Below are 132,720 nucleotides of genomic sequence, written 5' to 3' on the forward strand. Positions count from 1 at the left end.
TAAGGATCACTGGTTTGTCTGGTGAACCATTTCTGTCCTGATTTAGACATTTGTTTTGGACTGTCAGACTGTTGAACAATGATTTAATTCACAGTGCAGTTTGCCAAAGTTTTATTTAAAATGCCCTGGTATTTAAAATAATTCCTAGAAAAATTTTAATATGGTTCTCAATGCCTTTGTAAGATGAACAGGCCCATAGCATCATAGATCCTCCACCATACTTAGCACAAGGTACTGTTAAGTTTTTTTTTTTTTCTTCTTCTTCTTCAGATATCTATAACTTTACATGGTGTAGTCTCAGTCATTTTTAGAGTAATCTGTGACAGTAGGGCAGGAAATACGTTTTGTCTGGTATGTTTCCAAAATAACAAGATAACATTTACATGTGAAATAATGACTGTAATTGACAGTTGATGACCACAAGACATTTTATGCTAAATTGCTTAAATAGTGAACTCTGGACATTTTTTTTTATTTCCCACCTGGATTATTTCTTTGTGTTGCAATTCTGATCATAGAAATGAGCAAATTTAAGAATGTATTGTAATCATTTTCTAACATATGAACATCGACGCACATCTGCCTTGCTTGGATGGCACATTTTCTTGTCTTTCCCAATTTGAAGAGTAGAAAAGAATAAAAGGCTTTGTGACATTTCTTCCTGGGTACTTTTTATACCCAGGAAGAAAAGTTTCTTCACACTCTGTTCTAAGGAGGGTCACAATAACACATATAAAGAGGCTTCAATTGCCTTTACTTTATAGGAGTTGTGAAGCGTTTTTGATTGGAAGCTAAAGTTTTTTATGTGGAATCTTTCCCTCTTCCTATTAATATTTAGGTTTCTCTACATTGTTTACTGGATGATTATACCACTTCATTAATTTTAAATTTAAATTTAACACTGTATCCAAAATAATTATAAAATAATTTTCTCATAAAACTGCTTTGGAAAGACCAATAAATAGAACATCAACACGTTTTGTAGAAAAAAGGTAAAAGGATCGAAATATACACATGGAGTTTAAAAATGGCTTTGCTTGATTTTTAGCACCATGATAAACTTTATCATGGTGCTTTAACATGTGAAAGATCTACACACCAAAGTTAAGATGCTTTTAGTAATGCTTCACCCTCCTGGCCGTTGAGTGTAATTACATGTATTTAACTTTAAGTCCACTCAGAGTGATGCACAATTATTTTTCAATGTAGTTTTTTATGGCAATTTTAAACAATACTCTCCACGATTGTATAGATACTAAACCTGAATGTAATTTCCATCTATAATTTTCCTAAAATATTGTATTTTTTAAAAATAACACTATAACTCTGTGATTACAATCTGGACTGCACAAACTGCCTCAGCAAGTGCTTGAAGCAAGTGCAGTCCAGATTGTATTCTACTGCATTGTATTCTATTCTAGGTTACCAAAAATATTAGGTCACACATCCACATCACTGAATTCAAGTGTTGCAATGACTTCAATGACCACATGTGTAAAATCCAGCACCTTGGAACAATATGTGACGTATGGGAGGATTTAACACGAGACATATTGCAGGATTTAATATGGGATATATAGGTGGATTTAACAGTGTTTCTATAAAAAAGTAAAGACATTGGGGATTATAGCAACCAAGCCGGCAGGCTCGGCTAGATCACAGAAAGGGGTCACAGGATAATGAGGTGCATGGGGTGCAGAGATAACCGACTTAAATTGCCATAGATTTTCACATTGCGTGTGGCCTTCAGAGTGGTTAAAAATTAATCAAGGGAGCTTAATTGAATGGGTTTACATGTCTACACGAACCCTCACATTGCTGAGTTCAAAGCAATGCGTCAGATACAGTTCTGTAAAGCACTAGCATCCAGGAAAATGAAGACATGTTCATAAGAGGATTGAATCATACCTCTTTGTCTGGCTCTCCATTGAACCAGACTGGGTTTGGCAGTTACCAGGAGAACAGCACTTGCATGACATGGTGTCACGTGTAAACTGTGTGGAAGGGAATTATAATCTGGTGATGTTTTTACAGGAGTTGGGCAGAGCTTCTTAGTTTCCTTTATGAAAGTCTTAATGCTTCTGCAAACAACAAGATTTCAGACAATTTAATTCACCAAATGCGTGAGAATACACTTAGAATTGTTCTTTCCTGTTCCAACATGACTCTTCACCAGGGCAAAATGTAAGGTTCACACAGACGTGGATGGGTGAGTTTGGTATGGAAGAACGTGACTGGCCTGCAAAGAGTTTTGACCTCAACCTGATAGAAGACATTTGAGATGAAGTTAAAGGCTTCTGTGAGCTAGGACATTTAGTCAAACATCAATGCCTGACTCACAGCTGTCATGGAGAAATGTAAAGAAATTCTCATAAAAACACTTTTAAATCTTTTACAGAGCCTTCCTCGTGGAATTGTTGCTTTGGTAGCTACAAAGTGTAGACAAAATGACAATTATTATTCAGTCATAAAACTGGATCGTTAATATGTGTGCAAAGGCAAATCACCCAATGTCTTCGACAACAAGGTGCATGTCTTATTATTTTTGTTGCGCTCGGGTGACCCCTGCTGGCGAGCAACGTAACTCCTTGCCAATTGAGCTTGCCCATGAACTTTTTTCTAAGGTAAATTATTTTGTGCAGCTTTGTGTTTCTGCCATTCTGGCAAAAAAATAAATAAACATAAAAATATTGCACTATTTTAGTTTTGTCTTTGTGGTTTTTGATCGCAAGGTTTTTTGCAAATAAATCATCAGGTACGTCTGAAAAATGAAACACAATTCGAAGATAATGTTTGTTACATAATGCTTCTGGGTGGTGTAACATATTTTATTGTCAAAGGATATCGCATGATTGCAAAAAACAGTAACCGTTGTACAGTCACTTTTAGACATATTATTTGTCATCTCAGACCTTTTAATTGCGCTGCCAAGCAACTCATACAGGTGTGTCAAGGATCCGCCCATACGCGGTGGTATGAGTCAGTTTACTGTGTGTGTATGAGCCAGCACAGGCATGAGCATGTTATTCTATTTGTCTGTTTTTATAGACAGCAAAATCTTAGCCCTTTCACTCCTGCAGTGAGTAATCCACAACTAGAAAACTTCTGAGAAGAAAAGACATGGCTCAGATAAAAGTCTGACTCAGAATCAGCACTTCCCTTAGTGATGAGAAACAGTAGTCTAATCATATGAAGTATTTTTTGAGCAACTATAGAGCAGAATCAAAAGGTGCCTTATCTCTTAAAAACAAGATTATCATGTTACAGACTTGAGTTCAAAGGTCCAGCAGAGAGTGAAATTCATAATTTATTGCTCTGGAGATGGTATCAGTTCAGATAGAAAAACAAATAATCTTCTGGGCGTTGTCTTTGTTCAGAGGTGTAAACACAAAGGGCAAACTCATGAAATATGTAGTAAAGACTTTTCCTATAGATAAGATGCTATTGTACAAATGAGGACATGTTTCCATAATGTTCTTATGGTTTTCTTAAAAGTTAAACAGGCCGTGATCATTTACTCCTGTCAAGGCTGTAAATATGCAAAGGTCAAAATGGTTCTATTTCTCTTAAAAAGTACAAAATAAACAACTTGAAGTCATTTAATACATTGTTTCTTCAAAGTTATGTTTCACTTACTGACATTCCTTTGTTGAAACTCCTTCAGCTTATTTCAGGAGATTTTGGCTTCCACTCAGTACCAAAAAGAGTTCATTAACCCAAAGAGGAATTCACTTCCTGCAGTGACATTTATTTTCTCACTAATAGGGCTTGTTGCACATTTCTCATGGACATTTTTGTAGATAAAAACCACTTCCTAGGGGAGGAAAAGTTGTTTCTGGCGATAATACAATCTCACTGGAAACATTTTCAACATCTCTTCAACTCACGTCACCTTACTGGCATAAAAATAAAGCCTAAAGGAACCTGGCTACAACATTAATAAACAAGATGATGTGATGTGCCTGCAGTGTGTCTACTAAACCAGCTGTCAGTATGTTTGCTCCCAGCTACTCTCATGATATCAGTGCTAGTGTCTGGAAATGATTTCATATGTGTCTGCAGCCATGAGACATGCCGGGATTCAAGAATAATCAGCTTGATAGTAGAGAGTTGTGGAGCCCTTTTTTTAGCTGATTTATTTATTTATTTTCCAAGTAAAGTTATTGGAACCATTTTAATAGCAATGCAGTCTTTGCAACAAAGTTCCTCAGGGAATAAAGCAAGACCGAAACAGTAAGTTAAATATTAACAAACCCAAAGAGACATTAGTCAAAGCTTTTTCTTTTCTTTCAAAACATGCCATGCACATCTGATGATATAATACACATAAACATTGAGAAAACAAAAGCACAGTTTTGTTTCTTTTAGTTTCAATGTAAGAAGACACAAAATTTAAGATTTTTTTTTTTTTTTTTTTTTTGCAGTAAAGGTGGAAAGGCTCATACCTCCACTCCTTATCTGGTTTCAGTTAAATTTCAGGTATTAAGGTTGTTAAGTTGCACAGGTTTCATCTTGCAGCATTTTTGTTGACAGAAAGCATGTTAAACGGCAAACAAAGCAAAACCTACTATGCGGGGTGTGTCTCAGTCTGAGACTGGGACTGCCTTTTCAAGAAACTATTGTTACTGGATTGAATTATGTTCTCAATGAGACAAACAATGATCAGAATAGTTTTTAAAACAAGTTTACATTTATTATGTTAGTATTGGCAAAAAACAACATGTATATGTCCTAAGAGTTTTTAATTTTTGCAGATTTGGGCATTGGTTAGGTTTACAGTTCCAGTGTTTACCCACAATCATTGCTCCTCTCCCCGATTAGTCTTTTCTACTCTGCCCTCACTCTTCCCTGTGATTTTGTGGCACATCTATGAAAACATTCCATTTCCAGTTGTTTATTATTTTCTTTATTTGTTCAACTTTTTTATGTTATAATTACACTACTTTAATTTAGAAGCAGGTGGACTCTCTTTATGAATAAGGTGACTTTTAAAATTGTTTTCGGGGAGATTTATTTGGACATATCTGGAAAATTCAAATTTTGACTTGCAAAACATTTATTTATTTATTTTGAAAATGCATGTTCTTGTCCTTACACTTCAGAATTGTGCATTACTTTGTATCGATGTTTCACTTAGCAGTCAATTAAAACACAAAAGTGTGTTTACCCTGATAAAATAACTTTTCCAAAGCATTTTTTGAAAATAGCCTTAACTCCAGATTTATCCAAACTCCATATATAATTTCATTCTCTATCTGAGATGACCTAATAATATAAAAAAAGATCAAAGATGGTATTATTTTTCTTCTTCTCTTCTTGACACCATAAAAATTTTGTAACTACAGCAGCATAACTAGATATGATCTTGCTTAGAGCAGCAATTAGGAACTATTTTTTTTTAAATATTGTCTCACACTTACTCTATAGGCATGCATGTGTGTATGACCTGCCCTTTGTATGACTTGTATCTCTCACACCCTTTCACTTTTCAGCATGCTTAAATACGCCCACTAGTACTTGTGTGCAGACATCTTGTGACCTCGAGAATGTTGAACTTCGGATGACAGATCTTTGTGGGTTGGGTTGCTCTTGCCTCTCTCTTCATTCTGGTTAAATATTGCCAAAAGTTTCAGCCATTAACTGCTGTTGTGCAGAAATATAAACCTTTAAAAATGTTTATGTGTAAAAGGCCAGGAGGGGGAGTTAAGGCAACAGAGACAGTTGTTTAGAGTCAAAAATTGCATTGTGGATTTGAAGTTAAGCTCTACAATCAATTCATTCTAAAATACAAAAGCTACTTTGAGTTATAAAAGGCATAACAAAGAAAAATTAAAATATCCTTTTTTTCATTTTTCTCACTTTATTGTTGCACTTGTTTCTTTATAATAGTTGCCCAAACCTTATGCAATGTGTCTTTCATTTAATAAAGTCAATTATGCAGTGGGGTAAGAACAAGAAATAGACCATTAACTGGTCAGAAAATAGAATCAGATCATTTTTCCTAGGTAGGTTAATATATGTTCAATTGAAGACATAATTTTTCAAAGGTTATTTTCCTTGAAATCTTTTACTTTTATTCTAATTTTATTTATCATTATTATTTAATTTGCATGCTTGTCTTTCCAATCGCTTTTATTTGTATTTTTAATTTTTCTTATTGCCATCTTCTGCGTAACATCACCAGTCGTTGACGAGCACTGAGAAAGGTAAAGATAAAGATAAGATAAAGGCTTAACTGTGTTCATACTCTGAGTTTATCATATCATTTTAGACTAAAGCTTTCCTTGTGCAAAAATCATTAAAAAATCTCCATGCACACTCAAAGCTCCTGTTGTGAGTTGCTCCATGTAAGAGATGCACCAACTACAGATTCATCTCTTGTTTTCTTTGAACACTTTGCTTTATTGGCCTTTTTTCCCCACAAATTTTTCCACATCCTCTTCCTCATCTATTTAGAATCCTTTTCTATCAGAAAGATGAGCATTAACATCTGCAACTTGATGTTGGAATGACCTCTGACAAAACTCTGCTGCAGCAACACAATTTTGTTACTTCCATGTTACCAAGAAAACATTATAACATTGTGATCTCACACGAAATGTTCCAGCATCCCTTGTTTGTTTATTTATTTATTCATTCATTTATCTTAAAATTATTAAATTTTGCCTCTGGCTTTAGGTTGATTATTGCATAATAGCCTTGTTACTTTATTTTCTGTTTGATTCAAATTAGAACAAAAATCAAAGAACTTTCACCACACCAATGAAATCTGAAATCAAATGAATTAGAGAAAGACTGGAAAGACGTATCAGCTCGGAAAATCCCGATGGGTCAATTTGCACGACTTTCCAATTTTCCCCATGTTGAATGTTAAAACGTCCTTAACGGTGGACGGCAACCAGACCCACACTATTGGTACCCCCAACCTCCAAAAAAAAAAAAAAAAAAAAAAAAAAAAAAAAAAAAAAAACAAAATAAAATAAATAAATAATGCAATTGCAGTTGAGTTTCTTTTTCTCTGTTGCTTTACACAGCGACATAAATTGTAGAAGAAAGGGAACTAAATAATTATATCTATGCAACTGACTTATAGGAGTAAGATGGCATAATCTTGTTTGACTGATTAAAAACAAATTGTGAAACGTCAGATATACAGCTTGTTATTTCCCACGCAGTTTTCATCATTAAAGGACTGCGTTTATTTCCAGACGGGCCAAGGAGGAGTTGCTACATCAAAGAATTTAATTCGTGAATACAACAAACCTTCCCAAACATACCAGAGTCGTTTCGTAAACTCAGCAAGGTGTGGTTTCAGTCCAAAAAGCACTTCGCTTCCGTCTATTCACAGAACACCACTATCTGCGCAACAGGAGACGACGGGGCGGAGAAACGCGCACGGAGTCGTCCGCTCTCCGGACAGCAAGAGCCGAAACAACCCGGGAAATTAACTAAATACACCTTTTTACAACAGAAAAGAAAAGAAAGGGGGAAAAAAAACTCCTAACTATGAGCAACATGAATTTTCGTGGCTCTGACTCTAATCTGGCCGCACATAGGAGTAACTCCCGACAGAACTTATTCTACGGAGGAAACGGCTATCAGGCGGAGTTCCAACAAATGGAGCCTGGATACCAAACCTACACCAGCAGGTCCTCCATGCATGGCGGCGGCCGCAGCATGAAGATCACGGGTACCAAGGGAGGTGGAGTACGTGAGAAGTAAGTGCTCACATGTTGGATGACTCTATGCTAAAAAGGGGGGAGGGGGAGTGAAAAGAATACTTTCTTCACATAATGTTTTAGGGGTGTTAAATATTTTCCGTTCACAGCAGAACAGTTTATTTATTTAAATAAGCCCTAAAGCCAGAACAAGCTCAAGTCTTAATTGTACGGTAACTACAATCATTTTCATTAAAAGGGATTAGTTTCATGTTTCATGTTTGGATTAGTATTGTATTTATAATTATTTCTGTAGCTGATGAGGAAAAAAAAACATACTTCTTTAGAACAAGTCTACTAAATATAAAATTGCATCTTCCAGTGTCGAGATGAATGTACCTTCATCTCGACAGATGAAGGTACGAGTGAATCTTCGTTTTATCATTCTTGATCTGTTGCACAATATGAAAACAAAAGAAAGCACACACTTTCGTCCTTACAGAATGATGTCAGCTTAATTATGACAAACAAAACAAACAAACAAAAGAATGTCCAGAAATTTAAAGTTTATATTTATCTTTTTTGTATAGTTACAGATGGTTATTTGTTTATTATGTCACCTCCGGTGACCTTTGTGTGTGGACTAAAATTGCAAGTCTGTCATAGTACAGTACAGATACCACCCCATTATAAATTTTATTGCTAAGCTTTTTACTTTAAGAATTTTTTACCAAAAGGTTTTGCTTAAAAAAAAATCTTTGTATCTTATTTACTATAATAACTGCATATCTTCTTGATTTCTGTTTTTGTTTTCCATGTAGCTTTTGTTTTCCTTCCTCAACTTTTTGCCTAATGACTGTAATGGATTAAAATCCAAGTTTGTCAAAGCGGAACAGAAACTTTATTATAATTTTGTGGTTATCCTAGTCTACTTTGAAAGCTTTTCACTCAAAACTCTTTGATTCAAGCTTTAAAAATAATGAAATTCAACAACCTGCTAGCTATATTTACAACGTCTGCCTCATAACTGATTTAATAATACTGTTTTAATCATTAGTCCATTTTGTTCTTCCCATGGTCAGTTTACAAAGTATGCAGCAAACAGCTGGTTCCGTGTCAGACCATTGTTTTGAGATGATGGAGAATGTAGAAAGACTCATGAGCATTGTAAGTATATCAATCTCTGAATAACAAAAATATTAAAGCAATCTATTTGTGAAAGTTCATGTTTCAACAAGGTACAAATAGAGGATGTTTATAATAAAGTATTGGTATTAGAAGTAACCAGTATTATAGGAATACGATTTTGCAGCGCAAGAGACTTTCTATGGTTTCCTTTCAGGGATCCTCAACAATTGATGTAGAAATAAGTCTGATGAAGGCTTTAGAAGATATCGAGACGCTGAAGAAGTATGGCCGAGATTTGCAAGAAAGACGTATACCATCTGATATTCCGCAAACGTAAGACCAGGCATGATCTTTGTGTTGTGTGATTGATTTCTGAGATCTTTTTATCTTTATCTGACTATTTCTTTGTGTCTCCACAGTCTTGATTTTTTACAAAAACAGTATGCTGTTGTTGCACAGAAATTTGATGTGTATGCGACTATGAAAAAACAGAAAGTCAGTGTGAGCAGTGTTGGCAGTGCGGGCAGTGATGGCGGGCGATTCTTCAATGACGCCATTGGCTGGATAACACAGCAGAAGGTGAGTTCTGTTATGTGTGAAAATATTACAGTTTAATTTTACACATTTGTTTCTCTTAAGTAATCATGAAAACATTACTCTTTATTGTATTTCTTGGCATTAGACATGCTAAAAATCTTGGAAAATAAGTGTGAGAATTACTAACTTCTATGTCCAGGATATGCAAATGAAAAGCCAGTGAACTAGTCTGCACAGTTTTTTTTTTCTGTGCTGTGGAAGTCAGAAGAGTGGATAAACTTCCCCTAACATTTATCCTACCCTACTGTAACTGAAACCATCTGAACTCAGCAGCAAAACCCGATCCGTGAGTGAAAGAGGCTAAAAGAATTGGTGGAGGATTGAAACAAAGGACTAGCTGGAGAAAAGAAAAGAGAAAGAGAGAGAGTTCGCTTTGCATGAAGCTCAGGGTTTTTTAAAGGTGACACAGCAGTGAAAATAAAGGAGACATTGAAGCAGGACAGAAAGTGGGAGTGAAGAAGTGTGATATGTTGCACTCTCCTCTGAGTTAGTTTGTTAGAAACAGGGCAACCCATTTGACCTGTAGTATGTTCATGGGAAAATGCCTTTCTGTTCATTTACTCGTCAGCACTCCACCTTCTCACAAACACACCCTGTCATTCTGTCACCACTTACAGCCTCACCCTTCTGAATCTTACCACACGCATTCCTGCCATTACCACATGTCTAACGTTTTGTTTTTCCATCCCCCAGTTTGTATTCCTTAAGTTCAGAGCAGATAGATAACTTTTAGTTTGCACTGTTGATTGTCAGTGTTGCTTTTCAAAGGATAATTTTGCTGATATTTCAAAGTGACGTATTACCTTTGTTGCTGCAAGTTTGGTTTGTCCTGTGTAGCACTGGGCAAGTATTCACAAGGGGGAAAAAAGGGAGTGGCGAGCAAACAAAAGCCCTGACAGAGAAGGGTGAAAAAAAAATGCAGAGTGCAGAACTAGGATGGGCTGAGGTTGTGTCCTGGCTGAGCTCCTATCGAAGTTGAGGACTGCAGACAAGGAGGGCATAGCTGGAATAGTTCCCTGCTTAGCAAAAACCTAATGATTATTTGCTGACACCTAGAGGGTAAAAAGGAAAATGACAAAGAAAGCATTTGGGTCCAGGCATTCAATATTACATCGAGCTGATGGGTTTTGTTATAAAGGTATAAGTAGTTAATGTCTTACCTGTAACCGTTCTGATGTTTTTATGCAGCATAAATCAAAATCTAAAACAGGTACAGTCTAAAAAAAACATTATAGTAGTTTAGAATTGTTAACCTTTAAACCATCTTCATATTTCATTGACTGGAGTTTTCAACGGATGCTCGTGAGTAATTGCACCAAAACGGCTGCATTTGAACATTCCAGATGAAAAACAAGCTAAAAAATATTCTTTTAGCTTAAATAAATTGCAGCTTGTTGCTTTTTTTTTTTTTTTCTTTTTTTTTTACAAATCATGCAGTTCTTGTATCTGACTATCTCTCACAGGTTTTGTTCCCAACGAGTGTTTAACACAGAAGATTCTTGGCAGCACACAGCCTCTTATCTCCAATATACTGCGTAAATAATCATAGGATTCTGTTTTGGAAGCCTCAAATGGAAACTTGATGAGTTCCGTTCATAACATGGCATTTGCATTAATGACTTTTCTGAGACGAACTAAACAAATCTGCATTGGTCTCTAGGACCAACTAATCTCAAATTAAACTTACTGAACTGAATAAAATTGCCAGACACAGCAAAATCAAGAATCTACTGAAAATACAATCTAAATGCCTCAATGAAAAATTCACATTTGACGGATTACGACAGTTATATATTAAATGTTTCAAAGGATTTGAACAAACAATAGCTGAATTATCTTTTCAAGAGACTACCTCGAATCTATTGATTATCTAAAATATTCAATTAGTGAATATAATTTGAAAATACCCAGGCACAAATTTTACTCACCTCCAAAATGTTCAAAAATATGAAAAGTGATAGCAAAAGTACTAATGATGGTATTGTCATTTCCAATTTGATAGCGCATGATTGAGACAGCTCCATTCGGAGAAGACTCCAGCACCATAGAAAATCAAATAGTAGCCCAAACCAAAGTCCACAGCGCCATCCAAACAAATCTAGAAGTAAGGCGTGCCCAAGACGAGCTGGTAAGTAATTTTTTTTTTTTTTTATAGAAACTGTTTTCTTTCTCTCTCATAGACATGGGTTGGTACTAGATTTTTACAAGTATGATTACCTTGAGTGAAAATACAATGGAAAATACAATCTATCTATATATATATATATATATATATATATATATATATATATATATATATATATATATATATATATATATATATATATATATTTATTTATATATATATATATATATATATATATATATATATATATATATATATATATATATATATATATATATATCATATATATCATATTCATAAATGCTGTATTAACATCATAGAACATAAAAGAAGTTTTTAATTATTTGGTGCTAGAATATTGTTAATTTTTGCTGTCCAAGTAAATTGAACTGATTGATTGGTGACTCAGCATGTATTGGTAGAGCTTGTTTGTTTGTTACATGTTTAACAAACATCCTGCTTGTAACATGCTAACTACCTATTACCTTAGCAAAGGTAATAGGTAGTGGTTCTTCCATTTCCGCTTAATGGCTTTGATTTTTATCTTATAAGTGAGGCAAAAGAAATGGTATAGGGCCAGCTATATATGAGCTATATAACTGGAGAAAAACTCCTTTATTCCAGCACTATTGTCAACAACTCATTAAAGTGGTTTTTGGTCAACAAAAAGACCTTGAAACCACCACTTTTTAAACCCTCCAAATGTCTAGAATCAAGCCATGCCTGCTTTTTAGTATGTTCCCCTGTTCCGTTTGTGGCTAAAACCTGAGCAAAATTGTGAATTACTTTCCAGATGGCAATGGGAAATAAGTACTACCTCAACATCCTGGAGCAAGAAATGGATAGTCTTCAGGTAAACAAAAACCCTTTAAGCACAAATAGTATTTTGTCAAATGTAGCTTTTTTTTTTCTCTCTTTGTTGCATTTTTAAATTCTATCCATTGTGTTTGTCGTAGAAAATGTCCAACAATCGCCTCACCCAACTCCGTGACCTTCAGAACATCATCGAGGAAGTCTCTCGAGCCATCATGTGGGTTAATGGAAGAGAGGAGGAGGAGCTAATGTTTGACTGGGGAGATAAAAACATCGACCAGTACATACCCAAGAAGCAGGAGAAATACTCTGTGAGAATCTCTGACTTAGTATTTTTTATTGTTATTATTATTGATATCTGTTGTAAATCTATTTGCATTGCTCATTGTGGGACTGTTTTGGACGTTACCTCTCGTTATATAACAGAAACTGATGAGTGACTTGGAGGTGAAGGAGAAGGAGTTAAACAGATTGAAAACTAAATCGGCTGCCCTCTTGAACAGCAACCACCCAGCCAAAGATAAAATTGAGGTAACGGTTGGTGGCATTTGGACTGTATTTTGATCAATTAAAAAATAATAATAATATGTTTGAATGAATGACTTGGCACACTGCAGGCCTATGTGGACACCCTACAGACACAGTGGAGCTGGCTTCTCCAGATCACAAAGTGCATCCAAGTTCATCTTAAGGAAAATGCTGCCTACAGCCAAGTATGACTTTAAAGTTTCTGTGTGTGATGTGGAAATAGTGCCTTGTATGTTTTTATTTAAACAAACCTTTTGTTTTCCTTCAGTTTTTCAAGGAGGCCAATGAAACGAATATAAAGCTTCAGAAGCAACATGAAATCATCAAGAGCAAATTCATATGTGACAAAAAAACCCGTGTGGAGAACCTGATTGAACTCCTGAAAAATCTGGAGGTATCTTTGTTCTCCATTAATTATACTTTCCCTGTGCATTGGACAAAGCAAAAAATGTGCATGCCTCTTGAACTTGTTCGGAAAGCCTTTATCCTTACATCTTTTCAGACTTGATTTAGTATAGTTTTCAGCATAATTTGATTTCACAAAGTTACTGTGAAAAGAGTCTAAACTTCAAATTTTTAATTTTCAATACAGAGAGAGAAAGAGCGGCTAATGGAGAATAGGAGGCAGGTCCAGAGTATGGTCATCAAGTCGCAGTCCATTGTCAGGCTGAAGCCTCGAAATCCCGAAGAGAAAAGCACCACCCCCACCATGGTTCAGGCCTTATGTGACTTTAAGCAAGACCAGGTTGACCATATCAATTCTTCGGCTCTATAATTTGCTTAACCATACACAAAGTGTAACAAAGGCATAGTAAACAAAATAAAACTTATTCTTTTTATTATTTTCAGAAAAGCATATTGAAAGACAACCAGGGCATCCTGAAAGACAACTCTCAGCGCAGTAAGTGGCTTGTAACAGGGCCTGGAGGTCTTGACATGTGGATTCCCTCTGTATGCCTGCTCATCCCTCCTCCAAATCCTCTCAGCATCGGAATTGCTAAAAAGTAAGAAACTGCACACCTATGAGAAAGTACGCAAATCAAATTTGGTGGTTAGGCTTGTTAAAATATGTGCTGTGTTGTACATAACAATGGTCCAAAGTCTATTTTTTTTTCAGAGAGCCTCTCCTCCTTCATTGATTTAAAACTTACAATCTCCTTCCCACATTTGAGGCTACATGCACACTCATACTTGTTCATATGAGCCTGTATGACCACTTTAAAGAAACCTCTCACTTTATTATTTCTACATCAATAAACGAATACAGATATCATCTTCAAAACAGTCACTTTTTTTGAAGGTGACTGTTTCAACAAAACAGTCACCTTGATCTTTTATACTTCTGACCAGGGAACAGAATTAGCTGTGGTTTTCTTCAGTGACAAGGAGCTTAACTCCCTGATTAGCAGAAATTGCTGAATGATAATCTAAAGTGGTCTGTCTGAATTTAATCTAAAACTTTTTTGCTTTATCATCCTCCTGGAAATTCTCTCTCTTCACCAGAAGTCAGATCATTCTCTCAATCTCAATCCACAGTCTGTTGTGAAAGTGCAAGCACCAAAATGCACTCACTGTTTTATCATCCATGACCCCACCACCCCCACTCCTTATGTGACACTTTCAATTCCAGTTCTTAAATTTTGTTCGATCAGCAGCCTCTCAAAATTAAGAAAATCAGGATTGATTGTCACCTGGCCAATTTATCAGTGCAACCTAATTACAATCTAGTTATATGTATTATTTTATATACCTTAATTCAATGTATACATTTCAAATGAGCCAATGATTTGTTTAAAAGCATAATTTGCAGCACTTAGCATTTCATTGTCCTTTCATTATTATTTATTAAATTATTTTATCAGTGTCTGGTATTACAGTGGGCAGAAAATGTGTGGTTCACAGTGTTCATATTACATATCAGGAATGACTGTGTGTCCCTTTACCAGAAATGAGCAGTACTATGAAGCCATCATGGGCGTTTGGAATCAGCTCTTCATCAACATCAAGAGTCTCATTTCCTGGCAGTACTGTATCAGAGATGTCAACTATATCAACTCCCTCACCATCAGCATGGTAAGAAGTTAAGAATGAGATATTTCAAAATGAGTGAACACACATCTGGTGAAACTGAATTTTACACTCCATTTTTTACTTTTGCTTTATCTGAATCACGCTAGGTTCTCACAGTCATCCTAACCTTCCTCTCTCTCTTTTAGCTGTCGAAGATGCGTCCTGACGAATACCGCGAGTTGATCAAAAATATGGATGTCCATTACCAAGAGTTCATGCGTAACAGCCAGGGCTCTGAAATGTTTGGAGAAGATGACAGGAAAACCGTTCAGGGCCACTATAACAAGGCTCAAGAGCACTACGATACTCTGATTGTCCAGCTGCCCAATTACAGTAAGGAGGAATTCTGTTGATTTTGCTTTGAATGCTCAGTTAATTTTCAGGATGTAATTGTCGAATGATTCGGACCATATCATGGAGCACAACATTAGAAAAATTCTTTTGACTGGCTAGCCTGGATTCCCTTGTTTTGCAAATACTAACCTTGATTTACATTTAATTATTTTTTCACAGCTGTGCTTAAAATGATAGGAATAGTGATTTCAGATACATACATATTAATTATTAATTATATTAGTAATCATGGATTATGTGAAACTATGATCTTTTTTATTAAACGGTATAGTTAAAGAAAAATGTATACTTTTCTTTCACATAATTGATATGTCTTCTCTGCTTTTCCAAAATAACAGCTAGGATACAATACAAAACAGTATATTTCTGTTTTGTTGCATTATTACTTTGTTAGAAATTATAAAAATTTTAGTTTTTCCAGTATTTATTAGCATCTGTTTTACTTTGCATTCAAGGGGAAGAAGAGATAAAGAGTGATAAAATCGACGGCCAGCAGCAACAAGTCCCTGTTAAACAGCCGACCAAAACCAACCCTGTCATCAGCCTTTCATTGCTTAGCAATCTGCAAGAAATCCGTCGCAGGCTGGAAATGGCTGAATCTGACCTCACTGACCATCTCCATATTCCACTTGGAGAAAACAGTGTGCATGAGTGCTCGGTGTACATTCAGAAGCTACACGTATGTTGTCCTTTATTTATGTTGCAAATTTCTTGAAAGCAGATGTGCGAAATTGATCAGAAGAAGTTTGATAGCCAGTTTCACGACTAGAACATGTTGTATTTACTAATTTTAAGTAAATGTCACCAAATTCTGATGTCCAGGGCGTGAACCAAGACCTGGATTCAATTTACAATGAGTATCTGCACCTAAGAGAAATGATTACAAAGCAGCTAAATGGGCTCCCTGCAGACTCAGAGCAGGCCAAGTTCCTTCATTCTGAACTGGACATAGTCAACCACAAATTAGGAGAACTGCAACATCTTTACAAAGTCTACCTTGACAGGTGTAGTATTTTTTTGTGGCCTGCTGATCTGATTGGTAGCTAAAGTTAGGTTAAACTTTTAACATGCTTTTTTAAATCTATTTTGTCCACAACAGACTGAATGCACTCAAGGACCTGCTACAAAAATTTAACAAGGCTGAGGATTTTATTAAAGCTCACGAGATCCGCCTGATGGAGAAGGAGACCAGTTCTGATGACCCTCAAGAACTAGAAATCCATTGGAGTGCTCTAAGGGTATGAGGCATCTGTTTTGATATGTAATTTATTTTCTCCTTGGAAGTTTCAAACCTTGATTTTTTCTAAATATATTAGTTATTCAGATGGGTTAGATCTTTTATTCTTAAGCACTCACCACAACAATGACACTGGATTAAAAGTTGTTTGTACTGGACTTTGTTTTACTGTTTGTGTTTCTTAATTATTTACTCTATATATTTCAGATTAATATCTTAAAAAGTATAAAATTTAGCATCTTTGATGCTATTTTTTATGCAAAACATGAGGCTGTAGTATACAATAGTTTAGTATACAATATAAAATAGATAAAAGTCTCAAAATGTTATGTCCTAACCATAAAAATAAATTGTTCTATATTAAGAGCAGTGTAACACTACTATTGTTGGCAGTACTTCTATTGTACTATTGTTAATACTATTATTAACGTAGTAATAGTAGCAGTATTGGAAGGAGTAGTACTCCTAATACTAAGAAGTTATAATTAGTACTTTTTTAAAGTAGCACTAAGTTTAATTTTATTTTCAGACGTTGCTGCATTATCAATTTTAACCTAGAGAAAAAAACTCCTCAAAATCGAGTGCTTTCAATCATAGCAAAAAGGTTTGGATAATTGCCAGGCACTTACCTCAAAAACCTCAAAAACCTCAAAAACACGAACATTTGTACTTTTCTCTTTTAGTTGTAAAACCAAAGGATATGAATAACCTTTTGTGTGAATGTCTATTACAGAACATGAAGAGTGAACTTGATCAAAGGCGGGATCTGCTCACGTCCATGGAGTCTGACCTGGCCAAAGCACACTACAGCAACAACCAAATTTCTGATTCTTTCCACAAATGTGATGTGGATTTGTCCAAGTACTCTGAGCTTATGAACCAGCTGTCCAATCGCTGGCGCCAAATCCAAAAGCAGATCGATATCAGGTACAACAAGGTTGTCTGGTCACAATGATGCATTTGTTATTGCCGGTAACAGGACTGACTAACGCATACTTCCATCTCTTCCTCTTCCTGCCTTAGACTGTCGGACCTGGAAAAACAAAAGCAGCAGTTAACAGAATATCAGCAGGGAAGAAATTTGATGGAGCAGTGGATAGACAATACCAGGAAACGACAGGAGACCCTTAAGACGGCCAACATCACCGACAGGCAGACTCTTACAGACCACATCAACCAACAAAAGGCATGCTTTTCCATGTTTAACAAAACTATCGTAACAAACGTTTCCATTTCAAGCTAAAGTCAATAAGGGTTACTTCAGACTAGCTGTCAATGAAACTAATTATTTTATTTATGCATCATTTCTAGTGTGTGTATTATTTCCTGCTCAATAATGTCAAAAATAACACAAATATAAATATTCAATTCTATGTAAGTATATAAAAGCCAGTGAGACATATAGCTCTGTTAGACTAAGAGCAATGTGTTTGATTCATTGGTACAAGCTCAGGAGAATATCAGAATCGAATATATAATAAAGTTAAATGAGATAAACACAACCTAGAAGAATGGTGAAGTAGAGTGACATAAATGTACTTTTGGGATCGTCTGTGGATGAGAACTTCCAAGCTCAAAATCAAATTGACTCCTAAAATTGATTGTGATCAATTAGAAATGCAAATACCTGTGAGCAGAGGTGTGTTTTATCATGCAGCACACGCAGAACGTGCAGGATAATTATAATTTACGGGAATTTATAATATGTAGTGGGGAGAATTGTTTAAATGCATCATATCATTGCACAAATTTAAATAAAACACCACAAACCAGAAACAAAGTGATCATATGCGACACTTCTGAAATTAAAGGGAACATTTTTCCGTTTTTTGTTGTTTTGAATAGGCTCTTCACAATGAAATTAAAAGCAGGAAGGACAGACTGGATGATGTGCTGAGGAATGCGGACACCTGTGCTACCTCCATCAAGGTAATTGGTTTGCTTCTTGAAATCTGTCTTGATGAACAAAAAAAAAGTGGTATAAATAACACTGATTTTGATATTTTCAGAATTATGAGCTGGAGTTGGCTTCTTACAGCTCAGGACTGGGAACTTTGCTTAATGTCCCAGTGAAGAGAACTTTGCTCCAGTCCCCAGCTTCTTCTGTCAGAAGAGAAGTAAGCAGCAACATTCTTCAAAAATAATCTCGTAACATTGGATTTTTATATTTTTTGAGTGATCAAATTTAAGACATGTATTCAGCTTGTAAAAGCTATATTTAGAAGCACTTGTATATTTTGTAAGTTTAGTGCATTCTAAATAATTTTTAAAAATGAAATTCCACACAAATGAAAATGAAAATGACTGATTAGTTTTTACCACTGGTATTTATTATCTAATCACTGTTCCAAGGCAGGCGAACTTCAGACACATTACATCGAGCTGCTTACCCGCTCCAGCGATTATTACAAGTTCCTGGGTGACTTGGGGAAGAACATAGATGAGCTGAAGGTTGGCATCAAATTTTCTTTGTAAAACAAAGAATATTGCTTTTTTTTCTATATTTGGGATATCTTTGTATCATTTACTTGATCAAATAGGTTTGAAATAAATCTGACTAAGTTTGTCTTGCTTAATCTGTCATCAGCTAAGGAACACCAGGATTGAGTTGCTAGAGGAGCAACTGAAGCGTCTACAAGATGACCTTGAAAATCAAAAACAAAAAAATGGTTCTTTGGAGGGTGCTTTGGCCAACTACAAGATGGAGCTCAGTCAGGCTAAAAATGAACTCATTTCAGTGCAAGAAGTGAAGAGAACCACAGTAATGCAGGTTAACGCTGCTAAAGAGAGCCTTGATAGCACACAAGGCCAGATGCAACTTTTAACCGAAGAACTAAGCCGCATTAAATATCAGCTTGAGGAGGAAAAGAGGAAACGAATGCTTGCAGAAGAGCGCTTCACAACTCACCAACAAGAGTGTGATACATCAACTCGTTCCAGAATGCAGGAACTGGATGCCGTCAACTGGATCAAGATAAACCTAGAGAAGTCGGTGAAGGATAAAGAACATGAAATTGAGAGACTGAGGATGCAACTGGAGGAGGAAGAAAGGCGTCGTCAAAAAGTCGAGTCAGATATATCAAAGGTAAGAACACAGTGCACCCAGGAGATCAGTCAACTCAAACAGACATATGAGACAGAGATCCAAGTCAGCAAGACCACCATTCTGAAAGTGTCCCAGCAGAAAGATGAGGATGCATCGCAGTTAAGGCAGCAAGTTGACCGGCTCACAGATGAGAAGAGAAATCTGGAAGAGGAGCTCAGGAGACAGAGGCAGTCCATTGCTGTCATTGAAATGCATAAAAGCAAGGCAGAGCAGGAAGCCAGCCAGCAGATGGCCTCAGTGAATGAAGCAACAAGTATTCGCACTACTTTGGAGCTGCAGCTGAGAAAGCTCCAGCAGCAGAGAGATGAAGAAAACCTGAAATTACAGGAATCCAACAGAAACAGTCAGGAAAAGTCTAGGCAAATCAGTGAGCTAGAATTTAGCCTGCAAGAAGAGGAGAAAAAGAGGAAAGCTCTGGAACTGGAGTTCAGTCAACTGAAGAAAGCCAAAGCAGAACTGTTGGCAAAGAACAGCACTTACCTTGAGACAATTAACACACTTAAAGGGGCTGAGCAGGAAATCCACATCACCCGAGTGGAGTTGGAAAAGCAGACCAGTGAGAAAACCAAAGCAGAGCAGAGTTCTGCCAGGCTTCAGAGTCGTATCAGGGAACTTCAGTGCTCTCTGGATGGGGTGGAAGCTGAGCTGGACAAGCAAAAGAAGGCGACCCAAGAGGAGTTCACTCGTCGGAAGCGAATGGAGGCGGAGTTAGAGAGGATGACACGTACATGCAAAGAGCACACCACTACAATCAACTCACTGAAATCAGTTCAGATAGAGGTCACAAACACTGGGAGAAAGTATGAGCAAGATATCAAGGCTCTCCAAGAGAAACTGGACAGGAGTTTAAGGGATTGTAAAGTCGCCAAAGAAGAACTGATAACAGTGACAAATGAACTCAAAATAATAAAACAAAAACTCCAGCAAGAGCAGGTGCGAATTCATGAACTCAACCAGCGCAATGAAAGCTTATATAAAACCATAGAAGAGAAGAGCCGCCAGCTCAACGAATACACCACAGAGATTGAAAAGCTGAAGACTCTGACCCAGAACCTTACCAAAGAGAGACTGAGGTTGGAGGAAGAGCTGAGGGCAGTACGACAAGAAAAAGATGAACTGAAGATTAGCAAAAGTGCTATTGATGCAGAAAGTGCCACTCAGATCTCAGCTTTGAATGTCCAGCTTCAAACGAGCTCAAAGAGGACATCCGAGCTCCAGTTTCTCATCAGTGACCTGACCAAGGAGAGAGAAAAGCTTAAAATGGAAATAGAAAAATTCCAAAAGCAGTCTATTGAGGTATTTTCGATAACATTGAAGGATAATATACTCATATCACAAATGTATTATTTCCTTCTTGCATGTTTTGTTCTGTGTACTTTACGACTCATCCTGATTTCAAAGTGCCATTGTAGTATGTCACTATTTTTAGTTACTTTGTTGAGCACAATTTTCTCTTACTCACAAAGTTTTCCTCCTATCTGTGCCTCCAAGTTAGCTTTTCAATAATTTCACAGAATGCTACTCACAGTTACTTTTGCTATTACTACAATCACACTATGAACTACAGTAGCATGTCTGGATATGTGTGCAAGGTTTTCTAACTTATAGATTACACAGAACTGCTCACAATACTCATATGTTGTCTTTTGAACTGCATAAATGGAAGTTAATGACATTATAATGCTCTTTCTGTTATCTTTTCACAGACCTCCAAGTTGGCGCATGACTCCCAAAGCAAATATACTGACCTAGTGCTGGAGAGGGACAGCTTGCTCTCCAAGCTTAAAATGCTGGAGCAGGACAAGAACCGTAATCAGAGATTAGAAGAGGAGCTTGGCCGCATCAAGTTCTCTCTGGAGACCGAGCTTCGCAACAAACAGCATTTGCAAAATGAAAGAGATTCTATCCATAAAGAATTAACCTCTATGAAGACTCAGTTTCAGTCCAGAGAATTCCAGATTAGACAGTGCGAGTCAGACAAGGGCAAGGCTGACCGAGAGAGGCAATCCCTTAACAATGAGATTGAGAGGCTGAGGAGGGAGATTCATACTTTGGAGGAAACATATAAGAGACGTCTCGTGATCTCAGAAAAGGAGGCATCTGATCTGGCTATGAAGAAAGATGCCCTAGAGAGAGAGATTCTTAGACTGAAGAGACCAGCTATGTTTAACATTCAGACCCAGACAGATGAGAAAATCATGACAATTGATCCATCAAAGCTTGTATTTGATGGTGTGCACCGGAAAGTCACAGCCCACCAACTTTGTGACTGTGGTATAATCAGTAAAGCTACCTTGGAAATGCTGTTACAGGGTAAAAAGACCGTGGAGGAAGTAGCTGTGGACATCCAGGTTAGTTTAAAAGGCACTGGCATTATATCTGGAATGAAGACAAGTTCACAGGGAAAAATGCCGTTCACCGAAGCCAAACACAAGAAACTCCTCAGCCCAGAGAGTGCCATCATGCTGTTGGAAGCTCAAGCAGCAACAGGCTACATTGTGGACCCTGCATTTAATGAGAAGATGCCTGTGGATACTGCCTGTTCAAGAGGGATTGTAGACACAGAAGATAGAGATGTTTTACTGAAAGCTGAAGCCGCCAGCACAGGGTTCAAGGATCCATACACCGGCAAGGTGCTGTCTGTGGGACAGGCTTATAAAAAAGGTCATATTGACAAAGAAACTGCCATCCGGTTGCTCCAGGCTCAGGAGTCTGTTGGGGGCATAATAGACCCCGTGCTGAGTGTGTATCTTCCAAAAGATCTAGCCTTGGATCGTAATCTCATAGATGATGATCTTTATAGGGCTTTGAATAAAAAGCCAGCCTCCTACCTGGACCCAGCAACAGAAGAGAAGATCACATATACTGACCTTAGAAGGAAGTGCACATTTGAACCAGTGTCTGGCTTGCTCCTGCTCCAAGGTCCAGAAAAACCCGTGACAGTTAAGGGTATCCGTGGGAATGTCTCTGTCACAGAACTAGTTAAGTCTGAGCTGCTGAATGAAAGTGATGTGCAAAAACTCAACCAGGGTACACTCACTGCAAGAGACATTGAAGACAAGCTAAAGTCATATCTCTATGGCTCCACTTGTATCGCAGGTATCTATGATGAGGTCAATGACAGGATAATGCCTTTCTATCAGGCAATGAAGGAAGGACTGTTAATGAGAGGAACCACCCTAGAGCTTCTTGAAGCACAAGCTGCATCAGGCTTCATTGTTGATCCAGTTAACAATGTCTTCCTGACAGTAGAAGAAGCCACCAAAAGAGGCATAATAGGAAAGGAGTTCAAGTCTAAGCTCATGTCAGCAGAAAGGGCAGTAACTGGATACACAGACCCAACAACAGGCAAGACAATCTCTCTCTTCCAGGCTATTGCAAAAGATATTATTGAGAAAGGTCATGGGATCCGGCTGCTTGAGGCCCAAATTGCCAGTGGTGGAATTATTGACCCAGTTGAGAGCCACCGCATTGAAGTTTCTGTTGCCTATAAAAGAGGATATTTTGATGAGGAGATGAATGAGATCTTAAGCTACGAAGGAGATGACACAAAAGGGTTCTTTGACCCAAATACCAAGGAGAACCTGACATATCTTCAACTGAAGGAGAGATGCATCACAGATACAAAAACAGGGTTAATACTTCTGCCCCTCAAAGACAAGAAAAAGGCTCAACAGTCAAAAGAAAGTCGCACCAATGTGCTCCGTAAAAGGCGTGTTGTAATTGTTGACCCTGACACAGGGCTGGAGATGTCAGTCAGGGAGGCCTATCATAAGGATCTAATTGACTATGAAACGTTCCTGGACTTGTCAGAGCAAGAATGTGAGTGGGAGGAAATCACTATCTCAGGATCAGATGGCTCAGCACGTTTGGTGATCGTGGACAGAAAAACTGGAACTCAGTATGACATTCAAGACTGTATAGATCATTCTATCATTGACCAAAAGACGTTAGATCAGTACCGTGCCGGAACACTAACCTTGACAGAGTTTGCTGACCAAATTACTAGCAAGACCAGCAGTACTGAGATGACTATTGCAGCCAGCAGTGTTGATGACATGGTCACATGCAGCAGCCCCACCCAAGCCACACCATCTTCCCCTACTGTTCGTAAACGCCTGAGCAGCATTTCAATTACAGTCTCTCCCCCAGGAATGTTTGATGACCAAAGTCCTGTAGCAGCCATATTTGACACAGAGACTTTAGAGAAAATAACTGTTACTGAGGGGCTCAAAAGAGGCATCGTTGACACTCTTACAGCACAAAGACTGCTGGAAGCTCAGGCTTGCACTGGTGGGATCATCAACCCTGCAACCGGTGACCGTCTGTCACTTGAAGATGCCCTCCATCAGAGTATCATTGATGACACCATGGTTGCTAAATTAAAAGCTTCTCAGAAAGCCTACATTGGTTTTGAGGATGTGAAAACCAAACGAAAGCTCTCTGCGGCTGAGGCAGTAAAAGAGAACTGGCTGCCCTACGAGGCAGGCCAAAGGTTTTTGGAGTTTCAGTATTTGACAGGGGGTCTAATAGAACCACACACAGGACGTCGTGTCAGCATTGAAGAAGCCATCCGGAAAGGCTGGCTAGATGGTAAAGGGGCACAGAAGTTGCAAGAACCTCGGAACCATCAGAAGAATTTGACTTGTCCAAAGACGAAGCTGAAGATCTCCTACAAAGAAGCCATGGACAGCTGCATGGTGGAAGAAAGCAATGGAATGAAGATGCTGCAGGCTTCCTCTGTGTCCACCAAAGGAATAAGCAGCCCTTACAATGTGTCCAACCCAGGGTCTCGCTCTGGTTCTAGGGCTGGATCTCGCACTGGCTCAAGGAGTGGATCTCGTAGAGGGAGTGTCGATTATTCGTCCAGTTACTCCTACAGTTTCTCCTCCAGCAGTACTGTCTTCAGTTAAAATATTATCTCCTGATGCAAATAAAACAACTGCTTCATAAGGCTCCTGTTTTTATGGTGTTTTTTTAGTTGAATGTAGGTGGGTTTTGTTTAAAAATGTAATCATTTTTTTCGTTTGTATACGATTTAAAAGTTTGTGATTTTTCAATAGTTTTGGTTTTGATTTTAAATGCTGATTACTACTGACATCCTTGTCATGTTAAAAAATTGCCTTAGCTTTGTGGTAAAACAAATTTAATTTCAATTTTTTGTTGATTATTTGGCCGAGGTTCCTATTATCCTCAAGATTGCTTTTTTTGTTGTTGTTTCTTTGGGTTCAGGTTTTATTACAGATTTTTACTTTTATGTAGATTTTTATGTGATTTTATGTAGCGTTATTGATATTTTGTTCAAATTGAAAAACTAACTATGCTAATTAACTATTAACTGTTGCTTTCTAAATAGTTCTAATTTTTTTAAATTACATTCTTACTCCTCTTTTGACACCACAAATGTTTTTTATAAATTATACAACCCCTCTATGTTATTGGTTTATTGCAATATAAAAAAAGTTTCTTTGATTTCATTTTGTTTTTAATACCACAGTTAACACTCATAACTCCTTGTACCTACAATTGATTCTTTTGGAAATTTCTTTAAATCAGAATTTATTGCAACTTCTTTCATGTATTTTATTTTTACTGCATGTTTTGTTGTTACTATGCAGATCTGAAATATTTAGCATAATTTCAAATAAAATTGCCATTAAAAGTTATATTTCTGCTTCTTTTCACACTTCTTACATATATACCCAACATATCCAAACATCAATAGACATACAAAAACATTTGAAGCTTAATCTTCCATCTTTGAAGACTTCTGTTTTAAATTATGTCATAAGCAGAAATACTACCATCAGAAGTATTAAAAAACTACAAATCAACTCACACAGAGTTAACAAAATTAGAACTTTTCCTTGTATTGCTGCAAATCATATTCCCAAATATTCAAAAGCTGGTTCTATTTAGCTTACAAATAAAACTAAATTTTAAGCATTCAGTTTTACATTAGAAATACAGAAGGTAGGGTAAGTGTAGAGGTCAAGAATATTTATGAATATATTTTCATGTTTCAAAGTGTCTTAATAATACAATACAAAAATAAATAAACAAGACTTAAAGACAATTTCAACAATAAGCTGGCATTTGTAAACAGCATTCCATCAGTATAACACACAAGTAAAAAAAGTAGTGCATAAAAACAACATCTGATGCATTTAGTTTTTGTATTAACACAAGCCATAAGTGTCTCACCTTTTTCTGGTTCCACTTTTATTTGTCTCCTTAGAAAAGTTTATTTTTCTTTGCTCAAAAACATGAACAGAAATAAAAAAAACATGGTTATTTTACAGGAAAACAAAAGTTGAATAGCAGGTATAAAACATATTGAATAGATAACATACTATCTTAAAATAGAATGTCATAAATGTTGATAAACAAGTAGTTGTTTTTTTTGTTTGTTTATTAGTTGTTTTTTTTTTTTTTTGTTTTTTTTTTTTTTTTGGGGGGGGGGGGATTAGACGGGGGTTAAACATTCTATGTTAGCTTTTAGGGTCTCCAGTGGTGGGGGATGGCTACTGGGAGAGAAGTGACGGTGAGAACACAAATGAAGGGAGGCCTCAGAGAGGGGAGGTAAAGGGAAAAAGGGGGCGGGAGTTAGAGAAGAGAGTCTTTGCGGCGCAGTGGGAGGAATATCTCCTTGCCAGAACTTGTGGCGGCTTCAGTGGCTACCTGGGCTGGAGGAAGTCATCTAAACAGAATCAACAAGAGGAGCGGAGGTTCGGGAAACAAGGACTTCCATTTTATCACCGAGAAGGGGGAAAAAACAAAAAACAAAAACAAAGCCAAAGAGAGCTCCGGATTCATTTGAGCGAAAGTAAACCCGCCGAAGGGCTTCGGATCACCCCGAGATCACATTCCAGCAGAGGAAGATGAGTCTCTCACCCCGCACTAAGCTTGTCTGACGGACTGGGGGCTCTTTGGACTTCAGTGCACTCATTCTCTGTCAGCAACTTTGACTAAAAGAATCTAAAATCCTGAGAGGGGCGGGGGGAACAACTCTTTTCCTTAAAAGGTAAGTCACATTTTTTTAGGACTCTTTTTCTTGGCATGAAGGGTTTTGAAGTCGCGTGGGTCAGTAATTAAAGTAAAGAGACTTGAGTGATTTATTTGAAACTTTTCCGTGCATCTATCTAGCCTGTTGCTCCGTCACATTGGGTAAACTGGACTATGTTCTCTTCATGCCAGAGCAGAAAGATGGGCAATTTGTTTTTAGCCAAACTTCAGAAATGTGTGTGGGCCAAAAGTGGGTTGTAAAGTCAAATAATGAAGTCATTAAAACTTATCAGAAACTGATGTATGTATGTATGTATGTATGTATGTATATGTATGTATGTATGTATGTATGTATGTATGTTTATATTTGTGTGTGTGTTTTACACACTGTGATAGTGCCAATGAAAGCATTTGAACTGGAGTCTTTTCAGCTTGGCTGGACCTTATGTTTTCAGTCTTATACAGTGAATTGTATTTCTTACTGTGGCTGTAATTTGGGGTTTCTTGCTGTTTTGGGTTATGGTGCACCATTATAATGTGAAACATATGGAATGATGCTTGCGAGTGACTTGCACAGACAGAAGCAAAAGGCAATATGTTCGCTTTGTTGTTCGGCATCTTCTGCCAGGGGGCATAAACAGATTTAGCCTTTTTGCTCAAGGTACAGCTGCTTTGTGGTATTTGTGTCCTGAGGGCTCTGCTTCTAAGTCAGCCATTGTTGATGACATGTACAAGTGTGCTTACATCACAGCTGCTACACACTTTTTCACCTGGAGATCAGACAAACACCTGCATCTTTGCCCTGCTGCAGACGTTTCTTTTAACCAACAAAGGCGTTTGTTGTTCTAAACATTTTACAGATGAAGCTCTTTCAGGATTACACTCACAGAAAAACTTTTGATTAAGGGAAAAATATTTTAGAACAAAAGTAAAGCTTTTGTTTTATTTATTTCAAAGACCCTGTTGTTACTGTTGTGCATTTTCTAACATTAATACATATGTCTTGACAAAAGAAACACAACATGGTAGTAGTATATGGAATTGTTTTGTATAGTTTAAAAAATACAACATTTGAAAGGTTAATTGAGGAAACAACAGCAAAATTGTTGTGTCAGTTCAGGTTGATGCTATTACAAGAGATGTAATTGGAACACCATTCATAGCATGTAGTAAAGACTATGCCAAGTCTTTACTACTTGGCATAGTAGTAAAGGCATGTGAAGCTTCACATGTTTGAGCTCTGATAAACCCCTTGCCTTTGGCAGTGACTGTCTTCATGACTTCTACAAGTCTAATCTTAATCTCTTTAATTTACTCTGACTAGTTTTTGTGCATACAAAATGAGTAAATGCCAATTCCCATGCTTTAACCCTGAACAGATCATATTCAAACTTTTTGCCAGATAGACCACAAAGTACTTGCAGACAACACAGATATTTTTTCCTAATTCAAAGTAAGAAATATAGCAATTTTTACCTGTTCAAATATAAACTAAATATGCAATGTCCAAAGAAAAATTAAAAAAAAGAATCATTTTAGTCCAAACGCTTGGTTCAACTCACTGTAGATCAACAACATTAAAAAATAAATAAATAAATAAATAAGCATGTAAATAAATAAGGGTATGCAACTGCAAAGATGTTGTGGGTTATAGCATTAAAAAAAGAGAAAAGAAATAGTCTCTGTCTTCTTTTTTTCATGTATTTATTTTTAATGCTTGGTGCATGCATTTAATTTTAATGAATAGTTGTGGCCAAGTCTTGTCTTGCATAAAAATCATTGAATGTAATTAGACTTGCTTTGAAAAAAGTGATTGATAAATGACTTTTCTTACACCCTTGTCCACAGTGTGGTCAGGAGGGGTGCTGGTGCCTATCTCCAGTGAGACATTTTGGGTGAGAGACAGAGTACACATTGGAGAGGTAATCATTCCATCTCAGGGCAATTTAGAGAAACCAATTAACGTAACAGTCATGTTTTTGGATTGTGGGAGGAAGCCAGAGTACCCAGAGAGAACCCATGCATACACAGGGACAACATGCAAACTCCATGCTTAAAGACGCCGGGCTGGGAATCAAACCCAGGACCTTCTTACTGCAATGTAACAGTGCTACCAACTGTTACATTGCACCAGTGCACCACTGTGCAGCTTAATTTATGTTATACCTACTGGTTTTGAGAAGATTATAATTTTTCAATAAAAAATTTGCAGGAAAAATATCTTAAATTGTCCATCTGACCCTTATGCTGGTGGGTTAGATACAAGCAGAGTAACTTTCTTTAGTTGTAAAGAAAGTTAAAACTAAACTTTCCTTTAGTTGTAGTGTGGAGATCTGAACAACATTATTGCAAGGATGGAAAATGGCCCCCTTTGGACATCACTGCCTTAAATAACGGGTAGTACAGTTGGACTTCATGCAATTTTAGCTCCTATTGCATTGACTTACTTTATTAGCTTGACCCTTGTGTTGTCTTGCGGGTCAAAAGTGACCCATTACCATGTCTATCTGTAGAAAAAATATGCTAAACTATCTTTTTCCGACTTGAAATTTTATGACTTTTCCTAAACAAAGAATCACATTAGAAAAAGTGATTTTTTTGTTTATATTTCCATGTGGGCTGTACACCACCAGGGTACAAGGGTTGTCTTATGGGTCATTTCTCACCTGCTAATTATAAAAGTATTTATACACCATGAAAAGAGTTCAAAGGCCACACACAAACTCTCTTTAATACATATATACACATACACCACCCCATGCACACACACACACCTGCAAATCCCACACACACACACAGACACATTACTCACATACACGCATGCATACATGCATATCAAAGAAATTGGATTGACGCACAAATTTAATTTGCATGTGACCTGCACCTGCACTCTCAATCTGCAGCTAAACCCTCACATCAAGCTCCCAAACACAATAGAAAACAATCTCAGATATAATAATAAAAACAAATTAGGTATAGGATGTGAAGGTATGCTGAATCTGACTATCACTAGTTGGTTCCTTGTTGAAGCAATCAGTAGACGTTTCACTGCCCAACAGGTGCTACGTTGTATGTTTGAATATATCATCCTACACGAGATCTTCAGCATAAGTAGTCGAACGTCTTATGTTGAAAAATAAGGGGTGTGGGGGTCCAAAGATGGACCTCACCCCCATTTTTGTTTCCAAGATGGGTGTATGGAAACAAACTACAAATTGAACTAGTGTGATCACTTTTCTTATGCCATATATGTTATTACCAGAGGCATGTTGGAGTGGAAGGTTATGTAAATTAAATGCAATAAAATAGCCCATGAACTCGAAAAATTTATGACATGTCTTCTACAGTTAAGCTAAATTTGAAGCGAGTTTGATTTTTAAAGAAAAGTTTGGTTGGTAGCTTTAAATAAGTAAAAGTATGTAGCCTTCCTAATAAAAGGAGGGTGTGAACTTTTTTCTTACTGATAACAGATCACAATTATAAATACAAGCAACAGCTGAATGAATTATACTGACTGTGTGGGGTGCCAAAGGGTTGGCATTGCATACTGTAAACAACACTGTGATTGGAGAATGTGACGGAGAACCAGAACATTTACATTTTGTCACTGCTTTGCTGCTGTAGGCAATTTGGTTAACATGTGTAAGTCATTAGACAGAGTGGAGATTGCTGAGAAGAAAGGGGAATGAAAGCAATAAAGGGGCAAGAATGGCAAGAAAGAGCGAAATGAGAATGGTGGCGTGAGAGTAGGAACCTAATCCATTTTGGAACGCATTCCACCATGACCTTGGGATAGAAAATGGTAATTAGGGAGTACTTGGGGAGGTTCCGAGAGTGCACATATCTGCTCGGGGCTGGGACTGCTGTTTTTATACAAAATGGTTTGTGAAAAAAGTGAGACAACTACATACTAGAGTTTCGGGCTTGCAGAAGAAATGTGCTAAAAATATTGTGCACCCACTTCTTTGACTTATTTTTCTATTGCTCTCATGGCTTGTTTATTTCAGTTCTTCAAGCTTGAATGGGTGGCAAAACCACAGCATAAACATACAGAGGCCCTGACAGGAAAAGGCCAGAACAAACTGTGGCCTTGTCCTTCTCTCTGCTGTTATACCAGCCTGCCATGTCACAATGAGCATGGTATCCCACAACATCAAAAAACAAACTCTCTTCTTAACTATGAACAGAGATTAAGTTGGAAAAAAAAATGATCTCATCATTTTACATAGCTTATGGACAAAACCATAAAACAGATGTTTTATTCATTAAAAACTTCTGCCATTTGATTATTGGCTAGTGAGAACACTTATTTCTGGAGGACAAATAAGGAGAAATGTCATCCACATTTCTTACAGACACTTAAAATCACAGTAAGACACTGTTCAGCAACCATCCTGAAGGCAATCCAGACTCCTTGAGGTATTTATGACTCTGTTAGTGTTTCTCAGGTTTTCAGGCAAATAATTCAGGAGATCATTATTCTCAGACAGCAGAACACTGACACATATAGGTCAGTCCTCTGACCTATATGTGTCCCTGCTTCTTCTCAACGTGCAAAACAGATCCGTTAACCACCAATTTTGACTGAAGCTCCACAGTAGCACAGATGACAGCTGACTTTGAAATACAATCACGCTGTATTTGTTCACAGCAGACAAATAACCTTAATTTAATGTGAATATTAAAATTTGGGTGGTATACAGAGGTTAGTTGCTCCAGTGTTTCAATCATAAAATAGGTGCTTAAGTCCTAAGGGTCAATTCAGTTTGAATATTGAATATTTAAATGAGGGAGGGGGTTCCTTGATTGCTATATATGTCCAAGTTTTATGTTTATTGGTGTTGTGTGTTTCTTTACACCTATCATAATGTTATTCTGATATCCTACTGCATTCAGTAAATTTTAAATAAAAAGTTTCACTAGCTAATTATTTATGGCTTATTCTTTTTCTTTGAATTCTATTATGGCTATGTTTGCTTCTTGTAACTGAAGAAACGTGGACAAAATCTGAGTGCTTTGGACACAGATGATTGGCTATCATGACAATTTGACTTTGTAGCAAAGTTTTTTTTGTCAGTTGTTGAATTGGATCCCATTTTGCTTTCAGAATCAAGGTGTCAAAACATTCCAGAGATTTTAGTGCATATTTACATATACACATTGCACACAGTTGCACGTCACTGATCGAAATCTCCCATTCCACTAGAACAAAGACGTGCACTGTGACACAGAGATTGGTCTATGCCAGGGGTCCCCAAAGTTGGTCCTTGAGGGCCGGAATCTTGCATGTTTTGGTTCTCTCCCTTGTTTAACACACCTGGATCAAATAATGGCTTGTTGAAAAGCCTAAGAACATCGACATGCTGAAAAGGTTGTTGGTACTACCCGGGAGAGAACTAAAACATGTAGAATGTCGGCCCTCGAGGATCGACTTTGGGGACCCCTGGTCTATGAAATTCACTGCAATATTCACAAAACTAATTTGATTTAATTTCATCTTTGCTAAATTGTGCATTATCATTCAGCCATTGGACTAAGGGTACATTGTGGTTATGACAATATGGACCTTCTGAGCAGCAATTCTTAGGCAGGTTGTGACATTTAAACTATTCTTAGTGGACATAAAGGGGGTCAACATGTGCCAAAATGTCTCCTCCTGACCATTACATCACCATCAATATTGAAACAGGGTATATCATTGTTTCTATGGTGCGTAGATCAAATTTCTTGGTTATAAGAAGTTATTTATTATTGCCTTGCTATGATAATGAAGTAGACTGTGAACTCTCCCCTGAATTGTCTTTGTTGTAATTTGTGCTGACGAAGCAACTGAGTAGGTGCATCGAACAAAGAGATCAGTTAGTCTCATGGTCAAAAAATTAGCAGTGGTTTCACCCCATAATGCACCATCTCCTCCAAACCACATTGGCATTCATGTATTTTACACTTTTGTACCAATCGGCTTACCATAAAGTATCAATGTCTGAAATGGTAATACTGCATTAGAAGTGGTCCAGATCTGGTTTCCTTCATTTAGCTGTTTGAATATGAGTGAATCTTGGTAATGATTGCTTTGCTAAAACATGACATAAACAGAACAAATTTTGGAATTTTAGAATTTCCATTTGAATGATGAACATGTCCACAGTTACTTCACTAAATTAATGACTTGCTATAGTAGAAAACTACAAACTATGACATGGAATAAGAACATGATAATGAGAAGCCAAATGTTGTCTCTTTCTTTATACATCTCATATGGAACCCTATAATTCTCCTTGGTTTACATTCTAGGAGATAATGGTTTAACATGTAAAAACTGTGGCATCAGAAATGGAATGTTTAACTCACATGCTACTCCATACATCTCTTCTTGCATTTAACATGGAAACCGAATGTTTTCAATTTATTTTCAGTGCTGTTCAGGATAATTGGAAGAAAGGCATTTGGAACAGCTTCCAAGTACTGGTCATGCATGTGTAAACGTGGCTGACAGCATCAGCACAGCCTAGTCAAGCACTTACCTGCAGAGTGGTTGAAGCGCAGGGAGCCAGACACACCCTAATCCCCAACATCCTGACCTTTGGAAACCTGTTTCAGCTTGTTCACCATAGGTCTGGCAACATGTCTCTTGAGTCCTTCTTGCCTGGCTAACACTCTGTATGCCAGCCTTGTTCTCAGTACCATGGGTGGGCTCTGGATTTGAGAACCTTGCCGCAGCTTACTCTGTGCCTTTGTGAGCTAATGCTGTGCTTCAAGCAAGAAACAAAAGCAGTCAGGGAAAATTAAAGACCAATTATCTCTTAGTGCGTGCTGAAGCAAGTCTGAGTGATGAGTGACAGAAGGGGGAGAGTGCTGTGGAAAAATTATGATGATTGCTTCAGTCCTCCATAATACTGTAAGACGTGAAATTAAATTCAAGGATGAACTTCATTTGGAAATGATTTGGACTAGGTCAAACAATTAATACAGAGCTTGACATGTACTTGGTTAAGTTTCCCCTCAAGAATATTTTGGCATGGTTGTAAACAACAAACATGTTATTTAGGCTGACTAATGTAAATATAATATACTATCTCTATATGCAGAAAATGCATTTGAAAGGAACTTGGAAATGGTTATTTTCAACTTTGCATAATTTTGGTTTTGGAAACTCTTTCATAAACAGTTGTACAGTTTAACCAGGACAAGGTTACTTGTCCTTGGCTTTGGCAAGGACAAGTAACCAAACATAGTCCAGCTTCTGTCTTTAGCGGTAAACTAGGCAGAGTTGCTTACTGTTTTCATTAATGTTCCATAGGGTGGACGATCTCACAGAACTAAGCCACATTCCACTTTTTTTTTTTTTTTTGAAGAGGAGGATGGTTTTGTCTGATAGAAATCTCTGCCCATACTAGTCACTTGAAGGATTGCTTCAACAAAAAAAAAATAATGTTTTGCCAAAAATCATTTACTTATTCTCAGTGATCCAAAGCAAACCACCATTTGACTGTATATGATGAGACTTTGAACCTATGATTTATTAGCTCCAACACAAAATGACATATATTCTTTAAACACTTTGAAATGAACTCCTATGGCAGCATGGTGGGAGTTTCTGAAATGACAGTTTGCCCTATTTTCATGCCAACATATAGCCATCTGGAATAACTACGAAAGATTTGAGGTGTAAAAAAATCCCTGAGAAATTTGTTGCAAGTAATGCACTTTGCCTCTTTTAATAGATTAATGGCACAATATAGTCTGGACAAGAATCAACTTCTAATATATCAGCAATCTGTTATGGAAATACAGATTGATCTCAGTTGGAGCATTATAGTGAAACCCATAATGCTCTACTTCTGAAAAGAAATCTGCTGGGCTTCCCTTTTTTGTTTTTTTCTTTAAAAGGTTTTGTTGGCTCTGGTGGCCTTTATTGAGCAGTTGTCTGTACACCAGATCAGACAACTTGCCTCCGTCCTCCTTTATACTGAAAGTTGATAACATAATCCCTCCTCTGACAGCATGGCCAGGCCTAAGGTGTAGATGGAGCTAATTTTTAGAAAATGTATATTCTAAACAACTACATCAATTAGACTAGATGATTTTGCAGTTGTGTTAATAAGCAGTTGAACGTCACTACCTAACAAAGTAGCTGGTGAGTATATTGTGCCAATCATGTCAGTAGGCAAACGAATCTCTAGCAATGTATTGGTAATGCCATGATTCCTGCCACCAGTTTTCATGCATTACTGGGCTTAGCGATGAGTAGCAGTAAAGGCTGTTTTTCTTCTTCATTTATTTGTTTCTTTTGCTACGGCAAAACAGATTCTTACCAATAACTTCAAAACCCTCTGTTCAGTTTTAAATGTTGAAATGTACTGATCATGATGTTAGCAAATTAAATCACTGTCATCCTGTTATACCTCCTGATCACATAGGACATGTTTATTAGATAAAATTCACCACTCTCAAAGGATATGCAAAGTTCAGTAAATATTTATTGGTCAGTTCATCAATGTCTTATTAGTTGGCTGGTTTCCTTTAGAATTGTATGAGAAGTGGTTTAAATATGTCATTTGTCCCAACAAACCCCGAGGACCGGCGTGTGGAAAAACACAGCCCAGTTTCCCTTATAGATGAGATGACCGCTTCACACGGCCTACTTCATTCCACTCTGCGGGTTGGTTTAAGCCATGACTACACTGTCCCCCATTTATTACTCCCTCACTATGTCCACACAGAGGGACGGACTGTGTAGCCTGGGGTCATCTTACATATAACTGATGGATGCATTATTTACTATGTATCATTTACTCATTTACATTAACAGTCAATTTAGGGTCTTTCAAGGAGCATGATATTGAACTTGAAGAGATTAATTAATTAAATATAAGCTCAAGAAAATGTAATCACAGTACATATGGAAATGATTTTGGAACATGGACTGTCAATCAATAATTAAAAAAAAAAAAAAAAAAAAAAAAAAAGCTAGGCCAAAGTAACTGTATATTCTTCACCAAAAATGAAGCCTCAAAATCCAATATGGCTACCTTGCAGAACACAGTAAAAACTACCAGTAAACCTTTTACATCTGCTGATAAGTTTTTATATTTTCATTATTAATGTCAGAATTGTAATTTTTTGTTGCTAGTACTAGTTAGGCTGGTGAGGCAGCATAATAATTATCAGAGATGTCCTTCCCAGATCCACACACTAACTTCAAGGGTAAACGGAACACAGCACAACAAACACTAGTTTTCAATCCATTGTCTGTTTTTTTTTTTTTTGATTTATTTGATTGAAAGAAATATCAGTGTGCTTTTTTTAAAAATCAAAAAATCAAAAACATTGCTATTTATACCAATTATCTGTCCTCCCAGAACAGTTTACAGTGTTTAATTTGCTCAGTATTTACAACTACACAATGTCCAAGTACAATCAGTGGTACTTTTACAAACAAACTAATCTTTCACTGGTTGATTATCACTATGCCATTGTGATAACCGATGGCATAGAAAAAAAAAACATGTAAATTAATAATATGAATGGTCCCAACGTTCTGGAAAGTGTGAATGGCATAATGATCCTGCAGAAGGTTTAACTGAATTATAAATACTTGATCCAGTTTCAGCCCAGATGATCACGTCAAATTAAGATTGTCTTTGTCTTAAGATTTGATTTGATCATTGGTTTAGAAAATTGTAACTCAAGTCACAGTATATGTCAGATTTGTATTTTCCAGGATAATCAGCTATGTAATCAAAACATAGGTTATAACATATAAAACTAACCTTTTATTACTTTTCACTGTAGCATATGCAATGCTTATATTTTTAAAGTTATTTACCAGCACTGTTTTTGTTTTATAGTATGTGTTTACTTGAATCAATTAAAAATATGTTGTCTAAATAATTTAAGCACATAACACCATGAGAGTTGCAGTTAAGGGAGAATCTGGGATTCCAAAGCACCCAGTGAATTGTAAATAAGTGAAGTATGTCTGTTTCAAATTGTACTAATCTGCAGGGGGATGAACTTTAGACCTCTTGGGGTATCCTGTGGTTGCTGGTGCAGTGTTTTGAGTCCTGTTGGTTGATAAATGAGGCCTCTGTGGGTAGGACTTGTTTTGGCACATCCCAGAAATTCTCAATTGAAGTATTTAAGGCCTGCGTCTGAGCCCTGGGCTTGGTGTTGTGTTCCTCTGCCACTGAGGAAATGAATTGGCACAGAGAGGTACGCTTAATCTTCATTAATATTTAGCAGTTTCTAAAAGCGTTGTAAATTTACTTTAACATGAGTGCCAAGTGGTTCGTTTATAGCACTCTGTGATAACTCAAGCAATGTTGTGCTCTTCAGCCGTAGTTAGTTTGAAACTTGTGGCTTAATGGTTAGTATTGTGGTAAGATTTTTTTTTTCCATTTATTTCCTTGATGGTATTTTCAATCGTCTGTTCATGTTATTATTTCCAGCAGTTCTAACAGTCTGTTAGAACCATAACATATCTTCTTCTCTAGCTAACAGACAGCATGCTTGCACAGAGATGAGTAAATAAGAAAGAAAAACATCTGTGTGTGGAGTTTGGAGGGGTGGTAAATGGTGACTCAGTGTTTAGAGTCTGTACCACCACAGCAGCAAATTCATGTCCATGAGGTAACTGGGACACACTGCCACAGAGGGATTTACAACTGGTTTCAACTGGAACTCTTTTGTTTTTTTTTTATACTTTGTCACTGTTCCTTAATACCATTGTTGCAATACTCTTTTCACACTGCAGATACGTTGTAATTATCTGTCCTGTGCAGAAAAGGCCTTGCTTAGTTTCAACCCGTACAGTACTTGCAACACATTCTGTTGACCATTGCTGTGTAGAGCATTCACTATTTTATAATGTGAAGCTGAAGTCTTTTTCCAGAGATATCTGTGGAAAAGTCAGACACAATAACTGAAGCTGGGGACTTTGACCATCAAATATTGACATAAGTAAAGTCACCGGCTTTAAATGGGAAGTGTGTGAGAGAACTGCAGTGCTTTGTTCTTCTATGTAATTAATCTTTATGTTTCTTGAAAGGGATAACAGGAAAGCTTTAAGATGGAGGAGGGATATGAGCTCGACCTCACCTATATCACAGAACGGATCATCGCCGTCTCCTTCCCTCGGGGATGCTCTGAGGAGATCTACTTGCTTAATCTAAAGGATGTCACACGAATGCTCAAATCCAAGCATGCGGATAATTACCTGGTGAGTGGTGATTCTCCGTCTTATCCTTAAGAATTCGAAGAAGACAAACGTGAGAGTCCACGTCACATTGATTTGAAATAGCTCTAATAGGTTCTTATTGGATATTGAGATGAAGGTATTGATTTCAGATCACACCTTTACTCATGCTAAGAGTTGGAATTAAAGTAGAAATCAGTAAGATGTTGTTAGTCTGTGGTTTGTTGTTTTCTTTAGATTATTAACCTGTCAGAGAGAAGACATGACCTCACCAGAATGAACCCAAAGGTAAGGATATACAGTATACTGTTTCTGCTTGATAATATTTTCTGAAATCCCAGGCCAAGTAAAGGAAAGAGTGGCATGTGTTAATTATGAACTGTGATATTTTGTAGACTTTGGACACCGGTTGGCCAGACCTACATGCTCCTCCGCTGGATAAGATCTGCACCATCTGTAAAGCCATGGAGAGTTGGCTCAATGCCAACCCTTTACATGTGGTCGTCATACACTGCAGGGTAAGTGTGTACACAACATGGAGGATCACCTGTGTTTTTCAGTTTCGGATTGCACAGTTAGAATACTTCAGATCTGACACAATCAAAAATTTCTCAACTGAATTGATCAGTTTTTTGTTTTTGAGATTTTGTTGGCTCTAGTGGCCTTTATTTGAAAGTAGTTTGACAGGAAACTGGGTAATGAGAGAGGGGGAAGCCAGGCAGCAAATTTTGCCAGCCCGGGAATCGAGCCTGCGACCACCTCCACGAGGACTAGGCCCTCAATATGTGGGTCGTGGTTTGCCCTTGCGCCACCACATTTTTTTCGGTACCCTTCATTCTTAACAAATAAGAACGGCAACTGAACAAAAATACCTTTTTTGGAATGTAACGCCTAAACTTAAATCAACTTAACCTTTAAGTACTGGTCTTTAAATCAATGAGATGTAAAAACTGGCATCAGTGAAAATGTCAATGGAAAACCCTAATCTATTATAGATTATGTACAATGTTTTCAATTCATTAGACTGATCTTGAATATATAATATTTGACATTTTATAATGCAGTGTAATACCATAATAAAAAAATAAAACAGCAACATTGACTTTGTAAATGAACAAAGTTGTATTTACTTGCCCTGAAAACATTTGCAGCCAAAATACATGTTTAGTTTTCTGTTCTTTTAAATATTGTGGTTTTGCTTCAGCATGGTTATTTCACATAACTCTACATCTGAATATTGGAAAATGTTATTTTGTTTCATTTTCTTGAATGAAACAAAATGCAGTACAATCTTTCATCATATTCTTGCATCAGTGTCAGGAACTCTAAAGTTAGAATGCTGAATTGTTCTTTTGATGTGGGTCTGGGTTAATTGACACAGTTGGCAAACGTAATAAAATTAGGTTTAACTAAGTCCTGCAAAGAACTTCTTTGCTGTTTTAATAATGTTTAAATTTAGCTTAGAAGTACAAAGAATTAATAAAGCTTTTCAAGATGGAACATTTTGTAAAAAAAAATAAATAAAAATGAAATCAAATAAAAATATTTTTGGGTGTATTTGCAACCCTGTAAAGTAAAACAAAAAACACGTGTTGAATCATCCTATGTGATATTTTGTTTTTCGCAGGGTGGCAAGGGTCGAATTGGTGTTGTCATTTCCTCCTTTGTGCATTTCACTGACGTGTCTGCCAGGTAACCACAACTCATGTTGTGATTTCTGTTATGTTACTATAAATGTCTTCTTTTCCTTCCCCTGATTCATCATAACCTATGTGCGTTCACGCTTTTCTGTCGGTGAACAATGAATCACAACAATTTCTGCAGACTCATTTTGTTTTGACCATAACCCAATGTCATTGCTGGACCACATTTAATTTATCTGCTTCCTTTAATTTTGGCTTAAGGTGATTTGGAAAAGTGACTCAAACGGTTCCTGTTCCAGAATCAAGAGAAAACCACATGATTTGAGCCATGAATCACCCTGGATTGAATTGCATGAATCAGCTCTGAAGCATGTGTTTACCCTGTTATATCCCCTGGCTAGAGTGTTGGTTTCAAAAGATGTATTTCTCAAGAACAATGCCATTTTTTTATTTCTCACTGACATTTCTGGTAAAGACAATTTCAGAAGAATTGATGCTTCAGGAAATTGAAGCGTCATTTTTTCAAACTGTTGGTTTGAAAATTGACAGATTTTTACATAGGAAGAAAATAAATGAGATCAGGAGTAATCCTTTCTGAACCTAAAGGTCAAGATTACTGTGGTACAAAAAAATATGTGTCTTTTGCATTCCTTGTTCTTGTGCATGATTTTATACTACTATCATGCTTGAAATGAATGCAAAATAAAAAAAGGTGATTCATCCACTCTCTAAAGCTTATAGTTTATTGTTATTCTGTTATAGCACTGAGTGAGGATTGCAAATACTGGCAGTTGTTTCTGTACTTTGCTCCACATATATCAGATTGTGACAACATTTAATGCTCACACTTCTCTTCAGATTTTCTCTGGAAATTTAAATCAGGTTGGGTTTAGCTGAACTATGCTCAGTGTATTGATTTGAATGCATTCTTCAGATCATTATCTTGGTGAAAGATGAATCTGGCGTTTATTAATTCTGATCATAGTCATGAGAGGGTATTTTTACTTACATTATATGTGTTTCTATTCCAGAAACATTTTAGTTTGTTTGTCAGATTGAGTTAATAGTCATTTATAGGTTACATTTAAGGAGTTGAAGCTTCCAAAATTATTTATTTTTCAATTACTTTTATAAATCACAAAATCCTGGAGGTATATACTTTTTTAAACGGCACTGTTGCTTGAGCACAGGTCACCATTTGACGAAGCAGGTTTCTAATTTGAGCTTTTGCCCAACTGAGAGAGAGTGTAGCTCGCTGGTCTAAATGTAGATGTCAGAACAAAAATGAAAAGCAGAGAAAGAGAAGAGAGAGAGAAGGGAATGAAACAAATTAAGAGGGAGCAGAGGAAGGGAAGCAGAGGTCTGGTTAAAATGCGGCGGGACATATTAGCTTTAGGTCTGTCTGAATAAACCAAGCTGTGCACACACTCGGGCCTCTCTCTGTCCCTCTGTGTTTACTTAAGGCTGATTCTCTTCCTCTCTCCTGGAATCTTCTGTCTCTCAACTTACTTTCCCTGTTTTCAGACATGAGTGTGTGTAAATGTCTGCTTTGCTCTAACTGAAGCAAGTTTGGGTTAACACTATTATAGTCCAGAGTGTAATGTCTCTCTTGAGTCATAATTACCTAAAGTGTTTAGTGCGTCGTTCTGTCTCTCTCAAAGTGCTGATCAAGCATTGGACCGCTTTGCCATGAGGAAATACTACGATGACAAGGTCTCAGCTCTGATGACACCTTCACAGAAGCGGTAAGACCCATAACAGAGCTGTACCCTTCCATTCAGAGGCATGGAAGGGTACACATGTATTGTTTGACCGAATGTGCATCTCCCTCCAAACATTCAGGTTTAGCATACAGTTAATATCTTTTAGCAGAAGGGCATCCATTGTTAAAATAAGAAAAAGATCTCGTAATGGCCTGATGAAATTCAAACATTTTGTGATTCATTATTGTCAACAGTGATGTGCTGAAGTGTTTTGTTTACCTATCTTGCCCATGAATGTCTGTCAAAACTTGTAAATAAATTCTGGTCCAAGATCAGACATCTGACAAGATATTTTTCATCTGTGGAGGTTGTGAATGAAATTTTCTATACTATATTTCAAACTTATTTTGAAAAATGTTTTCTTCTCCAAAAATGACCACTTTAATTCAACAATTAACTAATAGTGCTAATCTCTTCTTACTCTGCGGCAAATTATAACTTAGAAAGAAATATGCCATCAGTTATTGATTGTTTGTTACCAAATATATCAGCTTTTATGCTGAAGATAATAAGGTCTTTATTGATTTAACAAAAATAAAATAAAATTACAAAAACTTTAATATTTGATTACAGACTGATCTACCAGCTATCACATTCATCTAAACAATTGTAGTACATAACAATTAACGTTCTTCTAGGTTTAGGAGCAAACTTTTTTTTAATTATTATTATTATTCTAAGAAAACTATTATAAGCAGGATTCATTTTAACAGTTATGGCCAAAGTTTGTATTAATAGTTCAATATGGCTAAATCAACTGTGGGTATATAAATGTTATTCTGCACTGTTAACCACCTCATTGTGTGACAGATATTATCAGGTGACACAGCAAACTATTCAAATGTGTTAAACTATATAGAACAGGTAGATGTGCACCAGAGATTAAATTTCTCTGTTGGTCAAAAAATAGAGAAAAAAAGGAAAAGAAAATTGGTATACATGAAATGGATAAAAACTAAGACCTCCCAGCATTTCTTTAAAAGCATCATCCATCATCAAATAATTTCATTCTCCTTTATTACTGAGGGAGAAATGTTGGTAAATAGTTATAGAGGTAGTACAGGAAACGTACTACCTCTATCACTCTTCTTTACAGGGATCACATTTACACATAAAGCGCTTTGTAAATAAATTCTGGTCCAAGATGAGACATCTGACAACTTTTAGTGACGCATCTGAACCAGATGTCTGCAAAGTTAGTGAACATCTATTAAACACATTTATTAAAAGTTAAATTACTCTGGGAGTAATTAAGGATAAGTGGGTTATTTATTGGAACCCTGTTTAATATGCATTCCTTCTAATCTCTGCTGCATGATTCAACATGTTTTCTGTTGTGGGAAAAATCATAATAGTCTTGCAAAATGTTAATTTCTACACTTTTTCATCCCCCTTAGGTATGTTTGGATCCTCAACAGTTTACTAAGTGGGTCCATGAAGATCAATGCCTCACCTTTGTTCCTGCACTGTGTCGTCCTCCATGGGATCCCAAACTTTGAGACTGCCAGCAGAGGTTAAAGTCATACTGCTTTATCAAAGTATCCACCCACCAGAGTCAGGGAAATTACAATGAAAAGGTTAAACATAATCACATCAGAGTCTTATTCGAACTATATTCCTATGCCTTTTTTTTTTTCAAACACACTTGCATGCTCAGGCACTTGGACGTTGTGTAAAAAAACGTAATCCTCTCCTAAATTCACTGTTCACCACAGAGCACAGGGAATTCTTTCATTTTGAGGTGCTTAGGTGGAAATTACTGTTTTTGCTCATTTCATTGAACCAACAAGAAGTCGTCATCACATCTTGGAGCTAAAATCCTTCTCCCACAACAACAGCTTATCACACTTCAGGCCTCAGCAAAATAATGCCAAGGTCATGTTATCAAACCACCTTGGAAAAAAAAAACATTAATTGCAGGTTTTCTTTGTTTTCCTTTTGTTTTGTTTAGTGTGTTGCCCATACATCAAAGTCTACCAAGGAATGCAAGCAGTGTACTCCTCTGGAATCTAGTAAGTTGGTCAAATTAATTTCATGCTAATTTTAATTCAATTTAAGTAACAGCTTCTCCATACCAGCTCCCTTTGACTGTACTGTCTGTTGTTTTTGTTCAAGTCACATTGGCTCAAATCACAGGGATCGCGTGTGTATCAATCTGGAGCCTGCCCAGCTCCTGAAAGGGGACATCATGGTAGGAAAAAAAAATAAAAAAAAAACAAGACATGCTCACAAGGAGAGCAGCTTTAATACAGACTGCTGTGGTCATTTTAATTTCTTGCTTTCTTTTTGTAGATTAAATGCTATCACAAAAGTGATGTAACGTCAGAACGTGAGGTGATTTTCCGGCTGCAATTCCACACGGGAGCAGTACAGGGTTACAACCTGATATTTGAAAAGGAGGACATGGAGAATGCCAACAAAGGTACTCCTTCAAAAAAAAAAAAGAAAAAAAACCTCTGAGAACAGGCCTCGACCTGTAAACAGCAGCTCTCCTGCTTCATAACGTCCGCACTAAAATCGGACTGGACACAGATTTTACTGGCAATTTTCCTTGTGTTGTGAAAGGAAGACAGTAGAAGAATAGAAACCGAGTGCATTTTACAATTCTGAATGCCAAACAGTTACATCATTCCTGTGTTTGCTGTCATTATAGATCCCAGATTTCCAGATTATGGCAAGGTTGAACTTATCTTTTCTGAAGGACCAGAAAGAATTCCGGGTAAGTTTTGGTTGTGCACTTTTCTTTAGTAAGCAAACACAAGATTGATTAATTAGAAAAATAGATATAGTGCCCTCTTAATATTCCCTTCCGTCCTCCTCGCTCTGCTCCCCTGGTGAGAGGGGATGTGGAATGCCACAGTGGGGAAATGTAGTGTGAAGTGTGTGCTGACAGAGGTAAAGAAACACAGTATGTGCTCTCCTCCGAACCCAACTGGAAAGAAACTATGTGGCTCTGTGTCTGTCACTGTGTTATGTATCCCCTTGTGCCTATTTTGTTAATATGACAATCTTCACATGCTGGAGTTGCACAGAAAGTTACTTTTGATAGAAGTTTTCACTGAATTTAGTTTGGTGGAAATAGAAAAAAAAGACCCTTTCAGATAAACATTTATTTTACTTTGTGAAGAGAAAGTATAGTAAGAATGATTAAATTAAATTAGCAGTGCAATAAAAAAAAATCACTCATCCTTTCTGTTTTTACTGTTGGCACTTTTTATTTTCTTTCACTGTTGTGATGATAAAACAGAACCCAACTGTTCTAATTGGAAGTTTACAACATTAGCACTAGTCTTGTAGCACTACTATTTGTAAAACATGCCCAAAAACAACATGTTTCTCTCCATTTGATATATTTCAACACAGTACCATGTAGAAGGATTGACAGCCTTTAAAACTTTCACAGTTTAAAGGGTAGTAGCATCAGAGCCAGGGACCTGACATAATCTTAATCTGAACTCAAAGGAGGATGTGTGTGGGTTGACATAGGATCCCTGAGTTTAAGGTTCTTTCTCCAACCAAAACTTGGAAATTCCAACTTTTGAACTTTAGGATGCTGGTAAACAAATCCTATTTCCTTGTTACATTTTTTTATTTTATTTATTTATTGTATTTTAATTTAATTTCCATAATTTGTTATTGATATTCACTGGCTTTTGAATTTTGCATTTACGTGAGGTGTGTCTGTAATACATATTACATAGCTTTTTAAGTTCTTCAAGAGTGTGAATTTTGTTTTCAGGTGCTGACAGGTGGCAAAATGGACCCGATGTCATTGTGGATTACAACACAGCAGATCCTCTGACTCGCTGGGACTCGTACAAGAACATCTGTGATGGTGAAGGTAAAGACGCTATGCTGCTTTAGATGTAATTTTACTCAAAAGACGTCATCTTGTCTCTAAGGTTTACACTGATTATTCACCTACTGAACTCAAACATTATTGGACATTTTATGAATCTAGCCGGACACACAGCTGCTATTTCAAAGTACAGTAAGGTACTGTTTTGCATAAACAGTCACACTAACCCTCCTTTTCCCCCAAATATAGCATTTTAGTTACGATAACCCAAGCTATTTAGTAATAACTTCTCACACTATTAACACTAACGTGGTTTATGTAACCCTTTTAAAGTGGTGAGAAAGGAAAGTGGCCAAAATGCTACCTTGGCATGCAGTATGATGAGAATGGCAAGAAGTGTTGTTTTTGTGGAAAGCAGTGTTGTTTCACTTTGGGAATGCTGGGTTCAGAGGAAGAGGAGAGGGTTCTCTAGAGATTTCTTCTTTGTTGACTCTTGAAGTTAATAGGGATCCCACACATATACAAATTCTCACTCATGGACACCCACATGCATATATGTGTACATATATTTATATACACATATGTACTTAGAGAACCACCCTGTCGGAGCGTCTTGTCCTCGCTGTGGTTGTCGCTCTCCACTGAACCACAGCATTCACAACAACCTCTCAGAATAGAGCTACGTGGTAGTAACATTAAAACCCAAATCCACCCTTTCCCAGTGTTCATTGAGTGTTTTTATGAGCCAAGTTTGACTTGATGAAAACAGTCTGCCTTTTTATTTTTTTACTTTCATTTAAATAAACAAAACAAAACAAAAACAAACACATCCACACAAAGTTTTAATGCCAGCTTCTGGGATTGCAATGAAAAGAAAACCACACAAATTTAAGAAATCATCAAAGGAAAGGAGAGGCATCAACTAAAGAGCTTTTCTATACCCTAACTGCCTTGATTCCACAGCATTCATGTGGGATATTTACAGCTTTGTTTTCGCATGTAAACTCAAACATATGAGAGGAAGGATGGAAAACTTTGCTGAAATTCTGCATCTACTTACCAGAAAAGCTCACCCTGAACCAGTTTGCTTCAAAGACACTGTCACCCAGTGACGTCTCTGGAGGAGGAAGTCTGGAAGCTGTTTGACACCTTAGTGATAAGGTTGTGAGAAGAAAACGTTATTTACCTCAGTGTCTCTATTTTAATTGGTAGAAGAGTGTTTGCTGCAAAGTGAGAATTAAGATGATTGTTGTTTAGTTTAGTTTATTTTTAAACTGGTTGGCAGTCTTTGCTTAGTGTCACCATGGACCTTGTCTCTAATTTGTCACTGTCTTTTATGCATGGAATGAGATTTGATTAAAAGTTGAATTAATTATAATGCATATATAAAAGTCTTACAATTTTTTTTATTCTCCATACAACCTTGCTGACAAGATAAGTCACCTCATTAGATGCATACAGAAAATAAAAATTGGCTCAGAACTGAAATCTAAATAGCTGAAAGAGATATTTCTGGAAGTCGAATGTGTCTTTAGAGGTTCCCTTCATGGTTAGTTTAATTGCTTCAAAGAAGTGATATGATAGGATCATGCATTGCATAAAATTTAGTGTTTTTGCTGAATTACTAGGCTTGCATTTTGAATAAAAGTCTAAAACTGACTCCATGTCAAATTATAAGCAGAGGTGACAAATATACTCAAAGTAAATTTTCCCAGTATTCTCAAGTTGTGTGCTCATTTAAAGTGGAGGAAATGTGTATTTTCCAGGAACTTAGTGCTACTTTATAGCACAATCGCATACCTCCAGTTGTTAAAAATGCTGTAACTAAATGTAACCTCAAACAAATTAGACATTGTAACTTCATGCCTTGAAATTGTCCTCTTTCAAATCTCCTGGTTTTTCCCACATTCTACCTCCAGCAAGTCATTCAAACAATGTTCATCCATTATTCCATTTGCAACCGTTTTAAAGAATGATGGACTGATTAGTGGTTCATATGATGAGCTCTGCAGATGTGCAATTCCACCAAGTGTTTGCTAATTGCTGCTGCTGCTAGTCTGATGGATCTGGGGGAGGGGTGCTCAGAGTTGTGGAAACTTGGCTGGAAACTGCTCCTCCATGTAGGAACTTTTGTTGAAATAAGCATCTCTATGTATAAGCAAGCATTTAGGCACCCCTGAATGGCTGCCATGATTTTACATAATACCCCATATGTAAGTCATTGTTCATTTAATGCATATTTTAAAAGCACACGTATAGTTCTTCTAAAAAATATTCCAAATTAAACATAGCATGGAAAGGTTCAAGTGATATAAAAAGTTACAAGCACAAACTTCAATGTGTTTTGTTGGGATTATATGATAGACAAGTCACAAAGGTGCATAATTGTAATGTGGAAGGAAAAATGACACATTGGTTGGCAGGAAGATGAATTAAGTTAAATGCAATGCAATCCAAGAAGATAAACAGGCTGAAAAAGATTTGCGAATAGTGTTGGAAGTTCCAGACCTAAATCCGATTGTGAATCTTTGGTAAGACTTGAATATTGCTGTTCACACACACTGTCAATTCTGTCTGTCTGAGCTTAAGCTATTGTGCAAAGAAAGATGAGAACAAATCTCTCCATAGATTAGGACTTTAAGTTAATGGAAAAATAATGAATTGCAATATTTTTGTTGAATATTCCAATAACCCTATTGATTGGGATTAATGGTATAATCACAAGATTCTGGTGAAGCTTGTGCATCTTCATTCATCAAATCTGTGTTGGTGTAGTAGTACGCATCTACAAAACAATAAAATAATGCTGCTGGCCAAATTAAACTTTTTACTTCCATTGTCTACAAATAGACAAAGCACATTAGAAATTTTAGGGATATTCAGAAAATATTATTGTCTTCACTATGTTTCTGACTCTCACTTTTAGTGGAAAGGCAAAATGGTTATAAACGAGACGGAACAGAGAGGGCTGGGTAATTGCATAGTCGTATCTAACCAGACTTCCCAAAGCTAGAGCAACGTACGGAAGAGTTGTGGCTTTTCTTCTTTTTGCACTGTAATTGGTGGACATTTTTTAAAGGACTAACAGCACCATAATAGCAAATGTAATGAATAGAAGAATGAAGAAATTAGTGACTTCTCCAGTTCACAAGCTTTCTTGCAATGAAAGGAAAATGACTTAAAGCTGTTTAAAAAAATAAAAACAGTTCATGGTCTCTAAGAAGGCTTTTTTTTTATTTACATGTTTTTATCCTGTTTTGTGCTTTAAGGCAGATAATGTGTCTTCTTCTGACACATGAGATTGAGAGAAAAACAACTCGCCTGACATTTTTCATGAAAATAGCTCTGGGCTCCTGGCAGAAGTTAATCTTTGCCTTTAATTACAAAGTGTCTTTTTTACAGAGTGGATATGTCTTGAGCTCCAGGAATGTTGTTTTCATCCTCTGTCTTTTCCCCCACCCCCATCTCTTTCTCATACATATATTGCTATTTTGCCTGGCTCCTATTCCTCATTTTCCCCAGTGGGGTAGTCCCGTAAAATAGAGGCGAGAGGTCAGGTTACTCGTTTCCTCCAACCCTGTTCAGCTCAATAGCTCCGCCTCACTTGTTTACATTCCTTTGCCCTTATATGGAGATTTCAAACCCTTTCTGCCCCCACCAACACCACCTCTCCTCTCCTCTGTAGAGTGCAAATACTCTCACCTTCACAGCAGAAAAAGAAAACCAGCTAACTTAATGAAACTTTCGAGATTTACCTTCCGTTATCATCCATATGTTAAGAGCCATGTTTGTTCTCGTGCATCTGCATAGATTTTTCTCCTTCACATGTTTGGCTTCACCTGAGACTTTGAATTTCTGAAATTCTAACCTGACAAGGACAGTGAAGGTAAGAGATTTTCCTCTTGAAGTCGATGGGTGGCCATGAAGGAGTGTATGGTAGGGGGGCAGTGCTGGATGTCAGAGCTGATGAAGGAAAAAAATGGCAAGAACTGAGGTGAAGAGGTTAAATGCCGGCTTACGCTTTGCTAAATGGAATGTCAGGAGAGGGATTTGTTGGAAACTCCCGGCAGAACAGGCCTGCGCTGAGCTTTATACTTAAGCTATTGGAGATGGGATGCAGATTTGCGTGGGGCCCTAACCATACATATTATTTTAAAGGGAAAGCTTAGGATTTTTGAAATGAGGTTCTGTTAAAAGGTAATAAGCAGACAAAACCATTTATGCAGTGGTGAAATAAGCAAGCTGATATTAAACCATACCAATAGTAAAAGACAATCTCTGTTATAGTATGTGTCAAATGAAGCCTTCTTCTTATTTCTGAAGGATGAAGGTGAAAGTGATTTTTTTTCGATAGAGCTTAAAATTGTGCTTAAAATTGTGCTTTACTTTCTGTCACTTTTTCTGAACAACTTAAGACTCTGCACCAGCCATTCTGACAACAATGTGTATTATGCAAACACAAATATTTAAAGCAACCTGATCCAATCTAGTGTGCAATGCCCCACAGCAAAGGTTCTTGGTTCTTCTGGATTAGAACCAGAACCAAGCTTCATGACACTGAGATGTCGCAAGGGGCTGATCAGCCAATCAGATACTGACTTAATATATTGTAAGACTTATGCCACTTTAAATGGCAGATTGAAACAAAACAATTAAATTATGTCACTTCTCTAAACCACATCCTTTTTTCCTGAGGCTCTGTTGAATAAAAGCATCAACAATCTACCAGCTAGACAGAACACTGTCTCATTTTTTTTTAACAGAGCCTCACTTCAGATATCCTGAACTGTTCTGATGACTTGGTTTTATGTCCTGTTTTAAATGTTGATTTTATGAGTTGAGCTGTGATTCCTGTTGTGTCCCTGTCAATTGCACAATATGACTGTATACGTTTGATGGCGTCTTGTCTTTGTGAGTCCCTTGTTTGTTTTGTATCTGCGTGTGACCATACCAGCTGACTGTATGAAGCTGCAGCGTCTCTTCTGTTTTGCAGCGCCACGCTCTCAGGGCCTAAACCAGGACAAAGCAGCTAGCAAGAGGAGCGCTGTCTTTGGAGAAGCCACCACGCTGGGAAGAGGGACCCGCACAACCTCCACCACCTCTAGCCCTGACCATAGTGACCACGCCCTGTCTGTGAGCAGCGACTCAGGCCTGTCCAGCACATCTCTGTGGGCAGAAAGACAGACACCTGTCACCACCACCACCACCACCACCAGCAGCAGTAGCAGCACCACCACTGTGAGAGCTAACCAGGGACCAAGTCCACAGGAGAAGGTCCAGCTGAAGCAGCTCCTCAGTGGTTTTGGTCTCGAGGATCCTTCCCTGGATGAGATGGATGACCCAGGTCCTAAGTTGGACTTGAAACAGACACTTCCAGTACAGTTGCACTTTAATGGAGACACCCGACCCCGAGAGAGAGAGACGGACATCCTTGATGATGAAATCAACACAGGTCATGATCTGCACAGTTTGGACAGCCTAGGAACTCTGTCGTCCTCGTGCCACAAGAGTAGCCAAAACTCCCTTCTTTCAGATGGGTTCGAGTGTCCTGGATCAGAGGACCATCACAACCAGCACCACTTTCATCACTCTGCACCTCAACAAATGGATGATATTGAAAGAAGAATCTTTTTGAGGTCCAGAAGCAACTCTAACCCCAGCAGTGCTCCTACACCAAAGCAGCATGTCTACAGACAGGAGAGCTACTCCACACAGTCCTGGGTTCGGCAGCAACAGATGGTTGCTGTACAGCAGTTTAACTACATGCCTAAGGATGGAAATGACACAGAAAGGTATTCTGGGATCAAATCTGGGAGCGGTTCACCCAAAGAAAGTCTGGCCAACCAACCACAGAACCACATGAGGGACACAAAAATGGATAGTGTAAAGAACACAGTACCTCACAAGGAACAGCCAACCACCAATAATAACCACAACAATAACAAGCATGATGACGAGATAAAATCCCTAACAATGGATATTGATAACTCCATTGATCAGCTAAATCAGCTGATCATGGACCTGGATCCCGTGTTTATGCCTAGACCAGGCTTCAACAAGTCTACCAAGAGGGATGACGGGACACAGTTCAACGACTCAGTCAACAAAAGTTTAAACAGCATTGATGTCAGATTCAACGATTGTAACACGGCAACTCTGAAAAACTCACCGCAGACAGGTAAGATAGTTAGCCTGGGTGTTCTTGAGTCTCGTCATTGAATGAAATATTTAATGAAAGTAAAGGAGTTAAATAATGGGGTTTATGTAGTCTGAGGTTGAAATGAGTGTGCAGGGAAATTAGTGTACCAAATAAACCAATAGTGTTCAATTGGTTTATTTGGTAACTTTGGTAAATAGCAAAGGGTAAAATGGAAGAATATTGAAGACTTTTTCTTTTATAATGTTTTCTAAAAGTTAGATCCTTTCATTGTCCATTCATCCATTCCTTTGTCCACACATTCATTCATCTGTTGATTAATTCATTCATCGACTATCCATTAATTAATCTTTCCATCCATCTGACGTCTGTGTACTCTGTCTGTCCACAGTCCTTCATACTATTTCCTAAGCGTCCATCCATGTTTGTCCATCCCTCAAACTACCTACTATGTATCTTTCCATCTTATATTCCTTATGTTGCTGAACTTATCCATTAACAGTTCATCCTTCCTTTTAAACAGCCTTAATTCCATGCATTTATCCTCTGTTGAGTTTTTTTTTATTTTTTTATTAAGATCTCCATTCATCCCTCTGTCCAGCAATATATTTATTATTCATTCAATCTTCTGGCCATTCAGCAGTTGTTAATCTTTCTTCCTTCAACTTTCCCCTCCCCTCCATTCCACCTAGTTTGGGTTTATGCAGGTAACATAGCCATTAAATGCTAAGTTTTCTACTTATAATTTAAAAATGTCTTCTTCAAGTAAAAGATATAAGAAATGAGTATAAGAATAGATTTTTTGGGAATCAAAGGATGATTGATCTTTGTTCCCTTCTTCCTCCCTTCCAGCATGTTTTCATGACAGAAATGGTAGGGTTCCTGCCAGAATTTCATATTTTGTTTTCTGAGGAAAGAGTTCTGTCCTAACTTGCATGTGCAACTAACTGAGTGCAGGATCAGTAAAGGTGCACAAAGAAAGAGAGAACAGCTTTGTATCAGTCTTTGTGAACATCTCCACTTCTCGAACTTTGATAGTAGAGACTAAATATTTAGCTTACAAGATTACATATTCATGTCAAATAGTTACTAGTGTATTAAAAACAGCTATGCATTGTAAGCAAGCACTTGCATCTGAATTAAATACCAGCCTGTTACTTCCATACTGAAGGACAATGTTTCCCATGCATCTGATACATCAGTGTTGTGAAAAAAATAAACAGATCAGATTTGTTTTTCACTTTTTCTCCTCGCTAAACCTTATCAGACCAACTTAAAGAAACATTTTATCTTTTATTAAAGTTTGTAAAGTTTACATCTCTGTCTTGTGCAGATTGTACTCTCTGTAATAGATTAAGCTCAGGTTATAATGTAATAGGATGTTGACTGAAGAAGGTGTAGTCAAACAGAAACCCAGCCATGCAGAGAAAACATGGAAAGCTGGGAAGCTTCATGAATCATAGCTTGCAGTTGCAGAAGAGAGGGGCAGTGGGGGAGCAATGTAGAGACCTTAGGAATTTCCAAAGGAGGAACAAGTGAGCCTGCAGGCGCACCTTTTTCCATTTGATTCCAAATACTTGCCTGTCGCCGCAAATAAGCTCATCTGCTTCATTTGGAAAGAAAGATGAAGGAAGATGAAAAGCGGTAGCTTTTATAGTTGTTTTTAGAAATAATCTCCTACAAAGTTTTATCCTTCTTCCAGGCTTCTTACTGCAGGAAGACAAATTAAAGTTAACCATTTAAGCTATGTTTAGTTTTTTACAATCAAGATTTAATTTAAGTTACTTTCTTTAGCTCTTAGGATATCACAATTCCCAGGTTGAAGCTATCAGCTCTGTCGTATTTTGGCAAAGCTGTTTATTATCTTGCAGGTCAATCAGACTGCGGCGAGTTTTGTCTTTTCACATGTGTTAGGTTCTGTGCAAACTCCTCACAGATATCTACGATGTGACAAGCATGGATCAGTCTCACTGTACAGATCTAGCACCAGAGGGTAAATATTTTTAGTTTTTCTGTCGTGATGCATGCACTGTAGTATTCTCTTAATTAAAGTTAGCATTCATTTATCTATGCTCTGGATCATGGAGTCTCCACATATACTCTTCTGTTCAAATTTCCCTTTAGAAACTATTGTTGAAAAGTTATCACATATGCTATAAGGATACAAAATCATTTTTTTCTTCACTCTTATTCAGTCAGAAATTGTAAAGTCATTTTCATAAAATGTTTGATGTATTATGTCACAATTAGGGGGATGTAACATTGCATTAGTGGCTGCTTAAATATTGTTTTTAATATTCTATTTATGATTGTGTAAAATAGAACAATTTTGAATTGTAATCAGGATTATCAATCCAGGTGCTTGTTTATACAAATAGCAAATAAGCCAATCAGATGTCAGTAGCTCAATACGTTTTTGTTGTATAGGTGTGGTCTAGCAGTTCAAATTGAGCATTCTATTGTGGAAATAGAAGGATTCGTGTGACTTTCAGACTTTCAACGTTGCATGGTTGTAGTTGCCAGGCTGGTCTGAATTATTAGACACTGCTGATCTGAATTGCTTCTATTTCACCTGTGAAGGTTTAACAAAGGGAGAACTTTGTTAAACCTTATAAATGGCAGCTGCATAACACACAAATTTATTTTTGATGCAGAAATCAGGAGAGAATAGCCAGCTTAGTATCAACTAGTAATTGTTAAAACACCTCAAACTACCTAAATACTGTTGCTGACCATGCTTGTAACTTTATAAGCAGAGTGTACCCATCTTCTTGTTAATATTGTATTTATGCCGTGTGTCAAAAACTAAAAATTATCATACAACTCTGTGAAATCCATTGAGAAAATCCTTTAACCAGCTTTACAGGATTTAAACACCATCGATTAGCAGAATAAATTCTCTGGCTGGATTCAGACACTGAGCCATGGTTTCCCAGCTGGGATCTAACCCAGTGATCCCAGTCTGCTGTGTTTGCCAGCACTGTACTCATACACAAGAGCTGCGCTAGATACAGGCTGGCATCCTCCATTTCAGACAATAGCACAGCTAGAGTTGAGTGGAGCTGATTCTGAGACCAGAAGCTGAAACTTGAGCTTCACTTCCTCAAATGTGAAAGTGAAGGTCAAATAAACCTTCCATTTGATATGTTACTACCCATCTCCTTGATTTTGTTGGAATTGGAGAGCAACTTTCATTTTGGATGTTAAATTATTGCAGTTACAAAATATCACATCAATACCTCTATCATGCAGCTGTTAAAGCAAATCACTGAAGAACATGAATGTAAAGCGCTCCTATGGGTGCCATTTATGTTTGCACCAGGCAAAATGAATAACAATCCAAGGCATTAGCACTTCTTCATCATTAGCATTCTTTAGTGCTCAGAGGTCAGACCTCACTGGGAGGGCTCAAATTAACACTCGAGTGATGAGTGTCAACACTTCCTACAGGAGTCACACACACCCACTCACACACGCACGCAGACTCAAACTCCTTGCTCTCCTTTAGCCCACGTTGGATTTCTCGTCTGAAAAAAAAAAACAACCTTTTGATCAACCAAAGCCACTTTTACTTAAAACAAGTCTATTTCATATCGACTTTTTAAACATTTCTGTCTGGGGAACATACAGTTGAAACCAGATGCTTACAAGCATAGAGAACACTCATTGGACTGGGTTTTAACTCAAAAACCATTTTGTCCTCAGTGTGTGACAGTAGGTTAGAGTTAATGTATTCTCTTTCAGGTCACTTAGGATTACCAAATTTATTTCAATAGCTTAATGCCACAATGATGAGCAAGATTTTGTTTAAATTTTGATTCAGAAGTTCACACCTGCTTCTTTAGTATTTGGTAGAATTGACTTTTTATATCGTATGACGGGTTCAAACATTACAGGAATCATAGTTCTCCTAGTAGTTTTGTGTGATTCTAGCTCAGTGCATTGAGACTTATATCAGGGTTTCCTTATGTATCCTCCATAACAGGACACTTTACAACTAATTTGGAGGTATGCTCCTGGTCGTTACTCATTTGGAGAGGCAACCCTCCCTCACTGCTGTACGTTGTTGCTTTTAAATACATATTTATGTCTTATTTTTGTGAAGCATATTTGTCCCTCTTCTTGCAAAACTCCCTGAAAACAGAATAATGTCACTCCTGTACTTTGCAGATGGGATTCTGTTATATGCGTGCAAATTTGCAAGCATCAGATGCGCATCAAAAACACACCCTTATGCACATTTTCTTTCAAGTAACCACACTGGCTGCCTCTGGTGGTTGGGCGTCATTCCTAGAGTTGGCATTGCTTTTTGAGACAGTTCTATTGGGATCAGTAAAGCTCCAAATAAAGTTTTCCAAGGCTGAAGTATTCTAAAAATTTCTTTAAACATTTCAGTCTAACATGGTTAATGTGTGTTGACCATCATAAGAAAGTGCTGTATGCTTTTATTTTGGGGTCGATTTGCTCATTTCTCACCTAAACACAATCATCTCTAAAACACAAAATCCATCTACTTTCTGAATGGTATAATGACTGGAAATCCTCATGTGAGTCACTTGTATCCCGAGAGGCTGAATGAGACTTGTTGGGGTCCACAATGTTCTACTTGATATCTTTGCTGATTTCATTTTTCAATGACGCCTCATAAGGAAGCAATGTCTTTCAGGTGTCACCTTAAAATACATCCACATGTTATGACTTAGCCATGCCATATTTTCTTGGGCTTTCACAATTTTTTTTAAAAAGCACAGTATTCTTATTGTATGTAGAAGTCTGATTCTCATAATAATGATTTAAAAAATCCTTGTATTTTATTTTTCATATTTCTGGTATGTAATCAAAAATGAATAATTGAGAATCGTAATTCACCTCAAAAAGCAAGGAAATGCTTTGCCTGATTTAATGTCTGATTATGTACTTTTTTTAAAAAAACTTACTGCCTTGAAGTTTGTTATGCTCCTAAAGCTGTGTTGATATTCAATCAACATTTTGCTACTGTGTACTTGTGTGTATGCAGTTGCCCAGTCCAATGATGTGCGAAGTGGCATCACACGGAGTTTGAGTTGCCAAAGGCAGGATGTAATGGATCATCACTCAGACTTTTGTAACTCAGGGTGGGGTGACCCAGAGGAGTACAAAGCCCAGCAGACATACCCCCAGTGTGTCTCTCAGTTTCAAGTATGTTTAGCAGTTGCTTCTTCCCAAATTATGTTTTTATGCCGCATGTAGTTTTTTTGTTGTAAGATGTGTTTCATGTGTCATCTATTGCAGCATCCCACGTTGTACAGAAGTCACAGTACCAGTTATAGAACCCAGGGCCTAGACAACACTGGTGGAGTTGAGAAGGGCATGCCTCCACCCACTCCTGCATTCCCCATCTCACCAACAACACCTTACGGTAAGTAACATGTTCTGTGAAATTAATAAGGGTTCTCATTCTGTGTAAACACTGTCACACCCTCCTCATCTTTGTATTTCCAGTGAAAACTATGTCAGAGTTCACTGAGCTCAGCCAAATTCCATCTCCCAACATGCAGTCATTTAGAGGCTTTGGACCAAATCAAGGTAGGTCCGGTAGTTTGCATGTACAGAAAGTTTCTATTCTGTAGAGATAATTCAGATTTTTTTCAAAGGTTTTGTTGAATTGTTATAAGTGATTGCTGTTTCTCTTGGGATCTTCATTTAGTAAATGCAAATTAGCTGGACCCAGAAGTTGCTAATCGCAGGTCTGAAAGGACCCAGGGTCTTGCATGGGGCATGGGGAGAGGAAACACTGCACCACCATTGATTGTTCTGTGTGAAATGCATTCTGATTGAGATTCTGACATGCAAAAAAAGACAAGAACAAAAATATTTGTTTTTGCTGGACTTTACAGCTCTGGTATGTGTTCAGTTAATATGCATATTTTATAACATATTTAAAAATCTAGCATTAGCGATACAGTGGAACAGCTGTTCGCCTAAAACTTGAAGGGTTTAGAGTCGATGTTGTTATTGTGGACTTTAAATTGCACAGATACAGGCCTGTTAATTGAAGTCTGGAATATAAACTGAATGTTCATATTATATATAACTGAATACATTTTTGGGGGATTTTTGTAACAATTTACTTTTGTATGAAGTCGTTGTAAATAATCCTCAGGGTTTGTTTAAACATGACCCAAATACAAACACAATAAAATTTGAAAGGTTTCTAAAATCATAGTGTAAAGCTCCATGATGTTTTTGGTATTGGTGTTATAGGAAAACAGTGGACTAGCCTGAAGCTTTAGCCTCAAGGACTTTATGAATGTGGACTTATGCTGAAGGTGACCAACAGTTATCGACGTTAGGTAAAATACATGCTTATGTTCTTTGAAAAAAGTCACACTTGGAAAACTACTATTCTTTAGGAAAGGGGAAACATGTAATGGGAAAATTTAACTCCAAGTGAAGATTTTGTAAGGAGAATCACTGTTATTCATTCATGATTCTTTATTAATATCTGGAGGTTTATCAGTTTAGGAAGAAAACCTTTCTTCTTAAAAGTCTCTGTGTGTGAGTTAGTTATGACCTTTTTTCTGGCTCTCTCTCTCAACCTCGAGTTGTCTTTCATGTCTGACCTGTGCCTGTGATTGAAGCAGGAAAACAAACTATCTGGACTCACCCATGATGCTGTAAATAATACTGACATTGTTGTTATCAGTGAATGGTAAAACAGATACTGTTTGTACAACAGACAAAGGGAGATTCCCAAAACAATTTTCTGTCCCAAGAAGATTGCATGTGTGGTTTTGTTTTGTGGAATAGGGCTTTTTTTATATATAAATATCTTCATTGTTTCTTTTTTGTTGAGCTATGGTCTTTATCTGAGAAGGGGCACACCCTGTGATTATATGCATATCGCTGAGTTTTAAGTTTGTACATTGTTGTCTTAGTGCTTAGACCTCAGTGCTGGGAAATCACACAACTTTTACTTTCATTTTTGCATTTGGTCCCTTCTTTTTTTACTTCATCCGCCAAGATATACAGTATTTCTAAAGGTTGTGGGGATGGTGTCAGATCTGTTCCCCTGCTGTGCCCCAGTCAGCCCTGCATTCAGTTTAGCTGCATCTCCTTGGTTACCAACTAGAAGGCATGGCATAGAAAAACTTTTCTTCCTTCATGAAAAAGTCTCTGTGTTTGACTGTGTTCACACAGGGGGAGCAGGGAGAAAACAAAAACCCTTTTTAGCTTTAGATCACAAGGAGAGACACTCTGTTGAAATATAAGATTTAGTATATAGCTGCGGCCCAGATTATGGTTTTTTTAAATGAGGGTTTCAGATAATTATGGTAAGATTTTTTTTTTTTTTAAATTTTCAGCTTTAGTTTGACTTGCTTTGTTGACTAAGTGGGTTGTGGCAGAAATAATCAGTGAATGGTTTTATGTATATATAGACCAGATAATGTTGGTGCCTGTGGACAGTTTTATTACTGTTAATTCAAATTTAAACCAGGGCTTTTTCCTCTATATATATATATATATATATATATATATATATATATATATATATATATATATATATATATATATATATATATATAGTAGTTCTGATGTTCAATTAAATGGTAGTTCTGATACCATATATATATATATATATATATATATATATATACATATATATATATATATATATATATATATATATATATATATATATATATATATATATATATATATATATATATATATATATATATTGAGGAAAAAGCCCTGGTTTAAATGGTATCAGAAGAATTTGATATAATTTTATTTTATTTTTTTTTTTTTTACTGAAATGTTTTTGTAGTTTTTCACTTTTTTTTACTGTCCATATGTCCTAGCATTTATTTATATTTTACATTTTTCTAGAACTATGCAAAGCACTATCAAATTAACTAGTTCCTCGGTTTGGTTCTGCCTGTAGTTTTTGTTGTTGTTGCTGCTGTTGTTGTTTTCTATGTTTTGCTTTGATAATTTTCTTTAATTTATTTTTGGTAACTCTGCAGAACCTCATGGACATTCTGTGATCAATCATGTGACCTTCGAGACTTTGCCAGATTCCTCCATCAACTGCCACAGGATGCTAAATTCAACATACTCTACCTCCATCACTGGAAATCATCAGCAGACAGACAGGTAGTGCCACAACTACATATCTGCTTGACAGATAGCACAGTGTTCTGCGAGATGTTTGAAGCTCATGAGTTTGTTTTATAACTTGACAGTTTTTGAGCTTCTCCACAACTATCTCCCTGGTGTGTCTGATATGTTCCTCGGTTTGCATGATGCTTTTTGCTTTCTGCGGTACGATAGCAAACCCATGATTCATTTACTGAACAACTGTATTTATCCTGCGGATCAATTAAATAGGGACACTTTATTTACTAATTGGGTGATTTCTATAAGAAACCAGGTGTACTATATTTTATTTTGAGGCATCAGAGTAAAAGTAGGTCAAATCACATGCCTGCAACCCTTTTTATTGTTTTTTTTTGTTGTTTGTTTTGTTTGTTTTTTATGGAAAACATGTTGCAAACCATGCATTGAATTTTTCTATTTCGTAATTATGCATTGGTTTGCATTGGTGTGTCCCATTAAATAAGATACATTGATCTTTGTAGTTGTAAACAGTTGCTATATAAAGTGGGAAGAAAGTCTCAGGAGAATAAATACAGTTGTGAGGCACTCTAAGTTGTTTCACAGCAATTTAGTCTCAGGATGTTAGGTTTTTGTGCCATCATTAACTTTTCATTTCATATCTTATTTATCCAGCTCCTCTGTAAGTCAGTCCTGGCCAGAGCATGATGTCCTGACCCACCACTCCTCCCTGAGTAGCTACCCATCTGTCCGACAGCCACCACCACCCTCGGTGTCTCTCGAATATGGCCGTCACTCTCCCTTGCATCCTCCATTACACCATCCCCATGCACATTCTGTGCCTAACGCACACAGCTCTCCACGAAGCAGCCAGCGAAGCTGTTTGGCTGGCTACACAATCAGCCGTAGTCCCCAGTGCTTTGACGAGCAAGACAGCTCAGTTCACGGCTGTCTGGACATGGGTATCGACAGGGATCTTCTAACTTCAATGGACAATCAACATCAGCTACAGTTTCCCCAGACGCAGCCTCCTCTGCTTCCTGAGAAAAAGAGGGTATCAGATGGAGAGCATTCACTGCAGTCTACATCTCCAGCCCTCAGCGGGTTCTCGAGTCCCCACAGTGGGAGCTCCCTGAGTATTCCTTTCCCTAATGTGCTGCCCGACTTGTCAGCTCAGACACCACTTGCTTCCTCACCTCTCCCAGGTTAGTTTTTTTTTGTTTGTTTGTTTTTTGTTTTTTTTTCTGATGACTTAGTTTGTGAGCTTTAACTCAGTACTTCTGTTATTATTTTTATTCCAGATGTACTGGTCAGCAAGCAGGTGACGGTAAAGTTTGTTCAGGACACGTCAAAATTCTGGTATAAACCAGATATTTCAAGAGATCAAGGTTGGTATGCTTTATTCTGAATGGGTTTAGAATATTTTACTTAATTGAATAAACAAAAACTTGTAAGGCTCAAACACAGTTTCTTTGTATTATTTTAGCTATTTCAGTTTTGAAGGAGAAGGAGCCTGGCTGCTTCATAGTTAGGGACAGCCACTCCTTCAAAGGGGCTTACGGTCTGGCTATGAAGGTGTCTACGCCTCCTCCTTCAGTCATCCAGCAGAGCAGAAAAGGTTTGTTACATGTCTTTTATGTACAGTGCATTAAAAACTTATTTGCATGCCTTGATGTTTTTTTTTTTAATATAAATATTTGATAGATGTGTCCTCTATGTATTCAGCCCCTTCACTCTTGTACAAACAGTAAATTCCATTGCAAACAATTGCTTTAAGAAGTCTGGAGGGTTTTTTTTAGAGATAATTGAAGAACAGACTTCATCATGAAGACCAAATAATACATAAGACAGGCCAGGGCCTGCTTGAACAATGCTGAGTGTGGCTGAAAAATAACACTGTATATCACTCTGAGAACACTGGCCAACTATGTGGCATGGTGTTGGCAGCATGCTGTCAGAATGCTTCTATCCAGAAGGCTAATGTTAGTTAGTTAGTTAGTTAGTTAGTTAGTTAGTTAGTTAGTTAGTTAGTTAGTTAGTTAGTTAGTTAGTTAGTTAGTTAGTTAGTTAGTTAGTTAGTTAGTTAGTTAGTTAGTTAGTTAGTTAGTTATCTTGTTCTAAGTTCCAAAATGTTTGAGCTTGGAGTACAGATTCAATGTCCAACAGGACAAGAAGGCTGAACATAAAGCCAATGTCCACACACACCTAAATGTTTTGAGAATTTCTGGCAAAGGTTGATAATTGAAGCTCATAGATTGTCTCGATTCGATCTGGCAGCAAAAATGACTTTGCTGCCAGAAATAGACAGAATTTCAGTTTCTAGTTGTGTAAACCTAAAAAGCGCATTCTACAGAAGTTTTACTCAGGGGGGATGAATATAAATGCAATGCTACTTGTTTAGTTGACTTTTGCTTTCGCTATTTCTGCTAATCCATGCTAACATCCCTCCATCCATACTTTGACTCCGGCACAATGCTTCAAATGTCATGTTTACGATATCTGACAATAATCCAGAGATAATCCTGGATAGCGTGTGAAGAAACAAAGTTGTTCGTTGTAACTAAAGATGCATCTTCATGTTGAAACTGAGAATCCGTCTTTCTGTTGTTTGTAAGCTCTAATCACCTTTTTTTTCCTCTTCTGGGCATCATCATTGTGAAACAGACCTGTATTGCCAGATTGTCATAGATATACAGCTAATGTTTCACCCTTAACAAAAGACATACTGGTTCTGTGAACTTGTTCTCAGGGGACAGTGGTGGAAAGTGACCTGCTTCACTTACACTATATCTGCCTCATATAAAAACTATGTCCACATTTCTGTTTCAACATTAGTTAAATGTTTTGTTTTGTTTTGCATGGTTATGTAATCTCTTTTAGGGATAGAAAAAAAATTGGTAAATGAATCAAAATATTTGGCAGTATTACAACAACCAAACAAAGGTTGATGGTGAAGATGGAGGAGGCAGAAAGAAATTTGATCTCACAAAATGTGAATCAGAAAGCATTTTAATAACTTTAGAAGGCGTATTTTCTTCCCAGAAAATACGCCTTCTGGGAAGATTCCTGTACGCACTGCCAACGCAGGGGATTGACAATGTTTTAACAGCTTCAGTCTGAGGGACAAATCTTTGATTATCCAAAGCTTTTTAGTTCTGTTAAAGAAAACAAATATCTGTAAACGTCTCCCTTTCAATCCATCCAAGAGATGAGAAGAAAGAACATTCCACTCTGTTGGCTTAGAGAATTGCCTTCAATGAATGTTTGGTCAACAAAACCTGCATTCGGTGTATTAAATCAGACTTTTCAAAACTCTGCTTAATGATTTAATTTCTCCCGGTCATAAGAAATCAAGCCCTTTATTTACAAGTTAGACAACCTTTTATATTTTCAGTAAACATTGGAATTTTACTGAAAATCCATTGATGCTGATAATTATGAACATTTGCAAGAGATTTTTAGCAAAAGCTTAGTTTTTATTAATTATGCACACATAAAGAAAATCTGTCTTTTGAAATAGATTAGTATTTAATTAATGACCTTTCAGTCCGGCTGAAGTGATTTTTAGTCTTTCGACTTGTGCAAAAGTAAGAAATATTTTTATTTGATTCAACTGATTCGTTTGTCTATTTTAACTTTATCTTAACGTATTCATATTTGAATTTTTATTAAAAATTTTAGGTCGACTATGTTCTGACTTTAAATAATTTTATTCACTGCTCAGATTTTTTTAAAGTTCATTATTTTGATTAGTATTTTTGTTATTTAAAACGTGCTGCCTCTTTATCACTTGTATTAGCTACACATTTTTCTCATGCATGTTTTTGTTTTTTTGCGGTTAATCTATTCTGATCACATATAAAACACTTAGCATTTTTCTTATTGTATCTAGAAAGTGCTCAGTAAAAAATTGTAAGGTCAATGTGCAGATTTTAAAATGGGCCCTACGAAATTCAACTTCAAGTGTTGTATTTATAGGTTTTTAAATCTAAATTATATACGATCGTGCAGTGTTGGCCAACTATGGAGTCCTTGTTTGGTTATGAGGCAAATCAAAGATGTTAAACATTGAATCAAATGGAGGAGTGAATATATAAAATCAACTCCATATAGTGTAGGTCATGGTAGTGACTTTGTATGTCATAAACGTTTTCATGGAAAGACACCTAATAAAAAAGAGACCTAATTTTAAAAAAATCTACACTGGATTTTTATTTTATACCCTCATACCAGATTAAATCTTCATTTGGTCCCTCCAATTTTCTCCACTGCTCACACTTGTCCTTTTCTTTTCCATCACATTGTGATATAGTCCAGAGTCCTGTTTGATTTTGGACCAACATTAGTTTTCAGAAATGTGAAATCCAAGCTGCTCCAAGAAGCCTTTGTGTTCATATGCCTTTCAAAGACACCTCACATTGAGACAGAAATGCTTTTAATGATTTATATTTCAAGATTTTTTAGAGAGAAAAGGTTCTTGCATGGACAAAAATTCAGTATATGAGACAGACCAACAAAGCAGACTAATTGTATTAACTACTTGTGTCCCTTTCCCTACAGGAGGTGATCTGTCCAACGAATTGGTGCGCCACTTCCTGATTGAGTGCACACAGAAAGGCGTGCGTCTGAAGGGGTGCCCAAATGAGCCCTACTTTGGTGAGTGTCTATGCTGCTGAAACATGATTTAAATGCTTTTCTCGACAATATATAAAACTAGGGAGTCTCTGAACAACACTGCCCTCTATTGGTGTGTGCTCCATGGTACAAGTGATCGAAATGGCATTCCCTGTCTCTGTAATTTTTTTTAAAATGGATGTCCAAAACCAAAAGTGCTATAAACTAACCAGTGTTTAAACAAACATTTAAATACTGATGTATTTAATTATTTGTTCAATATATTTGTTTCTCTTTAAAATTTATAGATTTTGATTTTAAAAATTATCTTTAAAATTTTGTAATTGTTTTTCTTACTTTTATTTGAACTGCATTATTATGAACTCTGCATTATCTATAGGTTTGTGGATATTAAATGATGCCAGTTAGATAAATTCCTCATTTCACTTGGAACATTTTATTTTCTACTTTTGCTTTTTTTGTTACCTTCTCTTAGAAAATACTGTAATTGTCTTATTGGCAATCACATCTCTTTTTCAAGAGAGACACAGATAAAAAGGCAATAACATTCAACAAATAAATTAACAGTCTATCTGCAGTGCAGCTATTTTAATAATGACTTGTACAACAAAGTTGGCAGTGCAACTTCTCTGTAAATTTAAATGTTGTTTTCCCACTCTGTTGTTTTACAGGAAGCTTAACAGCATTGGTTTACCAACATTCGATCACCCCACTGGCTCTTCCCTGTAAACTTATAATACCTGACAAAGGTAAACATTCACACAGAGACTCTAAATTTTTTGCATGGGTAGAGGTATGGTTACAATTTAATGTAAAAAATTAGTTCTAGTCGATAAGAGATTGTTGGAATCATTCCATAACCATACTTGATAATAAAGCTGTGTTACTTATGTTCTTTGTTTTTGCTGTTTATAAGATCCTCTTGAAGATGTTGTGGAGACCATTTCACATTCAGTCACTAACTCAGCTACTGAGCTGCTGAAACAGGGAGCAGGTAATCAGACTTCTTAGATCATTCACCATAAACAGACTTTGTGACAAACACATTAAAACCAGACTGTAATGCAATGACACAATCTCTGTGTTTATGTCCTGCTTTTTAGTTATTTCAAGCACTGAATTACAGAGAGCACTGACTGTATTGTTATTTGCTCCATGCAACTTTGATTGTTTGTTGTTGCTTCAGCTTGTAATGTGTGGTACCTGAGCTCTGTGGAGATGGAGTCTCTAACAGGAGTCCAGGCAGTGCAGAAAGCCACGACCATGACCCTGGACGCTGACTCTCCACCAATCCCCACTGTGGTCCATTTCAAAGTTTCCTCCCAGGGAATTACTCTAACGGATAACCAGAGGAAGTGAGCGCCCAGCACACACTTTTTAAAAACTGCTGCCACACGGATACGTCCATGATTTTTCAATATAAATCTGTTTTTCAGACTCTTTTTCAGGAGACATTACAATGTCAACACCGTGATATTTTGTGCTTTGGACCCTCAAGATAGAAAGTAAGTTGTGTTCATTGATTCATAAATTAAATATAAATATTAGTTTACCACATTTATTTTTAATACTTACTGATTCCATGTCATTACTCCATAAAGGTGGAAGAAAGATGGATTTCCATCAGCAAAGTAAGAAGTACTTCCTATTTCTTCACAGCTCCGGTCAAAATCATGTACCTGCAGTTATTTTATTTTTTTTTAATGTTCATTTTGTGGTAGATGACACTGCAGCTCTTAACTACTATCTTTTGCCTTTGCAGAATCTTTGGCTTTGTGGCAAGGAAAACTGGCACTTCCATGGACAATGTGTGCCACCTATTTGCAGAACATGACCCCGAACAGCCAGCAAGTGCCATTGTGAACTTTGTCTCTAAAGTGATGATTGGCTCACAAAGGAGTAAGTAGGGCAGAGCTGATCACCTGGAAAAATGTTTACTGAAGCCAGACGCAGCAACCAAAAGACTGAGGATACGGAGTTCCTAAAAACAGGAACTGCTAATGAAATAGACTCTGACTGTGGATGTTAAATGGATATTTACTGAGTGTTGCTGAAATACTCACTGGTTATACCATTAGTAGAAAAACAGTGAGATGTTTCAAAAATGAAAACAGATTCTTTTTTGTTTATTTCTAATTGAAATTTAAGCCAGCTCAAGATCCTTAAAGTATTGTTATTTCTATACATTGATAATTCTAGTGTCCTGTACTGTTATAAATTATTATTAAATAATCAACATCTTTCACATTTATGAACACAGGTGATTAGAATGTACAAAGCCTGAAAAGAAATTAAGCTTATATTGCATCAACATAATCTAAGACTGATCATTTTCTAAAGTTTTCTCTCTTCTTCCCCAAGTACATTTATTTAACTTAGACAAATAAAATTCTATGTTAAGAAACAAGAGAGTTTTTGTTAGTTTTTCAGCTTCCTTGAAAATTTAACTTAATGACTCCTTTACTCTTCACTGTTGATCAGAGTGTTAAGAATCTCTAGTTAGCTCTCTAGAATTTTCTGTTCTCTTATGGGACAAATATTGCTTGACGTAGAGGGTGATTTTTCTCAGCAAGTTTGCATAATGAGAAAATATGCCTTTTAGATGTGTGACAACATAAATATGTGGTTGGAGCAATGTGCTTTTTAAATTCATATTTTTACTTACAAGTTAATTCCAAACTGACTTAGTCCAAGCAATTAACAAACATTACTTTGTAGGGAACGCACAAGCATATCTTTTACTATATCTGAGTATCTCAGTTTGAACTTTGAATATCTGAAAAACAGAGTAACAAATGGGGAAAATATGTATGTTTGGAGCTAGCTATGTTTATTTTATATTGTAATATTTTACCTATGCAATGTGTATTTCTTTTTTTGAGTACAGTATGCATGAGTTGTATTGGAGTGTCTTTTTTAAAGTGTTATGGTCTTTTTTTTGTCATAAGATATAGTAGAACATGACCATTTGGATATATATTTTTTAGGGATTTTATGTGTTTTTGTATTAAATTTATAGGCAATGTACGATGCTGTTTCATCTAAACCTTAAAAAATAATATATATATATATATGTATATATTATGTATTATATATATGCATATATATAATACATGCAAAAACTCATTAAAAGACAATATTGCTATTTTATAAAAGATGATTGTTGCCTATCAAAATCAGATACCAAGATTTCCAGCTTTAATTTTTTTTGTTCTTTGCTGGAATACTATGGCCAGAAACAGTCTTGTAGTCTATTTGAGGTCTTTCTGACTTAAAAAGGAAACAGGCTATTGAATGTGGGGGCAAGAAGATCAGTAGAGGAGACTTTAACCTTTAACTAAAATGAATTAAATATATAGTTCAGTGTTGGAAGCGTACTTAGTCACCATGCACCTGTGCTTGGGGGCAAAAATTACTTTTAACTATCCAAGCCTGTTGTATTAGAGATAGTGGCTGTTTTCAAAAATCTAAATCAAATCAAATTTTATTTGTGTAGCACATTTCAGCAGCAAGGCATTTCAAAGTGCTTTACATCATAAACACAAAGTCATGCAACATAGAATAAACAATACATTGTTACATATTACATTTCAAATACAATTCTAAACAGGTGTGTTTTTAGTTGAGATTTAAAGGAAGTCAGGGTTTCCGCTGTTTTACAGTTTACAGTTTTCATGTACCTTCTTTGCTTTGGATAATCATTTGAATCCAGACAGGGACCCACAGTCACAACAAGATTGTTGGTATTATTGCATGGATTTTCCATGAAACCTGATACTTTCCTGCACTGCATAAGAAGCTGTTTTTCCTCATTGTCTAACATTAAATCAAGCTAATGTTTTCTTGTGTTAGGTCAGTATGGATAATTCAGTTATTTCTATTTGTTTAATGCCAGAATATTAAAATTTGTTTTAGATAAGATTTTCCTACTTTCTTCAGATACATATGTTTAAATACTTCAAGACTACCATGTTTATAAACTATTTGGGAAAGCCCAAATGATGATAATCTCCCAGCTTTGTAAGTTTCTTATAAGTCAGTTAACAACATTTGTATAGAGGCCCGAAGTTTGACATTTTTAGTTCTTCAAAAAATAGGTGAGTACTAAAGCCATGAGGCTCCCATCATATATGTCTCCCATCAGAGACATATATGACAACATGTGTCAAAATAGGAGTGTTTGTAACATTTACCATTGTTACATTTATAAGGTCGAAGTGAGAATTTTGCATGTGCCATCAACAGCTGATATGTAGGGAGGTGGCAGGATCATGCTCTGTGGCTGATTTGCTGCTGGAAGGGCTTCTGCTCTTCACAAGATTAAAAGTATCATGAAAGAATGTATTGTGGAAATATTGAAGCAACATCTCAGGACGTCCACAGGGAAGTTAAAGTTTGAGCACAAATTGATCTTCCAAAAGGACAATGAGCCAAAGTATTTTGTCAAATTAAATAAGAAGGGCATAGAGGTTCTCAAAATCAAGCTGTACATTTCAAAGGACACTGTTGCCAAACCCTATAAAACTGTATGTAAGCGTCTGAATTTGAGGAAAGTATTTTATTTCTCAATATATTCTAGCATTTGTCAAACCGAAATAAACTGGGAAATGACTGGACTCACATAATGTCAGCAAGTAAAAAAAAAGGTAGTTATTTTATACAGCATATGTACATATTTGGTTTTAAGTGCGAGACTTTTGAGATTCAGATCAAAGGTATTATAGTATGAACTTAAGATCAAATGTTGACATATATGTAACTCTATATGAACATGTACCTCATGCTTATTTTATAATGCCTGTGCATATAATGTGTTATATGTGTACATCTTTTTGTATTGATATCATGTCCTTTGATGTGTTATGTAAATAAACACTGAATTTTTTTTTTCTGTTTTAAGAGAGACCATTCTTTAGCAAAATCAGTTGCAAGGTAGACACAGAACCTGTTCAAGGCTAATGAGCAATGGTACAGAATATAGGTTGTTTTTGTTTTGTTAATTGAATAAGAGAATAGAGATGGATAAAGGCAGTTTTGCTTCATTACTTTATTTCTTTTCCTTGGCTTTCTTATTTTTTGGCCTTCAAATGAGCAAAACGCTAGAAAAAATTGGTGTAGCCCAAGGGTTAATTTTTCAAGTTGAACTGCAGAAATGTGATTGCATGTGAGAGAGAAAGTTATTCAAAAGAGAGTTGCAAATGACAGCATTGCCAATCAAAGTTTAAAGCATGTATCCATCGACACAAAAAGAAAAACCAAACAGTGATTGACTTCTTTTGCTGAGATCAGCCAAACAAAAGGATGAGCTTGAGTACAATATGAGGCAAAACTGACAAGACAGCTAAAACATTCTTAGATGTGGAATATTCTTCCTGTTCTGTTAAAGTGTTGGTATCAAGAATGTTCATTTGAGGTCTTCTATTTTACATGTTTTCCTGCTGAGATGAACCTTGTTGCCTACTGTAAAAAAGTTCTATTGTCACATTATAACTGGAAATAAATGATCTTTGCTGCCAGCAGAGGACACTGCTTATTCAGCTACAAGACCTGAATAAGCAGAGCCATTGAGGAGAAAAGGGACTTTATAGGTACCTCTTCATGTTGAAATCAGCTTCTGATTATTACTCACTGACCTTAACCTTCACATCTTTTAAAGAGGTTTACAGATGTACAATTGTACTACATTAGATGACATGCACTTATCCAAAGCATCTGTCAGAAGTGCAGTGAAATATGGGTCCTACCTTTTGCACAAGCCCATACAGGACAGGTCGCTTTAAAAATGCTATGGAAGGATTAAATTGCAGTCTACCTTCAAGAGTGGAAAAGCTCTAAAAGGGTGGACTTTCCTTCCTCCCACCTCCCTCACTCATGCCTCTCTGCAGGTGGTGAAAGAATTCCCGGGGAGGGCTGGGAGGATGTTTAGGCCCAGGTGTGGTGTGGTGACTGCAGAGAACTCGAAGCCCATCGTCCTGTTATTTAGAGTAATGTGGTCTTAAAATGAAAGTAGGTGGGGAAAGTCCAGAATGATAAATAACACCATTTGAGCAAAGAAGAACATGTCAGAAGTGTTGCACTCTACAGATACCAGTGTGTACAAGCCATAAGAGACACAGTGAGTCCCATATGCAACATTAAAAACACTTGGCATTTAATGTAAAAGAGTTAACAAAAAGTGGTGCACAATTGTAAAGAAGAGAAATATATTTATGTTAAGGTGTGGTTTGTATGGGAACGTTTTCAACCCCTTTCACTTAACAGTGTTTTTTCCAGGCACATAGTGTCTGTCATTTTATACTAAAATCAAGTAACTATATTACCTTCAGTTGTTGTGAAAATGCTGAATGTTTGATTCAAAAGTAATTGGTCAAAAAGTGACTATAGTAATAAAATTTGACACCAACTCAAGTAGTTGCTCGTCTATCTGAAATTTGGCACTGGAAATAAACACTCAGTACCATAAAAGAAATGTTAGTATCGGATAAAAAGAGGAAGTTAACGAACATAATCACTGAAAAGGTAGTGTACAGTTTCATGACATCTATTATGAGGAGAATACTGACTTAGCAAAAGCCCTCTAAGTGACATTAATGGAGACTGCCACATACAGCATACTGGTCACAACAACTTTACAATTAACTTCCCAGCTTTTCACCAGTCTGTCCAAGTTTTATATTGGCCTCAATATGGAGGTTAGGGATCCTGTTTATTGGGCTGAGAGCATCCATTGTGATTCCTCATGCATTGAGCTATGCAAGCCCTTTTGAGGGCAATTAAAAGGTCAGGGCTAATAGCTCCTAATTGAAGCAGAACAAAAGGTGGTAGACAAAAATAGAACGTTTATGCTGAGATAGAAGCAGAAAATGAGGTCTCTCTGCTTGGTTTTGTGCAAATAAAAATACAGGGATAGAAGATGACAGCTAGGCCATTTCTGAAATCAATAGAAGTTGTATAATATTGGGTTTTTGAGCATAAAGATGTGAGCCACTAAACAGAGGATACAATAAGACTTACCGTAGTTCATTAGTCTCAGGCCTGGTGTTTCCCCACTGTGGCTGTGGATGTGTCCCAATGGGGATATTGCATAGTAATCGTGTAAAAGGGAGTAATAGAATCTACAGACCCCTTCCAAGGGGAAAAATAATTGTACATTAATGGATACAGAGGGATGCGGAGGTTAACTAAGTTTCTGAAGCCATTATGGAAGCAAATAAAATCCCTAAATGCTTAACAGAGTACTGGACCTAAGGTTTATGGTTTTTGTGCTAAAGGGCAGCCTTTAAATGCTGGGTGAAGTTAAAGATTACTCATTCCTTTAAAGAACGACAAAACATTTGTGACTGCCTGCACCAGGTTATAGTGCAGCAACTGTGATTAACTTCTGTCTGTTCTCCACCACTTCGGCAACGAAACACAGATCACCATCACTTACAAGACGGATGAACCACAGCGAGGCCTGCATCTGCAAAACAGATGTCTTCTTTCAAAATGTGTTATTTTTTGCTTGCATGTCAAAAACATACATCACTTTATGTGAAGAAAAAAAAACATACATGACTGTAGAGAACTGCATAAAAGTGTCCCATATTTCATTTTATGTTTTACTTCTTCAAATGTTTGAAGGGATTAAAGTGATAAATCAAACATGAATAGAATCATACATTATATTTGATCAATATCGGCAGTTTTTATGTGATGTTTGTTTTATTGTATTTCATAGCAAAATGAAGATAGTTATGCAGACTCGCAACAAAGCATATGTGTAAATTCCTGAAATGTTGATATGAGTCTAACAGGAACTATAGTAAATTGGATGAATGGAGGGAGGATTCAAGGCACAAAAAGAGTGGCGCCACTTTCAGCCCAATCCGGCTGGGTGCTGGAAGTTCCACTATAGCTGCTCACTCCCCCTCCACTTGGGCCTAATTACAGCTTAGGAGTGCCTCGGGGGGCCAAGCCTCCAGAAATGGGGACTATGGCACTTCTACAGCCAGACCGCTCCAAAAATGATTAACCAACCTTGGAATCGGATAAAAGGTTGCCTCAGGCCTCTAATAATCACAAAATTGTTAAAGTTCTGTATGGCTGCCAGTCAGAGTAGAATCAAAGAGAAAAGATTATCGTATTAATCACAATGGAGACTTATGCTTCCTTCCAAGTCATCTAAAATGAGAGTGTCCTTCAGACTGGAACAATTATATGAAAGACGGTCATGGGACTATGAAAAGGGTAGAGAAATAATAGCAATGGACCAGACATTGTCATGTGATCTGGCTGTTGGCCTTCAGTTGGTCTTTGTTGGCCTTTATTCCAACAGACCTCCATACACTGTATATTTGCACACCCTCACCAAGCAGACACACTTGACCTCCACAGCCATCTCTGGTTCCAAGAATGGGGAAAAATTTCATTTGTATTTAAAAGTATGCACAAACACACAAACACACACACAAGTTTGTGTTTTTACTTTAATGAGGCTTTAAGTACCTTATTTTGTCCTGTTTTCAGTAGCTTTTTTTAATGTTTTATTCTACTTCATTTGCAAACAAATGAAGTAGTTTGTTTACAATTCCTACAAAAAGTACTCAAGGGGTTAGTGCTTTTCATAGATTTCTTTGTATGCCACATAACTGTTGCTGTATTTTTTACTGGAAAAAAACCCCCATAAATGTGGTTAATACTTATTCCCTGCATTATTATCTACCTAGTTTATATTTAGCAAAGCAGCACAATAATTGACAGCATGCAAGACAGTCTGGCTACTGGAGCAAATTCAACAAATTCACAGAGCTCTAGGCACATATATCTGATTTACCCAGATCATCTTAAAGAAGTGGAAAATTACAGTGGTTTAAGATTCGACAAGCTGTTGCGGTTGGCCGGTGCAGCTTTTGACAACAGGTTATGTTAAACACATGTACAGTAATATCCTGTGTTTGCAAAAGCACATTCTTCACACTCCCTTTTTATTGAGTGGCTGCTCTGCAGGATGACATTCCTCCACTACATTACTCTTGCTCTCCTTTGCTATGCTGAATATGCACAGGTGGCTGAGAGAGCTCCTTCAGGGGAGCTAAGAATGTAGGAAAGGGAGAAAAGTCAGCACTCTTTTTTTTTTTCTTTTCTTTTGCAAATGAAACAAATGTTTGGCATTCCGCAAGCACTGCTCCGCTGTAGACCTGTCTGTTAACAGATGGCAGTATGCCAGAACTTGTTGGCTACTTATTTGACTTTAACATCCAAAACATTTTAAAGTCGAATGTTAATGGTGCACTTCAACTTGATTTTGCTTTTCTACTGAAGCTTTTTGGACATCTGTTAAATGTCTGTAATCATTTACTAGTGCCCCTAAAGAGTGCCATGGATGCATCCTGGAATTTTCTCACCTACATGTGCGGTACACACTCTTATTTTAAGATGTGCTATTTAGCACAGGCAAAAGAGCAGAACTATCTAACTATGTCACATATCTTAGCAGGTTCATAGATTAATGTGTGAATAGCAAGTACATGAGATGTATTTTTTTTAACATTATAAAGAAACATAATACAAAAGAATGGAATGCTCCACCTCGAATCACGTCTGATTTCCTCTGTGGTGTTGGATTAAAGTATGTTTTCTCTTCTCTGGTCAAGAACTGAAATATCTATCATAGCTATGAAACTCAGCTATGCAAAATATGCCAAGCAAGAATGGTATATTTCAACTGTGTAAAAAATGCAATCCCTTCTTTTAAAGGGCAACATTCTAAATGTTTTTATTGATTAGGTTGAATTATTTATTTTGGTTTGTATACTCTCTTAGTCATTAGTCATATTAGTGTAATTCACCCAGAACCTGATTTAGCACTGACTGGATAAAAAAAAAATACTTTAACAGAAAAATTAAGTCAACCTTCAGCAGCATTGATTTGTTGATCCAAATCCTGAAAACATTTGAGTTTTAATTGCCTAATTACAGACACAATAGCTTGTTTGTACTTGCCACACATAAATAATGGCCAGTTTTTATTTGTATTAGCTTGATGGTATGTATAGATCTCCCATATTAATTTATTTTTTTAATAGTTTGGATTTAATAGCCAAGATCTGTGGGTAAAGATTGGTCAAGGAATTGAAACAAGTCTGACGGTTCAGACCTGAAAACAGTTGCAAAGTCAGTCTTCCGTCACTTGAAAAACATTTTGAAGGTTCAAGAACTAATGTCTTAGCAAGACCTGAAGAAACATTTAATCGGATATTGCAATAGTGACTTCTCAAATCCACCTAAAAAAATCTGTCAGACAAACTTAAAATGCTGCAACTCATGTTCTGAAAAACCAGGATGATAGATCGCCCCAGATCTAAAATCCCTACACCGGCTCCTTGTAACTCAGTGAAAGGGAAGTTGATGAGGAAGAGTGAGGAGAGAGAAAGCAAATGGACAAATGACAGCAATCAAATCAAACAGCTGCGCAGGCCAGCCATCAAAATTTACTGGAAAATCTTCAGTGACACTTGAAGAGAAGAGGGCTGTGCACAACAGACAATTTATGATGTGTTCAGCATTCGGAAGGCTGAATGCTGAATCAAAATGTGGCTCAACGAGCTATTTATTTATGGAACGCTACTATGTACTTGTATAAATGTGTCAATGCAAATTATTTTGTCATGTCTAAAATGTTTCATAATTCCTGGAAATGGCACATTTGCACCCCGTAGTCAAGAATGGTTGAAGCATGGACCCGGCGTGGACACTTCTGAGGTTTGTTGCATATTTTATTTAGCATTTGTTGTACTTAATTACTAAAAAAATAAAATAAAAAATAAAAAATACCCTAATATTGATTAGCTATTTATGACGAGGCATTCTACTAAAGAGAGAGAGAGATGAACAGAGCTGCTTTCACGCTGTGTGGTGGTGGGGGAGGGGGTGTGTGTCAGAAAGACAAGTTGAAGATGAAATTCTTTATTTCGATGTGTAAAACATAAGCAAACAGCTCTTACACTGTCCAGAATAAGCCAAGTCGAAGTTATTCAGCAGTGCGCCACAAGCCTTTCGGGGGTGTGACTACAGTCATTGGGGTCTATATATTGAGATGTTTTGTCCGCTAGCGAGATGTGAATGAGGGAAGCTGACCAGTGGAAACTCGCCGCAGCGGGACTGTGTGCCACCTCTCTGCAACTCATTTCCTCTCTCTCCCTCTCTCTCTCCCTCTCCGCCGCATCACCATGGATTCCCATTTTCTTGCACTTCGCATGATTTTCCTTGTGGCATCACTCACCCGCAGGTCAGGTGCGAGCGGGCCGGTCATTAGGTGTGAGCCGTGCGACGCCAGAGCGCGTCTTTTGTGCAAGCCTTTGCCCAGGGAATGCGCCGAGAGAGTCCGCGAACCTGGCTGCGGCTGCTGCATGACTTGCGCCCTCAGCTTCGGCCAGCCGTGTGGAGTGTATACCGGGAGATGCAGCTCCGGACTGACCTGCCAGCATCAGCCAGGTGAAACGAAACCTCTGCAGGCTCTGCTTGAGGGTCGAGGTGTTTGCGTAAACGCGACGAACAGACGGCCGTCGGTCAGACCCACACCCACATATCCGGTCAATGACGTGCCAGGTGATAATTCTGCTTCAGTGCTTTTAATCTGCATTGATTTCCGCTGCACTCTGGGAAGGGGAAATCATACTTTGTTTTTGCCAACTTTTGTGTAGAGCTGGGAGTGAGATAAGAGGGGAGGTCCGGGTGGGGTCAGAATTAAAAATGATGAAAATTTGTGCCAGAGAACTCATAGAATAAAGCAACATAATACCATAAAATTTGACTAGTTTGAAGGTTGGATATTTTTTTTTTTACAAAATCTTTATCCTCAGATTAACAATATATTTATAAACTCAGTTATTATGAGTAGTACGTTTGGTTGTTTGAATAAGTTAAAGTTGTTTGGCATCGCATAATAGACTAAATGTGCTTGGGTTCTTACTAACTTCTATTTCACTGACATGTTATCTAGAAGAGAGACAAATGCCACACAAAACAATGTACCTGCTTAGTGTTTATTTTCCAAGAGGAGTTCCTCAAGGTTCTTTTCTAGGAACAAGTATTGTTTTTTAGTTATTTGTTCTTTAGGTCAGATAATTTAGTAGCTGTTTTGTCACTTTCGTGTAGGCAACATTAAGACATACTGCTTATATAAACCGCCTGAGTTGCCCAATTTGACTTCCTAAAACAATTCAAGTATTAAGCAGCAAGTGAGCAACAATTTTCTACAGCTAAACTAAGAAAAGAAATGAAACATTAACTGTTGCGCTGGACAGTGCCGACTAAGCCATTAAACATTAACTGTATGAGTGATTATTCTAACAGAAGCCAGATGTCAGTAATTTAGGTGGCATTTTTGATGCCACTTTGTTGCAAAAAACTATTTAAAATGCGTTGTAATTTTTTTTTTTTTTCCATCAACTGTGTCTTTAGGTACATCTGAAGACTGACAGTGTTTGTATCAAGTGATCTTCAACACTTTGCCTTTGCACAAACTTTTTTTAATTGTTCACTTGTCTAAATGGGAGATAATTTGACCATTTTGGTCTTGGACAGTGTGCTTATAATGCCGACTTGATTCAACCATTAGCTTTCTCTGGCATTTAGAACTGGTCTAATCAGAACCTTTTAACGGCCATTGACATTTGTTTTGTGTTTTATGTGTCGGACATCACTGAGTATTTGCCAGTATTAACAAACTTTTAATCACTTTGCATACCTAAATGTATTAAACTGTTTTCTATTTTATGTCCAAATTTTGAAGAATGACCCTTTATCGTGAATCTCTTTGTGTTCTGTCTTGCAAATAACCACACTGTTCTAAAACAATGGCAGACGACACAGAGGTGAAGGATAAGGAGGAGAAGCCATCCACTCCAGATCTTGAAACTTTATGTAACCCTGCGCCTCCCAGGCCTTCGCTTCACCCCATCCTGTCCTCCGCAAAGTCAAATGCCATCAGATGGGACAAACAGAAGGCGACCCAGATCTTTAAGGTGGAGGATCTGTCAGGACCAGTCATCACAGACCAACTAAACATCTCTCTAGAAACCAAACAGGAGCCTGAGTATGTGAGTACCGCAAACATTTTTCTGACTTCTGAACACAGTGGAGGAATGTTTTTCTCCTCTCCTCTGTGTTTTGGTGTTTTCTCTCCCCGCTGCGGGTGATGAAATGTTTTGGATAGCAGTGCCGACAGTTGGCAGGGATCTGGTGCAGCGGAGTGACATGGCAACAAGCATGTACCACGGCCCTGCGGCTGACCTGGGTCAGGCGGTTGTTTGGCCACAAGGCGTCCGCGTGCCGGGCGCTATGAGAGCCAGCAAATGATGGATTGGCTGATGCGAGGGCCTGTTGGGAAGCCCTGCTACTATTTTGATCTTGCTTTGGCTAGAGAAGTGAGCACACTCTTGTAATGGGCTTTGACTGGCTTCTCTGATTAGTGACTGAAGTACTTGGACTTGAGAACAAGCCTTTTGGCTCTATCTTTGAAATGTTTGAATTCAATTTATACCCTGTCCTTTGTGTTACATGCAAGAGTTCTAAGCAGCTTTGCAAACTGTTAAGCTTCTTCACGTCAGATGAATTAAATTCTTGTCCGTTGCCTCTTTGTGCCGCCACCTTTGTGGTACTATAGCTGAACCCAGTGTATAGCAAAGTGACTCAGGTTTAGTTTATTCACAAAGTTATTCATGGTGAACTTGCACAAAATAAATTGCTCAAATTGCATGGATATTTTGTAACCTGGGACTGTATGATTTTTTGAGTGTAACAGAGTAAACTTATTTTATCCCCCATTATTTTAGGGTCCCTGTCGAAGAGAAATAGAGCGCATGCTCAGCACCCTGAAAATCATCAACATCCTCAACCCCAGAGGCTTCCGCATCCCAAACTGTGACAAGAAGGGCTTTTATAAGAAAAAGCAGGTACAGATAAACAGAATTAGCATTTTTATTCAGTGAGCATGTTTCACTCCTGACTAATCTGCTTGCTTAACATCTGTTCAACTTTAAAAGATTAATCAGTGAAAGTTTGCATTTGTTTTTTTCTACAAGCTGAGTTAATAGAGATTAAATGGTCCTCTCTAGTGACTCAAACTTTAGGTTTGCTGCCTCCCAATTACAGCCTCCGTTCTGTCCTCTTGTTTTACATCAGTAGTTATTAGAGCTTCGTCACTGCACCGCACCAGTGAGGCAGACCATAGCCACTGGCTCTGGAAACATGAACCACAGGGGCCAAAACCCCAGCAGAGCTGATGGCTGGGACGACGGCTGTCTTACCTCCCCTCCCAGGGAGACAGACGTCAAGGTGGCCACTGGCACCCCATGTGCTCGCCCCATAATTGCTGGACTTTTGAGAGGCAGACACAGAAATAGAAGTGCAGCCGTCCCCACCTCACATGGTTCACCCACGATCAGGCTGTAATAAAAGAGCAGTACTGACGCATTCACATAGAGACTTTTGGGGCTCCAATGCCGCTGCATCAACAAAACAGATTATCTCTTTGCACATCAACTCCAACAACCCCATTTTCTTCCACCAAACCTGCAGTCATCTCATATGCAGGTCTACTAAAGCAGGCTAATACATCACACATTACAAGACCATTCAGTTTGAGTAGTTTAGCTCAGACACTTATTTTTTATTTATTTATTTTTAATAATCTGAGATCTTGATACTGCTTGCAATTGGTTGATATGAGACTCTGAAGACATGATAATCTTATGTAAAAATACAACAAATTCATTGTTTTTTATTTTTTTATTTAATCTACAAAAAGATTTAATTCCATGTTTTTAAACAATTATTATTTATGCTGATGATAAAGTGATCTGACATGTTAATAATTAGTCGTAGCGATCAGGATATGTATTCTGATTTCGATCTGAATTACTTGACAATAGACACAGGCAATACGCTGTAGATGCTCCTGTTCTTCCTGACACCAACAACTATATGTTTCTTCAACATGGGTAAACTCAGCTGACAAAACCACTTGAATATTCTAAAGCATTCACAGCTTTATCAGTGATTTCTGAATCACTGATAAATTCATAAGAGAATTTTTAAGAATCTCTTATGTAAGATTCACTTCTTGAACAATGTTATACTTTCATTTGGGTCTCTACTGCTTCTTGAAACAGCTCAGGCACTGGACAATCCCCTCATTATTTTCTGGCAATAAGTAAATGTTTGTTGTTGTTTTTGTTTTTTTGGTGTCTGGAAAATGAGCTATTTTAAAGACCTCCTGATTAGTTAAAATAGATGGGCATGGCATTGTTAACTAGTAACCCCAGCTGAGCCCACTTCCTCACCTCGCAACGCAAGTGGAGCACGTTTGATCAGCTAGTTTTACTGCTGAACATGTTGCACAATGGCTGCTGGAAAAGACAAGTATTTAGTTGTTCACTTATAATTCAAAAAAACACTCCTGAGACATTGATGGTTGTACAGGAGGCTCCATTTCTTCTGCTTCTGGGTCTGACTCACAGTCAGGAGCAGTCTTCAATCATCTTGTTTTTTAGCTCTGAAAAGTTACCTTTAGCTCTGGGCTAACACTGGCCTTTTATTAACATTACGGAAATTAACTAATAACGTTTGGTCTCAGTTTTGACATTTTACTTTGGCTGTGGATCCAGTTAAACATACCCTGGTTAAGAAACTTAATGCTTTCTTATTAAACTAATGGCCAGAGTCTAAGCTGCCTGTGTTCATCTGTAGTGCATCAATCCATGCACTACAAATGACACAGAAAGACGTGGAACTACTGCAGTCCATCTCTCACTGTAAAAGTCACTGCAAAAAGTGGAAAAAAGCTTAGATTGAATAAAAAAAAAAAAAAAAACGTGCATAAACTTTAATGCAGTTTTCAAGGCATGTGCAAGACAACCGGTTGTGTGTTGACTATAATTATTGAAAAAAAAAGCTGTCCATGGACAGCAGCGGGTTGGCAGAGGTGTTAAGCTGTGCAACAATCTGTTAAAAAAAAAAAAAAAATCAAAACCAAACTCTAGTCCCTTTTTCTGGCATCTCATTAAATTATTTTAAACAATAGGAATGTTATGATGAAAAAAAATTGAAGCCTGTTTAAAAACCTGGTTGAAAAGGGTAACCTTCCAATGTCTAATTGGGACACTGGGAAAACTGTGATGTTTTTTTTTTTGTTTTTTGTTTTTTTAATTTGCCAAAAAACATTTTAACATAGAAACAATTCTTTCATTATACAAGTTTTGACCCCTTTTGTATTATGAATCTTCACTGGAATTTATTGTTGCTTAATAATTTAGCAGTGATAGCAAATGCTTTTCAGAAATATGAAACTATGAGTTCATTTCTGTTCAGAAATATTGAGCTAAAAGAGGATAGTTTCCCTTCTGATCAACCTGAACAGTCTTAGGAGCTGTGGCACAGTTGCTTTAGCCCTTGAAATGAATGGCTGCATGTTTTACTGGAGTGGAGGTTGACCTTTAGTAAAATTGGCAGTAAAATAACAGCCCTTGGGCAGCTCCACAGACTCTGTAAGTCATTTGTAGTACCCATAATTTGGAGCTGCGGGGTATAATCAGCAACAGATGATTCGTTCTGGCCACCAGCATCTGAAAATAGATTTTGGTTCACAGTTGTTCACAAACGGGACTAAGCAAATATTTTTCCATGGTTTTATTTACCTTAAAGGTCTCCATACATGTCTGTAACAGGAGATAGACCGTAAAAAAAGCAGCTGAAAAAAACCACAGCATGTTGGATGACCAAGGTTGCATGGACTCAGCACAGTCTTAGCATTAATGCCTCTTAACTATGCTGTTTTTCTTTACTGAGAAGAGTGCCTTTGAGCAATCCACAATCTTTTGCATTTAGGTTTTCCAAGAGATCCTGCAACTCTTTTGTCTCCCTTCAACTTGTCTCTGTATACTTTCAGTGCCATCCATCCAAAGGCAGAAAGCGAGGCTTCTGCTGGAGTGTGGACAAATATGGGCAGCCTCTGCCAGGTCTTGATGGGAAGGAGCGAGAAGTCCAGCGCTACAACTCCGAGAGCCAATAGGAGGAAAGCAGGCTGGGGAGGGAGGGAGTTTCCGCATGAACAAAAAGAACTGTAAACAAATAGAGACACTAAGGATATTGGAGAACAGGTCAGGAGATGGCTAGACTGATATGTGGATGGTTGCTGTTTCTATCTGTTGCCTGTGGGACCCTTTTTCACTGAGACAGAACAAAGGGAGCGGTGAAAGTGTATCAGGAGGAAAGTCCTGGAATTTATGCTACAGACGATAAGCTCTTTTATTTTTTACTCCCACCTGGACAGCTCCTGGAAAAATTACATGCTTCAGAATTCATTTTGAATGCCTTAAACTGATTAGGAAACACACACATGCACACACACAGACTTGTCATGGATGGCAATTGGGTTAGTGCTTCATTTTACGCACAATTATATGGCATCGCATTTGTGTACATACATTTTGTTGTATAATCTTTATTTGTGTGCTTGTAATTTGTAACAGATATTTTGTATCGGACGAGATGACCATGAAATGTATATACGTATGAATTTGTTGTTCAGTCTAATCATGCAGTGCCTTACTATGAATGCCTGTTATTAGTTCTATTGTTTCTAGTGGAGCATGATGGAACTGTGCAGCTCAGACACTACAGTGCATTTAAAGGCATTTTATGCTGGATCTAAAGCCACAGAAAATTTTTTATCTTGTTATTTTTATGATTGATGAGCTGAATAAGCTGAATAGTTGGGAAGAAGACCTTTGCTGTCATCTTTGATTTTTCATAAAGCCAGAAATTTTGTTCTGTGCTCTTTTTGCTGAAGTATGTTTGTATGTACAGTCCAGCAATTGAAGTCTATTTTTACTTAATAAAGGCAGCAAAAACTAGGTCAAGTTCTTGTTTTTTTCTCATCATAAAATTAAACATTCAAAACTATTTAAACATGATGAAATGTTTTATTATATACATTTAGCAATATTATGTACATTAAGAAATGCAATATCAGCATAGCTGTACTTCATCAGTAACACTCAAACCAGTGTACTGTGTATGTTTTTTTTTTTTACATCAAACTCGTATACAGAAATGAATAAATACAACAGATTCAACCATTAATCATAGTCAAAGAACCTGCAGATGCAAGGAGAGGTAGACAAAATTTGCAGTGCATGCAAAAACATACAGCATCTTGGATAGTCCTCCATATTTGTGCTCAGCTAGAACAAATATAGAGTGGCACTTTAAGAATCCCCTTTGAATAAGTGAACATTCATTCAGGAAATGGTCAACAGCTTCAATGAATGGCCTATTGTGTTTTTTGCAAGTTAGAATTAATCAAACTTACTTTGGCGGAGTTGCAGACCTATTATTTTGAGTGATGGAGTTATTCAGTTGGCCAAAAACTTGCAAACATGTTTTTAAAAATACACTGATAAGTGAGATACATCAAAGAATAAATAATGTTATACATAATGTTCATAAAATACATGGCATTTTCACCTGACATGATTTTTTGTTCATTCGGCTAGTTTTACATATTTTCTTAAAGGTAACGTTATTCAACACAGTTGTATATGTTTATGTCAGTAAATTAATATCTTAGGCAGTAACTTCTTGTTGGCACTGGGCATCGGCGAGAAGGTCGCTGGATCCTGGCAGCTTCTTCCCGTTCCAAGAAGAAACACACCAGCAGCGAACAGGTGGTCCAACCAGAGATGACTCGCACTGAAACAGAAACCAAGCACCGGTCTCACTTCCCCAGTAAGCTAAAATAAATACCTTATGGGTGCTGGCAACAAAATCTGAAAACACAAACTTACCTGCTTGGGTTTGAAGTAGCCATGCTTGTCACAATTCGGGAGATAAAAGGTTGTAAACTTATCTCCTAATTGTTGCTGAGACCTGGCGATCATATCCAGTGCTGCGTGCAGATCAACATGACAGGGACCCTTAAAGAAAAAACAAAACAAAAAACATAAAGACCCTTCATCATTTTTTTAAAATTATCTCCGGACTTAGGACCTCCCTTGCGTTAATCATTTCTCCCTCAGTGAGACTGATGCATTGTCTCACCTGCTGCACCAGTTTGTTGCGGATGGCATTAACTCTGGCTTTCAAGCTCTCATGCATCTCGGCAGTGTCTTGGTGTTCAGAGGGGAGGTTAAGTCCTAACAGGTAGTGCGCAGAGTCATGTTCTTGGACTTCATCACCTGCTTCTAAAGGGATTGTGTGAGATGTATTACATCAGAAATTGTTTTTCTTTTAAAACTATGAAAAAAAAAAAAAAAAACAACTTACATTTCTTAGCAGACATTACAAAAAAACAACAAAAAAAAACAATTTGAAGCTTACCTTGTCCCTCGTCATCGGTGCACACTCCCTGTCCTCTGGTCAGGGCATGGAGTGGTCTGGCCTCACCCGGCCTAGGAGTGCAGCGGAGCCCCTCACCGCAGTGGGCTGTGTGAACACCACAGGAAGCATCCTTCTCCAGAGCACATGCCATGCAGCAACCACAGCCAGGCTCCCTAAGCACTTGCTTGCAGTCAGCAGAGACTGCAGGACAGTCGCTCAGCTTCTGCTGCGTACAAGGAGCACAGCGGATGGGCTCCGGACCCACCACTGGCGATGAACTTCCCAAAGCCATGAGAGCCAGAGCCACTGCCGCAACAAATGTCAGCTTCCCAGAAAATTCAAGCATTGCTTTTAGTTGTGGTTCTGAAAAAGTACACCAAAGAGCTCTAGCTTTTCTTCTTATGCGATTTCTGCGAAGCACTCATATTTGTATGGAGATGTGACCTTTTGAGAAGTTAATCATTGACCACATATATGAAACATTTTTGACACAGATAGCACAAACAGTGGGTGACCCTGCGTGACGTGCGCAGATCCATGCTTACAAGGTCTGCAGTAAATATTGACACTGGAACGTAAAGAGATTTTACTTAAAAAAACAACTCCTCTCAAGCTTTACTTTTACAGTTGATGTGCTGAAAGTATTTTTTGAGTACTATTGCTAAAAAAAAAATACTCAGTAAATAAATAACCTCCACATCCAAACTTTAAAGGGTTAGTCAGGAGGTTGAAATGATCCGTTTGTGGGACAACATGTTTATGGCTGCTATCTTTTGAAGTAATGCTGACCGATTGTCCAGTGACATTGTTTTGGCAGTGAAACTATTTTCCCCCCTTTAGGTTTACTGGTGAAGGTTCATCCCATCTCGTAAACAAATAACTAGGATCACGCCTCTCAGGGGTTGCATGAGCATGACAACATTGATTTGTCTGCTAGAAGCACAACATGTTTGTTGACAGAAAAAGGACCATAATTGGATGTTTTTCAAGGACGCATTTACCAAAAACAATCTGTGACAATTGACAGTTGTGTCAGCCTACAGTCATCTTTTGCTCTACACCAAATCTGTCCCCAAACATCTTTTTGTGCAAGACGTTTTTGAAAACTACCCTCTAATTTTAAAGATTTAATCATTTTGTAGCCACCCATCATTCTCAATTACTTTTCTGCATTACTACACCTGTTCTCTAGTCATCATTCTGTCTTGTACTAAATAGTTGTAACCTTTAAGTAACTTGTTTTGGCACACAGCTCTGAGATTTTAACAGAACAGATGTATTTATGCTGTGAAAATTACAAGTATAGTTATTCCAATGATTTATCAAATGACTTCTCAGAGCACTTAGATTTCACTCAGTGGAAACGTAATCATATGGATTTCATAGACTCGAAGGCCATACTTTTCAGATTCCATCTTTAAAACATTTAGACAGTCATGTATCATCTTCCTTCCCCCTTCATTCTTTGCATTATCACCACATAAAATAACCCGCCCCCCTCAAAAAAAAAAAAAAAAAATACAAGGAAGTTTGTTGATATTTTTCTTAAATAGAAATGGGTATAATTACCAAAAAAGCTTTTACCTAATCTAAGTGTTTGACCTTTACAAACCTGCAATTTACCCACTATTCCCTTTTAGACTTGGTCCAATTGTGGGTTTTTGAAAAGGTATTCCAATATTGTTTAGGTCTCTATAAGTCATCACAAGGTACTCCGTGTGTTCTGACCATTACGCATTTGTCCCAAAAAGAATACAACATAAATGAGGCACAGTAAATGTAGCAATTAAATCAGTATCTGTTGATACTTACAACATTTTAATAATTAATTGGCTGGCAAACTACAACACTAACAAGGTGCCTGATGGTGCCAAACAAAAATCAAACTTAAGAGCTTACATGTCACAAACTAAATTTACAGTCCAGCAGAAGCAATCCTAACAGGGAAACTTAGCTGAAAATTGTACTCTGCATTAAGCAGTCATATTTCTCACAAGTCAAATGTTACTCAACCACCAGTTGATGAGCTGTTGCCTCGTCAATGTCGACCATCAGGTTCACAAGCCACTGAGGAAAAGGCTCCTGCTTTAAATAAAATAAGATAGGAATGTCACAAGGAAAGATACTTTAAGCATCATAAAAATCTTGAGAAATAAATTCTAATACCTGCACCTCTTTGTATCTTAAAGTCTTTCTCTTCTTTGGCTGAGGTGATTTTGTACATTTTTGCCACATAGTTTTGGAGACCTTTAAAGAAAACATTGGAAAGATAAACAAATCTTTACAAATGAAAGACGTCAAAGGTCACAAATATAAAGAGCTTGGTTTATCTCGCCTTCAATCTCAGCCTCTTACTACTCAATCTCCTCTCATACCCAAACACTGGCAGAGGTGCAGCTTCTTCGCATAGATCAGCAGAATGAGTGCTTGCATCCAACACTGAAGAGGTTTCAGTTTCTTTCGTCTGTTCGTTGAATTGTATCTGAATCAAACTCTCCCATTTCCGAGAACCAGAACGCCTCCCTGGTCTCCGAACCATCAGTGGAACATCATCTTCTTCCCTTTCATTTTCTGCCAGGGCCTCCTCTGTCTCTACACCCACTTGAAATGGTAACTCATCTTTTTCCACCTCCTTTTCTTTTCTTCCCACAGTTTCGTCCTCCTGCTCTGACTCCTCTTGAATTGGCTCCAGGAATTGCACCTTTTCTATTTTCTGCATCATGTTATGCTAAAAACACAGAACAACAAGCAACCAGCTCTCTGAATGCTTGTTTTCTCTTCTGCACGAGAAGGCAAAACTTTTGTTTTGCAGTATCCCTGCAGCCAGTTGATCAATATGAGGATTGAAAGTTTCTTTTTGTTAGCTAATTATTGCAATCAGGTGTGGGTAGTTAACGAGACGGGAGATCTCTCCAACAAAGAAAAATCCAACAGAAGCAATTGTTGAAATATTCTAACAACTAAAGCAGGTCTCTGCCATGTAAAAACTACACGAATCCTCCAGCTTTCACAACAGTACATTTAAAAACTGTCACAAGTTTTGGTTTTATACAAATAAAATTAGTTTTCATTGTTTGCTTTTGAGACAATGTCACACGCTCTGCTTGACATACCTTGAATCACATATCCTCATTTTTGTCTTTTTGTTTTAATTTCAGCAAGGATTTCCACTGTGGTTCTATTATCAGAAGCTTCTGTTTTGAAGCAGAATAATTTTTTGAGTCTTCCAGCTGAGCAATGGACCGCTGCAGCTCTTCCAGAGTAACCGTAGGCCTTTGCATCTCTGGCTGAAGCTTGTCTTGTCACAAAAAAAAAAAACATGTATTAGTAAATTTGTGGTTGAGACATATACTTTCCATTTACAGTGCTTCAAAAGATATGGACATTGTGGGAAATTATTATTTATCAAAGGTAAAGCAGGGGGGTTGTCCCGTCAGATCATCAGTTTCTGAAACCACATGAAAAGTGCACACAGGGTCAGTGCCACACCGCCAGAACACACACAGAGTAAAAATCCTACATGGGTCTTGATGACCCCATCTCTGCCAGAAGGTTAAAAATAATTGATTCGATCCAATAATCCATTTTATGGGTTATTAAAAAAAACACACACATAGTTGTATTTATATTAATAATTAGTGTCAGTCATCCATAGTATGGTGTCAAAACCCAAACCCAGCCCTGTCGTGTTCTATCCTTCCAGGTCCGTTTCTGTCTGTAATTTATTGTAAGAAGGTAATTTAATTATTTTTGTCTTGAAGATTTTTTTTTTTTTTATTTTGTCTTAAAGTGTGATCACAATGGACTCATAAAACAACAAAAAATGCTGTGCCTTATTTATCCTATATTTAGCATGTGTTGTTCTTCATTTTGTTTCCTCCAAGTTATTCATAATTTGCTTTAACTGTTGTAATTTTTAGTGTTTCATGCTAAGACCTCTGCAGAGCGGTCTACAGGTCATTGACAACTGACCAGAATTAGTAAAATTCCTCTAAAGACCAATAACAACTCCCATGCTGTACTATCTGTCAAATATTGCACAAGATATGTGTTTGTTGACTTAACTGTTACACTGAGTGAACTCTACACAAACTCTGCATCAGTGCTGGGAAAACAATTTTTGGCTGCTGCCCAGAGTTCAAGACGTGATGATATTCATCTGGCTCCTAGCTTTCCAAGGTGCTCCCACAAAACATTTATTGTCTCGTGGATTCAGCTGCATAAGCCAACAACTGTTATTTTAAAACCAATTACGTGAAGAGAATAGAATGTGTAGCATAAAAATCTGTTGAGTGTGACTAACAAGGAAAGATCCACACACAAAGCTGTTTGTTCACTGCATGTCGTTTGGTTGTTTCAGGGAGAAAACTATTGAGTAACACAAACTGCACCTTAAAAAATAAAAAAGGTCCTCCTTTACACTGCTGGTCAAAACGTTTCCATTTTATACAATCAGACAGAAGTTAATTCATTTCTTAAAATTCACAAAGCACTTTCCTATTTTATGCACCAATATTGTCTTTATTACAAAATATTCAATAACTTTACACTGTACAAGATACAACATAGTTTACAGGTTTTGGCTATTTACAAAAAAAAAAGAAAAAAAGATTATGATCTGCATATCAAAGTGAATAAATCTAAAAAGGCAAGTTGCAATCACTGTAAGCTTATTGAGTAAGGCAAAAAACTTGAAACGTGATGTAATCACACTTTTCCATATCAAGTGAAGATGTCTATGCACTTAAAGATACAGGCTATAAAGATATCTGACATGCCTCATATTTATGAAACTGCATCTGAGAGATATGTGTTCAATGTTATTCTTAAACTCTAGCTTGATTATACTGAAAAGCAGTTGTACAATAATGTATAAGCCTGAAGAAAAAAACATTAGCAGCTATAGACACGGCACCGAAGTTTCTGCAGCCTCAAGAAAAATAAGGTAATGTACACAGACTAAGGATTTAAAACACTTAAAGGTCATGCATTTATAGAAGTGGTGTGCTTATTACCATGTAAGTGCTCCCTTCTGTATGGATGAATGCCATCCTTATCCCATTAGTCTACAGTGCCTTGTTAAAGTAGCTCTACCCCTTGGATTTTCACATTTTCTCATATAACAATCACAAACATCAATGTTCATTTTTTAGGAATTTCTAGACCATCGCAAAGTAGGGCATTACTGATAAGCATTAGAGGTTTGTTTGTGAGCATTAGTGGGCAAGCAGAAACCAACAAACAGTAGAAAAACCAGTAATAAAGTTGTGGGAAAATTTAAAGAAAGGCTAGATTTTAGAACAAATATTCCAAACTTTGAACATCTTCTCAGTCCATCTGCCAAAAATGGGAAAGAATACGATATAACAAAAGAGGCCAAGCTTCTGTCATCTATCTGAATTGAAAGATGTGCAAGAAGATTATTCAGAAGAAACAAAAAAGCCAAGCTGAGTCTTAATGGGCTGCAGAGATCCACAGCTTAGGTGGGAGATACTGTTGACAGAACAGCTTTTAGTGGTGAACTCCACAGATGTGTCTTAGAAGGAACGTAAAACTAGTATTGTTGCTGTGATTGATGCTATATAAATGAACTGAAATTATTTTTTTTACTCCACTTCAGAGCGATGCTCTACTTTTTGATTTGGTCTTTCACATAAAAATCTTATTTAAAATCCATTAAAGTATGTGGCTGTAATGTGACAAAATACGGAAATGTTCAAGTGGTATGAATAAATTTTCAAGGCACTGTACGTTCATGTGTGTTAATTGGTGTTCTGTGAAGTGATATTTTAGTGAAGCTTCTCATTTTGGCATGAACTGGTTTCTGTGGCAGCACACATTCAACATTCAACTAACCTTTAAAACCAAAAAAGACTTTGTGTAGTCTTTTTTACTCCTCCTAGCTCTTTTAGTGCATACCGACCGTGAAAACAGCCCCTATCAGTGTATGCTGTTTCCATACGTGATACTCTGAATCCAGGTGATATCAAGACAAGACACTTTTTAAATTGGTTAATAATGTTTGAAAGTAACAAGTGCAAGATCCCATCTCTGTCAATAAAACTTAATATCATTACTTTGGTTTTTCCTCTCGAGCAGAGTATCGTCACTTATGGCTCTTGACATTTTTTAAAAAATCATGCACTAAGATAAACTGCCATATTTCATAAAAAGCCAGCTTCATCCGGTGAAAGGTGAGTACAAAAAGGATTTTGTGCTGTTTTGTTACAATTTCAAACTGAACACACATGCATACACACACTTATAATTATAAACATGCATGCCTTCATACACCAAAGTATAAATAAACTTGTCTGTAAATAATGCAATATATCCTTGGCATAATCAGAAAGACAGTGCAAAAGCAAATGCATGATCAGTCTTTTTCTGGGTATCAATTCACATTCCTTGTACATGGGAATATGTACTTCATATAAAACAAGTTTGCACACATTACCTGGATATACCTGCACAGGAACCCGAGAACACCACAAATCTAATCATCTGGTATAGCGATGTTCATAGAAAGTTGAGCAGTTGGGTGCATCTTTCTTCCCTTCCCATCTCAACTCTGAATAGAGGCAATCAGTTAAGCAAATCTCTGAAAGCAAGTTTGATTGTCAGTTTTAGAATACTTCAGCACGTTATCTTGACCGAAAACATCTTGGGTTATGTCAGGATCCTCGGATGTATGAGAAATCCGTGGACAGCCCTGATTTCTCCAGGTTTTCCTGCTGCATTTGAAACTGTCCTGTTGTTCCTCCTACACTGCTACATCCGCAATGGCTGCCACAGCCTCGATTTGAATCTCTGTCACCTCTACATTGTCTTCATCTTCCATTTCACCTAGCACGCAGGGTGAGGGGAGGCATGTTGCTTGGCTGTTGCTAATGTTGCCACCCATGCTGGCTTGAGCAGCCAGGCTGGCAGCGGAGGAGACGCTGCCCAGATGGGTCGGCACGCTTGTCTTGCCACAGGAATGGATGCGGCGTGCCAGGCTGGTGGAACGCATCACCGATGAAGTGATTGCAGTGCCAATGCCCTGCACTTTACCTTCAAGAAAGTATGTCAGCATCTCACCTTTACCTTTTACACTGACTTTACCACGGCAGACTAAATCATAGTTGCTATTCAGCATACGATATACCTCCTCGGTCACCTGGAAAACAAAAACATTGAGCTTTACAATTATTTTTTTTTTTTTTTAAATACACACTCATTAAAAATTAATGCTCAACTTAAATTTGATTTTGGTTCAGGCCTATTAAACTATTTGTGTTTTATCTACCTGAATTTTTCCTGGTACACCCGTGCTGTCCATCCGACTGGCCACGTTCACTGTATTACCCCAGATGTCATACTGTGGTCGCCGTGCTCCAATCACCCCAGCAACTACTGGCCCAACATTGATACCTGTCCAAATGAACAACAGAATTTATACCAAATTACTTTAGTATTCCTACTCACATTCAGAGTCGTTTTGCAGGTCCACTTACCCACTCTGAGGACAAATTCATTGTACGATTGGTAGTTGATTTCATCCAACACGTCAAACATTTCTATGGCGTAATCTGCGATTGTGCTCAAATGGTCATAAACCGATTTTTTGGCCTATAGAACAGACAAATAGTAAGGCTCTGCATACAAATATGTCTCCAATATTAAGGTGAGGTTGTATAAAGTTATTAACAGAATCCACAAATCCATTCCTTGTGGTAGAAAGATGCCATATGTTTATGGAATGTAATTATAAAATAAGGCAGACTCTTCTTTTCATTCATTTTACCATTAATATCAGCTCCAACTGAAAGTCTTGATGTTTGTCAGGCAAAATGCTATATTCCTGTGCATTAAGTATACAATCCAAAATACCTCTGAGTTACTAAGATAAATTAATATTTGCATTTCATCAGCTGTGACAATCTGCCCTGAATTTGCCGAGAGCAGATTAAACCTTGGATTTTGCGCCATGCTATTATTTGTGCAACATCAAAATTGGTACATCCTTGTACTTATCCAGATCTTGAAATTGTCCTCCTAGATAAGAATATGGTCTACATCCTTTGCCAATATAATTTTGTGTCGTAACACAAATGGTGTTTAGATGGAAAACTGGTTTCAAACAGCAACAATGGCCTAATCTGGAAGTGTAGTTAGTTAATATTACCCCAAACTTGATTAGGTCTGAGTCTTTCATAATTTTTCTACCAATTTGACCTCCTTCCAAAACAAGTAAGGGAAATAATACTTCTAATACAGACATTTTCTATTAAAAGCCCAAACAAACTCTCGAACATTTAGAAAAAAATCCCAAAGAAAGATAGAAAAACAGCCACCTTGGTGCCAATGGTGGGGACAAGCCCAACAGCTGCCATGTATGTACTGCCAATAGTTTTGATTTTCTCGATGTCTTTATAGCACTCCTTGTCCATAAGCTGCAAAATGCACATTTAGGCAGTAAATATTAGAATGAAAATCACACTCAAGCAACAAAAAGTCAAGTAACTCATAAAATGATAAACATACCTCATCAAAGTCAGCAATGATTTCATTTAGCAGCCTCAGGCACTCCACTCCCATGTTGTTGCCATCCAGTTCAATGTAGAAATCATTAAAGTTTGGAATTGAGGCGAACAGGACACCAACTTGGGCGTAGGACTGGTAGTACAGGTCCTAATAAGAAACACAGAACCCCGTAAAAGAAAAAAAAATAGATGTCCCTTTGTGTCTTTATTATTTGTCTTGTTTCCTCTATTTTCATCTACCTGTTGGTCAGTCTGCCTGCATGGCTGTTTATTAGCATGGCTCACCATGTTTCTGGGGTTTGACATTAAGAAGTGTTGAGCCACATGGGCAGGCAGTAGATTGAAGAGAATCCTCCTGTTGTCCAGCTTTACTTTCTCCATCCCATCTCGTTCCTCCTCCGCCTGGCAGCACGCAAAAAAGAAACGAGCAGAGAATGAATGCCTGATTCTTTTTCACATTTTTACCACATGGGGTCAGTAAAAAACCTTCTCATAAAAACCCCCAATTCAAAATTACATAGCAGCTATTAAAAAGGTCAAAAACAGTTTAAGTTTTAGATTTAATAGTTAGAACTTTAATGACACAGTGTGCAAATATGAGAGTAAGTGATTCCAAGTGAAACAAGGCCAATAAAATGTTCTTACTCTTGTTTTTGCCAAAAAAAAAAAAAGAAAACACAACTGGTTCCTGCCAGAAGCACTGAACCCCCTCATTTTACCTAATATAAAAAATCTGAAATGACAAAAATATGGCACTTGTACTTAGGCTTTGATTAAAATTCACAAATGTATGCCTCAAAACATGCACAGTCCGTTACACTTTGCACATCACTACACTCTTCCAAACCTGTACAGCCCAAAGGAAGTCCAAGCGCAGCTTGAGGTCAAGTTGTCTGGAGTGGAGGGCCAGGGCACTGACAAAGAGCAACAGAGACAGGATGGGCTCATAACCCCGGATGTGGAAAGACCCCCCACTGTGGAAGAGACCAACACAGAAGTTAGCAATAGACCAGACCACAAAAAAAACAACACAGGAGGGTTGACTGGACCCACCACAGCGCTAAGAGAGAGAGATCATAAGTCCAGATTAATTTGATTTACTTATAAAATGTCTCAAAATGAATTGTCATGCAGATAACATATTTGGTTGTAATTGCACATCAACAATATAAACTGCATAAAAATAAAACTCATTCGAAACTTGAGCCAGAATTTTCCAAAGCAAATTTCTGATCTAAGCTCCAATAATACTGTCCAAGCCCCTCCACTCTGAACTAATGTGGTCCCATCATCCAACCCACATTGTCCTTTCAGACTTCTGATTTGGAACTAATAAGCATGTGTGCTGCTTCAAAGGGAGGAAAATGAAAGAGTGTGTGGGCTGAAGACAAGCAACAACTCCTCTACACACATACATCACAGCACACATACTGTAAATGCTCCTGCAAATCTTGTTTATCTGTGAACTTCCTGTATTGAGCAAACAAAGAATAACACTTAGCATGGAATGACCCACACAACTCAGAACATCATTTCCTTTTTAAGCTGCACATGAATTGTTGTAAGGATGCCCACAAATCTTTTTTTTTTTTTTTGCCTCCCTCAAATTTATGTCAAGACTCCAGTGGTTTGCTGCAAATTAAGACGTATTTCTTTAATGACTGATATAAATATATTCAAACAAATATATGCTATCCATTTTGCATTAATAAGAATTTAAATTGTACTGTCACTTAGGCATAATGAAACACAGACGTATTTAAAAATTGTGTGTGTTTAATGTACGACATGTTTTGAACCTCACCCCGCAGTCTTGCGAAAGCCACTGAGCTCCAGCACAGTGATGTACAGCACTCCCAAAAGGAGCATCAACGCCATCTTTGGCAACCAGGATACTCGCAGGAAAAGCGCTAATGTGAGGGTGCCCACTACACAGGAAAGAAAAGCATAGCGGGCCCCATCACAGGGCAGCTCGGCCATGGTCCGGTTGGCTCCCCTGTCCACATCAATGATGATGATGGAACTGTTTGTATTGGCACTTCCCCACATCCAGGGCATACAACCCACCTATGAATAGAGACGAAGAATACATAAATATACACAACATGTGAGTTATACTTGAGAACATTATTCTAAACTGCAAATGCTATCAATACTGTCTGCACTTTGCATAAGAAATATCAAATGAAAAGCAACATAAATGTAAGAATACAAGGAGTTTCACTTTTAAAGACAGATAAATGTGGCTTCAGCAAGAAGAATGCATTGATTTCTTCTTGCTGAAGAAAGCAATGCATTTCTTGAAATGCATTGCTTATATTTCTTATATTTAAATATATAAACTTATATTTCTCTAAAACCTAGAAAAGAAAAAAAAACTGAAATCTAATGTCACATTTTGAATATTCCTTTTGGGACTTACAACACAAGCCTGGGCCACAGCGTAAATTAAAAGCACTATAAGAAGACAGAGAGCAGTTCGAATCTGAATGGTCAGGCACCCCGGAAAACACTGAATGTAAGAAAAAAAAGGCAAAGACATTAAATCATCACCGGAGACAAGCATGCTTATATTTTATACACTGCTATTAATGTTCATCAAGAAAAAAAAAACTAAGATGATAGGGCATATTATAGAATTGAACAGTTAGAAATCATTAAAAAAAGAACTTAAAAGTAATAATTAACAGCACAAGAGTGATTCAATTAAAGCTGCAAGGGTTTAGTGCATGTCTGTATTTACTTTGCACAGCTAGAGATAGTTTAGAAAAGCATGTTTAATTAAAAATCCACAGGTATAATAATGTAATATAATAAAACATATATGCAAAGCACAGTAAATACATAAATAATATTTAACATGACAACTTTGTAAATTCCTGATAACAGAAGACAATTAGTATATTAGAAAAAAGTGTGCAAACCAAATTTAAACAACCTATATAAAAAGCTAAAACAGGATCTGTGTTTACCTGTACTCTCGTGATATGCAGGTACATAATACAAGCTACAAGGAAACAGATGCAGAAGACGAGAAGGACAAGTACAACTGTGCCCCTGATTTCAATGAAAAACAAACAAAAAAAACACAGATAAGCAAAATAAGTTAATGATGCTTAGATAATTTAAAAAGTTTAATGAGAAGAACAAATACTATCTGATGAACATACTGTGGTATGATGAGAAGATAGACAATTCCAAACAAGGCCGCTAGGATCAGAGATAGAACCACTGCGCTGGTGAAGTACTCATCAGGAACCTGGTGGTACTGATGTAAAAGACCAAACAGGTTTAAATGACTGAAGTTAGGAAAAAACAATAAAACATTTTCGTGACGTAGGCATAAATGCTGTTGATGATTCACAAAGTTTTTTTGAATTTATGTTTCTGTTTAATTAAATTAATTAATTTCATTTCAGATGAAAGCTCTTTAGGACTCAACTTATTAGAGTAAAAACACATAATTATTTTCTCATGAAATAGTTTAATCTTCATTTTTCCTATAGTAAACCCACCTGTTAATAGATTCTACAAAAGCAACCAGAATACAGTTTTAATTAAAGGGAGCTGAGGTATGTCTAAACATTAAGGTTTGTTTTTTCAATTAGGTTACATGTATTTTTTCATACTATCAAAATGTTTTCTCTTAGAAATATGAGAATAACTCAAATTTAAGTTGCCCAAAGAAAAAGCTATTTTCAGAACTTTCAAATTCCCTGGAGAACTAAGATTATGACAAAAAAAAAAAGATCTTTACTGGAAACAATATAGCAAGACATAAATGGAGGCTCTAGGCTCTACTCAGTCTAGGTAGTATGCTGAATGGCTCACCCTCTGCTCCCGCTCAGAGCACTTATACATGAGTGTGAGAAAGTTGAGGTCTGCTGTGTCGGACTCCGTTTGGCGGGCCTCGATCAGCCGGCCAATGTAGCGGTTGACTCTGGTTCTAGGACTGCTCTGGATCAAGTTAGCCTGGTTAGCATTGGTGCGGTTCCTCAGCTTTTGTGGAGCTGTTCGCATGGCCCTCCGCTGGAATAAAGCAAAAAATAAATAAATCACCTAACAAATACACTGCTGCGCTGTTTATTCTACCCACCACTTCATTATTATCATATTAAAAACAAAGATAAATAAGAGTCAAGAGTAAATAAGAGAAGCTGATTATACTTTCAAATGAGAACATTGACACTTAAGTTTATAATTAAAAGCATCACATTGCGTCTGTGTCTTCAGGAGCCAGATCATTTTTGAGAGTATTGGGCAATGAACCTAAGTCAAAGACTAATGTGTCTGTTGTGCTACAGTAGGTTTGTCAGAATGTAAATATGTATGCTTTCTGATCAGAATATACTAATTGGGGTTTTAAACTACACATTTTTATTCCAATCAGTTGTTTATTTCAATGATTTATGTCCATTTAAAAGTACCTTGTTGGTGGTAACAAACATTTTAGCCACATATTCCCTGTGGCAGACTGACAAAAGTGAGGCTGCTGTCTCTTGTTCATGTGTAAAAATGCCAGACCAGATCTAGCAATGAGCAAATTAAACGGCTAATTCTTTTCAAATGCATCACACAATAAACTTTCATGCTACATAAAAAATATTGTGAAGAATTCGCCAATAAGTCAACCCAAAGCAGTTTTGTTACCTTATCGCCATCCTCACAGTTCATGACGTTGGAGAACGGAATCTCAGCCTTGAACATCTTCCTGCAGTGCATGAGTTGCACCAGTAAGTAGCAAACGGTTTTGAACTTCATCTTTTTGGCAGGCTTTATATCCGAAAGAATCAATCCTGGAAATATCTGTCACCAGAATGAGAACAAGGATTAGATCACAAAACCCTCAAGTAAAATCTTGACTATGTGCAAGTCTATGACTGGAACTCATAGACAAGCACAAAGCATACAGACACACATGCAATCTTTATCACAGAGTTTAGAAGTGGTTAAACTGAGGCAGTCTAATCCCATAGGACCTCATTTTAATTTTAGGACAACTGACCTCAAACCTATTTTAGAAAATGTGAAAAAGATTAAGTGTACATTAAAGGGTTTGAGGAAGCGCTACTGGGATTTGCCACATAATCTATTTGCTTTGTTTGAGATCCGTCCCTGCAGTAGCGGTAGTCTATCGAACACCACAGTTTGAGCATATCTTTGCCTGAGCCCTTACTTTTATGAAGCTAAGCTATTAGCTACATTAGTCAGATTAGTTAAGTCTCTTATATTGCAAAGAGAGGAGAAAATACTGGGATATCAAGAAAGTGGAATGATACATTGCAGCCAAAAAAAGGGGAGAGTTGAACAGAAAATTTAAATTCCCTGCTTGTGGCACATCTGCTGGAGTTATGTGTATTTCTCTTTAAAGTTTGTCCAAGTGTGCAAATTTGAGAAGATGGATGACACTGGCTGTGTTTCTTTTTTTTTATATAATCTAGCAAAATGCGTTACATGGATCAAAACTAACACATCTACTGAGAAAATCCTAGTTCAAGTTGAAAAGTATATTAGTTTGTAGAGCTTGGCACAACAATGGTGACAGCTAAAGTTCCACTGAGGTCTGACATAGTGTGCATGCTTTTCTAAGCTATATTGCAGTTTAATGTTTGTAACTAAAAACAAAGTCATATTAAAACAAAACATGCATTGTACAATAATAATCAGTCATTCCAAATGGAAAATACCTTCCGTCGGTGAGATGGCACAATAAAGAAAGTTTCTATTTCATGCTTCTGGAGAAAGGCGTTCCTTTCATGGCCATTTCCAGGCTCTACCTCATAGTCTCCATTTAGGCACTCAAGTGTTGATCTGGTGATGTGAACTTTTCTGCAATGCAAACAAGGCAAGTTTAACACAAATGAGGCAAATCTGAAAAAAAAAAAATTTAACTCAACACCAGAGAGAAATTATTCAAATCTATCCATTTATCACAGATAGATGGATAGATGAATAGATGAATAGGTCAGGTAGTGGGGGCAGCAGCCAACGCTGAGAGACCAAGATTTCCCTCTCCTCATCCACCAACATTGTCCCTTCAGTATGTCCCGGGTCTTCCTCTGGGTCTCCCTCCAGTGGGATGTGCCCAGAAGAGGCATCCGGGAGGCAGCCCAACAGATGCCTCAGCCATCTCAACTACGCTCGTGCATGGGAGTGTTACTGTTTTCCTCTTCATACAATAAATTCTGCAGAGTTAAATTAACTCGATGTCGAGTTTACTTGGTCCTTGTCAGAATTGGCATTAATTTAACTCTTACAGAGTTATTTCAACAATAGTTTAAGTAGTTATAACTATTTCAAGTGTTAAAATTACTCAATTTCTTGTTGAAATAATAGTTAAATTAACACCAGTTCTGATAAGGACCAAATAGGCTCGGCGTAGCATATATTCACTAAATGCTGTTTTCTGCATCAAAGTAAAACAAAGCAATGCCACTAACTTAGCAATTCAGACTCTGACTAAAATTTTTAAGGCCTCGACATATAAACACTTGTCAATATTTTTATTTATAGTTGTACTAACCCTGGTAGTCCTCCAGCTTCCATCACATTGGCCAGCGTCACATCATTTGACCAGACGTCATACTGCCATTTCCTTAGCCCAAGCACTCCGCACAGCACTCGGCCAGTGTGCAGACCCACACGCATGTTAAGGTTGACTTCTGTTGCCTCTGCAACTGACCTGCAGGACCATGCATAAAATGATTTGGGTGAAAATGATATGGAAGAGTATATATGGTAGTGTAAATATAAAGTATATATAGGAACTACATACAGTAAAAGTACAAGACAATGAAGTTTTAAAAAGTTTTAATGATGTATTGCGCTGTTTCACAACTGCTTTGTTTGGAAAATGGAAATGGAAGAGCTAGACCCTTCTCCATAATTTAAAACTTGAACAAACACATAGTAATTATTTGAAAACAACACTTTTGTCGTCATCTTTTATCCATGAGACAGCTTGAAAATAGGTCTATTCATCATATCTGATGTCTCTTATGATGAAAAATAAATGGCCGGTAAGTGATGATTCCTTTGATAAGTAGGCTACGTGAAACAGCTACTTTTCTTTCTTTTTTCCAAAATATATTGTAAGTTCTTGCGTAAAGATGCATCTGCAGACCCACAAGGCAGTCTTCTAGCTCATTATTGCAGGATGTGTATATTAATATTTGAGCTATGTATTCAACAATTGCTGTTTTAATTAATAGTCTCCATCTTGCACAAGAAATTTTATGAGCACATGCTTCACCATTTAAAAGCAATGTATAAAATCTTCACTTACTATAAAGTGAGCACAACCTAACAGTGATCAATGTTATATAAAAATATACTACCACCACTCAAAGAGGCTAAAGAAAATAACTATCATTATTTGGTCACAGAAACCAAATGGAAATCTCAAACATAACATACCTTAGACATATTTTTCCAGTTGGTGGAAAAATATGTCTAAATGTTTCTAGCAGATTGTGAATACGGCACATTTAACTTTGTCTCAATGTTTATCGTTCATTTGGGCCCTAATATCTCCCAAACTAGTTGATGACAAAAGTAGCATTGTGTATGGCCTTCCCCTAAAAAGGTGTTTCCCTTAAGAATAACAGCAATTCAGAGTTTGAAATGTACATTCAACAATAAAACACAGCTTATATTGTTCTTCCCATTCCTAGTGCTTAAACAGATTAAATGAGACAGTATCTAAGAAAAACTCACGTTATAGTGTCGATCATGTCCAAACCCATTTCAACACAGCAGTGAGCATGGTCAGTCTTGGGTTGAGTCAGCCCTGACACACAGTAGTAACAATCCCCCAGTATCTTAATCCTGCGACAGTGGTTCTCCTATTAATTAAAAAGAGAGATTGAACAAGTTGACAAGTTGTTATCCGATAATGAACAAGGTTCAGAGACATATTGGTTTTAGGCATTTCTTTTTGTCAGTCTCAGGTCAACATCCTCTTACCTTAGGAAAGGCACAGCTTGACAGTTACATTGTCAAGCTGATAATAATGAAAGCATTTTGAATGCATATGAATAAAGAATGCATTTTGTAACAGACCAATGCAAAAATATCCCATAGCTGTGAAGCAGAGGGTAAATGAAACATGTTTTTCAAAAGTATTTTGAGAAAACAAATTACTCTAAAATAAATTCCACTGCAAACATGTTCTTTCAGAAGTCACCTTATTATTATGTAGACTTCTCTTGTCATTCTCAATATGAATACAAAAGCTGGGTGAAGGTTAACAAAGGCATGTTAGAGACCATGATTCTGTTTGTCCAAACAGATCAGGAATAAAGTTGTGTAAAAGTTTAAAGCGGAATCAGCCTGAGAACAATACTGCAAACTTTGAAATATTTATTCATTAAAAAAAGTTTGACACAAAGTTTGTAGCCCAACGCATTCTGCTTTGTTTTGTATGAAAGGATCTTCTCTTGGGAGAACTTCCCCATCACTTAAAAATGGTTGAACTGCACAGATTACAGTTTACATATACATCGTTGTTTAGCAGCTTCTCTTGGGCTGACATGTCCATTTCCTAATCTATTACCTAATAAACACTTTTAAACGTTTAAATTGCACTGGCACTAACAGCTCCCACGATGCGATGGATCTGTCTCACTTTAGGGAATAAGGTGAGTCACTCACTCTTTGGAACAATAAGCAGCAGTGTGGAAAGATGGCTTACAAATATAGCCTTTCATTAGAGGATATTAACAACAGACATTCATTTTACCAGGGAGACCAGGTTACCGTGGGCGCCTCCTCATAACCCTTCATTGTTTCCATTAAGGTAATGGGATTGCTGCCCATGCATGTGTAGAGCACAAAGACTCATAATTATGCACACTGGTGGGTACGAGACAGGATGGACACTCTATTTTTAACACGGAAACCATGAGAGTTTCAGTAGAGCTGAAGAGTTAGAGGTTGTTCCATGTCTCAGAAGATGTACCTGCTGTGAAAAGGAGGAAGCATTTATTCTTAGACACTAACCTACAAAACCTGAATGTACATCATGGAAAATTCTCTGGCTGCCCATGTTGTAAGACAAATAATTACTGCTAAATTCAAGTTAAGTTCTTGCAAAGAATGACATTCTAAATTAGCTGAAGACATATAAAGACTGATCTTCAAAGACCAGTCTTTGGTAGATGATAAAATCAATCCATTTTGTTCTCATCCTCATGTTGGCCATTGTCACATTGTCACAACCCCTCTGGTGAACGATTTTGCCACAATCTGCATGTGAAACAATAGTGATTGGTCCGAACTTTGTGGGTGTGTCGGTTCATGTGGAAAAACGGGTACTATCTGGTTGCACAGAGAGAGGCAATGGAGCAAAGCTATCCAGAGATAGCAGCTGATCCCTGGTGTAAACAACAGGAGCTTGGCCATTATGTCCAAACAAAACAGCATAAAACAAGAAAAATAACAATGCAGTCCAGAGGAAATTCTGCTCCACTGTGAACAAAAGAGTAGGGTTCACAATACAACATAACAAATGTAAAAATAGACTAAAAACATAAGGAAAACTCAGGAATTAGCTGAGAGCAACTGAAACAGGCTGCGAGCTTGTGTGGCCATGGGGTGAAGAAGCTAACAGCTGAAATTCAATTTTCATCTCAACTTTTGTTAAAACTTTAATATCACAACAGTTTGAGACCACACAAAGCAACAGAGCATACAATTTCTTTGTTGCATTTGTTTTCTTATCTTGTTTTTAATTTGTACATGTTTTCAACTTGTCCTTTACCTCTTTTTAGATAATTAGGGCTTTCTTTGAAAGTGTTTTATAAAAGTTATTACTATTAAAATCAAGATTGTTATCATTATTGCTCTGTTTATATACAGAGCTTTATTTTAAATTAGCTTCTGCCATATGGTTACCTATCTATTCTTATTGAACCAACTGCAAGAATCTAGTGACGAAACAATTTGATAATTTTAATTAATATTTTTTTCTTTTTAAATATTTTAGCTCTTTAACAACAAATTTCAAGTATGCTTGTGTTTTTGTTGTTATTAGAGAGCAGGCTTTCTCCCCTTGGGGTAACTTGGGGTTGGGGTTGTGCAGAAACAGATGGTGTGTTGGTGAAGCATGGCGACGCTACAGGAAGCAGGGAAAGCCCTTGTACTTAAAGAGTCTCCTACACTGTACTTTTCCTTTTGCTAATCTACTGTGTGAGGCTTTAGAAGCTGATTCAGACTCAAGCAGGATTACCACCATCATGTGACTGCAGCACTGTGAGCAGTCTGGGTGGTCATAGACATAAGCAGATAGAAAAAAAAGCTTTAGAGTGTAACCCTTACTCACAGTTTCATTTGAAAAGTAAAATCTAAAAAGCATCCTGTATGTTAGAATTATCTTTCATGAATTGGTGCTACCATAATAATATTTTGGGAAACAATGTGGAGAACATTTGACATGAGGCAGTTATCATTCATTTGGACATTATATTTTGGTGAATATCTTTTAAAGGTTGATTCAGACCAGCAAGTCCCTGTCTTTGTTTTTCCACAGTCCTGCTTGAGTCATTCATTAGAGCAACGTTACCAACTTTCAACAATATGAATAATTGTTTATAGTTAGTTTTTCACCTTTATCTTTAATGATGTTTAAACAATGTTAGGTTGTTTTACTTTTTTCTGTCTTTTCAACAAAATTTTAATCTTGCCTCACTGTTAAGAAGGTGGGTGAAGTCTGGCAACCAGAGCAGATATCCTGACTAACATTTGGATATTATTCTGCAATCTAACTAGAATACAGAATAACAATCTAGTTAGTATCAGATTGTTATCCTTGTGTTGCCCTACTCAAGGTACAGTATATACTCATATTGCTCCACAGGAGCAGAACGGCAAACAATGGTATAAGAACTTGGAATTATGCTTAATGGTAAATTGCCTTTACTTATATAGCGCTTAATCTAGGCTGGAGGACCTCAAAGCGCTCCCCACTACATTCAGTCATTCATGCACACATTCACACCACTGATGGTAGCAAGCTACACCGTAGCCACCAGAAAGGCTGACATACAATCGGTGCCACCAGAGCCTCTGACCACCAGCAGGTGATGCAGGAGAAGTGTCTTGTCCAAGAACACAACAACTGAGGCTGTTCAATCCGGCAAATGCATGTATGTATCAACTAGTAATAGACATTGCTGTTATTGCCATAGCAATACTGGGACTAACTGTTTTTTTTTTTCCTATTGTAGATAACAGAAATTTGGTAGCGTTGCACATTTTTGTTTTCGTGGCGATGCTGTGAATCAGCGATAAATATTTAAGGTTATCCAAGGTTATAGACTCTCATACTGGCCCATGTCTTGTGCACACATAAAAATAGAAAGGGACAAACAAGGCAAATACCAAGGCATTAATGCAGGGAGGAAGAACATTCAATAAATGATAATGAAGAAAAATATGAGCCAGCTGAGGATAGCAGTTCATTTCCTCTAAGTTCCCAAAGGGAAGAGTGGAACACATTGTGCTTTGCTTTTGATACAGCAGCACAGATGACTGCTGTGCTGATAGTGCTGAAGGTAAGGGTTTCCTCTGCAACAACTTGAAAGAAATGCTTGCTATCGGTCTGCAAATTTATGCAGTGTTTAATGACAGCAAGATACACGGCTATTTCAAATAAATAATTGCATTTCCTTTTTTTTAAGCAATTTGGCTACTTGCATTTTTTAACTCAAACCGGCTTCTTTCTTGTGTTTCATGTTAACATTATTTAATAATTCATAGAAAGTTTTTTGGTTTTGCAATAATGAAAGTTAGGGATGTAGAGTATTAAGGATTTGTAACAGAAGACAGATACATTTTCTTATAATCTTCCTCCATCTCCAGTAAAAATTGCTCTTCACCGGTTTTCACCAGCTATTTTATAGCAAATGAAAAATCTATCAACACTTCCTTCTCTCACTCCACTGTAGCGGGTTGGAGCGAGTGGGTGAGCTATGTGAAGGAAACCTTGATGTATTAACAGATATGGCAAATAACAAATTCTTAGTGTGCCAAAACTGCTTCATTTCTAAGGATGGCATTGGCTTTTTGGACAGCTGATATGATTCATTAAAAAAAGAAGCAAAAAAACACAGTTTTCTTGGACTGACGTATAGAAAATGGTGGTATATTTTTGAGAAGTTGGTAATATATTCGTGGACACTATTTATTTTTATTTTTTTTCATATGAATTTGCCAATAATAATTCAGTTTGGAAGAAAAAGTTGTTTTGCAAATGAATTGGGACGCTGGACAAAAATATATTTCACAACAGATTGAGATTGCAAATCATTTGAGCAATAGGAAAAGATTAAAGGATGAGGGAAGGGAATAATTTTACTTTCTTTTTATTTACTTTATGTAGAAATAAAACCAGAACTATACATACACAGTGTAAAAAGACAGTCTTTGTTCTTACTGTCTGAAATTCAATCAGTCCAAATGTTTTCTCCACCTCTTTTTACATCAGTGGGGATTTCCAAAATAACCCAAATATCAGGATAACAAGAAAATGGAGGGCCTCCATAAGTCTCATTTGTGCTTCGGCACAATTGCATAAAACCAAAGGTGCTAAAACGCTATCCTTAAAAAGTAAAAAAAAAAAAAAAAAAGAATGAAAGAAAACAAACGATAATATCCTGTCATTATGCTGTTCAAGATGGAGATGGGTTCCATATCTATAAGTCAAGTGTGTTTTAGTGCAAAATATGCTTGTCAACATGCAGGACAAAGCAAAATATCTTGTAAATATACTGGCTGAATGTCATTTTGCACAGTGAAACAAGTGTACCAATTCATAAAGGTAATCCCAAATTACCGAAAACAGAATCATCTTGATTTAATCCCAGGCATTAAAGGGGGAAAAAAGTTCTGTAAGATATGTCTAAACATATCATTAGACATATGTTTTTGATGCCTTCAAAAGCATTTTTTTCAGAGAAATTATGACAGGACAGACCTTGCATCTGTGTTTCATCAGCTCTGTCCTCTGATAATGTTTAGTGAGGATCTGTGCTTCAAGGAACCAGTCTCTGTTTTGAAAGAAAGATGTGCTCCTTTCTCTTGGTTAAGTATGATTTTGTACCTTAACAGCAGGTCCACCTTTGTTCTTTTATTTTACTTTTCTTTTTGATCCATCTGATCTTTTTTCATCCAACAGCTTTTCTCACTCATTGTAAGTCAGTCCAGTTCCCAGTAAGATGTTTTGTTAACCTGCTTTGAGTGTTGTTTTATTTTCCTGAAATGTTCTCAAACCAAATACCGAATTCATCCTGATTTTCACAAAATATAAATGTATATTTTTAAAGATTTTATATCTGAATAATTTTAACAAAAATGTTTTATATTTAAAATGATAAATTAGTATTAATATGTTATCATTATTTACTTAATAATTTACTTTAATTTTTTCACTTTGTTCATGTTAAGAGACACAATTGTGATTTATGAACAAACAGCATCATGAAGACCATGGAGTGTCATTTGGTGGGGATAACATTGTGGATAAGTTTAGAGCAGTATAAAACAATCAGTCAATGAGTTTAATCTATCAGTTGAAAATGTAAAGAGTATGGCACAAAACCAACAGCAGCCTGGAGAAACATGGCATCTGATAATGATGCAAGTGAACAAAGGAATATTTATGAACTACTGAAGAATTTGATGAATGCTATGTAGGCGATGAAACACACATGAGGAAGAGAGTAAGCTGAAGCACTGAAGGAAGAAACTAAAACTAGTAAATGTGAAACATACAAAACACAGAAATAGACTGAAACATATAATGCTCAATGACCAAAATTACAACTTGTGTCATGGGTTGAATTACAAGAGGCTGATGGGAACTGTAGCTGCTGTAGAGTTCAGGTGGGAGAATCTCTTGAAAGAAGGATTATTACTTGTGTGCTCTACAGATCTAGCTTGCCTGGAGGAGTAGCAGGAGTTGTAGTTTTCAGTTTGCCATAAGCCGCATAAACATATATATGCACAAAGCATGTATCCTTTCCTCCCACTTCACAATTAATGGCTGCTTTATGTTGTTCCATCACATAAAATACAAATGATACATTGACCTTTATGGCTGAAACTTTATGACAATCAAGGAGTATGAATACAGTTAGCTTTGTCTATATGTCCAAGGAAATATTTAATTGAACAGTTTATTCGTAAAATATACAACCTTTCGACCAATAGGTACGCATATCGTATGATGTGTTCAAAACTAAAGTCCAAGCTTGTATTCCATACATCAAATGAGATTCTGGCACAGGCTGCTTCCTATTTAGGAAGGTCGAGGAAAACCTTTGATCGAAACTGTTAAATGATCCTTTTGTCACTTGAGAGTGACTGGTTCTTTTAATCGTATTTTCACATAGATAGAAATAAAATCTGAATTTTGACCAAAATTCAGTGGCACTAATCCACTGCCTTTGTGTTAGCACCAACCTGACCATGACTTAATTAATCCCTTCAAGGATGTTTATAATGTTTTCCTTTTTTGTTATTATTGTTTCATATAATTTCTTTTAAACACATAAATTATTTTTGTATTTTTTTTATGTGAATTTTACTTTGTGCGCCTGCTATTTTGAGCATCATTTTAAAGACGCAACTTCAACTAAAATGTTTCATAATTTTTGTTTGTTGGAAAATACTCCTTCTTTTGGCAGAAATGAACAATAAGGTTAACTCTCAGTGGTGTCAAGCATTTCTTTTTAATTGTAAGCTCATTATACAAAATTAATTTGGGAAATCAATTAAATGGTATGCTACCCGAGAATGTTACATTCGTGTGTCTGTGGAAAAGCTGGTTCAGGCCATATTGGGCTAAATTTGCTTTGTGTGACAAACAATATTAGTTCAGGGTGCCTCACGCTACAGTTATTGCAACACAAGCCATTGTCAGGGTGCTTCTTCTTCGAGGCATTTATCCTACTTACTCTGCTGTCAAGGATCCAAACTGGCTTATTTGTTTTCGGTTTTGCTTCAGACTACAGTTTTAAGTACACAGACGTCTGAGGGGAAACAGCAGGATTGGTGAATGATCCTTGCATCTGCTCATGAGACAAACAAGACAGAAATATTTGGCTGTGCTTAAGTCCAGGTTTTGTTTTTTGGAAGGCAACTGTCACCATGTGGACAGTTAATACTTCCTGTCCTTATATTAATGGCAATGAAACTATATGAAGTTTTGTCTGTATAATTCCTCCATTATCTTAGCAGACTTACAATGTTTTCATATAAAGATACTTGCCTCTATGTTGTTTTTAATGAATAAAATCATTACCAAATCATGTTTTTTGTTCTGATAGTTTTACTTCAAATAATTCTTCCAAATGATAATACATACTTCACTAGTGTTTCGTCAAAGTAAGAGAGAAAGCGTTTTTTTCAAAGTTTTTATATTTGAAGTAAAACCAGATTTTACTTAAGGTCCTGCAGAAGTATCTAAAGTGCAGCATGCTTATTGGGAAATATTCTGTGAGCTTTCACAGTCATATATGAGGGAACTAAAACAAATCTCTCACTTGCGAAGAAAGTGAGAGACAGTAGATAAATCCATCATTGAGCCATTCTAAAAATGGAAACATGAAAAGCAAATAGAGTGCAGAGAACCACAGGGCTTAAAAGACACAGTTGAAGGAAGTAGGCTGCTGCATGTCAATCAAAAAGCTGAGAAACAAGGAGCGGAGGAGTCTGAAAGCTGTGATGCAGGGAGGTGTTGCAAGAGGAGAGAAAAGAGGGACAAGAATAAAAAGCTTTGTGAAACTCCGCCAGGGAAATAGCAGTGGTAAACTGTGTGCACGAACACACCAAGGCTCATCTAGTACAGAGCTATTAATGTTACATAGCGCACTGGACAGACTGTTTGAAACACAACCAGCTCAAAGTGTTTATAGAGAGAAGGGTGGTCCCATGAAAAATAACTGGTGTGAAAAATTACATTTATGCCTTTAAAATAAAATAAAAAAATCACATCAACATATGATTAAAAGAGTGGATTTCTACATAAATGATCACTTCAAAAATATTCAACAAAGGTTTATTTTTTGTTGTTTTATGGTACTACAGCAGTTTTATGGTACTACAGCAGTCACAGCTTTGCTTGTCTTGCTATGTACAAAAGGCCGGAGTGTCTCAAAACATTCTGTAGCTGAACCCAAATATGAATGAATGAAGCACATTCGATTCAATATTGAGTTCTGTTGTGCATATGAACTGTGTTTCTCTTGTGTGATTCTCCTCCATATAATGTTCCTCTTAATAATAAGAATATCATTGAACTTTTAATATATTCATTAATTCGGCAGACAATGTGAAACATTTATATTACATGGATTCATTGAACACAGAGTGATGTAATTCAAGCATTGTTATTCTTAATTTTCATGATCCTACAGTTAATAAAAAGTCAAAACTCAGTTTCACAAATATTACATGAGACCATTTAATAAAGCAATTTAATAGAAAAATGTCACCCTGTTGCAAACCACCTGTGCATGTCAGGTTTCACTTTCTGTATTCAAGTCTGAAAATAAATGTACTTTTCTAAAATATTGTTGTTTGCCTGAAAATGATACTTTGGGATGAAAAGCATATCTATTACAGTGTGTTTTACAGTTAGAGTTAGTTACTTTTGCAAGCTTGTAAAAGAGTGAACAAGCTTGAGGATCTTCTCCATCAGAAAATAAAGCAATGTCTGAAAAGGCCAACATTCTGCATGAATCAGTTCTAACAAAGCAACTGCACAGTGAAGTATGTGATTAAGTAACATTATGGTATAATTCAATGTATCCCAAAAACAAAGAAAAATGTAGATGTGGTAATTCTTGTTAAAACAGCTGGAGTTAGGTTTTGTAGCTTTCAAGTGAAAGATAACTACATTCTGTACTATAAGACCACTTGCTTCTTCTGGCTGCAATTTTGAGGTCAGATTTATTTACACAGAATGTATTGTAGATGCATATGCATTTTTAAGCATAATGCTTTAAAAATATGTTTCAAACACAGAAACACAGCTGTTTCTGAGGTTGGCTTGCTTGCTACACTGTATCAGTGTACCTAATTGATTTCAAAAGTATTTATGCAAGAGGACAAAAAGTCAAGTGTGAGGAGATCAAAGTAACAACATGTTTTGTTGAGTAGCAACAAGAGTACAAAACAGTATAAGAGCTCTGGTGCAAACATCTGCACTGCCACACTGAGATGAGCTTTTCTTTATAGAAATGTGGTAACCAGACATAAACAAGAATGTTGCATATCACAACAGAGTCTGGACTGTATCTGTACCAATGAGCGCCTTCTCACTTAAACTTTGTCACTAACACAGAAAATGCCTTTCAGAGAGCCTGTTAAGGAAACTAAATAGCATCGTACAAGAGAGGTCATGAGAAACGTTGTGAGTTTAAAGCATTAAGTTTTAAAACAGTTGTGCAAGCACAGAGCAATAGTCTGTCTTTCAACCTAAAATAAGGTGCAACACAACCAATCTAAACCGAAATAAGGTGACGAGTCAGGCGAGGAGAAACATGATTAGAGAAGCATGTATGAAGACCATGATAACTCTCAGGGAGCTGTAGAGATGCAAAGCTCAGGTGGGAGAATCTGTTTTTAAACTATTTTCTATGTACTCCATAAATTTGGCCTTGATGTAAAAGCAGCAAAATCCAAACCCAGAATAGAAAGGAATTTACAAGAGGCATTTCAGTACCACAAGCCATGTTGGAAACTCAGTAATAAAGGGAGAAGATTATTTGGTTAGATTAGATTTGTAATACGCAATGATGGACAGACAACTAAAACTGACGGGGGGTACTTCTCTTTAATTTAAACTAGTCAGAGAGGATGGAAATATGGGTGACAGCAAATACATGACAATCCTAAAAGATTAACTGTTAGAGGCTGTAAAAGACTTGAGATCACGACAGAGATTTAGATCAAAGTATATTTACTTCTTAGAGAGGGGCAGTCAAATCCCACTTTGAAACTCACAAGCACTTTGGTACTGAAAAGCTTCTTAACCCTCTCCAGGCAGGTGTTGCAGATTTGAAACAACTTAGCCTGTCTTTTCAAGTAATTTGAGCCTGAGAGGGTTAAAACAAGTGAGAAACATGGAAATGTTTCTTGGATTGAAGGAGAAATTTACGCGTGGTGCATTCAGTCCTAATTAGTTAAGAGCTGGCAGAGACAACATCAGAGCCTGAAGAGGTGTCAGTAATGAACCTGTACACTCTTGTGGCAGGAAAACGTGTCTAAATACAAGCTAATGAAGCTTTGTGTGTCACTTTTCTGACATGCGATGTGAATTTGGAAGGAAATAGAATTATTTGTTAAGACAGCAATGTTTGTATTTTCTCCCTGTGTCAGGAAGGTAAAAAAAGGTGTTAAGTCTTTCTGAATCAAATATATATATATATATATATATATATATATATATATATATATATATATATATATATATATATATATATATATATATATATATATATATTTATCAAGCTATGATGTGGAGATTATGTCAATTTTGGGAAAAGGGAAGTAAGACATTTACTGACCATCGTTGTTTATAGGGGGAGTGATGCTGAGGTTGGACTCAGGGCAAGCATTCAGATAATGCCTAGCTTAGATTCATTCATGTTAAAACATTTAGAGAGAGAGGAGAAGAGCAGACTTGGTCTGCTACATCACCAGCACTACAGGAGAACACTGTGTTCCTGGCCAGCTTCCCATGCAGCTTGACAAGTCCAAAGAGTGGACAGGTGGTGTGGGGATGGTGCTGGAATAGTACCATGAGATGATGCCCAGTGGCCATGTGGCATCGCCCGCTCTTCGTATGGGACGAAAAAGAGTTTGCATGCCCAAAGTGACCACGGCTATGAGTCACTGGCATTGCCACTTCCTGCCAAAGTGGATAAGAATGACTGTGGCTTTGGGTCAGGGCAAGTTTAATAGCTGGGGACAAGCCTTTCAGGGCACTATAACGCTATAAGCTAGCTGCCAAGTCCTGGATACAGCCAGCTATTCAACTGTGCAACTAGTCGTATCAAAACAGCTTAAAAATCTAAATCTAAAGATGCAACTGCCTTGTTTTAGTTTTAAAAATGAAAGCATAAAAAATTACTCTAAAGCTAAAAAACTGCAGCAGGAAGAATCCAAAATAGAGGTAAATCAAATTGTCTTTAAGGACCCCAAAGAGTCAGCAAATAGCTACAACCCTGAAACAACTTATTCACAATGTATTACAAAAATAATGACAGTAATAACTGACCATCAAACTCCTGTCTTTCTTTAACTTGTCCTAAATTTGTACCTATGAACAAGCAAGTTAAAAATAGAAGCTCCCAACAGGGCCAAAGAAAACCCTTCTGTAAAAGCAAAAAAAAAAAAAAAAAGGTTTGCTGCAATCCTGCAGATTAATGGATTTGACAAGGCCATGTGAACTGCAGGTTATGAAATCACATGGAGGCTATCTCAGCCAAATCCACATCTCAAAAACCAAAAATTCTAATTATGAATGTCTCTGTGCTATTCTATTAAATGGGCTACAGTGGAAAACAAATTAATATGAGCAGCATAATTTTTTTGTTTTAAAAATGAAATGGTCAGATAGGTTGTCAACCCTTACCCATAACCCACAAAGCAAAATATTAACAGATGGATTGCTAAAATCTTTTCCTCGTTCATAACAAGAGCAACTAGAGATGAGTATAACTCAATCTCCCCTGCTATCCGCTCTATTCAGTTCATTCACACAACAAGAGAGGAGGCGAGCTTTACCCACGGGTAAATCTGGCTGAGATTAAAGAGGTCTGTCAACTCTTCCTCAAATGAAGCACTGGATAATCATATTAGGCATCATATGGGCTTCCAATATTCACTGTGACATCATGCTAAGCTACAGGAGCGTGCCAATAGCCTGTGGCCAAAGAGATCCACAAGCTCACATTTATGCACACACACACGCACACACACACACACACACACACACACACACACACACACACACACACACACACACACACACATCCAGTCATTGCTGTGTCAGAATTTGGACAAAGCCCTCTTTGCACAAGGAGTGTTGCTTTGAATGCCAACAGTGACTATAATTGAGGGAATATGGCTTCAAGGAAGGGAGACAGACTCACCGTGGCAAGCTCATCAAACTTTCCAAACAGCTCATTTAGCAGCTTAACCAGTTCCTGAGCTGTGCACTGAGAGGCCAGGCTGGTGAAACCAACTATGTCTGCAAAAAGAATGCTGCAACAGAGGAAGAGAGGGACAAATGAAGTCAATATTGATTATTTATAACAGGATCATACAGTCTTAAATAAACCAATCGCTGTTATTGACAGAAATAACACAATTTTGAAATATGCATGTGGATCAGAAAATAAGACACCAACATCCACACACACGTATAACCTTCGACGAAATGGAAAAGAATGAAAAGAAAGAAGACAGAATCAGTTTCATTCTCCAACTGACAGGCAGCACATGCAGTCAAGCATAGCAAATTAAAAAAAGCAGCAGGAGCATCTCATGGGGATCTGAGACATGGGCTGTTAGGAGCTGCAGCATAGCCATTCTAAGACACCGTGCAACAGTAAGGGGGCTGTCGCTGTTTTCAACGGAACTTTATTTTCAATCTTAGCAGGCTGCATATAAGACTGAGGCTGACTTAGGAAAAGGCTATGTGAAAAAGAAGAATCAAAGTCCACAATCAAATGACAAATGTAGCACAAAGTGATCTTTTGTTCCACTGACAGTATAATTCAAAAAATTGTGCAAATTGAATTTTTTGGGAGTTAATGTTACATAATTTGAGCTTTTATACCCAATGTCAAAGCATTGAAGTCATGGTGACCTGACCTACAACATGCAGGATGTTCTCTCTACAGCATGCCTCCATAATAAAAGTTCCAAGATTTGTTCATTATTTATTGCCACCTTCAAGCAAGCTCTTACAGAGGACAAATCAACCATTCCGCTGCACGGGTTTCTCTTGCTGGCAGAAAATAGATCCTTCTGGATCATCTACACACAGCCCACTGAACAGCACACCAAATGAAAAAGTTAGATGGGAAAAAAACAGTTTTTTCATTTCATATTTTTTCTTTAACAATCCTGTCAGTGAAAAGTCAGACAGGACAAGTTCTATAATAAACACGCTGCCTGTTTTAGAGCTAAACATCTTCCTTCAGCTGTTGTGGATGATGCAGCGTTTCAACCAAGGAATGATGTCCTAAAACTTTAAAAACTATGCTGATGGTATGGCGATGGCATGTTTTGACTTTATAACTCAACACCTGGAACTAGTCAGAAAAGATAAACAGGAAATAGAAAAAATTTTCAATTGCTGTACTGCAATCAAACATTTCTCCTTTTGTCATTTAACATTGATGAGAGCATGTCTGTTTCATATATTTTTTGTTTTATTAACTAGATACAAATATTTTTGGCTTTATGAAAGCATTTTTAAATCCAAAATTTTCAGGGTTATAAATGATGTTGGGCCTTTGACTGAATTATTATTGATTAATCCCAGTATTTTTCCTCAAACAATTTGTAACAGTCTTTTGCTATTCATAAAATTATGATTCTTAGTTTTCTTAAAAGTACACTTAAATCTTCCATCTTCTTCTACTTAACCAAGTATTATCCATTGTCTCCTTTTTAAGCTGAATGTATCATTACGGTCTTTTTTTAAAGTTCATTCAAATCCATTTAATTAATAATGGTATAGTATGTCAGAAAACAAATCCACCTCCCTTCAGATGTTAAATGATGCTCTAAAACTGTCCGCTACAATATGCTGGAGGACACATTTTCCATTGTATCCTCTTAAATTACAAGTTTCATTGAAATAAATGTCAGAGCACCACATAAAAAGTAAAACCCAAGCCGCTCTCGAAATCAAATCATCTTTACGTCTGAGCAAAATCACAAGCTGAAAATTCTGGAACGGTTAAGACATCCAATTTGTTCCTTGACCCAAAAACTGTGCTGTCCTCATTTATTCCTCTTGTTTTGTAACAAGGCAAAGGAGAAAGTTTCTAAAGGATTGGGCCTGAGTACTGTGTGCTAGTTGGTGGTGTGAAGGGGATTAGTCATAAAACTGTCCCAAACAACTTACACGTCTGCAGCTCTTGTACTGATTGCTGACTGTTACCTTCATGTGGGCTTGAGATTTCGCAGCATGACAGAGTGCTGGATCTCTGAGAGAGAGCTGCTAAATGTCACTTTGTTGTCTCACAGATGTCACCATAATGAGGGGCAGTGGATTCAGTGTGTGTTAAATAGTTTATCCAACAACCATCTGTGGCTGTTAAAAATGTAGCGTATTAAATACCATATTTCTGTAAACACTTTGGGCCAACGTCATTGCAATTCTGCAATGAGGTTATGGTGTTGATGTTGTAGAGTTGTGTTAACACCACTGCAATATTTCATGGACATTGGAGGCAGTTCCTCTGGACTGGCAGGCCGGGGAAGTGTTCACACAATGCAGTTTTTTCTCCAGTCTTTTTCTTACTTTCAAATAAAGAAAAGCAACAACTGAGGCAAGTAAGTTATGATGTTCTCAATTCTATTTATTTTATTTTATTTTATTTTTCGTTACCTGAGTTAGTTGTTGATGCAATCTTGGTGTAATTTTTATGAGGCACCCACTTCTTGGAAGCTTTACCAAGAAGTAAAGCTTCCAGGAAGCTTTACATATTGAATATGTATATTCAATATTTTTCTCCATTTGTGGATAATGGCTCTCGCTGTGGTTTGGCAAAGTCCCAAAGGCTTAGAAATTATTTTGCAATCCTTTCCTAATTGATATAAGTCATTGACTTTGTTTTTCAGTTCATCTCTGCTTTCTTTTTCATCATGGCCTCTCTTTGACAACTTTGTATTTTCAGTCCAAATAGGTTGTACTTTAGTGATTCATGGATTCCACAGGTCTGAAAATAATCAAGGCTGGTTACAAGTAGTGGAACAAAAAAACTGCATGGTTAACCCTCTCAGGCTCAAATTACTTGAAAAGACAGGCTAAGTTGTTGCAAATCTGCAACACCTGCCTGGAGAGGGTTAATTAAAGTTAATAATAATTTCACAAAGAGAGTAATTATATTTTACCTCAATTCAAGTTTTTGGGAAAACCTTTTTTGTGATTTAATTAAATCCTAAGTTTAAAATGGCTTCTTTCCATTATTTCAGGTTATTTGTGTCTGATAGATTTTTTTTGATAATCTGAAACATTTAAGAACAAAACACAATCAAAGAAGAAATCTGCAAAAGGGAAAATCTTTTCATGACTAATGAAAACAAAATACATAAAAATATTTATGTATTTTTTGTTGCTGTTGTTTCTTGGTGAGATTTATGTGAAGTAGTCAAAGTAACAGTAGATCCCTGCTGCTAGAAAAAAAAGCCAAGGGTCAGTGATTACAGTTGCAACATAAACACTAATAGATACCAGACAGGAATCAAAGCAGGAAGCACACTTTTAAATAAAAGAGGAAAGGTATAACGTACAGGCCAAGAACTTGAGGCAATTCAAACAAATGTCTTCTCACAGAAAGAAACAATCCGTTTGATGAGATCCTTCTTAGATTCGTAATTCTGAACGAAGTCCAAGCAACTTTGAAATTAGTAGGAAGCTATTTGAGATATAGTCAATTATCAAGTAAAGTAATAAATGATGTGTGGTATGCTTTGAGTTATATAGTCATTGACTCAGAAAGAGATGGAATAATCCAACTTCCTATGCGTCTAATGTTGAGTTTCTTTCTCTCTCCAAACAGAGGCTAACCAACGCATAAAATAAAGTCAGGATTATCACAAAATCTTCTTGTAGTGTGTTTTTATTTTATTTTAGAAGCTCTATATTAAGTATGTGCATTAAGTGTTTACAGAACTAAAATACATCCATCCATTCATTTTCTTACACCCTTGACCCTAGTAGGTTTGGGAGCGGTGCTAGTACGTATCTCCAGCGAATGTTTCAGGCGAGAGGCAGGGTACACCCTGGACACAGAGACAGACAGGACAAACAACCAGGCACACACACACAATCACCTAGGGAGAATTTAGAGAGAAAAATTAACCTGACAGTCATGGTTTTGGACTGTGGGAGGAAGCCAGAGTACCCAGAGAGAACCCATGCATGCACAGGGAGAACATGCAAACTCCATGGAGAAAGACCATAGGACCTTCTTGCTGCAAGGCAACAGTGCTACCTACTGTGCAATGGCACTTTAGTTGCAGCCCCAACTAAAGTACAGTATATATTTACCATACCAAAGCTCAAGTCTAATCTGGATTAAGACTAACCATTTTTTAGTGGTAAAAATAAAATGCAGTGAAAAATAGATTTCTCTGTTCAACATCTGCAACAGTAATCCATTTTAATGTTGCTTAAATATTATAAGACATACTGCTGTTACCAGAAGCTGCCCTGAAATGTCAGAACTTATATATTCCACCCAGAAAATAGTTCTTTTGTAAATTTGTCACATTGTTCATTAAAACAAATGTCTTGCACAGATTATGCACTTTTTGAATGCTTTTTGAATGCACTTTCCTGCTCATCCAGAATAAGACTAAATTTTCAGTCTTATCAGACCCCTGAGTGAGAAATTTAAACTAAAACCCCAAAGGATTTTCTTCCCCAAAGAGTTTTATCTTTTCCCAAGTAAGATTGTTGAAAGAAAAATCATGTTATGTTATGTTCAATATAATTGCTCATAAGCCAGAAGGTTACAAGGTAAAAAATTACAGCCTTTAAAATAAATGAATAATAATTTGTTTTTCATTGCATAATATTTTTTGACACAACAGTAGCATAAAAAAGACTAAACTGTTAGTGGCTAACTGATTAATTAGCTGCAACTAAGGTGTCAATGTTAGTTATAAAATGAGTGCATACATTTTAGTCAAATTTTCCCAAAGAATTGTTAATCAGTTCACAGATAATATGAAATAAGAAAATGTGCAAAAATGCACAAGAGTGATAGATGCAAAAATCTATCACACTTGTGAAGAGATTCTGACAGTTCTAAGTGACTCCAAAAAAAATAAAAAATTAAGACTAAAGAGACCTCACTAAAATTATGGTTAGACTCAATCAGTTGTTGACACTATATGAAAAATAATTCAACAATGACCAAGCAACTGTATTAAAAACAGCTGTCAGAAATAGCTCTATTGACACCAAAATTAAATGTTTGATCTGAAAATTGTAATTGTCCGTTTAGCTCATTAACAGTGCACATCACCAAAAGAAAACCATAGTCATAATAAGACATGGTGGTGGCATGATGTTCTGGTATTACTTTTCTCAGGTGGAACTTTGATTTTTGGCAAGGTGGATGGCACCATGAACATTTCCAAACACTAGTCTATTTAAACTCGATCCTCCAAGTGTCTGATAGAAAAATGAACATGGAGTTGAAATTCATTCTACGGGATCAAAGTGAGTTCAGTCAAAAAATACAGTAAAAGCAACAAAAGAATGACTTGAGAGGAAAAATAACATATTGGAATAGCCTTGTCTGAACTAAATTTGACAGATAATCCCTGGAAGCCATTTGAAGAGGGCTTTGGACATGAGGCATCCTCTGAGTCTAGTGTATCTAGACAACTTTTGCAAGATAGATGGAGCAAATCACTGAGTTGAGATGTCAGAGCTGACAGACTCCTACCAAAGAACACTGGATGTTGGAACTGAGTCACAGTGTGCTTTGAAAAAAACTATACTGCTGTAAAAGTTGGCTCACATTTTTCCTTCTAACAAATGTTAGAAGTTAAACACTTTAGTTTAACTGAAACTAAACTTGTATAGTTTCAGTTAAACTATACAAGACAAAAGTCACATCATTTGTAGAAAATGATATCACAGTATTATGATATTTTAAGAGAGGTGAATAAAATGAGACACTGTATATGTGACTTGCATGTTGTGGTACTGTAGCATTGGAGTGCCAATTGGAATTCTAAAGAAACTCCTGCTACAGACAAGGTGATGACTTTTCCCAGGAGGTTCATAGTTACTCCTGTAAGACAATGCAAGAGTTCATTCAGTACAGCTTCCAGCATAGAACTGCAATGTGTTTACTTGGCTGCTCCGCTTGCATTCTAAGTTTCTTTGCTATAGAAAATGTAAGGCACATAATAAGAACAAGAATCAGATTACATGAACGAATAGTAGGGATTCTAAAATTGTATATGGAGCCAAAATAGTTCAAGATTTAACTGTCAAAAGTTCATCTATATGCATTGTTATGAGTTGAATGATTTACTGCTACACGGTGCCAAACTGGACCTTAATCAACCACAAATTGCAAAGATCATCCTGTGCATTAATCCTGTGGTGATTAGAATGTTACACCTGATATCGTCTGACAAACTGTGCCGCCACCACGACCAAACACACACAGTGACACACACTCAAATTCATTCATCATTTCCTCTCCAGTGGCACTTATTTGAAGAGTTATTTGCCCAATTATGCAAATATCTTCTTTCCCGCTCCAGGAGGCATCACTGTAGCTGCTCTGGCAGATGTGATGTCAATTTAATCACACAGTCAAAGATACGAGCATGGAGCCGGCTTCGGGGTTAGTGCTGGATGGGCCCCTCTGGAGATACAGTGTGGGCAGAGGATGTGCTGACGGCAAGTTAATAAAAGCGCAATATGTTTGCAACAAAATTTGACTATATAACATGCTCTCTTTTTTTTTCTGAGTGGGCTTGTATGATTAACGAACTGCCAGTCAGTGACTCTGATAGTTTATTTTTAATTGGTTTGATTTCATTTCAAAGTAAACCCACTCAGTGCAGTAAACTGTTTTTTTTTTTTGCAAATTTATTTTCAAGAACTATTTTATATAAAACAATGAAGTGAATGCAATGCTATGTTATTGTTTTTTGGGGGGGCCTGGGGGCTTATGCATCTTAGTCACTCAAAACTTGATATGAATGTGGTCATGTATTAATCTGTATCAAGGCTATATTTGGGTGTATTACTTTTGTAAAATGGGCAGGATGAATGGTAGATTTGATGTGAAAGTTACAGTAAGACAAAAAGTGATGAGAACCTTTTAATTTAGATGATTATAAGTAAAGCTAACTGAACAAATGTCTTTACAAGAACAGGCTAGAACTAGTTTGTCTTGTCATTTCATTAGAGTAAATTGATTTGTTAGATGTGACAGACAAAAAGCATAATTGGCTACACTATTTTGGATGGCAACTACTAGTTTTTTGTTTGTTTGTTTGTTTTGTTTTGTTTTTTCAATTGATAAGATGTGTCATGTTTTACTTTTTTATATATATAAATGGAAACATATTTTACCACTTATATTCATGTACAGAAAGCTCTCAAATAGTCTTGTCACAAAAGGAAGAAACATAGAATCTAGTTAGAAATAAAAGACCACCCCAAATCAAGTCCTCCCCTTTGTATGTCACCCCTAAAAGCTGGCTTCAATGGAGTTCCAGGCAAAAAGCAATCAGCTGTTCTCCAACAAAGTCTTTCTGTATTTAACCAGTGTGAGCACCCATGAGCACACGTACACATACCAAGAGAGTTATGCAACAAGAATCTAGTCTCCATTGCATTTAATCCCCTGTAGCAACTTAATCCCAGGGCTAAGCAAATTCTCCTCCTCAAGCCTCCCTGCTGCTACTCTGAGAGCACAGAAGAAAGGAAGGAGGAAGAGCTGAAGATAAGACAAGACAAAACAATGAAATGCTGGAGCTGAAAGGGCAGATTTGACAATGAAGTCAGAGGAGCAGAGCGAAAAAGTGGAAGGAGGATAGAGAAAGTGTATCTTCCTGCATGAAATTTACTTTTAGCTCTTCATCTGACAAAAAGTTAAAGGTCCAACACAATTGACAGAACAGCAGAACCTCATAAGAAAACTAAAGTAGATGATTGTAACAAAGTCCTGCACTGGATGCACATTTTGAGATTATTTGATTTTATTTGGTCTGAGAAATTAATTTAGAGGCAAAAGATTGAACAAATAAATCAAGTGGAGTCGATCATTTGCAACTTTGAAATCACTAAACAAAAAAACTGTTGAATCACTCCAAGATAATAGTGTGTGCTAGTTAGAACCCATTATGTCGCAACGTTAATGTTTCTGGAGAATCACATCATGGTTTTGTGATGCATTAAAATGCTGTTTCTATCCAGGCAGCCGCAGAAAAATAACAACAATAATAATTGCAATGGACTCTCATCTCTCATCGTCACATGACTGATCAGATCATTTTGCAGACTGTGCTATAATTTTAGAGGCTTTTGAAAGTGGAAGCCTTGCAAAAGAAACTTTTATTTCTTCAGCAAAATCTAGGCAAATTTATAGTTTCAAAAATCACCATTAAGAATGTGTGTACTAAAAAAGGAGAATGCACATTTTAAGTAGATATCCTACCAAGTGATGTACAGGTTACAGCTTAACAGGAATTTCCACCCAGAATGCCCTGACACATCATGATAAGAAAAAGATTAAGAACAGTTAAGAATTAAGACTGAATAATCAGTAAAATAAACCAAGTAGACACAATTCAGCAACATCGTAGCATACCGCATGCATGTTTTCTACACAACTCTAAACCCACAACACCACACTTTAGTTTTAAAACATTCTGTTCAATGACAGTGACTCTGAGTAATATCTAACAAACTTGTGAAAGGATCTAAAAGAGCGAAATCTTCTCACATCTTCTGGTAGAATGTTCCACTGTGTTGTTGATTTTACATAGAAAGCTTGATTGCCCCCCCAAAATGTACAGCGGTAAAGTTTTATGAGGTGGATATTCTGATCAATCTAATCAAATTCACAGGATGAGTATTAACGATGCCAGTTAATGTATAGTTAATGGCACTCTAAGATATAAGATGAAATAATAGCACGCAAGAATATTTCTGTTAGCGTCCACAGCTAATTCAGCTTGTGGTGAATTAGTTGGTGCACAGCTGTGCTGTTCAACAGCGATGCTGCATGATCAGGTCCTACCTGACATTGTCATGACGCTGGATGTAGATTTTGTGAAAGATCCTTTCAGGGGGCTTCAGGAAATCCTCTTTCATCTCCATAGCTACGTTCCTGGGCAACAGACTCATTAGCAGGCGCTCCTGAGTGCATGCATTTGTTAAAAAAAAGGGGGGGGGAGGCAAAGGGGTGGAGGTGGAGGGAGAATATGAAGCACTTTTCATGTATATAGTGCAATGCAGAAACATTATTACTATGAATAAATGTGTTCTCTGGAATAAGCTCTAGATAGAAATCACAGGAATATATGATGTACATCTTGATTTGAGCCCAGGCTTGACTCACAGCACAGATGCATTTACCTGTTTCTCGTTCTCGTCTTCCATTCGGAGCCGTTCTTCAATGCAGTTGCGGGCCTGAAGGAAGGCTTTTCTCTGGGCTCGCTCAGTCAGGATGCGAACAAACAGCCCTGACAGGTTGACACTAGTGAACAGCACCGTGTTTGCAACCAGCTGTGAAAATAAAAAAAAAAAAAATATATATATATATATATATATATATATATATATATATATATTTTTTTTTTTTTTTTTTTTTTTTTTTTGGGGGGGGGGGTAAATAATTGCTGAAATTGAGTAGGGCAAAATGAAAACAGATTAAATAAATATCCGCTTGCTCTGTTTATGCTAACATAGATGGTATTAATCTCAAAGCGACATTAAATGTTGTAACTCATACTCACACTTTAAAACCCTGACACATTGAGTGCCAGTTGAATGTGCAGCCAACACTTGTAAACAAGCGTGGTACAAACAACCACTGGCGCCATATAGGGGGAAAGTTATGACAATTCCAAGGGCCCCTGACCGACAGAGGGCCCTCCACAAATTTTTTTTTCTCTTTTGGTCATAGAAATAATAATTTTTAAAAAAGGTAGAGGAGATTGATTGTTTTCACAGATTATGTGTCTCACATCAAACTGGCACAACATGGTGACAGTTTTAACAAATATGGAGAAAACATATATTTTATTATTCTGCAGCTTGAATAAAATGCAGCTATATTTCTTTTTTTTAGAAGCCTGGATTGCTTCATGTATATTTTGCACATTGCTATCACTGTTGCTGGTGGGGAGAGACATTTCAGTAAGCTAAAACAAATAGAAAGAATTTAAGCAACCTACTTGCATCATATATGCGAACGGTTGGATATTAGATTAATAAGCAGTAAATACTGTCTAGTATCAGTATTGAACCACAGAAAGCAAGGCAGTTGCAAGACTTTAAAATTGTGATGCTTTTGATGAGTCAGATAGACTCAAAAAACTGTAACAGCAGGATGGGGGTAGGAGGGTTGGGTGGGGGCAATTAAATTTTTTATCATGGGGCCCAAGAGTCCTAGTGGCGCCCCTGCAAACAATTAATAGTTTTTTGCTGATTATTTCTTCTTTTGAAATATGTATCACTGCTTTTATTTTCAAATTTAAATACAACAGAAGAAGATTGCATGCTACCAAAAGGTCAAAAATAGATGTAGCCTATTTCTTCATTTTATGTAGTTGTGGAATTTAATCACTGGTGACCCCTTGCTCTGATCATCCATCACCACAGAGGCTGCAGCTGTGTGACTCCTTTTAACCTTGTACAGGACACAACTTCTGTTACCTGACTAGGGCTAGCTGAAGCTGACTTTATGAACAAAATACAGACCTCCAAAATGTGCACAGAACACTTTCACTGTTGACAGTAATTAGGTGCCCAGGGAAATAAATAAAATAATTTATGCATGTGTTATTTTTTCTTCCCTGTTGTGATCTTCCTATTTGTTGTGTTAATTTGGTTACAAGTGACATTCTTGCAGCAGTTAGCTACTGACTTCTCCCCTCATCTTAATAAATGAAAAAGCAATAAACTGTGACATACTAGGTTGACTTAATCTGAATTATGTCATTTGTTGTGCTTTGCAGAGGTAGAATATATCAGCAACAACATTGTGATCATTGACAACGTAAAAAGAAACATTAACAAAGCTCAATTAGTCAAAGTTAGAAAAATCGATTTGTTCCTATGAATATTTTCATAACCTTAATATTTTGAAATTAAGGTTATGAAAAGTCTTGCACTTTGAAATTGTAATAAAGTCAAGGACAAAGACTTGATTTGTCAAGTCTTTCCTGTTTTAAAATATAAAACAATATGTTAATTTGTATATTTGTTACATTGATCTAAGTTTGACATGGAGACCTAAAGTTGAATAAAAGGGAACTAGTTAAATTTCATACAAATTTCAGTAATAAGACACAAAGTGTCTGCTGAAAGAAAGAAGCATAGGCTGAATAACTGAGACCTGTAGTGGGTGGTTGGTCCAAACCTGAGACGTGCAGGGTCATGCTACACAGCTCATCTCTGAGCTTAATGGATTAGCTATCTGTGGATGCTTTGCTATCACTGTCCTTCACTGCGCTACACAGGTATCTCTTAGGTACCATACAGAAAAAAACAATTTCTTCTTCAAGTATGCCCTCATGGCAGATGATGTGAAGAGCTGACTGAATCTCAGTTCTTAGCTGCTGTAAGAACAGTAAAATACTCATATCATAAGTGATATGAAGGCTTAAATGTTCCAATATGTCTGAAAGGTTGTAACTGGTGTGATGGATTTTCCTCCAAGGCACCAAATGACAGTCAGATGTGAATGTAAACAGAAATACCGAGATCCACAGGGTATAACTGAGATGACTTTGTCCTATTTTCTACAACTAATACATGTGGTTCAAGTGGTTCATGTCTGTGGCTCTCTACGTTGGCCTACTTCTGGTTTTGGAAGGGTGTCACTTAGTTCTAAATTAAAATCCAAGTCCCTTTGGAACAGAAACCAAAGGGACAGTGGTTTCCATGCTGGTTCAGTTGTAACAGAAAGCACACTTGTTGGCTTTTGTTTCCTTTCACTTAGTCATATGTGTAAATGGGGAAAAAGTGTGAAAAGTCAATCAGTAGATGATGCATGTATAAAAAAAATCAATAAAAGCCAATGCATTATATTCAACCAAAGCAAGAACCCATAGATTTGAGCTTCAAGATTATTTAATTCCTCATATACCTGAGCAGAACTTATTGTATTCATGGGCAGATTCCACTACAACCACCAAGCCCCAGTCTCCTCTGTTTTCTGGCCTGGACTTAAAACTTGGAAAAGTGTTTGACAATCTCAAAGCTCTATCAAACGTTGTATTAGAAAACGTTTTCATTTTTATTGAAATAGAATGAATATACTTACAAAATGCCACTTCTTATTTTAACCTATCACATTTATTTCTCTATTTTAGAGGGTTTTGGGTCAAGTGTTTGAATTGAATTTTTTTTTGGACTCCAAAAACAAAAGCTTGGGTTTTGTTTTTGTGACGAAATAAAAAAAAAATGTTCTTATCAAATTAACCTCTTAGACTGGTATAATTCATTTGTGTTTTTTAAGCTAAATCTACTACATCAGTGTTCACCCTCTTTCAAGGAATTACCTTCAGGTTCACAGCACTTATTCCCTTTGACAAGACATAATTGATTCAGGTGGTTATTTGGGATGAGGTTATACCTTGAAGGTATCACAGGGGTCAGAGCCTACAGTATTACTTTCATTTCTGACAGGATGTTTTGAAGTGTCAAGAACAATACAAGAACAAGAACAATGACATAAATTACACAGGAAGTCAATGGATTACCCTTATTGCTTACTTTGGGGAATGATTTGCAGTACTTTCAACATACACTGATGCAAAGAAAATATTTTTTCATCTCTTGACATAAAAGGACTATGTCAGTGATTTATTCTGCAAGATAAAATGTATAACTTCTCAAAACTTTATGCAAATACTGTAAGATATCTAAACCATGTCACTATGACAAGTTAAACTAAGATCAATCCAGGAATAAGCCTGAGAAGAAGAATATTTCAACTCCATGGGCAGTCATGTACTTTAAAGTAAAAAGATATATATTATTATTGGTTATTATGATAAACCAATAACTATTTATATATAATTTATTTTGTATAGACTGGTATTCATCTTTTGCAGGAATACATGGGATTATGATATGCATATTATTTCTTAATTAATTGTGTGGTTTTTTTTTATCACAATGTGTATGTCTGTTTGATAATCAGATGTTCTGACAATAAATTATGTGTTGAGTTGGACTGCTTACAGGTAATGTTTTATTTGTGGCCTGTTTTGGGTCAGATTTAAACAAAGCCTATCAGGCCTCCCGAGAGGGAGCTGTCCTCGGTGCTGAACTGACATCCAAACTGTGCCTGCGCCCGGTATAACTGTTGGTATGAAGTATAGTGACAGCATACTTCAAACAATCATAACAATAACAATAAAAAAATAAATAAACAAACGTACACACACATCAAAATGTGAGTGAACGTATCCTCACCGTTCTCCACAGTTTTTGAGTTTTCACCGTGACAGAAGTGGCAGTCACAATCAGATGGGAGATGGAGACCATTACTCCAAACACGACGGCCAGGAGCGTCCTCACCGGCAGGAGCGCGTAGGCGACGAAGGTGACCAGGATGAGCTGCCACACGCCCTGCTCCGGGGACGTCGGGGGCTCCAGTCCCATGGCGCCCAGGGAGAAGGGGCAGCAGAGGAAGGAAAACGTGAAGCTGAAGAGAAGTGTCAGGTTAACGATCTGCTGGAGCTGAGTCACTTGCAGGTACTTGACGTTAGTTACAATGAAGAGGGAGAGGAAGATGACACAGTGGACCGGATGGGACACTTTGGAGATGGTGAGGCTCGAACCGGACAGCAGCTCCACTAAAGCCAGCGTCGCGGACGTGAAGATGAGGACAGCCAGTGCTTTGAGCGTGGACGTCTGCTCCAGTTTCAGGTTGTAGTTCTGGAAGAGAGACTCCAGCTCCTTGCAGTCGAACTCATCCTCGCAGGCGATGGTGGTCAGGGGGACACCCGGTGGACAGTGACTTCTCTTCCGCCTGGTTTTGACTTTCTGAAACGGTATTTCCTCCATGTTAGTGCCATTCATAAACTGAATACCTGCACAAGGCTCAGCTCGAACCGCAGATCCCACCCCGAGCCGCCAACGGTGGAAAAAGAAAGGACGCGCTTAGCAAGCGTTAGGGAAAGCAGAGCGTCCCAGATCGCGGGGACTGGACAGACGCGCTCTGTGTACTATCCACAGGTTGGACTGTGTTGCCCAAAAGGTTTGCCGAGAAAGGAAATCTTCATTCCCCTCACACAGTCTCTTAAGTCGACGAGCAAAATGGATGTTTCAGCTTTCATTTGAGCGCCACACGAGGAACAACACACACGACGTCTAGTTCTGGATGGTTGCAGCTTTTTTTCTTCTTTTTTTTTCTGCGGGGCTCTGATAGGATCACGCCTGCGCATTATGAGCTGAATACAAGACACGTCTGAGACGCTCAGCGCACTGAGTCAAAGACGGATTGACTGGAGGCAGACAGTCAAACGAAATGAGCAGCGCATCACCATCGTCGCCTCTCATAACGAAAGTGTCCTTTTCTCCATTCCACCTGCTCGTCACGTGTTTCCGTCAAAACGAACCCTGACAGTCTCATATCTGCTAAACCTGTGAGTGCTCGTCCTACCTTGTGAATCAGCATGCATGAAAGTGGTCAATGTATTTGCTTGGTACTGGCATTACATAAGAAATCCCATCCCATTCACAGCTGGACCCTTCACACATGCAACGTTTTTTTGTTTGTTTTTTTGTTTTTGTTTTTTTGCCATTCCGAGGGAGGTGTCTCATTCATCACCAGCAGAAGATTAGTCATCCGTCACTGGCTGCCGTCGCCACGACCCGTCAGTGCCACAGAGAGGGTGGAAGAAAGTGACAGATGGACGGCCAGTGCCAAAGTCCAGCACTCGACCATGCGACCGCGACTCCCGCACGCCTTCTGTCCCTCTCCCCGCCCTCCACCCGACAGCTCTCCCTGTCTGTGTGTCGCTTTGGCTCAGCTGTTTGAGACCCAGCTTTCACTGATCCAGCACAGAAATGGAGTGAGTTTATAGAGAGTGGCAGATAAACAAAGAGAGCGAGGGGGGAATGGATGGGATGAAAGATAGAAACAACGAGGTTTAGGTTATAGGGCTTGGTGCCAAATTGAGAAACAAAAAAGGAAGCAGTTTTATTAAAAAAAAAAAAGTGGTATACAGACAGAATTCAAAGCAAGGGATTTGTATTATATTTAAGTTATTGTTTTTGTTTTGAAAGTGGTCAAATTTAATCATTATTTTTATTGTTTTTGTTATGTTGTTGTCAATTTGTTGGACTTCGGAAATGTATGCTTTGTTGTGTTTCATTGTTGCATGATTCTTTTGAGAGCATGAGAAAGAGAAAGAGAGACAGAAAGAGAAAGGGAAATAGAGTAAGACATTTTTAGGTATGGTGCCTTTTTATCAAGGTTAGTGTTTTTCACCTCATTTATTCACATTTATAAGTCAAAGTTTCCTAATAAACATAAAATTATTTGTTCAATCGTCAGACATCGTCAAATAGATAGATAGATAGATAGATAGATAGATAGATAGATAGATAGATAGATAGATAGATAGATAGATAGATAGATAGATAGATAGATAGATAGATAGATAGATAGATAGATAGATAGATAGATAGATAGATAGATAGATAGATAGATAGATAGATAGATAGATAGATAGACAACATAAATTATTGCTATGAGTTGCAAAGTTTGAACATTATGTACATTCAAAGTGTAATAGTATAAAGATAAACAACATAGATTCCAATAAAAAACATGGGAAAATTGAATATTTAATTAAAGAGCAGTAATCATGAGAACAAACATGATGTGACAGTTTGCTTTCTGTCACATCAAACAAGTTAGATTTAAATCTTCTGTTTCAACCTTTTCTCCTGTCTGCCTTCCACATCTGTCTTCTCAGCATTTCCTCCTCTGAGAGTGAGAGAGACACTGAGATGTGGGACACAGGATATAGGACACCTTGCCTTCACACTGATATTCTGTCTTATCTACAAAGATGTCCCCTCCACTGGACTTAATAAGCTGACACATAAACATGACAATCATGTTATTGTATGTCACCTGTCAGCAGAGGCTTCTCACCAAGGTGATATGCAAATGAAATAACACGCTTTTATAATTTATAGTCTGTCAACCAGGCTGTGATTAATCTGTTACTGATTTTCTGTCACTGCCTATACCCATAATTCAACATTTTGAGACTTGCATCTCCAAAACAAATCCCAGTGACAAAGCTGCTATATATTAATTCTCTTTTATATCACCTTCAATAAAATTCCAATCAATGTTCTGGAAGAATCAATTTTTATGTCACTATTTTGTACTTATTTTGTTGTTTGATAGAGTGCCGTATTGCTGGGGAGCCTTTTGGTCTGATTTCGGCTAAGCAGGAATAGAGCATTGTTCTGTGTGTACCTGTTATTCTTTACGCTTTTGGGGACTTCAGGTGTAAGTGGACGGTCACACTCTGTCAGGCCTCATCTTCTGAGAACAAAGAGAGGTCTTATGGGAGTTCAGAGCACAAAGCTGCACTCCAAGGGCATCAGACAAAAGGGACAGAGAGGAAGCTCGCTTCCTGATGCATGCTTTGCTTCCAAAACATTATTCTCTTCTTTTCTGCCTTTATTTCTAATTGTGTCTTTGACTTTTTCAACACAAAAAGAAAAAATGAAATGAAAGCAAAAGATAGAAACTATATTCACATCTAATATGAAGTGAAAATATAAGCATGTGTCTCAGATTTTTTTCCATCACAATGTTTCTAAATATTCACATCAGCTCTAGAAATCTTCTTTTCTTTGACATGAGATGTATATTTCATGGAGCTCATCTACAGTGCCTTATAAAGCTGTTTGTAACCAAACTTCTCATGCTGCAACTACAAAAAATATTGCGATTTCATGGGAGGTTATGTAATATTTGGAGATAAAGTATTACAGTGAAAACGGAAGGATGAATGGTTTTTAATAAGGTTCTCCACTCATCTGAGGTCAGAATAGAATTATATAGCTTATATGTTTCTTTCTCTTCCAATTTGAATGTCAAATATATATATATATATATATATATATATATATATATATTATATATATATATATATATATATATACATGGAACGACATAACCAAGTGTCAGGCATAGTGTACAGAAACATCTGTGCAGAATATGGACTGGAAACCCCGAGATCAAAGTGGAAAACACCCCCAAAGGTGGTGGAGAACGCCAGAGCTAAGATCCTGTGGGACTTCCAGATCCAGACAGACAGAATGGTAATGGCGAACCAACCAGACATTGTCGTAGTGGATAAACAACAGAGGAAAGCCGTTGTGGTAGATGTAGCAATACCAAGTGATTGCAACATCAGGAAAAAGGAGCACGAGAAACTGGAGAAATACCAGGGCCTCAGGGAAGAACTGGAGAGGGCCTGGAAGGTGAAGACCACAGTGGTGCCTGTGGTCATCGGGGCCCTCGGGGCAGTAACCCCAAACTGGAGCAGTGGCTACAACAGATCCCAGGAACAACATCAGACATCTCAGTCCAGAAATGTGCAGTCCTTGGCACAGCCAAGATACTGCGCAGGACCCTCAAGCTCCCAGGCCTCTGGTAGAGGACCCGAGCTCAGAGGATAAGAACCACCCGCGGTGGGTGAGAAGGGAATTATTATTTATATATATATATATATATATATATATATATATATATATATATATATATATAATATATATATATATATATATATATATATATATATATATGTGTGTGTGTGTGTGTGGGTGTGTGCGGGCGTGTGTGTGTGTGTGAAAAATGATGATGCAGAAGACTTGAGCAAAGGCAGTGGAGACATGCCACAAAGACAGTTTCAGTGAAAAAGGTCTTCTACAAAGTGTTGGCTCTGGGGCACTGAATACGAATGCATGAAAATCTTTCTAAATTGTTTATTAAAAAAAAAAAAAACTTTAAAAAATTGTATTTTTTTCTTCCACTTTTTATCTAAGAGGTCAAAAAAAAATTTGACTTTTGTTGACAAATATGTTAAGAACCAAATATATTTTCAATCTAGATAGGGTTTGCTTTCTTCTATAGTAAAAGTACCGAGACATGCTACAAATTACCCTGTGGATATAAATCCCTATTATCATGGAACAGGGATGTTCAGCATCTGGAAACAGTTCACACATAAATTACTTCTCCAGAGGGACAAAAAAAAAGGATGAAAAGAAAATGTGGAGCACATATCATCGAGAATATTTAGACGTGTTGCCCCCCCATCTAAACAGTAGTTTACACTTGCTGTCATCAGAAGATTGTTTGTAATGATAGCTGAGAAACCAGCAATCCCCAGCAGTACACAGACAAAGGACATCTGCACACTGGCTGTTTCATCTGCTGGCTCAACAGTAGCGAATGAAACAGCCAAGACATACCCAGGAGGGACCAGCAACAGAAGCTGTAAATTAGCTAATGTCAGCTATAATTACAATGTGCTAAGCCAAAATAAAGTAAAGTTTGTTTTCCCTTCGGTGTCACTATAGTGTTGACTGCAGACAAATAGCAGCAATGAAGAAATGCCAACATAGCATTTGCATGTATGTTTTTTATACATTTGCATTGCAACCTAATGGTAAATCAATTTCTTTTATTATTTATGTAGGAAGTACGACGGAAATGAACAGTCTGAGTAGTTTTCACTGAAATGTGAAAGTAATGACCCAACAATTGGCCTTGAGCAGAAATCTGCTGAGGACCGTTAGTCACAGCTGACGAAATCCACTCATAATTACCAAATCAAAACTTGACTCAGTTGTGAAAGTATGGAACAATATTCTTCATTCAGCATATCAAGTCATTTGTCTCCTCTGCAGAACATGTTAGTAGTCACAACGGATCAATAAGTTTTATTACCCCTGAAGAAGCATACAATGCAACCTGTCGATAGGCTTCTTTGTGTGACATTGTGGTGGTTATCCAAATAAAGTAAAGCAATCAAACACAATTAGTTGAAAATAAAAATGCATCCACTGAGATTGGTTTCCTAATCTTATTTTAACTAGTAATGATATAATTACATTACATGACAGGCAAATTGTCACAGTTTTTCTTTAAATTTCAACTAGTATCCAACTATTTCCTGTGAGAACTATACTGTGTTGCATTTCGATTCTTATTCTGGTAGAAAACAAACCTCAGAGAAATATCTACAGTTAAAATCTTTATTTGTAACACTTCTGAAATTAAATTTGGACCAGATGTCAGCAGCAGCACATGTACTCCACACATACAAAGGAATTAAAGAAAAATAATCCACACGAGAGAGGTTTTATAGGAATTATGAAAAAAATATTGGATTAACGTAGGGAATGAGCATTGCATATACTTACAGAGATTTATAGAATATCTAGTGGGAAAGCCTCTTACTCTATATACAGTGTCAATTAGCTCATTTATTTTTTTACGTTTCCTTTTTTTTTTTTACCAAAACAATCTACAAAATGTCTTTTTTCAAACAAAATTACCCCCAAAAAAGTGAAAACTGATGACTAAATATGTAAATGTATATATTGTATGTATGTATATATATATATATTGGATTACTGGCAATGCATAGCTGTTTATCGCACGGATCCTACCAATGGCTGGAAAAAGCTGGACTCAAGGACAGCACAGAGGCCCTCATCCTAGGAACAGGCCCTAAACACCTGAGCAATAGAGGCCCAGATCTACCACACCAGACAAGAACCAAGGTGTAGGTTGTGCAAGGAGGCCCCTGAGACAGTCCAGCACATAACAGCAGGGTGCAAGATACTGGCAGGGAAAGCGTACATGGAACAACATAACCAAGTGGCAGGCATAGTTTACAGAAACATCTGTGCAGAATATGGACTGGAAACCCCGAGATCAAAGTGGGAAACACCCCCAAAGGTGGTGGAGAACGCCAGAGCTAAGATCCTGTGGGACTTCCAGATCCAGACAGACAGAATGGTAATGGCGAACCAACCAGACATTGTCGTAGTGGATAAAGAACAGAGGAAAGCCGTTGTGGTAGATGTAGCAATACCAAGTGATTGCAACATCAGGAAAAAGGAGCACGAGAAACTGGAGAAATACCAGGGCCTCAGGGAAGAACTGGAGAGGGCCTGGAAGGTGAAGACCACAGTGGTGCCTGTGGTCATCGGGGCCCTCGGGGCAGTAACCCCCAAACTGGAGCAGTGGCTATAACAGATCCCAGGAACAACATCAGACATCTCAGTCCAGAAATGTGCAGTCCTTGGCACAGCCAAGATACTGCGCAGAACCCTCAAGCTCCCAGGCCTCTGGTAGAGGACCCGAGCTCAGAGGATAAGAACCACCCGCGGTGGGTGAGAAGGGAATTTATACATATGTATAGAAGGCAGGGTGCAGCAGGGTGTTGATTGAATTCCTCAGAAGTGCATAGTGACAAGCCACAGCTTGTATTCAGCAAGCTGTCAAGTGTGAAAGTATCACCATACCTAGATGAATATACACCAAGGTTTTTATTGAAGAGGTAGTATCCCTGATCACATACATTTCTGAAAACAAGGACAGTTTTTTTTTCAGAGTTTTTGATGTAACTTGAGTTAGTGTATATGTAAGTATGTAGCTTAATATAGCAGATAACATCATTAGACGCCTAAACAAAAAGAAGTAGGAAACTTGTTTATGATTGCAAGAAGTACCTGCACTTGTTGCACACGGTTCTGTTTGTAAGCTTTGAGTAGATCAATAGCCATCAGGCACATGAGATTCAAGTACAACACCCACTTTTCAGAAATCCTCTTAAAGCTTTAGATAATTCCGATAATCTGAGTGTGTACATGTGTTTGCGCATGTGTCTTTGTGTCCAGTTT

At 37.2% G+C, this 132,720-nt stretch overlaps 5 protein-coding genes across 12 annotated transcripts; 3 read left to right on the plus strand and 2 right to left on the minus strand.

Moving 5' to 3' along the window:
* The first annotated feature begins 7,334 nt into the window (after positions 1–7,334).
* On the plus strand, positions 7,335–24,571 carry LOC129361585 (desmoplakin-A-like). Of its 2 annotated transcripts, none has more exons than XM_055032507.1 (24): positions 7,335–7,718; positions 8,741–8,825; positions 9,001–9,119; positions 9,206–9,365; positions 11,386–11,511; positions 12,302–12,361; positions 12,465–12,632; positions 12,748–12,852; positions 12,939–13,034; positions 13,118–13,243; positions 13,442–13,594; positions 13,699–13,853; positions 14,796–14,922; positions 15,066–15,252; positions 15,729–15,952; positions 16,096–16,277; positions 16,373–16,511; positions 17,244–17,437; positions 17,534–17,696; positions 18,356–18,439; positions 18,520–18,627; positions 18,863–18,961; positions 19,098–20,912; positions 21,323–24,571. In XM_055032507.1, the coding sequence occupies exons 1-24, from the start codon at positions 7,507–7,509 to the stop codon at positions 24,527–24,529; spliced, it is 8,094 nt and encodes a 2,697-aa protein (XP_054888482.1). In that variant the 5' UTR covers positions 7,335–7,506; the 3' UTR covers positions 24,530–24,571. The 2 variants fall into 2 exon arrangements, with proteins under 2 accessions (XP_054888482.1, XP_054888483.1); XM_055032508.1 differs by having other exon boundaries at positions 7,336–7,718; positions 19,098–19,595.
* A 1,709-nt stretch (positions 24,572–26,280) lies between these two features.
* LOC129362300 (tensin-3-like) lies at positions 26,281–69,431 on the plus strand. Its single transcript, XM_055033756.1, has 27 exons — positions 26,281–26,640; positions 37,672–37,842; positions 38,056–38,106; positions 38,214–38,336; positions 39,446–39,510; positions 41,123–41,206; positions 42,622–42,737; positions 43,176–43,236; positions 43,340–43,415; positions 43,517–43,646; positions 43,878–43,943; positions 44,964–45,065; positions 50,017–51,201; positions 56,198–56,358; positions 56,452–56,578; positions 56,662–56,745; positions 59,190–59,319; positions 59,956–60,485; positions 60,582–60,668; positions 60,767–60,898; positions 63,841–63,936; positions 64,587–64,664; positions 64,832–64,909; positions 65,102–65,270; positions 65,352–65,420; positions 65,517–65,546; positions 65,678–69,431. The coding sequence occupies exons 2-27, from the start codon at positions 37,693–37,695 to the stop codon at positions 65,820–65,822; spliced, it is 4,125 nt and encodes a 1,374-aa protein (XP_054889731.1). The 5' UTR covers positions 26,281–26,640; positions 37,672–37,692; the 3' UTR covers positions 65,823–69,431.
* A 5,590-nt stretch (positions 69,432–75,021) lies between these two features.
* On the plus strand, positions 75,022–81,812 carry LOC129362303 (insulin-like growth factor-binding protein 3). 2 transcript variants are annotated; one of them, XM_055033758.1, is made up of 4 exons: positions 75,022–75,504; positions 76,762–76,997; positions 77,733–77,852; positions 80,846–81,812. In XM_055033758.1, exons 1-4 carry the CDS (start codon positions 75,126–75,128, stop codon positions 80,966–80,968), a joined length of 858 nt encoding a protein of 285 aa, XP_054889733.1. In that variant the 5' UTR covers positions 75,022–75,125; the 3' UTR covers positions 80,969–81,812. The 2 variants fall into 2 exon arrangements, with proteins under 2 accessions (XP_054889733.1, XP_054889734.1); XM_055033759.1 differs by having other exon boundaries at positions 75,022–75,390.
* A 49-nt stretch (positions 81,813–81,861) lies between these two features.
* LOC129362304 (insulin-like growth factor-binding protein 1) lies at positions 81,862–83,727 on the minus strand. Its single transcript, XM_055033760.1, has 4 exons — positions 83,278–83,727; positions 82,999–83,141; positions 82,746–82,874; positions 81,862–82,650 (listed from the first exon to the last, which is right to left on the minus strand). Exons 1-4 carry the CDS (start codon positions 83,621–83,623, stop codon positions 82,525–82,527), a joined length of 744 nt encoding a protein of 247 aa, XP_054889735.1. The 5' UTR covers positions 83,624–83,727; the 3' UTR covers positions 81,862–82,524.
* Positions 83,728–84,668: 941 nt separating this feature from the next.
* Positions 84,669–126,202, minus strand: LOC129362301 (adenylate cyclase type 1-like). 6 transcript variants are annotated; one of them, XR_008606206.1, is made up of 22 exons: positions 125,242–126,202; positions 121,171–121,320; positions 120,833–120,951; positions 111,962–112,073; positions 99,519–99,646; positions 98,326–98,484; positions 97,490–97,631; positions 96,453–96,608; positions 95,634–95,831; positions 94,973–95,070; positions 94,775–94,859; positions 94,225–94,314; positions 93,607–93,869; positions 92,650–92,776; positions 92,043–92,204; positions 91,804–91,950; positions 91,614–91,712; positions 90,774–90,888; positions 90,566–90,690; positions 86,391–90,436; positions 85,444–85,524; positions 84,669–85,362 (listed from the first exon to the last, which is right to left on the minus strand). XR_008606206.1 is itself a non-coding variant. In XM_055033757.1 (20 exons), the coding sequence occupies exons 1-20, from the start codon at positions 125,848–125,850 to the stop codon at positions 90,041–90,043; spliced, it is 3,480 nt and encodes a 1,159-aa protein (XP_054889732.1). In that variant the 5' UTR covers positions 125,851–126,202; the 3' UTR covers positions 84,669–90,040. The 6 variants fall into 6 exon arrangements, 1 of the variants encoding a protein (XP_054889732.1); XR_008606207.1 differs by having other exon boundaries at positions 85,653–90,436; XR_008606209.1 differs by having other exon boundaries at positions 85,444–90,436; positions 92,088–92,204.
* Positions 126,203–132,720: the final 6,518 nt, after the last annotated feature.

This window comes from Poeciliopsis prolifica, unplaced genomic scaffold, assembly GCF_027474105.1.
Source record: "Poeciliopsis prolifica strain line A6 unplaced genomic scaffold, Auburn_PproV2 SCAFFOLD008, whole genome shotgun sequence".
Taxonomy (NCBI): domain Eukaryota; kingdom Metazoa; phylum Chordata; class Actinopteri; order Cyprinodontiformes; family Poeciliidae; genus Poeciliopsis; species Poeciliopsis prolifica.

Coding starts and splice junctions, on each gene's coding strand:
- LOC129362301 (XM_055033757.1), bottom strand. CDS start 125,850: ATGAATGGCACTAACATGGAGGAAATACCGTTTCAGAAAGTCAAAACC. Junction 96,609..97,489: donor TGCCATCTCACCGACGGAAG/GTATTTTCCATT, acceptor TTCTGGTGACAG/ATATTTCCAGGATTGATTCT. Junction 90,437..90,565: donor GTGTACCAGGAAAAATTCAG/GTAGATAAAACA, acceptor TTTGTTTTCCAG/GTGACCGAGGAGGTATATCG.
- LOC129362300 (XM_055033756.1), top strand. CDS start 37,693: ATGGAGGAGGGATATGAGCTCGACCTCACCTATATCACAGAACGGATC. Junction 39,511..41,122: donor TTCACTGACGTGTCTGCCAG/GTAACCACAACT, acceptor TCTCTCTCAAAG/TGCTGATCAAGCATTGGACC. Junction 42,738..43,175: donor CTTTGAGACTGCCAGCAGAG/GTTAAAGTCATA, acceptor TGTTTTGTTTAG/TGTGTTGCCCATACATCAAA.
- LOC129362303 (XM_055033758.1), top strand. CDS start 75,126: ATGGATTCCCATTTTCTTGCACTTCGCATGATTTTCCTTGTGGCATCA. Junction 75,505..76,761: donor TCCGGTCAATGACGTGCCAG/GTGATAATTCTG, acceptor AAACAATGGCAG/ACGACACAGAGGTGAAGGAT. Junction 76,998..77,732: donor CCAAACAGGAGCCTGAGTAT/GTGAGTACCGCA, acceptor CCATTATTTTAG/GGTCCCTGTCGAAGAGAAAT.
- LOC129361585 (XM_055032507.1), top strand. CDS start 7,507: ATGAGCAACATGAATTTTCGTGGCTCTGACTCTAATCTGGCCGCACAT. Junction 9,366..11,385: donor GCTGGATAACACAGCAGAAG/GTGAGTTCTGTT, acceptor CCAATTTGATAG/CGCATGATTGAGACAGCTCC. Junction 13,035..13,117: donor AAAATGCTGCCTACAGCCAA/GTATGACTTTAA, acceptor GTTTTCCTTCAG/TTTTTCAAGGAGGCCAATGA.
- LOC129362304 (XM_055033760.1), bottom strand. CDS start 83,623: ATGCTTGAATTTTCTGGGAAGCTGACATTTGTTGCGGCAGTGGCTCTG. Junction 83,142..83,277: donor CACCGATGACGAGGGACAAG/GTAAGCTTCAAA, acceptor CAATCCCTTTAG/AAGCAGGTGATGAAGTCCAA. Junction 82,875..82,998: donor GCAACAAACTGGTGCAGCAG/GTGAGACAATGC, acceptor TTTTTCTTTAAG/GGTCCCTGTCATGTTGATCT.